The sequence below is a fragment of the Rhinolophus sinicus genome, linkage group LG03 (assembly GCF_036562045.2).
Source record: "Rhinolophus sinicus isolate RSC01 linkage group LG03, ASM3656204v1, whole genome shotgun sequence".
Taxonomy (NCBI): Eukaryota; Metazoa; Chordata; class Mammalia; order Chiroptera; family Rhinolophidae; genus Rhinolophus; species Rhinolophus sinicus.
In genome coordinates, this window is record NC_133753.1 from 37,884,618 (window position 1) to 38,028,796 (window position 144,179).

The 144,179-nt window shown below is 37.4% G+C and overlaps 1 protein-coding gene and 1 long non-coding RNA gene across 10 annotated transcripts; one reads left to right on the forward strand and one right to left on the reverse strand.

Annotated features, from left to right (window-relative positions):
- Nucleotides 1-6,704: 6,704 nt before the first annotated feature.
- Nucleotides 6,705-31,752, forward strand: LOC141570554 (uncharacterized). Its single transcript, XR_012494672.1, has 3 exons — nt 6,705-6,830; nt 30,697-30,806; nt 31,631-31,752. It is a non-coding gene; the product is annotated as an uncharacterized LOC141570554 (long non-coding RNA).
- A 59-nt stretch (nt 31,753-31,811) lies between these two features.
- On the reverse strand, nt 31,812-121,205 carry KTN1 (kinectin 1). Of its 9 annotated transcripts, none has more exons than XM_019725770.2 (44): nt 121,047-121,205; nt 101,362-101,914; nt 96,987-97,124; nt 95,432-95,602; nt 94,295-94,425; nt 88,881-88,997; nt 86,779-86,919; nt 83,608-83,714; nt 82,703-82,835; nt 81,259-81,346; nt 78,442-78,608; nt 78,003-78,071; nt 76,573-76,610; nt 75,798-75,888; nt 75,361-75,429; nt 74,804-74,841; nt 74,568-74,649; nt 73,767-73,835; nt 68,631-68,665; nt 68,131-68,221; nt 67,386-67,454; nt 66,724-66,761; nt 65,950-66,040; nt 65,731-65,799; nt 64,586-64,623; nt 63,887-63,977; nt 63,743-63,811; nt 63,222-63,259; nt 61,035-61,125; nt 58,799-58,867; nt 57,745-57,782; nt 56,269-56,359; nt 54,157-54,243; nt 50,681-50,770; nt 46,439-46,519; nt 45,420-45,509; nt 45,199-45,291; nt 43,781-43,852; nt 43,451-43,534; nt 43,208-43,291; nt 40,583-40,666; nt 38,587-38,679; nt 37,612-37,729; nt 32,152-32,289 (listed from the first exon to the last, which is right to left on the reverse strand). In XM_019725770.2, exons 2-44 carry the CDS (start codon nt 101,885-101,887, stop codon nt 32,285-32,287), a joined length of 4,074 nt encoding a protein of 1,357 aa, XP_019581329.2. In that variant the 5' UTR covers nt 101,888-101,914; nt 121,047-121,205; the 3' UTR covers nt 32,152-32,284. The 9 variants fall into 9 exon arrangements, with proteins under 9 accessions (XP_019581333.2, XP_019581337.2, XP_019581329.2 ...); XM_019725772.2 differs by lacking the exon at nt 121,047-121,205 and adding an exon at nt 120,482-120,589; XM_019725774.2 differs by lacking the exon at nt 43,208-43,291 and having other exon boundaries at nt 31,812-32,289.
- Between the last annotated feature and the right edge of the window lie 22,974 nt (nt 121,206-144,179).

Below are 144,179 nucleotides of genomic sequence, written 5' to 3' on the forward strand. Positions count from 1 at the left end.
CTAACCCTAGAAGGTAAGTAGGTAGTATTACCCCATTTTCCAGGTGAGAGAACTGAGGTACCATGAGGTGAAGTATCTTGCCCAGAGTGTCCTAAGCAGTACATGGCAGAGTCAGAAGTCAAGCCTAGACAATTCTGAAGCCCATGTTCTTTACTTCTTCACTATGGCTCTAATTAGCATTTAGTCATTATTTTGAAATCTTGCTTATCAGAAAAAGGGGATTGTGGCTGATCTAATTGCTCCATAGGTTTAAGGGTTGTGCTAAGAACTGTAGGTTCATTCAGACAGTTTTACTCTTGTCCACGAGCATACTCAGCATCTCATTAGCACCAGACAATTCACCAACAGACAAGCTCCTGAACATGTAAAGAAAAAGCAAAAGGAGCAGATCAGAACATGGAGAAGCTGATCCACTGATGTTTACTGAGTGAGTGAATGGCAAATTTATCACCACTGATTGAAGAAAACTCAAGTCGAAACTCTTCCTGTGGTAGGAGACCCACAGCATCCCTGTAGGAAATGACACTTGTCAGCCCCACCGCGTAAGACACACATGCCAGAACCTGACTATTGAAAGTCATTGCACCACTGCCTTTTTATAAACCAAGGAAGATAGTTTTATGGAACAACGTGTTTTAGGGATGTGTCACAGGGTGAAGGCAGGAGAGGGAACTCATGCCTATCTCCAGAGAGAGGGGGGAGACCCCCTGGATGGAGCAGGTGAACTCCATCAGGCCTGACAGGTACTATTTCCGTGTTATGGGACTAATAAATTGGACAGAGAATTTAGTACCTATTATTTTACACTCACCTAAAGAAATTTTTTAAATTCCATATCTATGAATTTTCAGGGAGGACCAAGTGGTGTGTGCCAACCCCAAGATGTCACAGCTAAAGCTCTGTGAAACAAAACAAGTATCTCTCCAGATGAAGGCAACAACATGAAATGTAATTCTTTGTCTGATTTAAAACGCATAACCAATTAGCAATCACTCAGTCATGAACTAAAAAACCACCTTCCTGATTTCTCAGAAATATTTGGAAATTAACAGGATGTGATTTATCAGAATAAGCTCGTAAGTTATTTCCAAGTCCTTGTTCCTTTTTTCTTTCACATGACAAAGTGGGCTGCAACTAACAATTTCTCTGATCACGCTCAGTGGAAGCTGCAGCGTTAACAGCCGTTGGCTGGGGTAGGTTAGGATCATATACAAAGCTTCATCAGTGTACGACCTCAGACTGTCCACATTTCCACCCGCTCTCCATGTCTCCTTAGCTGTGCTTGTTGAGAAAGACGGCGCCAGCAAGTTGGCGAATGGTCCATGGGATGCTCTAGCAATGGGAATCACAGACATGTAGCTACTGAAAACTTGTCGGGAAGGTGGAGGTCAATTATAACTCATGAGCCCTAAAACAATTATGTAACAGTCACCAAAGTTATTCATCTGTTATTGATGACCTTCAAGTAAAATGGAACAGACCAGCTTCACTGCACCAACAGAGGTTCAAGGTAAACCAAAAGGAAGCCCTTTGGCTTTTTGGCGGTCAAGGAGCTTTGATTCAGAAATGATGGAGGAATCTCTTCTGCTGGAGTCCTAAGCAAATTTGTAGTTCTCAAGACAAGTGGCCTCCCTTACACCTTTGTGTTGTTCTGGGCAAGGTCATGGTGGCCACACTGGAAATGGGCACTCACCATACACATATCTATGTGCCTGTTATAGGATTCAAGTTGTTACTTTCCTCTGGGCAGGAAGTAACTCTAGCTACCAAATGGCCTTGTATAGTAGCCATTAATAGCCTAAAATGCTTTTGTCAAATGGATGATACATATAGTCTTTAATGGTATATGGTCTTGCCAGTAAGCACCAAAATATATCAGGTAACACTTCCTGCAAGCATAGTAGTTTTGCACTGTTCCACAGAGCACCAGGGTCTTGTGGAGGGGTCTTGTAGACTGCTGCCAGGAGAGGAAGGGGGAAAGAAAAGGTCAAGAGAGGGGAGCATCTATGCCACCTCCACAGCCAAGGCTTCTGATTTATCTACTTAACATTATCGGGACTATGGTTTTTCACTTGAGGAAAGGTCTGCCCCTTTTAGAAGTTTGAAAATCAAGGAGATGCCCAGATTATCAGAAAAATAAAATGAGTAGTTAGTGTGCCTCATCAAAGAGAAGCAGCTGTGTGTGTAGCAGTGTCCTGGGGTTCCAGAGTAAAGCATTTTCCTTTCTCGACAGTGAACATTAGTTACCCCTCAGCACTCCAAGAAAAACCAACAACCATGAGTGTCTCAACAGCCTACTGGGGTCACCATTTGATTAACATTGAAAAACAAACAAACAAACAAAAGTTGTGTCGGGAAGGAGAAGAGACGTGAACAAACCAAGTAGAAAAACAGAAGAACTATGCTGCCATGGAAATGTTATCTAGTTACCTTGCTTCCTGGGAATTTACCCAGCCTGCTTTATAGGAGCCGTCAGACCGGCTGTGAAGTTTCATGCAGGCTGAAGGAAGTTGAAAGACAAAAGAAGCTGAGTAGAGGCTGCTTTCAGAAGGCCTGTGGTGACCTATCAACTGACAGTCCTGCTGAGTCTATGGAGAGAGAGAAACTAGACCCCAGGCTGAATCATCTGTCGTCAATTCTGGATGCATCTCCAGACAAAACAGCAGTCAGACACCCTGGCACCAAAGTTACGACTAAGAGAACACTGGGAAAAGATCTCTGTTTACAGGTCTGTTAGCCCAAAAGAACCACAGCAAAAAAGTCTTTGACTCCAAATGCATCAGACTGTTTTCATGCTGGTTGTCCCTGCAATATGCACGGCTTGAAGTGTACAGCCTGAGATGGGTCTGTGCTGTTCTAATACTCATCCATTAAGCAGCAAAAAGTATTCAAGGTAGAAGAGCGGGAAGCTCTTCCCAGAAGAACCCGTGTTGATCCCAGAAGCCCCTGTGTGGGGACCCTCCTGTCCATGATGCCCTCTCACTTATTTGGTTTCTGGGGAACCAGACAAGCGTAGGGAGTCTCACTAGCCAGGGAGGACAATGGGACACAGTTCATGATGGATGGAGAAAGAGACCCAAGGCTTAAGCACGGGGTCTCAGCACTCTCAGCTTGCTTCTGGCTCTTGGACCAGAGCAGCTCTTTCATGCAGAAGCTCTGATGCTTTCTCTTTGGACATCCCGGGACTTCTCCCTGCCTTACCTTTACCGAAGTCCCCGCCTCTCACCACCCCTAACACTTGCCCACTGAGGAACTCCTTTCAGAGCAGGCCCAGATAACACCTGCTTCTGAGGCCATAGCCCCAAGACACCATATGCCCAAATGGAGCTTCTCTGAAGAACCCAGGAAGAGTCAGTTTAAATGAGTTTTCCTCCAAGCAGCGACCCCAGGAGAAGTTCCAGTCTCAGTCTGAGGGGCATAGTTTCCACAATGTCCCTCTCTGCTTCAGAGCTGTCTACCTGAAGATTTGAGGTGGAAAAGGACAGAGCCCTGTAGATTGTACACAGGTAGGTTGCTTTCTGTGAATCCCAAAGAACTTCCTCCATCTTATCTCCAATCTGGCCCAGCCCAAGGGACTCTGAAATTATGAACTAATCCTTTCTCTCCCCAAATAAGGCGCTTCTTTCACACCAGTCCCACCAAGGCAGCCCCTCATCAGTAGCTCAGAAGGAGGTTCAGCAGCTTTGCTATGAAGAGGCTTTGTTCCAGTATTTTTATTATGATATCAACAGAAGAATTTGGGGATACTTTATAAACCCTAAAGACTTAAGTTGGATTTTTAGAGATTCATTAGCTTATGAAATCTTAGGTGATGTCATTGTTGTGTGAGAGCCAATAGAAAGGGATCTGAAATATGTGTCTCTGGTGACCACATGGCGTTTCATTGTGAGACTTCGCTACAGCCAGGGCCCCACAGATGACCACGCGGGGAAACAGTTCCAGTTTTTATTTCTCTGTTTGCCAACAAGATGCTCAGCTGTCTAGAATTCATCTGTGAAGAGTCCCACAGGAATTTGGCAGTCACATCAGAGCAAGGAAATTTGTTCAGAGTGACTGGAATGGAAAGTCATAGCAGTAACTTTCTAATATCGCTAATTCACAACAGAGATTTGCAGTCTTTGGGGGCTGAGCCATCACTGAGCTGACTAGGAAGGGAAGACAGGGCTCAGAGGAATTTGGATTATCTCAGTATGGTGAGATTTGAAGGCTGAAGGCATCTCTACCAGTACAAATACAAAAGAGAGAAGATGGGACCAACAGGCAGGACCAGGTAAACAGCAAGGCAATGAAAGATGGTGGCAACTGTCATTGTCCTCTGGCTCTGAATTCCCCACCCCAATCAAACTTGCCATGAAGACATTGGATGGAGATCAGGCTCTCTGAGCAGAGCCCACACCTCCCACACAGCCAGTGTTTCTTGGGCAGTCTGGTCCACTGACAGAGTCATCTTCCCTTACGACTGAATGACACAGGACAGTGAGCAAGAGGTGAAGTTCAGAAAGAACTTTACTTTGCCTCCAAAGCTCACGTTAGCTTACTTTTAACCTACATCCCTTAGGCAAGGTCTAAAGGCTAACGCTTTAGTTTGAAAGTGCGCTGAAAGTGATGGGAAAGGAGGGTGAGTCAGGGAAGAATGGAAAGCAAATGCGGTTGTAATCTTACCGTGCTGTCCACTGCTTCCCAACAAGTGTTCACAAGACGCAGCCCTTGCCCAATAGGTGTACCTGTTTGACCACACAAGACATCTCTGCTCAGGCTCTAAAGAGAAAAAAAATGTGCCTCAGCACTTTCCACCACAGGAAAAAATGGAGAGGAAATGTAGCTACCCATCTCCACCCTCACTGGCCAAAATGAGGCCCATGGGGGTTCAGGAACTTCCATGCATCTCTGAGTTGCATTGAATGGCCCCCGGCCCCTGAAGAAGCCAGAGCCCTCACCCTGTGGCATGATGCTCGTTCACATCCAGAAATGCTGGGGGGAAGCAGTGACTCTGGGCATCAGCACCCCGCCAGAGCCTTGCCAGTCAATCCCCACTGCCAACAGCTGAGATGGAGTAAGCAGCTACATCTAGGAGACAAGTGAGACCACGAAAATAAGGGGCACCGAGGATGTGTCAGATAAAATGACGTGATATTTAGTTAAAGGAAACCATTACCCCTTGCTCCTGATTTTCAACCTAGCTGTCAACAATTCTGAATCCACCACTGGAATCGGCGGCATCTGAAGGTTAAGAAGCCTAATGTGAAGCAAGGGCTCTCTGCCTCTCCCAGTGACCTTCAGGAATGGAAGACACCGAATGCTTTGTTGCACCTGCTCCCTGAGGCAGGCTTTGCGCTCACCATTCACAGACATATTACTGACCAGATGGAATCAGTTTTGGCCCATTGGCCAATTGTCGGACTTCTCACTAGTTCTTGGTTTAATGACGCATGTCAAGAAGTCAAACAGAACCAAACATCCCCTTTTCCATATACTCAGGCAGCATAGCATCAGGCTGAGGGTTTTAAGTTGGGCTGTGGAGTTAGACAGCCTAATGTAACTGGGGCCACCACTTCCCAATGATATAACCCCTCTCTCTCTGTTCTCTCATACGTAAAAATGGGCATAAAGTCAGGATGTAAGGATGAAATGAGCCATTGCCTGGCAAGTGCCTGAACAGTGCCTGCTACCTAGAAGCCATAAAATATTAGCTATTATTAGTAGGAAATCGAAATTCTCTTGCCCATTATTATACTAAACCTTTTTGTCCTAGCTGCCGAAAAGGTGGGAGGTAAATTGTGACTGCATCTGCCCTCATTGTTTACAAACTTGTTTATTCCTCCTGAGTTCCTGCTTTATTGTAGTTGCACTGCCATGTGAATATCCTTTATAATAAGCTGCATCTTTTACCTCCTTCCCTCCTTTAACCAGCCCCATCCCTTTCCCATTTTTCCGGATACAGAAACTGGCAGCTGGCTTGTGTCTTGCACTTAACACCTTTTCGGGGTAGGTGCCTGACTGAGCGCTGACCCTTCAATGTTTTGGGTCTGGAAAGGGCATCTCCCTCCATTAAAAGGTGAGTGCAGCCAGGCAGGATCCAGCTGTCACCATCTGGAGTGCTAGGGACAGCAAAGTGCTGAGGAGACGGAGCTGGAGCAAGAGTCCTTTAAAACAGACAAAATCGCTCATCAGACTGTGCAACTTCCAAAGGCCCATGACCATCGCTGAGCCATTTAGTACCAGTCAACATTCCTCTGGGGATAGAGAAGCCACCCCACCCCACCTTCTCCTCCCCGAGCAGTACATTCTGTTTCCTAGAACAGTACGTCTCCTGGGTAATGGACAGTTTATTACTTGAGATTTAAAACTTAAAATCTCAGAATACAGTTTCCTCGAGGCTCCTAAAGCTACAGATTTCTGTGTAAGTTCTTTGGGTCCCCAAAAGTCACACTCACCTGCGTGATCCCTTCACAACTACCAAAATGCCCCCCCAGCTCAGTGGCTTCCCTGCGCTGGTGGTCTCCCAGCAGGACCTTTCATCCTAGGTTCTGGGGAGAGAAGGCGGGGAGCTCACAGCCGCAGGGAAGCCTCCTACCCCTGCGTGCTCTGTGCCCCTTGCAACTAGCTCCTCCTCCCAGCTGCCTTCAAATCTGACCACCCCCACCAACCAGGAACTTATGTGGGCGGCTGAAAGAAAACAGTAGCAAGTGCTCCTGCCCTGTGGAGTGGAAGGGAACCTCCTGCTTCAGAGGAGCTGCAGGATGGGATTCTCCTGTGGGTTCCTGGGTCCCCAGGGCCTTTACAGTCATCTCCGCCATCTCGGGCCATCGGACGCAGACTGAACATGGGAAGTAAGGCCTGGAAAAGCGGAGGAAACTTTGCTGAAAACCACTGGAGTCCTCTGTTCCCAGAATCCCAGATGGACCAGGAGAGCTGGGCTACAATAAAGGGCCTGGCCTCACAGTCCTGTTCAACCAGATCAAAACAAGCAAAGAAATTCAGGTACAGTCTACTCTTGGGAACCCCAGAACAGTGTGTGCTCGTTTGTTCAGGCCCCAGCTAAACCCAACAAAATAGGTGTAGCCATTCAAATTTCACAGACTCTGACTCAGACTGTCAAGATATAATGTTCGTTTTATATAAATCGATTTAATGTTTATATCTGAACCCCTGTTCTGTGATGGTAGTGAACTTAATCTTGTCAAAATTAAATAAATGTCCACGCAAATCAAGTATTTTCCATCCCCACTCAGGGCCTCTCTCAGCCCCTCCCTGCCCTTCCAGGGGGCACAGGACCTTTGCGTGTTCTCTTTGTATTAAAATGGGTGCCAGGTCTCCACCAGGCTGCCTCAGGGCCCCCTGGCTGTTCCCCAGTCCCCTGTGACTTCTCTGTCTCTGTGGACACCATGTACAGGGAACACAGGTCACCCACAGTTACCTGAGGTTTCTATCAACAGCCGCCCAAACCAGGGCTTGGCTCTGACAGTATGATTCTTTCTCTGACATACTCCTGACAACAAATTCAACTTATCTCCTTTTCTAACTCAAAAAAAAAAAACAAAACCAAAAAACCCGTCTCCAAAGCCAAGAAAAAGTTTGCATTTGGCAGGAAAGGCTGTTCCTACTTAATTATTCATTCTTTCCAATTCTATTATTTATGAAGTCAACCTTATGCTCCTTTAAGTTTTTGGGCTTTGGGAACTCCAATAACAATAACAGCAATAGTAACGATAATAATTTTTAAATAGCAACAACTTTTCTCCTCCTGGCAAGGAGCTGCAGGCTTCCCTGCCGCTGGTGTCGCCCAAGGAGCTGCACACCCCACGTGGCCCATTGATGGAGCCTCCCTTGCTCCAGGCGGCTGCCCTGGGTGTTGTGCTAGAAAGAGCAAAGAAAGGAAGTGCTGTGTTTTTTCAAATAAACAACCTTTTAGAACCCAAAGGAAGTAAAAATGTCTTACCCCAAACCAGTGCTCTACAAGCACTTGTCCAACAAAAACAAATGGCCCCTGCCGTGAAAGGCTGTGGCTGTCCCACAATTGTCCTGAAGGAAAACACCGGCCATAATGGTGCCCTTCAACTGCCATTTCTTGATTATTTTCCCTCTTCTTTGTGAGATTCCTCTAACCGAAAACTAAAGGAAAGAAAATCGAGAGAGAAGAGCAGAAAAGGAGCGAGTAAGGATCCCAGGACTATTCACCAGCCCATAAAATTTGGAGACTTAGAAAAACGTAAGAGATTATTTTTCTGAGACACACATGCATACATAATAAATGATACTTGATTTCTAATTGCATTTAAGTTTTTCCTTTATTATACAAACTGTGGTTTCTAACACTGATGTAAAACTATTACTGTCTATATTCGAAGTTCTTCAGCTGTCCTAATGCTGTCCTTTAGAGTCTGATTTTCCCCCAACATCCAGGATCCAGCCAAGGACGGCACATTGCACTTAGTTGAAATGTCTCATTAATTTCCTTTAATCTGGGATAGTTCACAGACATTTTATGTTTTATGACATTGAATTTTTGAAGAATCCAGGGCAATGTAGATTTGTAGAATGTCCCCAGATTTGGATATGTTTGATTGTTGATTCTTGATTAGATTCAAGCTCAACATTCCTGGCAAGCATCTCTTGCAGGTGGTGGTGTGTTCTCATGTGTCAGTCACACCAGATGCCAGGATGTTGCTGTGTCCTTCTTGGTGATGTTGTTTGGTCACTTAGTTAAGGTGACGTCTGCCAGCGATCTTCATCATAAAAGTACCTTTCCCCTTTTTAATTAGTAAGTAATCTAGGGGATGATACTTTGAGACTGTGTGAATGTCGTCTTCCCCAACAACCCTTCACCCAGTGGTTTCAGCATCCATTACACACGCTTACCTGAATTAATTATTCCTATGGTGGTTGAAAAATGATGGTTTTGTATCATTCCTCCATGTTTATTAATTGGCATTCTTCTACAAACAAACAAACAAACAGAAAAGGCTTTCCCTTTTCCCTTCCCTCTTTTATTTAGTATAAATGTAGACTGGTAGACTCTGTTGTCAATGCAATGTGTTATTATATATTAGTGTTATTATTAATTTTGATGCTCAAGTTGTCCTAAATGTGGTTAGTATAGCCCCCTTTAAGCAAATCCTGTGTCCTTTTGACATGTCCCCTTCAGTTTTGAACACATTGTGATGGTATTTAAAATGAAAGAAAGAGAATAAAGGAAATATGGAATTAGGAAGAGCTATGAGGGCCTGGACAAGAGGATAGTTCTGGTGAAAACTGCGGTTTTTTCCGACTACAACAGAAATCTCATCTTCAGCCAGAGCTTCCCATTTGTCACCAGAGAGTCAGACGTTTTCAGAAGCCATAGGGATAAGCCTGACAACGATCTATGTGCTTGAAAAGACTTTGGTGGAAGAACTCAAGATTTGTCCCTATGGGTTCAAAAATGTCATGATGCCTGACAAATAACCTGTTTCCAGAAGGGCGCAGAAAGGCAGGCCTTGTCCTAGGGGATGGGGAGGCCAGCACAACTGACTCAGCCGTGGTTGTTAAAGGAGAACAGAGGTTCTCAAGGGGAGCGTGTGGGGCTATTATGCTGTGAATCCACCTCCAGCCAGTCCTGAATGTGAGAGAGAAGCCACCGTGATGACTGTAAAACTCTGTCACACAACAACGGTGCTTTGGGATCCGTGAAGCAGGTGGCAACCCACAAGCAAGAGAGCCACCCTTCCTTTGGCAACAGAGCCCCCTGTAGCTTTGGTCCACTGAGGCTGGGGGACCGTGTGCACCTGGCGTAAGAGAGCAGACACCACAGGTAGAGGCTGCTTCATGAGTACCGAGGACTGACCCCTCGAAATACTTCAAGTGGGAGAGAAGACAGGCTATTTGGGTCATTCCTCATGCAGAGCAGAGGCGAAAGTCAGGCTAACGGTGGGTTACAAAATAAACAGTGCCATACGTGGAAGGTAAACATGGAGATTATAATTACCCCTGAAAACAAAGACTCAGTGGGGCTTGGCTGTGTCTCAAGGTCAACCAGCTAGTTAGTGGTATTCACAGGGCTTGGCCTTCTCAGCCAACAGTCTTTGCAGGTAGCAGAAGGGAAATGAAGAATTCTAGAAGAATGGACAGAGAAGAGAACAACTTGCCATAGCGAGAAAAGTGGGGATGAAAGTGACCTAGAAATAGCCATAGAATGGTCTGTATCCAATAGCCAAACAGGCCAGCTCGCTCACCATTAAAGAGATGGGAAGGGTCAGGAACATGCCTCACTAGCTCTGCTTCAGATCACCAAGGAACACGGTCTGAAGCGAAATGAAGTGGAAAGAATGAAAGGGAAACCGAACCTCAATGAACACAGAAATGATCCCAAAGGAGACAGAGGCAAGAAGCCAAAGAACAAGGAGAAAGAGTCAGCGCTTAGCCTTGAATACCTTCCGTTCGTCGGGCAGTAACCACTCTGCAAACTATACATAATAGACTAAGATGCCTTCGTGGAAACACTTCACCAAAAGCACAAAATCAAACCTTGATGAGAATGGCAGCCAGTCCCTAATGCAAACCTTTGCTTTTCTATTTTAAATCCCTTAGCATCATTTACAAGAAAAATACACTTTCCTGCCAAGACTACGTTTGCTTATATGCATTGTCTATTGCCTCCCCCTAGTGATTGCATGTGTGATATGCACTAAGAATCCAGGGGCAGAGTTGGAAAATGAAATGACCCAATGCAAACAGCAATAATGCCTCCTGGTATTAATGCTTTTACAGTATTATTGGACATTTCACAAAGTGCTTTCACACATGTAACCTCTGTGACCTGACAACTGCCCTGTGAAACAGGCAGGGTGTATTCTACCACCAAACCCCTCATGCTGACATTGCTTTAAATCCTATTAATCCAAACCAGAGAAAGAGAACAATTTAGGGTCAGACCTACATGTTTGCAGCCAGGTGCTGCCATGAGTCCTTCTGTGATTTCCAGCCTATGGCTGGAACTCTGAGCCTCCATCTCCATCTGGGTAAAACGGGGCTGAGCTTGCATGTATCACAGAGAAGCAAGAAGGACTCAGGGAGTCCTGGCTTGAGCACAGTGCCTGGTCTGAGGTGAGGCCTGTAAAAACGTGAGCGTTTTTGCTGCTACTGCTACTCTATTGTTCACAGCACCTTTGAGGAGGGGTTCCCACTTCCTTAGAAACCCACTTACGGTTTCTGAACTGCTAAGAGGCTTTTCTTCCTTGGATCTAACTGAAAAATGTGTTGCTGTAACTACTTACATTGACTTTCTTTTGTTTGGCTTTCCTTATCTTCCAGTTATTTCTCCCTTTCTGGCCTGGCTTATGACCTGTCGTACAGCTCACTTCTAAAGGACAAAAACCATGGCCTGACAAGGGTCTCGTCCTTCCGTCCCTCAGCTTTTGCCTCAAGCCCAGAGCCATGTACAAACCCACAGGATGCCCTTCCCTGCTGCTCTCTCAGTTCCTACAAGCGTCTCCTTCCAGCCCAGCACCCAGGCAGCTGAGCACAACCAGGAGAGCACGTCCAGACCAGGCTTTGTTCAGAATGGATTCTCTGCCTCAGAGACTTTATCCCCAGTGAATAAAGAGGAATCAGTGGTCATGAGGAAGGGCAGAAAACTCCATAGGGAGCTCTTATGATGCTAACTCAGACTTACTATCACGGAGCAAGCTTATAAAGCAAGTGCACATACGTGCGTGGGCACACACACACACACACACACACACACACAAACCCACAGAGGTTCAGAGCAATTATAGGCTCATGAGATCTGCTTAGGGATGGTGGGAAGTAACTCCTATAGTCAGCCACCAAAAATAGCTCCAGCACCTGGACCAAGCAGATGTCAGGATGACGAGCAAGCAGCTTGCTCCTGAGCAGACACCTGTGACACAACAGGAGTCACCCAGCCCACCCTCAGAACGGGCGCTGGTCTCTATCCCACCTCATGGAGAAGTCGATAATCAGACTCCACCAGGTCCTTTTGGGGTCTTAGGAGAAAACTAATGGGGAGAAAGTAAAACGGGAAATCAGGGATCACAGAGACTTCTTTATCCCAATGCCTCATTCCTCCTGCTGAAGAAACTACCACTATTGCCGTCTCCAAGGTGCAGAGGACTGGAATTCTTTTACGGAACACTAGGAAGATAGTTTCCCGAATTCCTACTCTGGGGTGAGAGACATCAGCCACACAACCAGGACTGTACGTGCTTCTCTCCAGTGAGTCCGAGAACTCGTACTGCAGTCCCAGGAAGGCCAAGCAGGAGACTCCATGGCAGTCTCAGTTCTGTCAAAGCCTCCAGGGCCGACCAAGTCTACACCAAGGGCGGCCGACAGGACATAACAAACCAAGGACCCACTCTGCCGACCCACTCTTAGGAGCCAGGGACACGGGGGAATCAGAGACTATCATATTTGCACCCAACAAGTGTCTGTCAGGTTGGACTGAAGTGTTCTATTCATGTGTATTGGAAAAAGCCTAAGAGGCCTGTAGGTGGTAAGTGATGATGGATTAGGACGCAGGGCTAAGAAGGTGTAGCTCTTGCCGTGGGAGACGGGCACTCAGTGAGCACCTTCTCAGTGCCAGGCACTGTCAGACGCTTGGCCCATGTTCATCTTTCATCCGCACAATGACCCGATGAAGAAGGAGCTAGAATTCCTACTTGAAAGACACAAAGATTGGGGCTCTAAAAGTTTAGATCACTCACCCGTGGCCACACAGCGTGAGGGACAGAGCAGGGAGATAGAACCAAAGCCTGGGTGCTTGGAAGTGACCTAAGTACAGTGCTGACATCCTAAGAGGCAGTAAATGTTGCTATTGGTGAGAATTGTCACCTAAACAGATGGCACATCCCGTCAGGGACCAGCTTGGCTAAGGCAATATTTAATAGACAAGCTGTGTACCTGCTCAGCCCAGTCTGGGCACAAAGGTCGAGTGCAGTTGTCAGGTGAGGGACCACTCCCTTCAGGAACTTGGAGGGGATCTTGAACCTTCTGAGGCCAACACAACCAGAGAAACCACAGTCCCCCTCGGGGAGGGAGTGAACAACATGGGCTCGACCTCACTCTGCCTGGCCAGTGCCTTGATTGGGACACTCAGTGGCTCTGTGCCCTTAGGCAAGTCAGTGACTCTCTCTGAGTCTTTCTTTTCTCATCGGTACAATCAGGCAATGATAAAATCTACTTCATTTAGTGTGAAAGTGAAATGATATCCTTAAAGTATTTAGCACCGCAGCTGGAACATAGCAATCATTCAATTAACTTTTACTGCTATTATTACTGTCATTCCAGGTGATCAGAATTATACACAACGAAAGATGACGAATGTGCAGTAGGGTGGGCTCTGACAGTAACTTCCAACCTCTCCTTGCTAGGACTTGACGGACAGCTTTATTCAGGTCCAGCTAAAGGGAGTGTCTTCCTTTCCTCTGCTTTTGTATTTTGTGCTGATTCTGTTCTGTGTGACACATGCCCGCCTCGTTTCCTCTTCACCCCTGTGCCTGGGGGAAGGCAGAGCTTCCAGATTGGTCAGTGGACACCAGTGTGATCATTAGAGCCATGGAGCCTGGTGGTGGCTCCCCAGGGTCCGTGCAGGAGAGCTGCCCACTGCCCTGCTCAGTAATGCCTCGCCACAGTGACTTGTCCCTTTCGTGGAGTCAGTCCTTAGTAACTAATATGTGCTCCAAATCCACATATAACTGTACGTGTAGTCTCTACTGCATTTTGAAGGGAAAGATTCTTTCTTGCTTTACCAGCATTTGTTAGCACGTATGTGCAGGGTACTGCAAAGTATTCATCAGAGGCCTCCAGAGAAATGGAACAAATAATGTGTGTGTATATGAGCAGAGAGAGAGAGGAGAGAGGGGGCATTTATTGTAAGGAACGGGTTCACATGGTTATGGAGTCTGACAAGTCCCAAGAGTCCGCAGGCTGGAGACCCAGGAAGAGCTGATGTTTCAATTCAAGTGAGAAGACAGGAAAAACCCACGTCCCAGCCCAGAGACAGCCAGGCAGAAGGAAATCCCAGTCTCTCTCGGGAGGGTCAGACTTTTTGTTCTATCCAGGCCTTCAACTGATTGGAGGAGGCCCAGCCACATTAAGGAGAGCAAACATGCTTCACTTAGTTGGCTAATTCAAATGATAATCTCATCCAAAAACACCCTCACAGAAACATTCAGAATAACTTTTGGTCAAATATCTGTGCACCCATAGACCAGTCAAGTTGACAAAAAATTAACCATCACATGCAGGGTGAGCTTGCTCCTCTCTGAGCTGTAGCTGTGTCTCTCCCTGGCTCCTCCATCTCTGCCCATGATTTAGCCATGATAAGTGTTTATACTCTACTCTTCCTGGTGGCGAGTAAACTGTCATATTGAGTATGAGCTGAAAAGCATCTCCTGTAATACAGAAGCAAAAACTCCTCGAATCAAATTTCCTGAGCAGCAGGGTTATGAGTTGCCACACAGTGAAAAGAAAATAGCCAAATCCTGGCAGCCAGACCTAGTTTGCACCCTGGTTCTACCTCTTCCCTGTTGGTGTATCGTGGAAATGTTCATCTCTTCAATCCTCAGTTTTCTTATCCTTAAAATGGGCATCATAATCCCCTGCTCTTGGTGGGAAATCAAGAGGATTAAAGAGGATAAAATACTGGACGTTCTGAGGGTAAGTGGACTACGGGGAGCTTTTGTCATTGTTCCCATTGTTCCCTCATAAAAGGCCCCGGGATGCAGCAGCTAGAGCAGGTTTCTGCCCCGCCGTCTCACCATGCCGGATCATGTAGGATCCTTCACTGCCTCTGATGCTATTCTGGCTGTTGGGCTTCATTCATTGTTTCAGAAATCTCTGAGGCAGAACCCTCCTGAGACTCCTGCTGTGCCTCAGAATAGCTTTCAATTTTTCACGTTAAAAATGAGCACCCCCAAGTCTTCATGTCTTACCCAAGTCCCCTGGGGTATGTTTGAAACAATAATCAAAGCAGCATAACCAGCTGAATCAGCCTTGAATAAAACAGGCCGTCTCTAGTCCCATTCCTCTTGAGCTCCCTGAATGACTTGCAGTCCCCCTATAAATAAAGTCTTCCCTTCCCGGGTGGTTAGCACCCTGAAGTCTCCCTGCCCCCTGGCTCTTCCTCCTTGTTCCTCCTGAACGCCTCTCCCGTTCATTCTCATCTTCCTTTCTCTCAACACGCCCCTGAGCTTCTTGCTGTCCTGTCCCGGTAGTGGTATCATGGTGAGAACTGATAACACGTATGGGACGCTCACTATGTGCCACGCACTGTTATAAGTGACGTACGTACACGTGCTGTCATTTACTCCCCACCACAAGCCTCAGAAGTGTGTACGACTGTTATCTTTACTTTTCACCTGAGATGGCTAAGGCACCACCATGTCTGGGTAACTGACCCAAGATCACAGAACTCGTGGACGCCCACACCTGCCGCACACGAAGGAGCTCTCAGCTATCCCTGAGGCCTTCTTCTCCCTCCCTCTCTTCCCCAAGCCCATACCAGGTCCTATCCCTTCTGCCTCCTCAATCACCCCCGAATCCATCCCTTTCTCTTGTCTGCACGGTCCTGCTTTAGCTCAGGCTTTCACTGCCTCTTGCCTGGATCTGAGCCGCTACAACCTCTTTGCTGGTCTCACTGCCACTAATGTCTCCTCCCAGCACCGTCCACACAACCACATCAACCATTCAGTCCTTCTCTCACTCAATGAAGGATTGCTAAGCAGCTGTCATGTGCCGGGCACTGTAGTAGCTTCTGGGATCACACAATGGCAAGCTAGACCCTGACCTCAGGAGCTCCCAGTATTGGGAACGTCAGACGGATAAACCAAAACAAATAAATACTCAGTGATAACAGAATGGAAGACAGTGCAAGACATAAGATGGAAACTCAGGGGAAGGATTCCTAGGTTCTGTCTCGCATGGTGTAACACGATTGATCTTGGCTGCAAATCACTATAGAGGTTTAAACAAAATCATGGAGTTTTGCTTGTTGGTTTGTTTTACATACTCAGCAGTTTGGTGGTGAGAAGTTGCAGGGGCAGGCCAGAGTCCCAATGCTTTCAGGGCCTATTATCTGGCAATTATACTGGCTTGTCCTTCATGGTCACAAGATGACTGCTGCATCTCCAGCCATCACCTCTGTGTTCAGGCAAGAAAAAGAAGAAAGGCAAAAGGACTAATCCAGCTCATGTGCTTCTTTCCTTTCTTTCTTTTTTTTTAATCAAGAGAGCTTTTGCTTTCCCAGAAGCCTCTCCTGTAGACTTCCACTTTGGGTTCACAGCCCAGATCTGGGTTATATGGCCACCCTTAGTTGCAAAAAAAGCAGGGAAAGTACGCATTTGGCTTTTCGGCCCCTATAGTGGAAGGCAGCAAAGGAGGAGGTTGGTATGGCTTTTGGTAGCCAGGCCACATGTGGTCAGGAAGATTTCAAAGCAGATACAATGCTTGCTATCGCCGGAATGTGTCTTTCCAAAATTCCTGTGTTGAAACCCAACCCCCAACATGATGGTATTAGGAGCTGAGAACTTCGAGAGGTGATTAGGTCCTGAGAGATAACACCCCTACGAAAAAGGCCTGAGAAAGCCCCCCTTCCTGCTTCCCCCACGGGAGGAACAACAAGAAGTCGGCTACTGGGAAGCAGGCCCTCCCTCCACCGTGCTGGCACCCTGATTTCAGACTTCCAGCCTCCAGAACTGTGAGAAATACACCTCTGTGGTTTATAAGCCACCCAGACTGGGATTGTGTTACAGCAGCCTGAATAGACTGAGACGTGCTTAAGCTGAGTCTCGATTCCTCGCTCACAATCCACAAACGAGTGTCACGACGGTTGATGGTGTGGTTCTTGTTCAGAAACACTTTAGCGTTTAAAGGTCCGTGTACGGAATTGTCATGCCCACGTTATCACATACCTGCTCAACAATAACAGGGGCGAGCCGTTTAGACAAAGGTAGAAACACACCTAACATGATCCATCACCCCCTCCTGTCCCTCCTGCCCCACCCCTCCTCCCACTGCCCCGCCCACCTCCACATTCCCATCGTTGCCTGTACCTCCCATTTCAGGCCTTAGCTTAGATGTGTGTCCCCCTGGGAGCTGTCCCTGACTCAATGCCCCTTCCACTGGATTTCTATGATTTGTCACCCTCTGCAAGCCCCCCGTCTCCTGTCCATCATGTTTCCTGTCCTCTGCTGCATCCCTGCCCCAGAATGTGTGCCTGGCTGCGAGAAGACATATAATACAAACTTATCGAATGAAAGTCATACGTCCTCCATAAGATATTGTAGCATACCCTTATTTTCAGGCAAGGGCCTTTATTCCTAGCCAAAAAGCAAGCCAGTAAAGACACACACAAAAAAAACAAAGAAAAAAAAAAAAAAAAAAAAAAAAGAAAGGAAAAAAGTTTTTAAAAGCCCATAGAAGTGAAGTCAAGAAGGAATGAGCTTAACCTTGACATGGCCCAATACCAAGATGCTACTTCATGCTGAGATCTGTGTGTAGTCCTAACACTGGAACCCAAATTAAAAAGAATAAGACAAACCAATAAATTAGGTCGAGAGATGGTGCCCCAAGAACCTAGTCTGGCAACAGGGGCCAGTTCCCCTTCCACAGACACACCTTGGCACACATGCCGGCCCCTCCTGAGCGTTCGCCTTATGAGCACTGCTCTAGTTTCCCATGGGAGGGTCACGTGACACAGGGCCTAACCTTTGCCGGCCACTTCACACACCTGCTCGCATTTTTCTCACCACAGCCCTGTGCTATATGTGGGAACATGCTCAAGACTGTAACATGCTAGGGTAACGGGTACTGAGCCCCAGTGGCTACCGGTGGTGTCTCGTACACAGTGTGCTATGGGCTGGGCACGCTCCCACACAGCTTTCCTCTGAGCGGTGACTGGGAGCTGAGCTCCGGGGTGCGGCTCCACCCTGAGTCCTTCATTCCCAGCCACAGAGACCTCTCAGCTGCATTCGCCTTGAGGGCAAGAACACCTCTCTTCCAACCTTCTGCTTACTTCTTCCTCAACTCATAGGTATCTCATGGTGCCTTTGCCTTTTGCCTGTTGTGGTCTTTCCACCCTCCAGATGGTCCTTCTGGACAGAATCCAAGACAATCTCACTGGCTTTCTCCCTCCCGTGGCTCACGTCTGGCCAATGGCAGACATCCACAGATGCTTAGTTCTGAAAAACTGGGGCCATGGGAGCCATCCAGCACAGCCACCTCTCCCCTAATCTGCCATCAAAGTGGCCGTCTCTCTCGGCCTTTGGATTCTCCAGGAGGGAGTGGGTCAGTCATGGTCCACTCTGTCTTCCACACACAGAAGATGTATTACAAGCCCTGGAGACAGTCCCCTTGAAGGCCCTTCCTCTCGTCTTGAGATGGAGGATGTCCCCATTTCTCCCCGTTGGTGGGGGAAGGAGTCATGGCACAATAACAGCAATCTCTGAAAAATTCCCTTCTCCTCAACTAATTACTAACTCCCTTTTCAGCTCCTCAGTGTGGACGCAGGAATGAAGGGCAGCAGCACCATTGCCCCGTCTTCCCTTTTCCAAGTCCTGCGTATTCCAGAGCCCCACCTCACTTCCCCATTTGGTCTCATACAGATTCGGATGTGGAGCTCTTTGGCGGGCATGTGTGAGGGACAAAGGGTGACAGAATTTAATATACTCACAAAAAAGATGTAGATATAATGGACCATAGAGAAAGGGATAACACCAGTAGATATTATAAATTTTAAAAAACCAAAAGGCTGTCAAAGGCCTAAAGCCTCCATGAGCGCGAATGAGAGGAGCAGTGGGAAGTAGAGACCAAGAGACCTGTCACGATGGGACATTGTGTCAGAGGATAGAATACGGGAGAAAAATGACAAGGATGGAGGTGTGGCCATAGGTGTGAGAGAGACGAAGGTCTGTGGGGTCGTGGTAATCTGAACAATGGCCCCCCAAGGACAGACACATCCTGATTCCTGGAACCTGTGACTATGTTACGTTATATGGCAAGAGGGACCTGCAGATGTGACTGAAGATCCTAAGATGGGAAGACTATCCTGGGTTATCCATGTAGGCCTTAAATATAATCACAAGTGTCCCTATAAGAGGAAGGCAAGAAAGCCAAAGCAGGAATGAGGAGATGTGACAACATAAGCAAGAGGTTGGAGTGACACAAGGATGGCTCACCAGCCAAGGAATGCAGACGACCTCTAGAAGGTAAAAAAGACAAGGGAATGGATTCTCCTCAAAAGCCTCCAGAAAGAACCAGTCCTGCTGACACCTTGACTTTAGTCCAGTGAAATTGATTTTCTACCTCTGGCCTCCAGAACTGTAAGAAAATTAATTCGTGCTGTTTTCACAAAGTTTGTGGTAATTTGTTACGGCAGCCAAAAAAAATACCCTATAGGAGTCAAGGTCTAAATATCGTGAGCTTAGAATGCTGGTGGGAGATGCATACGGAAGTTCAAATCACCTCTGATGGTTGTGAAACTGCATGGAGAGAGAGCTATAAGGTGGATGCCAGCTTTTTAAAAAGGGGAGGAGTGATGCCTAGCAGCTATATGGTTGGCAGCAAGGAGAGGCAGTATTTCCAGATAGCATGAGATTCAAAGGAGGAGCCTTTGTTTTGTTTTTTAAAGAATGGAAGAACGGTATTAATTATCCAAGGGAAACAGTCTTCAGGGGCAGGAGTAGAAAGGTTCAGGCAAGAAGAAAGCAAGGAGAGAGATTGAGTCAGTGGTGAGAAAGCACAGGGCACTATGGGCATGAGAATCTGGGATCTGAACAGGGAACATCTAATAATAAGAGTTATTAATTATAATAGGGATGGCCTGTAACAAGGTGAAAATCACTGTAAATGATACCGTAGGGCTGAGGGAGAGGACCTAGAAAAGGAGAGACTTGGCAGAAAGTCCAACCTCCCTGAAGCAGGTGTGCTTGCAGCCCAGTGATGGTAGAAAACAAACAGTTCACTGGGTTGCTCTGGGCCAGAACTGGTCTAGTCATGAGACAGGCAGAATGCCCATCCAGGGTGCAGATGGCAGGAAATCGCAGCCAAGCGTGGTTGTATTAGTTTCCTAGGGCTGCGATCACAAGTTACCAGAAACCTAGTGCCTTAAAAACAACATAAATTTATTCTCTTATAGTCGTGGAGGTCAGAAGTCTGACATGGGTCCCACTGGTGTAAAATCGAGGTGTTGAGGGGATCGGGTTCCTTCTGGAGGCTCTACGGGAGAATCCATTTCCTTGTCTTTTTCAGCTTCTAGAAAGTCTAGTCTCTGAGTTACCAACAACTCAACTTAGGTACTGGAAAGCTCTATAAAGATTCCAAAGACTATACTCCCACAGCAACACATCTTTCTAGATAACTTCAAAAGTAAATCAGTAGCAAAAATGAAATATGCACTTAAAACACTTAGTATGGCACCAAGAACATAGCACTCAATAAACTTTACAATTATTTTGAGTCCCACTATTTTGTATTATTATCATTAATGCAATGACCCCAAATAAATGGTTAATTGGTTGCTTTATATGGGCATCAGCTATAGAAAGTTGGGTGAGATATTCTAGTTAAAAGTTCAGTGAGATATTCTAAGTAAGCATATATTTTAGGATGTTGGGTGATATATTCTAAGGTGGTGAAATAGTTCGGGTGCTTCATTCTTAAGCCATTCTGAAAGATTAGAGGATGGGGCCAGTTGTCTGTTACAGCTAATTGTAACATGAAAACCAGGTGTTCAGCACATAGGGAAGAAAGTTTTCTGTTTCCTATGCAAGTGTGGGTAGGAAATGCAGTTAGCTTATTCAAAATAGTTATCAAATTAAGGGCAAAAAGATTGGTAGAAAAATCCCTGTTCCATCTGACTGGACACGTTTACCTAATAGAGGAATAAGTGTAGAGACTGTCCACGAAGGGAACAGCAACGCAAAGATGCTGTTAAGAATTTCTACCCCTGGGTTTCCATACTGTCCTCACACTGTTGGATGCATAAATTATCCTGTCTTTGGTATCAAATGTGAGAAAAACTTCTGTTTTTCTCATCTGATTTTATTCCAACAGATTCTTCCTTTAAGGGGATAAAAATGATAACATGGGTCAATAGGAGAGCATTCATGCTTATTCAGGTTTGGGGTGGCATAAAGAAATCTGTCAAAGAGGAAAAAAGCTTAAGATAAACTTGTTTTTAAAAAATATGCCTGTGTAGCATCACCAGAAAATAATCAAGGAACACCAAGAAAACCCCCAGGTAGCACTTTTGTCCCTTTAAGTTTATTTTGGGAAAATTCAGTTTTTAAGGTAGTAGCTGAGCATATGCTACAATCTCTCTCCCTCCCTCGCTCCCCAAATCTGTAGTAATTATAGAAATGATATAAAAATAATTAGTCAATATTGAGCAATGTTTGAAGACAAGAAGAACTCTTATTGACAAGAAACTGTGACGAAATTGCAGAAGAAAAGCAAATTGAAAACCATAATGCATGATTTTCAAAGTGCGGTCCCCAAAGCAGCATCACTGAAAACTTGTTCTAAATGCAAATTCTTGAGCCTCATCCCAGACCTAACGAACTAGAAACACAGTCTGGAAGCTGTGGGAGAATATTAATTAACAAGTTTGAATTTAACAAATAGAAAATATCCATTCTTTTCCATTGCTTTGAATATTTACAAATATTGACCATGTACTTGGCAACAAAGGAATTGAAGAAAACTCATTGTTGCACTTGGGTTGGCCACATTATTTTACTTGAACAGCTAGCAAGGAGAGAACTGTATGCAGGCATCAGAAGAGCCTGCACAATTTAGGTGGTGATGGAACTTATGAACACAATTCATCAACATAAGTAAGCAAATTTCCATTTCCTACAACTATAGTCTGGATTAAATCAACAATACCATGTTTTAGAAATTTTGAAATGAATACTACATTCAGCAATTAAACAGAAACTTTATACTTGGCATTGAATAAAATCGCAAAACTTTGTATTGAATAGCTCAGGAAGAACCTGCTCTGAACTCAAAACCTCACAGCTTCTTGATTCTTCATAGCAAAAGGAAGAAACATGCATAAAGGTAAATAAATGTACATGAGCCCTTTCCCTACCTGTTTTGACTCTGTTGCCTGTGTGTCTGAGGTCATCAAAAATAAATATACCCCAACTCTTTCTCATTTTCTAACTGAAGAGGGTAATAACCAGCCTGGTAAAGAAACTTGAAATTTTAAACTACTTCACATCATAAAATCATTTCCTGCCAAAGCTGAGCATTCTTGCTGATAAACTCATTTATTCTAAACTGAGACTAAATTTTTTGTGGTTTATACTTTTTTCTTTCTTCTCAAGTCTTCACAAATTCAAGAAATTGGTGTTATACATGTCATGTTCATTGATCCAAATGTAACAATATTAGAAAACATTTAAAAATCCATAATGTGAAAAATACAAATACACACTCCAAAAAAATATTTTATAGGAAATCAAAATGAAAGTTACATAAAATTTTTATAAATTGCTGACAACTTAAATGTCCCTTAGCAGTGGAATGTACAAATTGTGGTATATATCCACAGTTAAAAAAGAATAAAAGCTGTATGTAGAAACTTGAAAGCTAATATTGAACAAGTAAAGCAAATGGAGAGTGAGTTATATAATGTTTGAAAACATGCAAAACACTATTACTGGTTTCTGGATACATGCATGTGTATTTATTGCATAACAATATGAAATTAAATGCTAAACGTCACCTTAAACAGTGGCTGCTTCTGAACAAGGAGAGAATGGGGACCGGGGAGGGTTATGCAAGATGCTTCAACTATAGCGAGTGTTTAGTTTCTTTTATTTCAACAACAACAACAAAAAAAAAACCTCAAGCAAATATGACAAGATGTTAATATTTGATAGATTTTGGTAGACAAGTTTTTTCTATTTTTCCATGATTTTCTGCATGTTTGAAAATTCCTGGGTTTTTTTTAATTAACTGAAAGACAACAAAAACCCTACATATCAAAATCTGTGGGATATAAAGACATCCAAAGGAAAACTTACAGCTTAAAATGAATTTATTAAAAAATAAGAATTGAAAATATATGAATTTAAAGACAAGAAGTTGGTGAAGTGTAACAAAATAAAAAGTAAAAAAAAATGAAAATGATAAAAACATTAAACATAAAACTACATATTAGGTTGGTGCAAAAGTTATTGTGATCATTTTTAACCTTTTAAACCGCAGTTACTTTTGCACCAACCTAACACAACACAAAAGGGCTGATAGAGTTGCCCAGTATAATTAAAAGCCATTGGAAAAAAACACTCCAATAGACCAGTAGCTCTCAAATTTTTGGTGTCAGAACTCCTTTCACTTTTTTTTTGACATATAGTATTATATTAGTTTCAAATGTACAACATAGGGATTCGACATTCATATACCTTACGAAATGATCATCATGGTAAGTCTAGCACTTATCTGTCACCATACAATTATTACAATATTACTGACTACGTTCCCTATGCTATACATGGTATCCCAAGACTTACTTTATAACTGTTAGTTTGTACTATTAATCACCTTCACCTATTCACCCATCCCCCGAGCCCCCTCCCCTCTGGCAACCACGAGTTTATTCTGTGTCTATGAGTCTGTTTCTGTTTTGTTTTGTTTGTTCATTTATTTTGTTTTTTAGATTCCACATATAAATGAAATCATATGGTATCTGCCTTTCTCTGATAATTTCTTTCCATTAGTATACCATCAAGGTTCATCCATGTTGTCACAAATGGTAAGATTTCATTCTTTTTTGAAGGCTGAATAATATTCCACTGTATAGCCTTTACACTTATAAAATCTTTTGTCTTTGTTATTTCTATCAATATTCAATGTACTAGAAATTAAAACCAAGAAAAATTTTAAATGTTCAATTCTTAATTTATTTTAAAATACCAACACAATGAACATGTTTTTGTGAAATATAATGTCATTTTCTAAAACAAATTAACCAAAAAGATGTAGTGAGACGGCTGGCATTTCTTTCTTCTTTTCAATTTCCAGTAACATTTATTTTTCCTAGAATCTGGATACAATTAACTGTAGCAAGACAGTGTTCAATACTATTGAAGCCTCATTTTAGGTTCTTTGAGCTACCTCAGTATTTGTAATTGTGAGAATCCACATTTTAATAACTGGAAAACTAAAATTTGACATACCAACAAATTCACTCAGTATTGATGTAACTATACAAAATTTTATATGCAACATGTGGACTTTAATATTACACAATTTGGCCTTTGTAAACTAGCTTACACATCAACAAGGTTACTCTTTATCCATCCTAACCTGTGAAGTTGCACCAACAGACCTCTTCCCATAGTTTGTACTATGCAAACAGATGATTCCTCCCCTTAAGACAAGGTGAAAAAAACCAAAGTTCCCACCAAGAAAATAATTAAACCAAAATTATCAAATTCTAAAGTTTCAGCAGATGTAACACCAGAAATAGGTTATGGGCAACTCTTAGACTCTTATCTGAGTAGTATTATAGGAAGTTACAGTGTTGACCAAAAGATCACACAGGTTTCTCATTAAATTTTGTTTTAAATGGGTCTCAAAATTCTGTGACAAATTTTTGGTCAAGTTGTTTCCTTTAAAAAGTACTGATTTTAAAAACGAGTAACTTAAAAACTGCCACCCCAAAAAAAAACAAATGGTCCACAAAATATTCTCCTTTCCTTCTAAAGGTTTGACGATGCATTGAAATCATTAACTAGTCTTTTTCTATTAAACTTAAATGGCCAATTAAGACAAACTGTTCTGAGACCATTCTCTCACCACTGATTAACACTGGGGTTGATTGCCTTGGGGAAAATCCAAGATGGTGGAGTAGATAAATACTGTGTATGCTTCCTTCCATGAACACATTAAAATTACAACTAAATTATACAACAATCAACCTGGAGAACCACCTGAAGTCCGGCTGAACAGAAGTTTTATAACTAAGGATATGAAGAAGCCACATCGAGACTAGTGGGGGGAGGGGGGGACGGAGACACAAAACGAGATGGCGCCAAACCTCCATGTGGTGGGTGAGAATCAGGAGGGATATCTCAGCCACAGAGGTTCCCCCCAGAGAAATGAGGGACCCCAGACCCACACCAGGCTCCCCAGCTCGAAGTATTGGTGCTGGGAAGAGGAGCCCCCACAATATCTGGCTGTGAAAAACAGGCAATTCCAACCATCCAGGTGGGATGCAAGGCTGAGGAAAACCCAAACATCCTATTAAATAGCCCACGCACAGATTCTCTCACTCCCAGGCACTCACCCTGGGGTCTGGCGGAGGGATGTGACTCAGGGGCATCAGAGGCGTATGGTGGGGCAGACTGAGGTGTGCGGCTTTGAGGCAAGGCTGGAAGACTGCCATTTTCCCTGTAGAGGCCCTTCTTCCCTGCAGCTGCCAGGCAGGCGCCGTCTTGCCTGTGTTGAGCCCACCCCCACATGGCCAAATTTGAATCTGATTGGTCTGGTGAGCTTCGCTGGGACCCCTCCCCACCCAACTCTCCCAATGCTGGAGGCACTTTCTCGAGGGCAGCCAGCCCCACCCATTGCATGCTTTCTTGGAAAACCATCCAGAGTCCACGGGCCCCAGGAAGCTGACGACTGGCCTCAGTGTGCCCTGAGACTTTTGCTAGTAGCTTCAGGCTCAGCACTGGCACCAAACCAGAGTCTACATTAATCTGGTGACCACAACTCTTCCCACTCTAGTGACTCCACTCTAGTGGCTCCCTGAGATCCTGCCTCACCCAACTCATGTACCACAGGAGGCTTTATCAGTGGCTGAACTTTAAGGGAGTCAGCAGGTGGCAGCAGCCTGGGGGAGGTTGGCTTTTTGTGGAGCTACCCCAGGCCCAATACTGGTAGCAGCCATCCTCAGTTCACAGCATGGGCTCACACACGTACCTCCACACACGTACCTAGCACAGGCAATGAACCACCTCAGATTGCTTTTTATTTCCTACAGGTAGTCCCAAGCAGGTCACAGGCAGTTGGTGACCCAAGCCTGCTCTGATGAGAGGGGGATTGAGGGTGTGTGTGGGGGAAACGGGGATTAAGAAGCACAAATTGTTTGTTACAAAGTACTCATGGGGATGTAGGGTATAGCATAAGGTATATAGTCAATAATGTTGTGATAACTATGTATGGTGTCAGGTGGGTACTAGATTTACCAAGGTGATAGATGGGGGGTGGGGTGAAAAGGGGAAGGGATTAAGAAAAATTGGTAGATACAAAATAGTCATGGGGATGGTAGATACAAAGCATAGGGAATATGGTCAATGATATGGTGATAATTATGTATAGTGCCAGATGGGTGCAAGATTAATCAGGGGGGATCACTTCTTAAAATATATAAATGTCTAACCACTACATTGTACACCTGAATTTAATATAAAATAATATTGAATGTCAACTGTAATTGAAAAATTAAAAGGGGGGAGGAAAGGTAAAGGGGAATAAGAGGTCCAAATTTCCAGGTATAAAACAAGTCATAGGGATGTATGTACAGCATAGAGAATATAGACAATAATATTGCGATAGCATGGTACGGTGTCAGATGGTTGCTGGACTTATCATGGTGATCACTTCTTTAGGTATATAAATGTTGAATAACTATGATGTACCCCCCAAATTAATATACTATTGTATGTTAGCTTATTTTTAATAAAAATCTTTTAAAAAATAAAAAGGAAATAAAAGAAGAAGACTCGAGTGGCAGATATTGGGGATAATATTCATTTAGCCTTCTGAGCTTTCCGGGCAGACGTGGTGACCTTGCCAGCTCCAGCTGCCTTCTTGTCCACTGCTTTGATGACGCCCACAGCACTGTCTGTCTCATGTCATGAACAGCAAAATGGCCCAGAGGAGGGTAATCAAAGAAGCTCTCAACACACGAGGGCATATCAACAATGGCAGCATCATAAGATTTCAAAAACTTCAGGGCATCTTCCAGCTTTTTCTCAGAACGATGATCAACCTCCTTCAGCTCAGCAAATTTGCAAGCAATGTGAGCTGTGTGACAGTCTAGCACAGTGCATATCCAGCACTGATTTGGCCTGGATGGTTCAGGATACTCACCTGAGTCGTGAAGCCAGCTGCCTCCACTGGTGGGTCATTTTTGCTGTCACCAGCCACACTGCCACGATGAACATCTTTGACAGACGCATTCTTGACACTGAAGCCCACAGTGTCCCCAGGAAGAGCTTCACTCAAAACTTCATGGTGCATTTCAACAGACGTTACTTCAGTTGTAACATTGACTGCAGTAAAGGTAACCACCATGCCAGGGTTGAGAACAGCAGTCTCCACTCCGGCCCACAGGGACAGTACCAATACCACCAGTTTTGTAGACATCCTGGAGGGGCAGACGCAAAGGCCTGTCAGTCGGATGAGCTGGTAGCAGGATGGAATCCAGAGCTTCAAGCAGCGTGGTTTCACTGGCACTGCCATCTTTACGGGTGACTTTCCATCCCTTGAACCAAGGCATGTTAGCACTTGGCTCCAGCATGTTGTCACCATTCCAACCAGAAATTGGCACAAATGTTACTGTCAGGGTTGTAGCCAATTTTCTTAAAAGTACGTGCTAACTTCCTGAATGATTTCCTCCTATCTCTTCTGGCTGTAAGGTGGCTCAGTGGAATCTATTTTGTTAACACCAACAAGTTGTTTCACACACACTGTGTAAGCCAGAAGGGCATGCTCACGGGTCTGCCCATTCCTGGAGACCTGCTTCAAATACACTAGCACCAGCAGCAACAATCAGGACAGCACAGCCAGCCTGAGAGGTGCCTGTAATCATGTTTTTTGGTAAAATCTGTGTCCTGGGGCATCAGTGATGGTCTCAAATTTCCATAGGGAGATATTGATGGTGATCCCACGCTCACGTTCAGCTTTCTGTTTATCCAAGGCCCAGGCATACTTGAAGGAGCCCTTTCCCATCTCAGCAGCCTCCTCCTCAAAGTTTTTGATGGTTATTTTGTCCATCAAACCACATTTGTAGATCAGATGACCAGTAGTGGTAGACTTGCCAAAATCTACATGTCCAATGACGACGATGTTTATGTGTTTTCCTTTCCCATTTTGGCTTAGACTTAACGGAGGTTTTCACTACACTGGTGTTCTGGCGGCAAACCCGTTGCAAAAAAAAAAAAAAAAAAAAAAAGAGCTGGCATTGCTTTACATGTTTGCAAATTTCTTTAATATCTCACTTAATAGAAGACTACCACTTCTGCACTCCATCTGTTGTCGTATGTTGTTTTGGTTGAAGTATATGAAGAAAATCACACAGATGTGTCTTAGAAAACATGAGTAGCCCTTCCAGGTAATTGTGGATATTCTTTTGATACTATAGCAAAACTCAACAAGTGATTTCTTAAAGATTAATTGCAATGTGAAGTCTGAAACCCAATCAGTGAACTTTTTGTACTCTGATACATTAAAATCCATTATTTTATCTTGCTTTTAAATGGAACTTTTACCCATGCATGCTTTTGTAACATTGTGTATTGAAATACTGGTTCACTGAGTTATCCAGACTTTCCAAATGTTAATGTGTTTCATTATATATACCAAAAAAAAATCATAATATCACTACTGATCTCATCAGAAAAAATCTGATATTGTTTGTATTCCAAGTACAATGGTGAAAATACAATACTAACAGTTTGGAGCCACTGTTTTGATTCTTGTTGAAGCACCAGAGTTTTACACACACTGCTTTAGCACCATCAATGAAAAACGCAAGTAACATCTTTAGTATAGTTTTGACCTTGCTGACTCCAGCATCGGGTCTGAGGAATGCCCAGGGCTCTGCGCAGACCTCAACTTGAGAACCACTGAGGTTGACAATCCCTTGGAAAGTACAACCAGGAGAAACTGAGAAGGCACATTAACATCAGGAACAAATGAGGGTAGGATAAAAAGGACACATAGTTTTAAAAATGACTATATATAATTATATACACATATATGTGAATACACATACACACACACGTCTGAATAAGTGAATCGAACCAGAAAGCTTAAGTTGGAGACTGGAGTCCTGGCTCCTTAGTAGCTGTGAGAACTTGAACAATTTCATTTTATCCTCCCTATGCCACGGTTTCCTTATCTATAAAATAGAAATGATGACAAAAGCACTCCCAATAAATTTTGGTGAGGATTAAATGAGTTAATGTAAGTATGCTTAAAAAGTCTGGCATGTTGTAAGTTGTGCAAGAGCTGTTAGCTTCTTACAGAATCCTGCCAACGAATATGAAACGGCCCCTTTTTCAAGGAAAACATAAATGACCCAAATTGACTCAAGTGGAACATGCTGGACTTGGTCGTGTTCTCCCCACGGTAATCTCCACCACACTCTGCAGCGCCTCCGGTGAGCACATCCTGAGCAGATCCCATAGCCGTCCTGCAATCTTGGTTAACGCGAGTCCAGCCCAGCCCAGTTTAATAACCGTCTCCCACCTCCCCCAGTTCAGGCTTGACTACTGGCCTGAGTGGCAGTGACTAGGAGTCTGTTCTTTAACTCCTCTTGGCCTTCCCTTCTCTAGGGACCCAGATGAATAGGATCAAGGGAGAAACATCTCTTTAATCAACTGAGGGTGCAACTGCAGCCGTTTCCTGGTGGTCACTGCTTCTCCTATACATGTCATCTGGAAAGATCCCATGAGTGGCAGGTGCCCATATGCAGCCCGTTCTGGGATGCAAGACACGTGGAAACCATGGCCTTGGTTCAAACTTTCTGTGGGCAACACAGCTACTGCCCACAAGTGCACACCCCATAACCTCTTGCTGCTGGGGTGAATGCCTGCAAGGCACTCAAGCCTGGGTGCTTTACACCATGTCACAAACCTCCAGGAAACGTACTTACTAGTGTTACCACACCAAACTGAGGGGTAGAGCCTGCTTCACAGGCATCCCCACTTCTCCTTTCCACATCTCTCCCTTGTTTTGGGGGAACAAGTCTGCTCCCAACTACAATGGTTATTTTTCTCTTCCTGTAGGTTCTCCCCAATCTGAGTAGTTTTCTTAGGGCTTCTTGCCTCAACTGGCTGCAATAGTGGCAAGGGGAGCCACTAGAGATGAGGACACATGGCTCCCTCTTACTTTTGACGCTCCCTTCCTCTCCCAGCATCTCCTTAAACTACTGGGGAAAGGTGGACCTGTGGCCTTTTATCATTCAGGGCAACTGAGAAACTGGCAATGTTCACCCTAGAGGGGAATGGACTTCAGGGAGCATGGAGCTATCATGGCACCTTAGGATAACTGAATGGGAGTGTGGTGAGCTTTTCCTATGTGATTCTGGAGTAAGGAAGGACAAACTGATGCAACTAACGGGAACACAACTTTTAATAACTTAGTAACCACTATCAATGACAACTGTCCCGAACTGGAACAATGTTGTGAACTTCCTGCCACTTCAGAGACAGAAAGGTGAAGGTGTATTTGGTTGAGATGTTGAGGAAAGGAACACAAAGTAATGAGACTGGACTGAGTCCTCAGTCTCTTCCAATTATTTTACTTTTTTAAAATTCAGTTCCAACACAGAGGGAGGTTGAAAAATAATACAATTATATATCCTTCTTCTGAGGAACTAGCTCTGAAGGGAGAGAAAAGCAAGAAACGGTTGTAAAATAGAAGGTAGGATGTTTCTTTTTTTTTTTTTTTTTTCAGATGGCAGAGCCCTAAGTATCTTTATAGGCAACAGCAAAGGGAAAAGTGAGAGGATGCTGATCCAGGGGCTGGCCTCAGATCATCCCCAGAGTTTTGCTGAAAGCAGCCAGGTAAGGCCTGGGAAACCCCGGTGCCCAGGCAGCATCCCTGGCCCTGAGCAGCCTTTTCTCTCTCTCTCTCTGTACCTCGGAAATATGATGTGGTATATCTGCGGTGAGGTGAAAAGGTTGGGAGGCAACACTTTAGATAATCCTCAAGCTGTTAGAATGAATTTCATCCATTCATTCATTTAAATATGTAAGCACAATTATGTGTCGGGCACTTTCTCGGGGCGGGGATAAAACAAAGAGCAAAAGAGATGATTCCTGCCCTCAGTGTTTATTCTCCAGTGGGGGCCTAGGAGTGAATACATTAGAATCTATTGAAGACTATAAATGTTATAGACAAAAATAGGTAGGGGGATAGAGAGGCGGGGGGATAATGGATGATCAGTAAAAACCTGATGAAACAGGCAACATTGAACCAGATTTCAAGATGGTGAGGGAACAAGCCAAGACTGATATATTCAAGAGAAGAGTTTTAAGCAGAAAGAACAAAGTGGAAAGGCTCCATGGAAGAAGCATGACTGAAACAGCCAGGGGGCCACTATATAGCCTAATAGGTACTTTAATACTCAGTGATACAAGATATTTGTCAGTGGTTATTTCGTATCAGAAGGGCTCAGCATTTTCATCCAATTATTTTAAAAAGAAAAAAACTTTATTCAACAACAAAAAAGATGCATGTAAACTGTGTAACATAGTATCTGACAAGAAGGAAACTAAAAAGTTAATTATTACTTAATGGTAATAATAAAGTGGAGCTCCTCAACCTGAACTGGGGGTAGTAAGTCTGCCACCTTAAACACTTGCCTCGTCCTTTCTGTAACCCACAGCACTTCTGGATAAGGTTTACACTGCACAGAACCACAGAAGACCAAGAGCTCCAGTTAACTACACAAGCAACAATACCTATCTCATCTTGTCCGAAAGTTGTAATTACTAATTGTGTTCTAAGTTATGTTGACCTGCAGTGCTAATGAAATCTGTTAAAGCTCAATGAAATTAAAACAAGTCTGAATAATAAGCATCCCTTTATTTGCCGGCGCCATTACAAAACCGATTACATTAGCAACAAAAGTGTTTTCTTGAGTTGAAGTCAGAGGCAGTTACTCCCCAAAATGTTAAGTAAAACAGTGTACAACATCAGTATTAAAATGTTAAATTTTACATTGTCTTTACCACTTTTGATCTTCTGAACAATTTTATTGAGCAAAATAAGATAAAAGATTACATGTTTATTTTATCTTCAGGAATGTAAAGGTCTAATTATTCAAACAGTTTTTATTATAAAACTAAACTCTGAAGGTGTCTACAGAGTTGGCTTTTTTTCTCTCTCTTTAAATCAGTAGTCTAACAAGGATTAGAAAAGACAAAACTCTGTTCAGTGTTTCTGACGAAGTAGAAAGGGTGAAAACATAAATAAGGCTTTAATTTGGCAAAATATAATACAATGCCTCCTGTTATCCTTGAATGGTTTCCCAATTACTTCACTCTGTAAAAGATCAGAAAGAAAGAAATTCATTTTAAAACAAAGCAGCACAAGGCAATCAGAAGACATCGGTCAAACACCAAAAGTATATATTCCATTTGATCTAGCATGGCCCTTTCAACTAGGATCAAAGCACTTAATATTAATGATAATCTAAAACGAGAGAAAAACCTCAGAATTCAGAAGAAGCTTTTATGTGGATTTTAAAATATGTGAGCCAAAACCTCACCAAATTGAGAATAATATAGGGATTTTTAAATCCTATTAAAAACATTTACAAGAACAACATTGGGAATCTATTTTTATTAGTTTTACTCAAAAGAATTGTAAACTATTACGGTGAGTAAGTAGCTCTGAAAGGAGAGACTGAAATTCATAATTCTCCACCCATGAATAAATAATTTAAGTTTCAGACATAGATTTTTCTGAGGTCATATGAAGCTTTCCAAGTCAGATAAAATGACTAAAAAACGCAGCATGTGAATTTTGATTGGATCCTAGTTTGGGAAAAATAAAAAGATATTTTGGGTGTAACTGGGAAACTTAATATGGGTTTATACTGGATGATATTATAGAACTACTGTTTCATTTTTTGGATGTGACAATGGTCCTATGGATTTGTAAGAGAACGCCTTTTTTTAGGAGATGCACAGGGAAGCTAAAGTGCTCAGGGATAAAATGTCATGATATCCAAAAATCACTTTCAAATGGTTTCTCATCAACAAAGTATGTATACAGATAAAGAGAGATGAAGCAGGTTAGGGGTGTGTAAATACACTATTCTTTCAACTTTTCTTTGTGTGTGCAATTTTTCAAAATAAAAAGCTGTGGAGAAAAGAAGCAATTAGAAAGTTAAAAAGCAAAGTTATCACTGGCTATCATGATCTCTAATTATAAAACCAGATTAACCGCTAACCAGAAAGTCTACATAGCCCACTAGTACACTAAACTATGAAGTGCTCTGTAAACACATTACAGAACATAAAAACCTGATCCATATGATAGTCAAGTGTAGAAATAAAAGCTAGATTTTATCTGGAACGTTAACTCTTATACTTCAATAGCACTTACAAAAGAACTTTTTTCTTTCAGAAAAGAGAGACAGCTGCATCATAAGAAAAAAAACTGTCAAAGGGAGTAGCGAGAGCACATACATACAAAACACACAGACAAAACTTCACCTGTTTTTTCTGTATAACATCAAGAGCCTCTCCAATTCACTGTTGACAAACTGAATACCAACTTTTGGGAAAAGTCAGAATTGACTGAAGAAAGTGTACGAGGCTGGCAACAAAGGCTTAGGCAGTATGGGGAAAACAGAAAGCAGTGCCACAGGGTTCAGAGCACAGTGTCTGAATTAGAGAAAAGTACCGATTAAGAAGAGCACAGGCCCTGGGCCCAGACCACCTTGTTAAATCCCAGCTCACCCAGTTACTAGCTGTGTGACCTTGGGCAGGTTACAGAACCTCTTTCAGTCCACTGTAAAATGGGAATAAAAACTGAATAATAACACCACCTACCTACTGCCCTGGGTTCTTGTGAAGACTGAAGGTAATGACTACATGTTAGAACTTGCTCATGCTTAGAGGCATTAATCATCAAGTGTCAGCTATCTAAATCATCGTCTTCCCTCCACAGGATTCTACAAACTGGGGCCAAGGTGAGGGAACCTGACTGTTAGGGTCTGAATGTCTGTGTCCCCCAAAATTCGTATGTTGAGATTCTAACCCCCAATGTAATGGTATCTGGAAGTGGGGCGTCTAAAGACTCCAGTCATGAATAGGATTAGAGGCCTCGTAGAAGGGACCCCAGAGACATTCCCTGCCCCTTCTGCCATGTGAAGACACAGCGGGAAAATGGCTATCTTTAAACCAGGAAGCAGGTTTCCTCAGACACAGACAGAACCTGCTGGCGCCTTCATCTTGGACTCCTCAGCCTCCACAACAGTGAGAAGTAAGTTGTTTAAGTCTACGGCACTTTGTTACAGCAGCCCAAACAGACTACAAAGCTGGGATAATGAAGTTTTCTGATACAGTCACATATACACTTAGAACACTAAGAAGCCAGACAAATATGAAACGTTAAGGAAAAGTAGATACCTGGGGGGAAAGTAGACTATAAAATACTGGTGTTGCCAGTCCAAAGCTACAACAAATTATTAATAAAAAAAAAAAAAAGTGGGGCAATGACCACTTTCTTTTGGGGGAAGGGGGGAAGAGGGATAGGAGATGAGTAGGAAGACTTCCAAAAGAAAAGGAAGGCTGGGGGCGGCCACATGGCTCAGTTGGTTAGAGCGCGAGCTCTCAACAAGGTTGCTGGTTCAATTCCCACATGGGATGGTGGGCTGTGCCCCTGCAGCTAAGACTGAAAACGGCGACTGGACTTGGAGCTGAGCTGCGCCCTCCACAACTAGATTGAAGGACAATGACTTGGAGCTGATGAGCCCTGGAGAAATACACTGTTCCCCAATATCCCCCAATAAAAAAATTTAAAGAATGTTTAAAATAAGAAAAGGAAGGTTAAGGTTTTACAAATTAAGGATAGAAGATAAATACACTTACCCTTACAGTTCACAGAAATGCTAAGTACTGTGAGTATCTGTATATTAGGATTTAGAAAACTAAATTACTGCATATCCCTTCTTTCATTTTTGTCTTTAAAAATAGCTTTTCCCTTTGTGAATATGTACAACATCACCTTAAACAATTCATATGTACTTAGTGTATACTAAAAAGAAGTTTCTTGATATCAGATTTTAACCTATTCCCTACATTCTGATTAAAAAATTTATATTTACAACTTAATCATCCAGTAGGAGTTTTAAGAGTTCACAAGAGGAAGAATATATTGAGCAAAAATAATGGCTGAAGTTAAAACCTGAGAGGAACACAAACATTTAATGAAGAGCTGTGGGAACCAAGGGATCCGTAAGGAAGGGTTAGCATCGTCAATGCTGGGTAAAACCTATGGAAGGACAGCGTTCTCAAGTGCCTGGTGAGCCTCTACCTTCACACAATCCATCCCATACTTCTGACGCTCAACTACCCCTTCACTTGTCAAATTTGGGCTCATGGTCATCAGCTGACAAAAGAATGCCGAGTTATCACTTAGGGAGCTGCCTGCCAAACAATATTCGGTTTCAGCTGTGTTGCCAGAGTATATATATATTTATTTTAACAAATGACCATAATTTTGTACATCAAGTAGGAAAAAAAAACACCTGAAAAATAAAAGTATTATTACCAATGATCAATGTAAATGTCAACTTTAATAAGATTAAGACAAATCTGGAAACAGGCAAGCCAAGGATGGTTCACAAGATTTATTATGAGCATCCCATGTGCTTGGCAAGAAAAATACTAAAGAACTCCTTTGAGATGCTGGAGAGATACTACCGACGAAGTCTAATGACAAGAGGTAATAGGAGATCTCATAATTTTTTAAGCTCTCAGAAATGACCCCCTTCCCTTTTAACATAAAGGCCTATAGACAGACTTCAACATATTTAGCATATTTCATAACTATTTTCAGTATCTTATTTGCAAAAGGAGGGCATTTATTAGCTCTTGCAATTAGGAAATCACTAATGACCTCAGCAAAAAACGGTTTCATTGGAACGGCAGGAAGAGAAGCCATTTTAGAATAATGATGGAGTTAATAGCAAGTAAAGAAGTAGACATTGTAAGAAAGTTTATTTAAAGAATCTTTGCTAAACAGTCAAGTAAAAAATATAGGGTGGTAACCTAAAGGAAGTGCGTGGTTAAAATAAGACATTTGAGCATGTTTTCAAGACTCAACAGAAGGAGCATGTGTAGAGAAGAGAGTAGAGCTGAAGACATGAGAAAAGGTGTTTCAGTGTGAAGCAGGAGGCAGTTATTTCCTAATTGGGGGAAGGGGAATAAAGTGGCAGAAGTGTAACTTCTAGGCAACTGAAAGGTCAGCTTACTAAAGCTAGAAGACTAAGGTATAATTATTTTTGCTGACAGGTTAAAAAAAATGAGCTGGGTTTATGTGAAAATTCTTAGAAGTAACTAATGTGAAACAGCATTTTAAAGGACAACGTATGCTAAAGCAGGCCAGAAGACAATTAGTCTATAAAAGTGAGACAGAATGCCCCTGTAATCAAAACGGTGGTCCATCCCAACTTTTCCAGGACATATAACCTATCCTGAGGCCTCTCTACAGCCTTATGAGTCTTAAGTTTGGGTTCTGAAAGGAACAATTCAGTGATGAGTTCCCCTTTGTGTTGCACAGGCCATTCTACTGATCTCCAGGATACCATGATTATTTTAAAACAAAGAACTTCAAAAGAAGACTATTGGAAGCAGTCAGTGCATACTGGAAGATCCTAACTACCCAAGGCAGTATGATTTAAGTCATCCTTAAAACAGGTAAAACCCAGGACTCTATCAACCAATCAATCTATATTCACCAGCTGAAATACATGTCATTTTTGGAATATTTTTAACATTCTTTACAATTTTTAAGTATAACTGACATACAATATTATATTAGTTTCAAATGTAAAACACAATGATTCAAAATTTATGTACCTTACAAAGTTGATCACTACAATAAATCTAGCAACTGTCCCCGAACAATTATAGAGGTATTACTGACTCTATTCTCTCTGCCTGTACATTACATCCCCACAAGTCATTTTTAAATGCCAACAAATCTGAACTTTCCCAAGTAATATGGGCAACAAAATTTCATAACATGGGTTGGTTAATGATGGGTTTATCTTCAATTAAGACTTACTTCAGAAGTAAAATAAATGGATTTGATTAACTATAAGCAAACACAACCCAGCTTCCAATTAAAAGAAATTGTGATGATTTGATTTTCAGTTAAGCATCTTAACTTGGTAAAAACTTTACAATCACTTTATTATACAAAGTCCAAAAAAAAAACAAAAACAAAAAAAAAAACCCACAAAAACAACCGTCACAGTGATACTTTACCAGAACTAAGATCAGGATAAACTAAAGAAGCAGCTGCAGACATGGCAATGAACAAAACCTAGGTAAACAAGTTTCTTAGAAGAGCATCTGTTTTATATAAAGGGCAAAAGAGGCAAAGCTATAGGGATTTTTGTTTATTTTTTTCCTCCTCCAAGCTACAAGTCCAAAATATATACAAGATGGAAATAAAACTCCAAGAAAGCGAAAGCTGTCATCTGAAGTTCTGAGAGTGATAAGACTGAATATTTCCACTAGTGCAATGACAGGTCCTATACTAATGGTAAACACACTGCACACACCTCTCGTGCATACACTACATCAATTACCCACAGACAGACAGCAATATTTCAGTTATTCTTACCTAATACCTGGTAGTGTTCTTTCTTTGTGAGCTCTTCGTTTACTGCCTGAAGCAACTGCTGTAACTGTGTTACAGTCTGATTTAGACTTACAGACATTGTCTCCTTCTCAGTAGACCCCTAAAAAGAAGATGGAAGTAATGAAAAATTCCAAACACAAGGAAAGGGCATTTGCAACCAAAAACTGAAAGTAATTTATTGTTGTTTTAAATACTAACGTGAAAAATCTGGAAAATGACATGAAAATCAGGAATAAAAACCACATAAATAGTGTTTGCTACCTAGTGGTGCAAATTAGTTTGCACCAAAGAAAGCAATGTCATAAATTTTGTCACTGGGCCACAAAGGGGAAAATCTAGAATCTATGAATATCAGATACAAATCCATTCCTCCTTTCAGAAAAAGAATTGCAAGGCATCAAAGGAGAGCACATTCATAACAGTAAAAATAAGAGTAAACATAGACTGAGCTCTTACCAAGTGCTAAGTACTGTTGTGTTACCAATTATTCTAAGCGGTTTATATAGTAACTCATTCCTTTCAACAATTCTACAAGATAGGTACTGTTATCATTGCCATTTACAAAAGGGGCAACTAAAGCACAAAGAACCTAAGGAATTTGCCTCAAGTCATACAGCTACTAAGTAGCAGGGCAAGGAATTTTAACAGAAGCCATCTAACAAGAGTCTATACTCTTGAGCAGTATACTCCAATACTTCCCAACACAAACCTTAAAATTAACATATCTCACTAAGCTAAAGTGAAAACAAACATTAATAACAACACTTCTTTAAGTGTTATTATTTAAGAGAGAGAGTATCTCAAGGAAAAGATGACCTTCAATTAAGAATGCAACACAACTGATAGAAACAACACAAAGGCATTTTTAAGTCAGAGATGGATCTTGTACATATTTTATTCTTCACATAATTTATAAGGTAATGAGCTCAGAAATTTGAGGTTAAAGAAAATGCATACCGTTTCTGAGGAAACATCACTATTCTCAATAACAGTAGTATCTCCAGCAGCTTTTACTATTTTTGACTGGATAAGATCCAATGACTGTTGAGCCTGTAAGGAAAGCAATAAGGTAGCCTCCAAATACAACTGATAATCAAATATACACAAGAAAAAAATAGTGATTTTCTTACATATTTTGTACAAAATTAAAGGTCTTCTAACAATACAATGTAAAGCCAACCTATTCCGTTTTTTTCTCCAAAATGAAAACTGCTTCTCCCCCACCAGATTACAAAACACATGGCTCACTATTTAAGAAAGTTCAAACAATACACAGTTGATATTTAGGTTAATGTTAGTCTAGATCAGAGATCAGCAAAATCTAGCCACAGCCTGTTTTTGTACAGCTCATAAGAATGGTTTTTACATATTTAAAGACTCATGTTAGACACAAAGAAGAGTATGTGAGAGAAAGCACATATGGGCCACAAATCCTAAAATAGTTTGGATCTATTAGATCCCTGTTCTGTACATATATGGGTGAATAATAAATTGGCAGAAATTTTTATATAAATGGTCTTTTAACATACATGCTGTTTTATACTTGCTTGTTAACTTTTTTATGTCAATAAATATTATGTGTGTTTCCAATCAAATGTTGCACAGTATTTCTATTACAGATATGGGCCGGTTCACTGTAACCTACTATTGGTGATTTTAGCCATCATAAATAACGAGCCGTCTGGCCAAAATAATTCTCCAGATAATCCACCAAAAGAAAACAGTTTATTCGGGAAAAGAAAAAGAAATGGAACCACTAAGGGGTGCAACCACACTCCTGCCCGGAGGGCAGTCCTCTGTGGCAAGCAGGGAAAAAAAAGGGGGGTGGGGTGGGCGGGTGCAGACCCAACATGGCTTCTTCCCTTTATTTCCACCCACCCCCTCCTCGGAGGTTACCATAGAGTTCAATAGGAAGTCAAGACTAGAGAGCCAGCAAGGGGTCCAGCTCCACCCACAGACCCATAGTCCTCCCTTCTCTATAGTTAAGTGTCTTAAGATGTCAGTTTACTTTCAACACACGGCATATCCATTACCTTTGAGCACCTGTTTAGTATCCTTAAAGTACCTTCTGAGAAACTAAACTGCTAGGCTAAAACTGCATGTTTTATATTTTGATCAAAAGGTCAAAAATTAAAATCACTTATCAAAGAAAATCAGGTTGTTCAATCTTGACAGTGTATCATGTACCTAAGTTTGAGCTCTAAAACAAACTTAAGTTTCCATTTTATTTACTGGTAACACTAACACCAAAATAATGCAAAGCAATTCTGGATTCCTAGACTTATGCATAACAATCGTAAGCTATAATCATACAGAATCAACAAAAATATTTCTTCGAACTTTTGAAAAAGTAACGTATTTGTTTTGCTAATGACTGTATCTCCCATAAACACAATCATAGCTCTAAAGCAGCTTTAATATAAGCATACACAAATTACACTATCAAATATACTTCAGATTAACAAATATTTTTCAACCTAATGTAAAGAATAAAAAATGCAATCCTAAAAATTGCCTATTATATGAGATTAAGAAAAATGTATTTCTACAAATAAATGAAAAGAACACACTTCTGAAACATCAGAGGTCTGTCTATCTATACATATCTTTTAGGTTCATAAGCACAAACGATTGATTAACTAAGCAAATCCCAATAAAAAAATAGGAATGTTAACCAAATTTTAAAAAAGAATAACTTCAATTAAATTTAAAGTTTAATCTATACTTTATAAAGAAATTAATTATACAAATGTTATGAAACAATGAAGTAAATTAAGAATGGAAAAAGAACCCAAAAGAATTAGTTCTAAAAATTGTGTAACAGCTTAAATTTATAAACAAATTAATATAATGATGCAAAGGAATAAATCCAGAATTAGCACCCTGTTTGCTTAAGATTCAAGGCACAACACAGCACGATGATATGGCACCTTCTAGACAAGCAGTGTCTTACCTTATGCAAGTCACCAGCTACCTTCTGTCTTTCACTTTGTTCAGTTCTAAGCTTTTTGACTGTTTCGTTTAACTGTGTTTTTAGCTGTAAAAATAAAGGAACATTACAATTAACTTAATTTGCATCCTTCTTTGATTATGCAGAGATCCCTAGGAGTAAAGAATGAATGAGAAAGAATGGGATCTCTAACAGTTATTATGCACAGTGGATTAGCCAATTTGCTGCACCAGAAGTATAGAAAAGCGAAGCAGTGGAGGTTCCCATCTGTAAAGCTAAACATCAGAAAAGCTATAAAACAGAACTAGAGTTTAGAGTAGAAAGCTAGGAATGTAAAAACAAAAGCATCAAATTCCAGTAAAGTGTCTTTTACTATTCATAAAGTAGTACATTCATATTTAAAAGGCAAGTAGCCAGAAATTTTACTAATTAGTTTTTACGTTTTCTTGACCTATACAGTTCAGTTAAGAGTCAACTGTTTAATACTTCAAGACATTGAACAGAAGGTTACAAATCTAGTAAAATGAAAACTTTAAAAATTTAAAGGTTGATTATCATTTAAGATATCGCTGAAGAAATCAGTGCAAGCTTACACTGGCCTAATTATACCTACAAGTAATGTCTTAAGATATACTTCTCAATAATCTGTCAAAACAGTAATAAAGCTCTATAAAACTCTAGTGCCAATATATGTCTCTTCTCCTGATAATTGTTCCAATTAAACATGAAAAAGGGAAATGAACTACACTGAGAAAAAAACAACTTTCTTATTAAACTCATCAAGTTAATTGATTCAGCCTCCCACCCATAGGCATGACATTCCAAACAGTTCTAGAGACCCAAAAAGGGGAATTAAAAGATGCTGACATTTTGAACTGGAGAGAGAATTAGTGGAGGACATTCCATTTGGAAATTTTATTTTTAGAACTCTATTTAAATACCCAAATGCTTCCGTTTTTGCTCCTTTACTTAACTCTAATTTGATACAACAGAGAAGTTATTCTCTGGCCTATGAACATACAATGTATGTGTAGGCAAACAAAACTATTTTATCTTAAAATGTGGCAACAGTTTTCCCAAGCAAACAGAGTAACAGAAAACCTAAAATAAAGATTACAAACTCAAGGCAAAAAAACACAAAGAAACAAACAAGAAGTCCACTCAAAATGACCTCCTGACAGAAGTCAAGGAACAACAAATGCAAAGAGAACATCAGGCTGAATGAAGACTCAACCAGAATCCTGTGGGTTTGATGCTACTGAGTTAGCCACCAAGCACCAAAGTTAAAAGTAGTATCTCCCAATAACTAGTTAGAAATTATTTTTTTAAAACAAATTATAAAGTTTATACTGGTGGCATAGCACAGTCCTGATCTGCATAATGTGCAGCAAACATATGTATAAAACTAGTCTTACACTGTAGTGGGAATGATTCAATTAAGGCAAAACGAAAGTGAATAAAACAAAAATTTTATTTAAAAAATAAACAGGAGTGTGGGAGGCTCTAGGTCTACATTTCATAGAGCCCTAATCTGAAAAGTGATTCCCATAAATCATTGCATAACACAGAAGACCAACCACAAATGAATGCGTTAATAAGTTTTCTTTGGTACATACCGTGTTTCCCTGAAAATAAGACCTAGCCAGACAGTCAGCTCTAATGCGTCTTTTAAAGCAAAAATTACTGTAAGATCCAGTCTTATTTTACTATACAAGACCCGGGTCTTATAGTAATTTTTGCTCCAAAAGACATGTTAGAAGCTGATTGTCTGGCTAGGTCTTATTTTTGGGGAAACAGGGTAACAGCAGTACTAATAAGAAAATTCCAAACTGAGCAAAGATAATTTGAGGTAAGAAGAAAACTTACTGTAATCTTCCTAGAGTTTATTCACATACTTTAAAAAAATTTAATCATATGCTATAACAATTTTTAAGTCACAGAAAGACATGATTGTTTTCTAAATATACTACAAGATAGTCATATTTAACAATTAAGTCTGTCACAGTCAGTATAAATTTCCAGAAAACAAGAATGGAATACAGGATACTCTATTTCTTTATAAGACATTTAGCTAACTTTAGTCTACAGTTGTATGATTACTACACTCTAAATAATATGTTGACGATAAAAAATTTCACAAGCTTTTTGTTATCTATTATCTATAGAAAGACCAGTTAAAATAATCCAATAAAATTGGATTATTGCCCTTGAATGGAGTACACATCTTCAACCTTTAATAATCTTCCAGGTTAAAAAAATGAAAGATCCAGTTAACTATGGTAACTCTGAGAATTTCCATAACTCAGCCAATCTTTACCTGTTTGTTTCATTTATTCACTGAAAATAATGTTGTTCAAGAAATTAGGTTTTATAAAACACAGACAGTTTTTTTGAAAAAGAGTTGCAAGCCAAACATGCCACTGTTAGGAGCTAAGAAAGGAAGAATCATCTTAGGAGTCAAGAAAAGAAAGATCATCTTAAGAGTCACCAGAATATGAAGATCATCTTATACTTATAAAATGCCAAGCTAAAGATGTTAGCAAGGAGGTAAAGTCTGCATGGTTTCTCCACATCAACACAAGTGTTTCCAGAGCCTACTTGATACCTAGTGGAGAATAAGCTTCTTACCAAATTAAGCTCTTCATTCTGTCTTACTGCTTCAGAATATGAATCATCAAGTTTTTTCTGCAATTCAGTCAACAGATCTTTCAGCTGCAATGAAGTTTAGAGTTTAAGATTGATCTTGTGATAGCCCATGTTACGTATGCTACGTGGAAGCTCGGCCACAAACAACTTATATTGAAATATTGTATCACTCTGTTATAAACTTCATTTAAATTGAAAAGGATGAAAAAATTCTATTGTAAGTACCTCTCTGACTTCTGTGACATAGGTAGATCGTTCAATTTCTGCCTTCTCTAGTTCCATTTCCAAATGTTCTCGTTCGCGTCTCAACTAGCAACGCAACAAAGAAGGAAAAGTTAACAAACACATTTAAGATTTCTTTGCGTGCTTCCTCACAATGGAGTTCTGACACTTATGAATATAAAACTGTATCATTTCAAACACTACCCAAGATATTCTTAAATGCATAACAACTGCACCAGCAGATTAAAGAAATCTTAAAACAAAGAACTTAAGACAAAATGAGGCCTTAAAAATGAGGCCATAGTTTTTAAGTCAAACAATGAAATAACATACATTTTCAATATCTTTATTTTCTCTTCTTAATCGCTCTAGCTCTTGTTCCGAAGATGTGAATGACAACTGCATCTGAAATGTGAAACAATTATGTAACCAAGTAAACCACCAAAGATATAGAGGCTTCTATTTTCTAGAATGTTAACCAATTAGACATTTCAGAGGTTTCTGAAATGCATCTCATTTAAAGCCATACTAAATTTTAAAAGAGCTTAAAAATGAGAGCATCATATTTAACTTGATTTTTGAGGTCAAAAACTATGCCATTTGCATGGCATTATACTAGGCCCAGCTAAAAGGGCTCAATTTTTTAAAAAAACTGATAACTGGTTATATTTAATCTCCAAATGCGTCAACATATAACACCGTCAGCAACCCTAAATTCTGCACAGGTGGCACAGGAAAATATGAGATGTGATTAAAAAACACAGTGAATGTTTAAATTTAAAAAAATTTATTACAGTAAAAGACACACTGCAGTTAATCACCCTCAAAATATTACCCCTTGCTTCGAACACACTTATCCCATCGTTCTGGCCACTTTCTGAAACAGTTCTGGAAGTCCTCTTTCTTGAGTGTCTTTAGTTGTGCTGTCGTGTCTGCCTCAATGTCCTGAATCAATTCAAAACGTTTTCCTTTCATGGTCATTTTGACTTTGGGGAAGAGCCAGAATCTCACGGTGCCAGAGCCAGCGAATAAGGTGCATGAGGACACACCGTAATGTTTTTATTTGACAGAAATTGCTGTATAACAGAAGCAACGTGTGACACAGAGCACTGTCATGATGGAGGACAAAGTAAAGACACTCATACTTCCAGAACTGCTTCAGAAAGTGACAAGAATGATGGGGTGTGTTCAAAGCGAGGGGGAGTATTTTGAGGGGGATTCATGGCAACATGTTTTTCACCGTAATTTTTTTAAATTTAAACATTCACTGTACCTTTCGATCATACCTCATAAAGGAGCAACAGATGACACTTTTTACCCCACCCAAATAAATGGGAGAAAAATAAGACTGCACCATAACATCCTGGTTTCAGGAAGAGTAGTAGGACTTATGTACCTTTTCTTGACTATTGTATCATGGACCACAATACAATTTTTTAAAATTCATTTTGAACCCCCAAATTCTTTACCTCATGTTATCTCACAGTTCTGCAGCTTTCAAAGCACTTCACACTTTTTATCATTACCCCTTTAGTCATACTCTAAGTCCGTGATTTTCAATTTGAGTGGGAATCAGAATCACTTGGGGGGTTCTTTAAACACAGATTGCTGGCCGCCCAGAGTTTCAGATTCAGTAAGTCTTGGGTGAGGCCCAAGAACATGCATTTCTAACAAATGCCCAGGTGATGCTGATGCTGCAGGTCAAGGCCCACACTCAGAATCACTGCTCTAAGCAATTCTTTTTTAAATACCTGTTTAATAATCTTTTGTGATTCATCGACCTTAACTTTCCATTTATTTTCTTCTTGCTCCACACTTCTCTGTAGCTTCTGTAAAATTCCTTCCTATGGACAAAAGTACAGTTGTAATGAAAAATTCATGTTCTATTGCCATAACAAACTATTTAAGCCACTAAGGAATAAGTTAATTATTTAAAAATGAAACCAAACATAGATTAAAAATCATTTCCTACTGTTTCTGCAAGGACGGATTTATATTTTTCACATTCTAGCTGTAACAATGTGTGCATTTCATCAGCTTCCTTCAACTTGTGCTCTAGAACCTGCAAAAAATGAAATAAAGAAAAATTCTCTGGTTTTATCAGAGAGTTCTGTGCCTCAAATTTGTTTCAGTACTTACTGGTATATTATAACAAATGGTTTCTAACTATTTTATAATGAAACACTACATTTCAACCTTCTTAAAGAGTAATGAAGCTCAATGACATTGTTGGTCATTTGCTATTTGCTAATAAAATTCTCCAAGGCTGCTTACTACAAAACATATTAGACAATTTTATAATGAATAGTCTTGTTACTCTTTAGCAGGATGGTAAAATCAAAGTAGACTCACATATGAAGTAAGGGTGTAATTAATGCCTATGCTACACCACGGGAAAGGGGATTTTATTAAATAATTCTTTCTTTTCTTCTTCTTTTTTTTGTTTTTAAGGAGAGCGCAGCTCACTGTGGCCCATGCGGGTACCGAACCAGTAATCTTGCTCTAACCAACTGCGCTAATTGGCCACCCTCAGCTAAGCGGCCACCCCGGGAGAGGGGATTTTAATCTCCCAAACTTCAGTAGTCAAGAATTGCAACACGTCTAGGTTCTCAACACTCTTAATGATGTATTTGGGGATACTTTAGCAAACCAGTCAGTTTCTCCCCACCTACCTCAACTGATCTTTACTTTTTAAATCCAGGCAAAAAAGAGTAAGAGATAGTTAAATATTCAGTTTTAGAAATGATTAATATACAGAGTTAAAGGAATGGCAAACACTAACTTTGCATACAAATCAAATGCAAGGAAGACTAACAACATTTCCACCACAATTTACACAAAATGAAATCACCTTCTTATACTCTCAAAAAATCATAGTCTACTCAAAATATATCTTTCATCTTTTTTTTCCAAGCTCATAAAGACAAATTCTGATTTACTTCTTTTTTCCAAGTTTGGTTAAAATACAGATACTTCATTTCTTAAACGAACCTTAACCTCCTCTGAACCAGAAGTTTCAGTTACACATTCCTTTGCCTTTTTTTCAAATCCACGCAACCATTCACTGTAACTCTGTAGAGAAGAAAAATAAAAATAACCAATTTCAGAAAATACCTAAATGAAATAGGTGAATAATTTTAAATAACCAAACTAGATGGTTATTAAAGAAACCTAAATAAACAGCACCCCTCTGGAAACTTCAAGAAAAAAATGTAAGTTGCAAGTTGTACATAACCCAGCTTTGAAAATAAACACTAAAAATACATATGTACTACCATCAAAATTAAATCTTATTTACCCAGATCAAGGATTTTGCAACTGAATTCCGGACTTATAGGTAGATGATCTGGGCTCAAATCCAGCCTCTCCCACTTACAAGCACCAGAACTAATAGATTTGATCTTTAAAACACCTAGAATGAATAATTTTTCAAAACTTTTTTTCACCATTTCTTGAAACCAAGTATTTTGACTTCATAAACTAACAGTTTAACTGAAGATACTCTATTCAGAAGATTTCAAATTCTATGAAGGTGCTGCAGGGATTCTGAAAATACTTCAAAAGAAATATGTGTTATACAGTGCTTTTAAACTCATAATGGGAAATGATAAGACTACAAAAACATTTACTTGTTTCAACCAACAAAAACTCTGTTTGTCTTGATACGTTAGGTGATGCAAACATAAGTTGTTATTCTAAATTTTGGAATAAATTAGTCTATATTTTTGATACTTCTCTGAATTTTAAACTCAGAGTATTTGTTAGATACTTTAAATCAAATTTCCTTTTATTCCTCTTTTAAGTCCTTGGTTTAGTTTAATCCAAGAAAAAAGAACACAGTGAAATTTCTATTAACTGTTCTAATTTAAAGCTTTAGTTATGTAGCTGAATCATGATTTTCTATACTCTATCAAATAAAAATAGAAAACAAAAAAATTAGATCCTGAAATCACCCCATAGTACAATAGTATAATACCCTATAGCACAAATTAGTCAAAAAGGCCTCTCCTATTTAAAAAAAAATTACATCCTCATATATAAATTTGAACCAAGACTAAATGGACACTATTAAAATCCCACTTAGCTTCAAATACTGGGATTCAATATAAATTAGTCAGCTGAAAAACAGATTTAGTTCTTTAAAGTTTATAAACCTTCTAGGTCATATAATTTAGATGTCCCCTTTGCTGATTTGCTTAGCAAAAAAGCAATAGGAAATATTATAATAAAAAAATTACTTCACGTATAAAAGCCCTTTTATATCTAATTATATCATCTTGTCATATTAAATTTAATTATCACTTTATCTCAAGGTAAATAGCTCATTACCTTTCATATCTTTGAAACCTAAACTGCTAGACCCTACGTAGCACATAGGAAGTATAATGTATTTCTTAAATACAGAGTACATGCAGCAATATTCAACTTTTAACAAGTAGGTAAACAAAAGCCATTATCATCACCTATGTCTTACAGTGATTTATAAATAGTTACAGTGTCGAAAAGATTTGGATGTTGAGGGTAGGTAACATTGCTGTTAACAATGAATTTGTTACATCAGAAAGAAATTTTAATGCTGGTGACCTTACCCAATCTTTAAAGAATACAAATTATAAATCATTAACTCTCTTGGTTCATAAAATACTGCCAAATAAATAAATACCCAAATTTCATTTCCATGAAGTAATAAAATATAAAGCAGGAATAAATAAAAACAGGTATAGCCACAAAGGAAAAAATATGAACTATATGAATAACAACCCCTTCTTCTAAGGTTAACATAAGAACAACACTAGACCTGGCAATGTATTCATATATTTGCCCAATGCAAGTTATTTCATCAGTTCAACCCACAACGGTAGGTATCTACTAATTGATCAAACCTGAATATATCCTTAGTGGTTCCGACAGAAACAAAAAATCCTTTGCTTCTTGTGCAAGTTAAATGCAGACTATACAGAGATATAATCTAAGAGAATAGGCAGCTAAACTCAGACTTACACATAGAACAGGCCATTAAGTTTACTGACACCACACCCATCGCCCACAGAAAGAGCCAAGAGCTCCTTGGAGAATAGCTGATTCTAAGTTTGGGGCAGGAAATGTATATACTAGACGATAAACTGGGAACATCTCATCATACCACAAAACAAAGACGCTACCAAAGCTTAGCAGGGCTGTGTCAAAGGATTTGGCAGCCAGCTTAAAGAAGCTCCAATGGCCATGGAAAGACAAGCAGACCTTATAGATCTCCTGATGGAAGTGCACAACGCTGCCCATGAAGTTGTCTTGCCCCTACCTCATCCTGCCCACAAATCAGGCCTCTACTGGCTACCAACTTATGGAATACACAAAGGACAGAAGTACATACTGGCATGACTGGGATCCAGTCAGCCAAATCCAGACAGAGAAAATGCATAGGAAACCACCAGGTTTTTTAAAAAGGGGGTGGGGGATTGCTGACAAATAGAAGGTAATAGAAAAGATCTAAGAGACATCTTAAACGGATTAAATGTTAACCTTATTTGGGTCCTGACTAAAACAACCTACAATAAGTAGTTATTATTTCATTAAAACAGATAATTTATGACAATGGAGAACTGTGAGTATTGACTAAATGTATAAAATTAAGGATTTTTTAAAAATGTACCATATTTTGCCATGTACAATGCTCACTCTTTTGCCCAAATTTGCAAAGGAAAAATAAGGATATGCATTATATATGGGTAGTACTAATTCCGTATCTATATAAATGTTTTTAATTTTTTATTTATGCTTATGAGTTAAACATGTAACTCTAGAAATCAGTAGCAATATCCATATGCAAAATAATACCCTGGAATATGATAATCAGTTTTGTTTACAACGAATTTGCAATGATAAAGAGTTCTTGGCCTCCAATGACGTGTAAATATCGTAAATTTGTTACTGGTACCTAAAATTTCTGGGACCTTGTATCTGTTCTTGTGTTTTATAATTATTTGTTATACAAAATTTTTTGTACCACAATTATTAAAACACAAATGCTAAAATTCCTTTATAATACAAAAAATAACTACCTAATTGCAAACAAATAAAAATTTGAATTAGGGGTGGCTGGTTGGCTCAGTTGGTTAGAGCGCAATGCTCATAACACCAAGGTCGCTGGTTCAATTCCCACATGGGCCAGTGAGCTGCACCCTCTACAACTAGATTGAAAATAACGACTTGATTTGGAGTTGATGGGTCCTGGAAAAACACACTGTTCCCTAATATTCCCCAATTTAAAAAATTTTTTTTAAATAAGTTTGAATTAAAAAATTAAAACGAAAGGTTTTTTTCTGTGGCAGTGTAGGCCAAAAATGTGGGTGTGCATTATACACAGGAGCACATTATACACGGCAAAATACGGTAATAGTTTTTTTAAAGGAATCCTTATCTTTTAGACATATGTATACAGAAATATTTACAGATAAAAATGTTCTGATGTTTGTCTTCCTTCCAAATGATCTAGAAGTGCAGGGTTGGAGGTAAAACAAGATTGTTTGTGTTACTGATCCATGCTATGCATTAGTAATTGTTAAAGTGGGATATTGGGCATATCAGGCTCATTATGCTATTCTCTGAGTATGTATACAATTTTCCATTAAAAACAAGAAAGACCTACATCATCATTTTAGGAAACTACAAGCATACTCACTGACTTTCTCTGGCCTCAAATATTCACTGTGTTAATTCTCTGAATCGAAGCAACTGTTCTCTCCTACTTAAAACACACATAACCTCAAGTAAAGCAAATTGTTCTATATTATCAAGACTTTTACTTGAAGACCAAAATCTTGAGTTTTGAAATGAAAAGAGCCTCATTCATAGCATTAAATACATTTAATTTAAAAAATAAAGTGTTCCTAAAACTATGAAGCAATCACTCAAAATGAAGTTATATTTTGAAAAAAGCCATTAAAAACATTATTGGTTTATTAACCATTAAGAATAATTCTTTCATTTACTATCCTCTAAATAATATATCTCATGTAAATTTTGTAGAATACAAAAGTATCAGCTGAATAAACAGAAATGAGTTCTGAATCAACTTATTGATCTTAACTACTCAAAAACACCCTACATTAAAAATGGAAAGGAATAAGGAATTGGTGCACTATTGAAACCAAGCACAGAGTACAGATGCTGCTCATTCACAACTTCTTGAACAATGAGAAAGATGTCATGTTTAAAAAAATAAATAAATCTTACCAAATTAGAAGAGACAGACACCTTTGGAAATAATTTTTTGAGAACTTCCTTAGCTTCCAATTCAACAGCTTCCACATGTTGTTGTCTTTCCTAAAGCAGAAGATGAACCAAATCAAACTTACAAGATCACAGAATTTAAAAAAATTTAAAAAAGGCTATGTATGCTCTTTTAAGCTCTAAGGGAGGAAAAAGTCATAGTTTTTAAAAACTTCATCTTACTAGTGATGAACATTAAAATTTCTCATTATAAATGTCAAAACACTTCCATAAGAAAAAATCTGCAAAATCTCTAAAGCATCCTAAATAACAAATAATATTTTACCTTAATCAAGCCAAGGCAACATCTGACAATTCTGACATTTTCCTTGCCATTAGAAATCAAGTGATTTGCCCTTCCAGGGACAAATTAAAAAAAAACAAAACAAAAACCCAGAATACACTTCCTGCAGCTGAAACTTTAAACTACATGTACAAAAAAACAAACAGAAAAAAAACTTTCTATAGCTGAAACAAACTACAAACTAAAGTATACATCTGGACAACATAACAGGCTTGTTGGCTGGCAAATCTCTCTACAAAAAAAAAAAAAAAAAAAAACACATCACTGATGGACTATAATGCCAAAGGATTAAAATAGCAACTTTCATAGTTCCAGCTTCAAGGTCAAGTGAAGCTACTTATGCTAAACAAAGCGGGGGGAGAGAGACAAAATTTGATGGGTGGTACATATGGGAAAAAAGAGAAGGGAAAACTAATGGCATATTACTTCGCCAATGCCAAGCCATCAAGATGACAATTTCTGACACTGTGTATGGACTCTGTCAGCTGTAAATTTAAAGTTAAGTATTACAAACACATGTCTAAATTTAGTGATTTTAAATTCAAGTCTAATGGGTATCAATTATTAACTCAAAACCATGGTTTGTCAAAATTAGGATAATGACTTGTTCACACTCCGAAATAAAAATCTAATATTCAAACTATCTCTACAAGACAAAAACCTGACACCTATAAAAATGCACATCTAAACCAAGCCAAGAAAATCATCTCAAAACAACATTTGTGAGTTCAACAGGTGATGAGAAGGCAAGCAAGCTAGAAAGATCTCAATCCTATTTTTCCCCCACGATTTAAATATGATCTTGGAAATCTATTACAGATTTAAGATGCACACACTTCAATTTAAGAAAATCTAATAACATGAAAATCTGAAGTTACTCAATAAAAGCTAGAGATTAATCATATTCTGTATATACAAAAAGCTGTGACTTTATTCAGCATTAGTGGCAGGATTTTTAAAATGGATGTTTTAATGGAGTACTGTCAATAATTCAATAAAGTCTACTGTTTTTAGGGAATACACCCACCTAACTGCATAAAATAAGATATACTCATTCAAGGAAAATGTTTAAATGCCAATTCAGAGATAATAAAGAGGTAATTTTTATCATCTGACCATAGAAATGGTAGAGCAATCGCTAAAGAAAATGTGAAAAAGAGACATTGGAACAGAAGTGTTTTGAAAACTTCACAAGGGAAAAAGAATCTAACTAAAGGAAATTGAGTGTCTAACTTTTAAACAAAATGCACCAAGATGAGAAAGTTGCTTTTAGTCTGTGATAACAATTTCAGCTAAAAAGTTTTCATTTGACATAGTAGTTTGGTTGTGGTTAGCAATTTCCATTCCACTTTTAACACCTGGAGAAGATCCAATATTGAAAATTGTATAATAATTTCCTTACTATTTTTATCTAAGTGTAATATAATAATATATAAATTATCTTTCATGTGCACCTGTCATTTATAATAGCTTCTCAAGAATATTTACTCCTTACAGCACAACTTGTGGTCCTGTGTCAATCAATATCACCTATGCTATCTGAGAACTATCTACTAGGTTGGTGGAAAAGTAATTACGATTTTTGCAATTATTTTTAACCTTTTAAACTGCAATTACTTTTGCACCAACCTAATAGATCCCATTAGAAATAAAGACTACATTTATTATATATTCTGTTCTCTGTATGTTACTAGTTATGCAAGAAGCTATCATGAACTTGGTGAACAGTTTTGAAATATGAATAAATTCTTAAACTCATGACCAAGCACATGATGAAACACAGATAAATTCTAGCTTTCTTTTGGAATCATAATATGCAAGAATGCCTATCACAGGTGGCACATAACCTCTTGCAGGAATGGCATGATATTCAGAAATCAGTACTTCCTAGGTACCCAGTCTCTTTAACAAAATAAAAGCTAAAAGGTAGCTCTTACCAGTGAAAAACAAAGCTATAAAAACAAGCAGAAACTATGCCCACTGCTGCCAGAACTGACTGCAACCACTCACAGTGAAACAACAATGCCCTACCTGGCCTAAATTTCTCTGGTCCCAATATCTGCCAGTTGTCTCAAGTTTAGGTTTTAGTGAAAATTAGGGCCAGATGAATAGTTATGTAAGTAAATTTCCATTACACTAGAGGAAATGTAACTATAAACATATAATTGATTAAAAATATTATGAAAGCTCTAAATATCCTTCAAATGTCACTAAGACTTGCATTTAAAAATCAACAGATTACCTTGGCACAAAAAATACTTACAGAATACTGAACTGAAACACGTAATTAACGAACTTTATTAACCCATCTGTAAAATTCAATACTCCTGTTCCACATTTATTCTTGGTAGGAATTTTCAAAATGCATGACTGAACTGGCACATTCATTCCTCTCAATCTTAGAAAACTACTTCTTTATAATTCATTAGAAATCTTCAAACGGGTGGAACTTGAACTCAGGGAGAATATCCTTTATCACACTGAAGACAGGGAGATAAGTGTTTCCGGAGTATTTTACATACTCTGGCCAAGAGAATTATCCCTTATATTAATATTCCACACTAAACATAACACATGCATCATTACTATCCAGCCACTCCAAAACTTCAAGTTTAATTCTGTTTCTCCTAAGGAACCATCCCCAATAACATACCCAGAAGTGACCCTTTCCTTGTACTTAAGACTTTTACCATTTTCCACCTTGTCTGAGTCATCTGGGTGTGTCCCCAAAAACCTGGAAGAATTCACTATACACTGTAGGTACACCCTACATGTTCAAACGTACTTAATTCAGTTAGATTTTTTTGGCTCAGGTTTTTTTGCAGTTTTCTTAACCAACCCAAGTGGCATATACTATCTGGACAAGAGCTTACATGGAGATAGGTCTCCCAAGACTCTTCAGCTGAAAGCAGTCATCACCAAAGCTCAAACAATCAGGTAATCACAACAAGCTAGCATGCCCAAAATTAAAGCTTCAAGTAGATGAAAAAAGCAGAGATGACAGAGATGATAAATGAGGATGATAAGGAGATTTTATATTTAAATTGCAGTATAATTAAATGCTTTAGTCTGATTTTAAAACAAGCTGCAGATTTTCTCAGTTCAATGGATTGTTTCTAGGAGTCAGCATTACAACCTTGGAAGTCTTGTTCACTTTCTCCTGCAGCATTTTTTCAGTTGATGCCAATGCTTCCATTGCTTCCCAGTTTTTCTCCCGAAGGTCCTAATCATTTTTAGAAAGAATGATTTCAGTTTATCCATTATTGAAAATTTTTTGTTTTTTACTTCATCAATATTTTGCACTGCATTTAAATGCTGGTTACTGCAAAATCATTTCAATGGGAAAGTATGTGCATTAGCAAAAAAAATAAAAAGCAATGTTTAGAAGTTTGAATGAGAAAATAGAGATGCCCACTTCCCATGTTTTAGTTTACACACCACCAAATATGCCAGCTTTAAAGTAATTATTGTGCCCATGTGACAGAGGAGAAAGCATTCAAAAGTAAACACACAAACCAAGATTAAAAATAAACACACAAGTATTGCAAAAAGCTTTACATGTGATTTTTAAGCAAGGCCTAGTATCACTTGTGGGACTTTCCACTGCAGCGTAACATTTCTCTAAACATGTTTTACTGAATAAACACATTCCAAGTCTACCTAGGAATGACATAGTAAATCACTGTGCTTCTTTATCTTTCTTGGCACGGTCAAACGTATATACCATAAAGCAACCTGACATGAACTGTATGAGCTACTTGATCAAGGCAAAGGGGGAGGCTGGAAAGCTATAAAACAGTCTCTTGGAAGATAAACAGAGGTCATTGGAAACTGAGGTCTGAAAGATCTATTATAACAGCATTTCATTAACAAATACAAAAAGGATAATCTGCTTTATTTCAGTCTTTCTTCAGATTTAAAAATCTAAACATATTAAAAACAAAAAATAAAAAGCCAATAATCACCATCTATTGAATGCTGACTTATGTACCCAATAATGCTCTTGGCGCTTCACACAAATTCTCGTTAACACTCAGAACAACCCTAAGAGATACTTATTCCCATTTTATAGATGGAGAAACCACAGTTCAGGTAGGTTAAGAAACTTGGTCAAGTGTATACAGCAAATGAAATGGCAGAACTAGAATGGACTGACGCTGAAATCTGCTGGTTTCCAGTGTCCTGGCCCTTTTCACACACACATCAATGCCTCCAGCGCTGCTGCTGCTGCTATATTAGACTGGAATTTACTATGCCTTCCTTTATCTCAGAATCCCGGTAAGAAAACAGTTAAGATGTTAGCAGTATCTTCGCAAATTCACCTCAGGTTTTGTGGCCAAGCGATGCTGTTAGTACAGTAACATTACGCAAACATACAAGGGAAATTAACATACCTAATTTTGACAAACTCAGGGGTTCATGAACATTTCGATTTGTTAAATTAACAAATTAGTGCAAACTTTGAAAAATTTTACTTTCATTAGAAAACACTATCGATTTACTATCAATATCCCCTTAGATTTCAATAACATTTTTAACTTTGCTCAGTCTTAGCAATCATATTTTTATGTGCAAAAATTCCTTCTCTAGCAAATATGTTTCTAATCACAGGTATCACCTTCCGGTCATAGAGAACTTAAGAAATTCACCTTAATTCACTATTTATCTGTTCAGTAAGAGTATCAGGATTTGTATTTGTTAGGGTACTCTCCTTTCTCATTAAGCATAAATGTATTCAGGTTCTCAGACCTCTAACATTCTCAATTACCAAAATTTGAACCATTTGTCAGTTTAAAAAGGGAAATTCCAGAAGGTTTTGAAAGACATTATTGAAAATAGCAGGTTTGAATACTGACATTACTTTTAGTTTACAAAAAGGCTAGCCCAATTAAAATAAAAGGAAAACTTTGATTTTAAAATGTTGAGGTGAAAGAATAATTTTTCAAAATAGGTCAACAGAAAGTCAACAGTATTTTCGTAATTTTTTTAAACCTGAAGCTATAATTATAGCTTCAATATTTAAAATAATATTCAGAAGTGTACCAATTGGTCTTTTCATTTTAAAAAAATCTGCTCTCCAATAAAATTACCCCAATAATCCCAAAAATCCACACACAAAAGAGCACTTTCTTAGAAGATTCAGAAAATACCTAACGTGAAAGTAGATTTAAAAAATTGTGAAACATGGTATTTCAGTGAAATAACAAAAGAAAAACAACAAGTTTTACTCTGATAAAGATTTGCTTACATTGTTTTTCTTCCTCTGGTGTTCAACCGCATCCTTCAAAGAATCTAACTCATTCTGGAGATCAGTTATTTCTTTCTCTCTTTCTGAAATTCTAAACCAGAACATGAATACATATAGCCATATTTTAGGTAAACAGTGCATATAATACTTGTTACTACAAAATAAAAACAGCAAGTAGATAATGCTTTGAAAAATGCAAACTCTTTAAGCTTAGCTGTTACCGTAGAAAGCTTATCCATGAATTCTAATTTATAGAAATAATTTTTTAAATAATCTTTTACAATATGACATGCTGACATTTGTGTTAAAAAAGAAAAAAAAATCACCCCCTAAGAAACAGTTCATGAACACATGAACTGCTATACTGTAGTTATTTCTATCTGGTGCAGTGAAGTAGCTATTTTCAAAAGAATGAAAATTGACGTAGAAGCATTCAATCCCTTAAATATATTTTTCCTCCCAGAGGTAATAAAATCAGTTGTGACTTTAAGTGGCTAGCCCACAACAAAAGTATGCTATTAATGTGAGGTGGGTCTTCTCTTGTCATTTTCATAACAGTCTCAGGATTCATGTTTTTCTCCTCCTGTCTAATGAGTTAGTTATTTCCCAGAAATGTAGAAAGCAATGGGAAACATTCACAATTCAATTCTGTTATCGTTGAAATAGCTTAGGTAGCAAGTTGAACAACAAATAGCTGTTCCCTAAGGATAAGGCTCTACAATAAGAGGGTGGCAAACTAGGACTCTGAGTCTGACCCACAGTCTGTTTTTGTATGGCCCAAAAGCCTAGAGATGATTTTACATTTTTAAAGAATTGTTTTAAAAAAAGAGAAAAGAAGCAGAGACCTAAGTTTGCCTACCCTTGATCTATATAAACTCGATTCAATTTAACATTAAATAATTCTAAACTAGTAAACCACCAACTCTGAAAAACAATCATGATGGAATAACATTTAGTTACTTTTATCACCTAATATTCTTAAAGTGGTTGACATTTATCTGAAATGACTTTAAATGTAACCTCTTAGAGAAAAATAAAGGCCAACAATAAAAGAAAAATATTTTAGTAAAAGTCTAAAGGAGAGCAGCCATAAAGATTATTGATAAGTTTGTTTTTTCTTAACGCAGAAGCTAAACCAAAATTTGGATCATTCAATTCTACAATTATGTCAGAAGTAATAACAGAGATAATTTAAACCAAATAAGTAGTGTTCAAAGTATAGTTTAATTTGATTAGTGTTTTCGGAATGCCTGAAAAATCAGCATTTCCCTCAACAAAATGTTCAAAGAAATCCAAATGCCACAAAAAGGTACATTAGCTCAGCCAAAGGCACAGCTAAGCCTACAGTTTAAGAAATCCAAATAGAACTCTAAAAATTATGTGACCATTTGCATAATATTAAATTGCTTATTTGAGAACTAATTAGCACATAAAAAGTTACCACTTCCCAAATTACGAATCAAAATTATTACTTACATTTTTAATAGTGCTTCATGAGAGGAAAAAGAAGATGCCTATTAAAAAAGTTAAATGTTATTTCAAAACAAAGCTTTCTAGAAGATTTCAAAAAATTAATTCTTCTCAGATATAAATTAAGGCAACACCAAAGGTAAAAAAAATACCATATGCCTGTCACCAAGTAATTTTAATAAAAATATGTACAAATTTATGAAAGGTACTGAGTGCTAAATAAAATCTTCATTGTCACTACATACTTAAACCTTTTTATCAATTTCCTACTATGTGCAAAGCACTGAGTTAATACCTTAAAATTTTCATACTGCACATTTCACATTTGACTACATTAAGTTTCTAAAAGTCAAAAAATACCATAAACGAATTCAAAAGAAAAAGTAGAAAAAGTTAACTTGTATGTACCAAAAAGTTAATTTTACATAATATGTAAAGGTTACATAGCCCTTCACATCCCAAATTAAACTACTATAAGCTTAGCAACAAGAACTAGTTTTTTTGCCCCTCAAAATGCCTTCTAGTTTATCCATATACATTCATAAAATAAATTAATTTAAAGGATATTCTGGTAACATCTTTAAGAAAAACATTTTTTTTTTTTTCCAAAACACAACTGTCCTCAAAAAAGTATTTTAAATAGTGGTAAACTATTGCTTATAACAGCACACATTTCTTAGTTTCTCTCCAATTACTGATGTTTTGTTTGGGGTCAGGGGTAGTAGGGTATACACATATGTTAAAACTGACCTCTACAGGATTTTAACTGACTTGCTAAGAAAGCAATTCTAGAGGATGTGAAAAATACACACACAAATACATACAGAGCTGGAATACAGATAGTAATATTATTTGTGTATACTTTGTAAATTTTAAATTTTGGATATGGCGGAGCAAACTGCTTTGTTTTTCAGGAAGTTCAATAAACACTTACAAATAAAAACACATACTTTATTCTCAATGAAAAGGCAAAATGGTATTTATGGTACAGTATTTATAGACAGTCATGGGTTATATAATTTTTCACCACATAAAAGGCAAACCATCTAATAGTACCTACCTGTTGGTAGTTTTGTTGCTTAAGCTGCTCAATTTGGGATTTAAACAATTTGTTTTCATCTTGTACCTCCTATTTAAACAAAAATTAAACATCAATAACTGAACAGAGATTTTTATTTTCCACATAAACTTTGACACGTATCATACCAATCAGGAAAATTCTAAAATAGTAATAATTTTAAAAGGATGTAATAAGCCCTATATTAAAGCACATTATAAAATTAGAATAATTAAGTTATTTAGTACCAGCCTGGGCGTGGGTATGTCTCAATGGAAGAAAAAGGATACAGAAACAGACCAACTACCTATAAGAATTTAGAACAGGGTGACATTTCAAACCAGTAGGACAAATTCTAGTGATATTTTGGGCTAGATGTTACTTTGTTGTGGGGGGCTCTCCACATACTGTCTAATGTTTAGTAGTATCCATAGTCTCCAACCACTAGATGTAGCAGCACCCCTCTCCCACCAGCTGTGACAACCAAAAATGTCTCCAGATATTTCTAAATGTCCCCTGGGGGGAAGAACTACTGCAGTTATCATGGATTTTTTAATAATGTGGCTAGCCATTTTTTAAAGTTGAAATGTTATCTACATAACTTAAATTACATATGAATAAAATATCTAAATAAAAAAAATTATGCACATGTTAGAAAACATGTGAAAATATTTTTATGATCACAGAGAGATACATTTCATTCCAAGACTTAAAAGTCAAAAAATTACTTATATATGAGTACATCAAAATTTCAAACTTCCAAAAGAGGCGGAAACATACAAATGACGACAAAAGAAAAACTTAACAAACCACCTAACATCTGACAAAGACTAATTTCCTTTATTATGTTAAAAATGATCTTATAGGGGCTGCCCAGTGGCTCAGGCGGTTGGAGCTCCCTGCTCCTAACTCCAAAGGCTGCTGGTTCGATTCCCACATGGGCCAGTGGGCTCTCAACCACAAGGTTGCTGGTTGAACTCCTTGAGTCCCACAAGGGATGGTGGACTGTGCCCCCTGCAACTAGCAACTAGCAATGGCAACTGGACCTGGAGCTGAGCTGCGCCCTCCACAACTAAGACTGAAAGGACAACAACTTGAAGCTGAATGGCACCCTCCACAACTAAGACTGACAGTCAACAAGTCCTGGAAGTACACACTGTTCCCCAATCAAGTCCTGTTCCCCTTCCCCAATAAAATCTTTAAAAAAAAAAAAAAATCTTATAAATTAGTAAGAAAAGGTCAACCCAGAAGAAATGTGGGAAAATTTAAGGCCAATTCATATACAAATGAAAACTGCTTAACTTTTCTCACAATCAAAAGCAAATTAAATAATCTAACCATCTGTAAAGAATACCAAATGTTTTCAATCTTGTCAGTGATGGAGAGGATGAAATAAAATGGCCCTCAGTTGGTGAGAATATAAATTAGTAAAAACACTTTTGGAGGGTGAGTTAGCATTATCTAACAAAGTTTAAAATAAATCTATTTGGGAGGGAGAGGAAATGTGATGGAACCAACCATTGGAGCATGAAATGTGAGCAAGACTAGTACAAGGCAATGCAGGCATCTAAAATTTGCTATGACGTCAAATTAATGTTCTGCAAGTACTTTCAATATTAATTACATGAAGGTGAGGAGTTGCCGGTTTTCGATTTTAACTCTCTCTTCAAAAAAAACAAAGAATAAAAACTGTATAAACCTTTGACCCAAAATTTCACTTCCAGAAATTTAAAGGGCAGATATACTAGGAAATGTATTGAAGTATTGGAAATGTGTGGCCAAGGATATTCACTGTAGAAGTGTTGTAACAAGAAACCCAACTCTAAATAATCTAGGTATCTGTAAACCAGAATCCATATACTAGAATTGGTTGTAAAATGATGATACAACCATACGAAAGAATATGATGAAGCTATTAAAAGTTAAAGATGGAAATGTGTTTACTGACAAGATCTCAAAAACATTATTAATTGCGAGTAGGGGAAGCAAAATACTAAAGTATGTACGGTTAAATATCGTATGTTTAAAAAGCAAGTATACACAAACACATTTTATGCATGGGCACTTTCTCAAAAGATATACAAATGATAGTATGACGGTCAATTATCTCAGGAATAAGAACCAATATCTGGGTAGAAAGGACAGTCATTCTGTATTCTATTTTCTTTTGTAGTAGCTAAAATAGTGTTAAAAACATGCAAAGATAATGATTTACACAATTTTAAGTAAACATATTCACCTGTAACTGCTTTGTTTTGCTAGACAGATCATTCTCCCTCTCTTTCAGTATAGTTTCTACTCTTTTCATTTCATTTTCCTTTTCTTTCAACCTAGAATTTTTACAAAGACATTATATTTAGTTATACACATAAAAGGGACAACCAGACTCCAATATCATATGTAAGAAAAAAAAAAAAAAAAAGATGGCAGAAACAATGCCTATCAACTTTCTCCCCATATTATATCAACTTATAAATTTGTTTTAAAAGACACTTATTTCCAATATTATTCAACTTAAAGTCAAGTACATCATAAAATTGCTACAGTTTACTTCCTACGTAATATTTCTTAGGCAAGTATGGCTGTATAGAGGAGGAAAATCTGAAATAACAATCATAATTAGTTCACCCTGGAACTTTACTCTTAACCCTTTGTACTGAAGAGATGCTACATAAAATTTAATCTGGTTCTCCCTGACCCAGCACAGACATGTCTTACTGTATCCAGCCCAAGTGAATCCCACTGACCCTTGTCATCCTAAATACAGACCTCTCTAGCATAACACTTAAAACTACTAAAATGATCTGTTTAATTATCTATATCCTCAGGACAGGAACCCATTTTAGCCATTTCAGTATTCCCAGTATAATAGTCTCTCAAATATTTGCTGAGTTGAATGCTATTTTTATCCCACCTTAATATAGAAAGAATTTCAAGATGTTTATAGGTCAACTTAAAAAATAACAAAAAAACCATACATGAAAATTGGTATTAAAAACTGAAAAGAAACAGCAAAATTTAAATACATGTGGCTAAGTGAAGGAAGCCAATCTTAACAGGGTACATGCTACTGTATGATTCAAATTAAATGGTGTTCTGGTGAAACTATAGAGGCAGTAAAAAATCAGCAGCTGCCAGGACTTGGAGGTTGGGAAGGGAGGAAAGGAGAGAGGGAAAGATGAATAGGTGGAGCACAGGAGATTTTTAGGACAGTGAAACTATTTTTTGTAATACTGTAATGATAGCTATATGTCATTATACATCTGTCAAAACCGATAGAATGTACAAGACAAAGAGTGAACCCTAATGGAAACTATGACTTTAGTTAATAATGTATCAATATTGGTTCATCAATGGTAATAAATTGTACCATATTAATGCAAGACGTAAATAACAAGGGATATGGGGGACACAGAAAGTCTATTTTTAATATTTTTCTGTCAACCTAAAACTGCTCCCCCCAAAAAATATTCTATTAGTTTTTTAAAAAAGAAAAAAAAATGTGAGGTAGAAATAAATCTAAAAGCATATACTGTAGTAATCTGCATGCCTACTACAAATAGGCCACAAACGTCTCTAAGCTTTCTACTAGCAAATGTGACAACAGCACCTTGGCAGTTACACAATGCTCACGAGATAATCAGTTGTAAGTACAAATGAGCAATCTTGGTGCCAAGAACAGAGACATCGCCTTTGTCTTTGTAAAGACAATGACCTAACTAGATATCCTTAATATCTTACTTTTTAGTATATGTGCTGCCGAAGCGAGCACAGCAATATCTTACTTTAAAGACACAGATTCAAAGGTTCACTTCTTAAACCAATAAAGACTTAATGGCATCACATCAAAGCAAAAATCTCTTAAATTGTATAGGGGACCAAAAAGATGAAGTCCAGATACCCTTCTCACAACTGTAAACTGATTTAGTTTAAGGGAGCAGACTTTATAGGATAAAAAATTTTCTAGGATAAATGTCTACAAAGACTGGTATTTCTTATGCTGATCAGATTCATATTTTTACTATTCAAGCATAGTATAACTGACATAACAGGTACCCTTTTCCCCAATAACCAGGTTACTTTTATAGAAAGATTCATATTATCAAGATTTTGGCTAAATATTATCTTCTGGTTAATTCAAAGATATTCTTTCAAATACTAAAATAATTTAAATTTGAAATAAATCTAACCTCTCTTTGCAATAATTGCATTCCTTGTTTTTAAAAAACTGGATAAAGGCTCCTGGTATCTGAAAGCACTTAAAGGGCCTCTGTTTTATTATACCAAACAGACTTAGCTTATTTGCCTCTGGACTATAATTCTACTTAACAAGAAAGTTAATGACTTAGAAGAAACTCATAACATTCAAGCACATTCTGGAAAATTAGAACTTCCTCTTTAAAATGCTGGCTAAAAGTATACTTACATAGTCTCAAGTTCTTCAAATTGTGATGCAGAACATGCCTAAGAAACAGATGCACATTTTTAGTTTTAACATCAAAAAGATAAGGTACTACAACACACACACACACACACACACACACACACACACACACAATCAAATAAAAACATAAGTATGTATGGTAAATTTAAGATTGGGCTATGTATAAAACAAAGACATGAACTTTAACTTAATTTTTAATATCCACTTCTTAAAGCATTACAGATTAATATACCAATTAAACAGACACCTAAGAATGAACTTAAGAGTCCATATGAAAATGTAAGGATAGAAAATGCTTTTAGGCTTAGGTTAACAAATCAGGCAGTAACAGACTTGAAAGAGATAAAAGTTAACTTGTTTTATCAATAACAACAAAATTATAGTACAACAAAATTTTTATGGCATAGAAACTCACAGAACATTAATTATTTTGCTTTCTAATTCAGTAAAACAAAGATTTCTCATTACTTATGTAATATGCTGTTAATCTGTTTATACTATACCTCTTTCAAGTTATGTTGTGCTACCTCCTGAACATGAGCTTTTAAAGATTCATTTTCTTCTTGAAGATCCTGAAAAAGAATAGGTATGAATTGAATTGATATTCAAGTATAAAAAAGGTATTCATTTTGTTTTTAATTTCTCACCTGTAACCATTTCCCTCTGTTGACTAGATCTTTCTCCTTCTCTTCTAAAACAGTCTTCATGGTATTCATCTGTTCCTCCTTTCCTTTTAACCTGACAATAAGTTAACAAGAGCTATCAATTAAAATGTTACAGGAATATACAAAGCAAAAATAATGAAGAATGGAAAAGTTTATTTTAGTTGCATTCACAGCTGAAACTGATTAAAATAAACTAAAAAATAAATATTTTAAGTATAAAGGCATACAAGATTTTGGAGATGTTAAATTAAGAAGCATTGGATGATTAAAGAAAAGAGTTTCATCTATCACTGAAAATCCAAACATTGAGTAAATTAGGGTAGCTCTACTCTCACCCCAAATCACCTGTTTAACTCAACACCAGCAAGTATAGACAGCTTATTATAACGGTTTGGGTATGAATACATAGCCAAGTTTTACAGTGAGCAAAGAGCAACATGTCAATTTAAGGTCATATTCAGATTATGAGTCATGAAACATAAAACTTCCCACTCTATCCCCATCAAAAAGCCCTATCGGTTAAGTCTTAATGAAAAACTCAAGTTCTTGAGGTCTTTTTGAGGTATAATTTGATATTCCCTAAAATATTACTTGAAATCAAATAAAAAGCTATGATTTTCGTAATTGTATTTAACTTACGGAAAAGTGATATTTAAGGGAAATTAGAGAAATGTTACTTACAAGTTCTGAAGCTCCTGAACTTGAGAAGTGATAGATAACTGAAATACAAAGAAAAAGGCAGGAAAAAAAGCAATTCATAATCCTTTCAATTTATCTTATTAAGCTTTACGATGAATTTTAAAATGTGTACACTTCCAATTACAAAGATCCTAGCTGAATTATTCATGCCAAAATTAGATGTGTTTTGCTTTTGCCTTCTCTTGACTCTAACGAGAGTAAGAGTAACAAACTAAAAATGTAAGGTAGGAGGGGAGGTGGTAACAAGGAATACAGTTATGAAGAATAAGTCTAAATAATGTGATACCTCTAAAATTGTGAAAATCAGAATATTAAACTGTCCACTTATCTCCCTACCACATCAGACCTCTTCTCCTTCCTAGTCTTCAAGGCCAGCTACTCAACAGTACTCCCCATTGTCCTCATTCAATCTCACACAGTTCAATAGTACCTTTTATCCCCCACTATCTTCTCATAGTCCCTTCAGATCTTGACTTAGATGTCAATTCCCCAAGAGAAGACTTTCATGACCTCTCAATCTATGTATTAAAAGAGTATGATCTTTTCATCATACCCTGTTCGTTCAACACATTATCTCCAATCACTACCATAGTGCTTTGACAAGTAGGAGGAACTCAATAAATATTGTTGAGTGAATCTACTGGATGAATGAATTAATCATCTCTTCCATGCAATCTCACCATTTTATTAATGAAGCCTTATCAGATTAAATTCACCAAAACCCAACTATTTTCAGTAACCATTTCTACCTCGAAATCCCCCAATGAAATCTGTACTTTGTTTTACAGGCAAAGGTTGAGCAATACATATTCTGTCACAAAACATTATGGTCCATGCAGTTAAAAAAAAAAAAAGATTTACCAAAGTGTTTTGTTTTTTTATGTTGGCAAACAAAAATGAATCATTAATACAGAAAACTTTTTAGGAAAGAATCTTTAACAGTTAAAAGATAAAATGATTAAAATATCAAGAACACTTTCTCAAATCAGGCAAAAAAATAAGCACATAACCCAATATACTTACAGCACACTACTAAAAGTTTTTTTCTGAGTAACGAAAAAAACCAAGTAGCTCATAAATTCACATACACTAACAAATCTATCATGCTATGGCTCTGAGATTTTTACCTGTTGAGCCTTTTCAAGCTGGGTATTTCCTATTTCTTCTTTTAGAGCCTCTATTTCCTGTTTCAAATCCTTGACAATGACAAAACAAGACAAGATTGGACAATGGAAACACAGAAATTGACATAAAATGCAATGTACAGATGAACACATGAAATTTAATGGTATTCACTAAAGTTGATAAACAAAAAAACAAACACATAGTTTTCTATCTCCCAATACCTGAATAGTTTTCTCCTTATTAGCAACTTTGAGAAGTTCAGCTTCCAGAAGCTCTTCCACAGACTTGATCTTTCCATCTTTTTCATGGATCCTTAGATAAACACAGTATTAAACTTAAGTAGAAATCACCAGTGCCACCAATTACAATATAAAATAGCACCAAATCATAAATAAGCTCACCAAATGAACTCTCCCCATTTAAGTAAAATAGCAATATATCTTGCAGACACACGGGGAAAAAATACTTAAAGCTCTTCCTAAATGAGAATCAGTCACTACCAAATGGCTGAAGCCTGTGCACACAAGAAGCTGGTGACGTGCTTCAAAAGTACACAGGAAATTTAAGATCTGTACCCTGAAGAACACTAAGGAGAATCAAGCTCCTCTCAATAATACTGGCTTCTAGGGCTCTGAAAGCTGTAGCAGAACTTACACACAATTACGGCATCTAACTTTACAGATGCCTCAGAAAGAGGTGCAAGCAAGGAACTGACTTCTCTATTCAATAAAACCTGTTCTTTAACAGCTCCTACCACAGAAACAGAAAATTAATAATTCAATGCCGCAAGTTAAGAAAATAAATGGAATTCTGAAAATAAATTTTTTAACTATCATGTTGCACTGGAAAAGCACAACTTAACCCGTCAATGAAAAATCTGGCTGAAGGTTAATCTAACATACATCAGCTATCTCAACTACACAACACCAGATTTATCAACACTAAGAAAAATGGACCAAAAGAGAAAGATCAAGTTTAATAATGTCATTACTTACACTTTCTTAAGTTCTTCAACTAGAGATGCAAAAGAAACCTGGAAATATGAAGGTATACTGCTTAGTAATTTGCTCAAAATATAAATGAGTCAGAAACAGGGATGTATGTTTTCTTTAAATTTTCCACTACACCAAAATCCAAATGGGAAAAGTAAACCCAGGTATTAATTCTCTCTAGATTTTTTTAATGTCATAATTATGAAAAAGAAAAGCACTTTGAAAGTAAGCAGCTTCAAAGCTATCATGGTAAGTGTGGGCCAAAAGAAAAATCAACAGATAGATGTTGAAATTATTGAATTAATATTTCTAACCAAAGAGAAAATACAACTAAAAGATCACCTAATTTCAGACAGTGCTTTCTACTATTATTTAGTGTCTTATCTGATATGTGTATACTCAACACCTTTCATCATTGCTGTAAGAAGCAATGGCATCCTAGCCAGAGTACTCCACCTAGTGCTTGGGATACATCAGCATCCAATACTGATAATCAGTCTCTATTACAGATAATCAAGTCACTAATCATGCACAGATTAAATCCGTAATTGAAAATTAACATGTTGGAGAAGGGAGGAATAAACAACAGACTTGCTAAGTCTGAATATAAGAGGTTTGTCCATTGTTTAAAAGAAAATGGTTGCAGGATCTACTAAAAACATTACCTGATCATTTTGTTTAGCCTTTAAGTCCTGAACTTCTTTGGTCAGAGATGAATTTTCTGTTCTTATTGCCTTTTTCAAAGACATATAAACACAACATACTTTTATTTTCCGAAAAAATAGCTAGCTTCAAAACAAACTAGCTTGTCATTTTTCTTTAGCTGCTTCTTTCTCTCTGGAAGGCCCAGAAATCTCACTTCTTTCATATGTCTATAGCTGTGTAACTTCTAGAGCTAGCCCAACGGATTTTTAATTCAATTATCCCCACAAGTATTTCTGTTTCCACAACCTCCCAATACATAGCATACCACTTGTCACTTTAAACTCAAATACATCGTTTATTTTTTTCCAGTAACCCTATCTATCCTAATCAAGTTAGTTAATGATAATTATAAAATAGAACTGCAGTCTCTCCTTCTCTGGCCTCCAATACTATTTCATGAACTTATGAAGTCTGCTAGTTATCATTTGGTTATAATTTGCGCATGAGTGGAGGTGGGAAAATATATACTACAAACCTTAACAACAGTAACTGCTTAATTAAGGGAATGAAAGCTACAATCAACTATGCATTTTTGTATTTCTAATAAAGTTTTAAATTTAATGAAAAAAATCATATAAAGTCACAAAATGTGAATAACTAACATGAAGTTTAAAAGCTATGGGAAAAATCTTACACAAATTACAGTGAAACCCCTTCATGTTCATTAAATAACCACAAGAAAAACAAATCTACAAAATGCTTTACATTCAGTTCCTCTTCTTTAGTGGCCACCTGAATAAGTCCAGTTTCAAGTAATTCTTCCACAGTCTTCAACTTCTCATCTTTTTCTTGAATGCTGAAATTATAAATTTTAAAAACTGTATGAACTATTTTTCAAGGTAAATAAATGAATGGTATCATTCATGAATGTTCTCCGTGGATCAACTCCTGTGTCTATCATTCCATAACAAACTTGTAATTCTAGAAACGTTTCTCAGGATCTAAGGGTTATTTACTCTTTACCGGTAAGTAAATGCACACATGCATTCAAGTAATGCATGCTTACATGCTGGCCTAAACAAATAAATCATTGTCACACATGACACCCACAAACCTAATGTAATCCCTAATCAACGGTACCACTCTGCCATTATGAAATGCAAAAAGAATTTTAAAAATCTAGATTAACCTAGTTAGTAATTCTGTTACCTCAAATTTGGTAGAAGTGTCATTAAAACATAAAAAAGAAAATTTTAAACTCTTACCATTTTTCCATTTGTTCCACAACATCTTTATTAGGCTAAAATAAAAATCACCAAAAAAAGTTTAATTTTACCAAATTTGCATGACATAAAACTAGTTTAGAAATAGAATGCTACTATGAAAATTGTTTAGTTTTCATCAGAGCCAAAATTTAGGAAGATGATCCATAGTTGAAGACTGCTAATAATTAAAGAATTAATTTATATAACACAAGACAGAAGAGAAGCAGCTATACAAAAGACAGAAAAAGTATAAAATAAGCTGGCAAAATGAATTAGTATGCTATGAATAATTTTTTAATTACTATAAAAGAAAATCTTAAGGATAAGAAGAGAATCTGCCTTACTTCCTTTACATTAATTCAATTCTTCAAATATAAAAATTCCGAGGTTCTAAGGCCTCACAGATCAGGAAGGAGGCTTTGTTCTTTCTTTTTATAAAATGATTTTTTTAATTGTCAAAACTTTCAAAAGGTGTAACATATATAATAGACAGGTGCATAAATCCTGTGTACAATTCAATGAATTATTATATAACCACCACCAAGACTAATACATAGAATACTTTCAAATTGCAGAAACAACACATGAACACATTCTCCTTGCAAAGCATTAAAACATGCCATGTAAGATAACCCTGCCTTTGACCCCTTCCTGCCATCCCCACAGATACAAAAGTACCCACTGTCATAATTCATTGTGTGTCCAGAAGCAGGGCTTTCCCCTAAGCGTTCCCAGGCCTTCAGGCAACTAAGCACCCTGGCAAAACAGACCTGGGGTCCTTTTCCTTGAACATTCTCTTCCATCCATTCCCACCTGCTCTCTCCTAATTTCACTAGTTTCTTAATTTATTTCCAATGTTATCTGAACTATTTTTCACAAACACTATTAATTTTTCCATTGCCAAATCCAAATCCCAAGATTCCACTTACATATTTCTAAAATCAACCCCCTTTTCTTCAATGCCCGAAGTTAGGCTCTCAGCTTTACTCATTTCAAATATCACAATACTCTTATAATTCTTCCCACTGCCTCTAGTCCACAGGATTATTTTGTGAGTACAGTTAGAACTTCCAAATGGGAAAAAATTTTCCTACCATCAGAAAGGAGATAGGAGCTGTCAAACGTACATTAAATCAGGTTTATAAACTGAATAATAAACCATGCAACAGGTTTATAAATTTTCCATTAAGATGGTTTTTGTCCATCTTTATAAATACCATCTCACATAAATACAACACAAAATTTGTAACTAGGTAAGGTGATGGATGTTAACTATACTTATTGTGGTGATCATTTTGCAATATACACAAATTGAGTCATTATGTTGTAAACCTAAAACTAATATGTTATATGTCAATTATAGCAAAAAAAAAAAAAAAAAAGACAACACTATTAAGTCCAAGTTTATCTGCACCTTAATCATTTAGTTGTATTTTACCTTTAGTCCTACATACTTCTCCACTATATAAATACAAACAGCTCACTGTCACCAGAGTGATCTGTCTAAAATGCTAGACAAAACATACTTACTCCTTCTTACAACACCCTTCAGTGGCTCACCCACATGCTAAATCAAGTTCACGGTCCTTACACAGCATACAAAGTCCTTCATGATTAGCCCTAGTGAACCTATATTCCTTGTACTTCATACTTTGCACTTTAGCAATGCTCTGAATATGCCAATTTTGCCACACACTGCCATAACTTTTAACACTATCCCCCACTTCAGCCTGATTGCCCCTTAGCTGTTTGGGAAATTCATGGCCATTTTTCAAAACCAGGTTTAATTGTCCCCTCTCTCTGGTGCCTCTTTACCCTCACTCTCTTTCCAAAAGAATTATCTCTTCTTCCTAACCTGTACAAACAGTTCAAGAATTTTACTCATCACATTTTCCTGTATTACACATCTATCTCCACTCTAAGCCATATTCTTGACGACAGGAACCAAGTCTCATTATTTCTGTAGCTTCAGCATGTAGCATAGTTCCTAGCATGCTCATTAGTAAATATTTAATTAAGTGGATTTCTTTTAACAAGGTCAAATTTTAACAAATACACTTTGGTCAGTTGCTCATTGAATATCCAACTGCACAAAACTGACCAGCTTATCATCTATCCAACATTTTTACTTTATACATTATTGGTCTAATCTAATCCAATTTTTTCCTCCCTAGGTGATTTTTAAAACTACGTCTTATATAATCATTTATTCTTCTGCAATAAAATACAACCAGGCAGCAGGGCAGAGAAAAAACTTCCTACTCCTGTAATTTTTACTTAATAATCTTGATCTTAAAATTCTACTAGAGTGACAATAAAAAAAGGCATGCTGCTCCTTTGCTAAAAAGTCAAGATGTTCCAAAAAAAAAGACATCTAAGAACCCTCCCCCCAAAAAATGTTTTATTCTAAATAAATGAGATTTTAATAACTGATTTATGTGTATATCACCCATCCACAGGCCTATATGCATTTACATTTAAAATGTTTTATTCTAAATAAATGAGATTTTAATAACTGATTTATGTGTATCACCCATCCACAGGCCTATATGCATTTACATTTAAGTCTTCATTTAAGACTTCCCTTCTTTAGTGTATAAACATGTTACCTGGTATTTGTTTTCTTTCTGCTTCCTACATCTCAAGAAACAACAACTTGGCACCATTATTGGTTTCTGCTTCAATAAACTCAATCTTTTCCTCCAGGATAAAAATCCATGGGGAAAAAGGACTGAATGGTTTTAGATAACTAAACTGTTCATCTCTCAACTGTCACTTGGAATTCTGAATGCTGGGTGGGGAGGGGTTAAATAAAGGTGGAAATGAAAAAATTAAAAGTACATTAATCTTTATCTCTTCTTTCATTAGTAATAGCAATAAAAATGACCAGAAAAAAGGCAAAAAGATGGTTCTTTGGTCTGCCCAGGTGAGACAGATAAGTCAGAACTATAATCAAAACATCAGTCATATGTTTTCTATACTATTTAAAAAAAACAACAAAAAACAGCTTTCAGAAAAAGAGAAAAATTCTAAGAATTACCAAAGAGCAAATATTAAATTAGTGCCACAAAATGAGGTTCTACTCTTACCAAATAATTCATTTAAATAAATCAAAAAATGTGGCTATAATTATAAAATTATTTCTTGATATATCTGATGAAAAGGAATAAAAACAACAAATAACCCAGAAAAAAAAATGTGGCTATAATATTTTGTTCTGTGGACTATTTATAAAACTTTATACAACTATTCTTCATTTAAAAAATCCATCTCATGCTAAAAGTTGTTATTTTAACAGTATCTAAAAGTACACAGAAACCTCACAGTGGATAAAAGGCTGACTCAATAAAGTCAAGAAATTAGAAGATTTTTAAAAAATTCTTTTTAATATTTGTATTATTAACTTCCACATGTGATAGTTTTGCATAAGCTATTAGAATGGCAATTCTTACGGCATCATATTATCTTTAAAGAACAGAAAATTTTAAACCTAAGTACGCGTTACCAGCACCTCTAATATTGGAATTTAAAGACAGATTCAGAAGCATTTGTTTTATTACCCATGAAGTTAGTTTTACAAAGTTTAAAACTGTATACATATATTGGAATAGATGTTCCAGAATGCTGATCACAAACTCACAAAAACTACATTCTGCTTTTCTGGGTAAGAATTAACACAACCAAAAAACATCTACCATACTTAATCTAATCCAACTCATCAATGTTATCTCACAACTGGTATTTTATGTAACACTAGAAAGTAAAAATTCTGCCAACTAACTGTAACTAGAGACTATAAGATATATCAAGACTTCAGAGATGGTAAATTAAGGGGTAGGAAAAAAGCTTACAATTCATAAAATATCATCTCTCTTATAAGCTATACCGTAACAAAGGGAAATAAGAATAAGATTTAAAAATTAAATACCATTTTAGGATTACAGTGACATGAAGTCATGTTATTGCTCTAAATATCATTTGTTCAGCATTTTCTCCTCTATTATCTTTAGTTTGCAAGGGTAAAGCACATACAAAGTAAAAAAGATTATGCAAAGCACTTAATATCGTATTGAAGTGGGGAGAAGAATGGATTATTTTTTGACAAGTAAACAGATGTTAACAAAATACTTCCACAGTATTTGGCACAGCAACTTACACCAATTCAATACCTGCATATATGAGAATTTTAAAATTAAACAGAAAGCATGCACCTGCTAAAGGAAGTGCTATCATTTGCAATAACTTACATTTCAGCTTCTAATAAAAGTATGTTCCAAAAATTTAATGGTATTAGAGAAACATGCAAAGCTTCTGTTTTAATGTGTCATCTAATATCAAGAGTCTCTAGAATGCTTATAAACAATGCAATTAGAAAAGTTCTGCAGAAGGGTATGAAGGCAACTCTTAGGAACAGACACAGAATGGACATTGCCTGGAGTTCTAGTTTATGGAGGGAGCCATGCTTATTCAGGCTGCTACAGTTCTGATGGTTTGCTATAAATACAGAAAAAAAGTATGATGGCAGTAGGGGGTGGAAATGAGACAGAAAACATAAATGTTCTAAGGGAAAAGAATTAAGGTTTAAGATGCCTGCTAAATGCAAAGCACTAGGCTAAGCACTATACATAAAATTCCCCATTTAAATCTACCAAGCTTATGATGTAAATAAAATGTGAGAGACTTGGAACGAGAGGTCTCAGAAAGGTTAAGCAATTTGATCAACATCACTCTGCTTTAAGTGCTGGTAGTAAGTTTCAAACCCATTCTTCTCTTTTAAAGAAATCATGCTGCCTTAGAGAAAGGGAGGCTGCAAAAGTCTAAGGACTCTTATCCTGACAGCCAGGTGTATCAAAATGACTTTAAAAATTCTGTTTATGTATCCTATTACACTTTCTTTTTTAAATTTTTTTGTGGAACGTGCTTATAAATAGTTTAGCATTAACTTCCTCTCAGGAAGAAAAATTGTATTTTCCGTAATTTAGGTATTTGCTAAGCACAAGATGAATAGAAATGCAATTAAAAGACATATCTATACTTAAGCCAAACTTCTCAAAATGAATGAGTTGGTTACTATTTGAGAACCAGATCTTGTTATATATTGGATAATTCTACCTTGTAACTCATGAAAAGCCTTACCTGTTCAGAAACAAGAGTCTGTAGCTTCTGAACTTCTAATTGTAATGCTTTGTTTTGGTCATTTAGAATCTGGAAGAAAGAATCGCAATTTAACGTTTTATTAGAAAAGGTAACAAAGCAATCATTTGAATGGGTTTTTGAAAAAAATCAAACCCATATTATTGCTTTAAGGACCAATAAAGTGACAGGCAAATTACATACTGACGTAAGAATATAAATCTCACATGGCTCCATGTTTCACAGTTTCAATGAATATATTCCAGAGTATAGGAATGCAGTACTAGTATAAAGTATACGTACAATGACCTCTAAAACCATCGTTTCTACCAGCCCCCTAATTCAGTCATGTGGTTTCTCCCAAAACAGTGTTAACCCTGTGCTTGGAACGGTTTCATGTGTATTTCAAAGAGCTGAACAGTTTGTGTCAGTGGAATTCTAGGAAATTCCTGCTTTTATAAGTGAGTACTTATAGGATTCCTATTAAATAAAAGGTTAAAAAAAAAAAGCAAATCATATTACATGCAGAGATGCAACTTGGCCCTGCGCCCACAATAGAGGCAGATAAAACCATCCCAAACTACCAACTAAAAGCTATAGAGAAACATTTGGGGCAAAACAAATTTCAAAAGTCTTATTATAAGAAGAGATAAACTAAGACAATCTAGGCCAAAAGTTTATGATAAAATTCATTCTTTGTATAAGCCCCAAATAAACTATAGAAACACTATTTCAGAGTGATTAAAACTGAAAACTATACTAGGTTGCTCAAAAAAAGCTGAGTTGAAAAGCTTAATCACACACCTTAAATTCTTCCATTTTGTTTGAAATTGCACATTGTAGCTGCTCTTCAAGCAATCTTATTTTATCATCCTTAACATGAACGCTATGAGGAAAAAAATCAATTAGAATACTTCATTTATTCAGAAAGCTTACACAAATTACGTGTACAACTACCAGTTAAAAGCAGCAGTATTTTCTGCAATTATACTTGAACATAAATGTATGAATGGCTCCTTGTACAGCAATACTTTAATCACCTTTTTTGCATCTTGTCCAGTTCATGTGCAGCAGCAGCCTGTGTTTGGAAGGAGATGAGAATTATATCATTTCTCAGGAAGCACTCAAAACTATTCTTTCACTTATTTTTACATATTAAAAAGTTACATTTTCATATAGTGGGAGTAAAGTTAAAGCAATATCATACATTGCTATAATATTTTTTTCTGTCCAGTATTTTGTACTTCTTAATGATCAATTTGTATCCTAAAAAAAGATACATCTTTTCTATTTAAATGAGAGAAGGCTAAAACAAATCAGTACATTAAGAACGTTTTAATTGTTCCTGTGATATCTCACAAGTGATCAGTGCATTGGCTCAAACATTAACTTCAACATGAAAATAGTTAACTTCTAGGTGGGTTGTGAGAGTCATAGTCAAATAGAAGAGGCTTTCAATGACACACCATGTAGCCAGAAACAAGTAACCATTATATTTACTATCTACATGAATAAATTAGGGCTTGTAACACCAATGAAAATAAGTACAAATGAACTGAAATTCTGAGGTAAATGATCAAAAGCAATAAAAATCTACCTGTTCATTTGCCAGGGCCTGTAATTTTTGCACTTCAGCTTTTAATAAGAAATTCATATTCTGTATATCCTAGAACAAGAAAGAAAACAGATTTAGAAATATTTAATATAGCTGACATTGAAGTTTGTAAAATATCTCCTCTATTTAAGCAAAGGTCTCAGAGCAAAGGTCTCAAATTACAATTTCTTAAATCAGAAAGAGAAACAATCAATTCCCGTTATTTAGCATATTTTTCAAATTATTGTGAATTATATTGTGTGAGAAAAACCCTTGTTTTTTCTTAAAAGGTAAAAAAAGATTTTGTAGTTTAGAAAAGAGACACTTTTCAAATAAGTTCTAGAGTATTTTCCATTCTTCACAGAAACTTAAACTGATTATAAGATAAGGGTAATTCAATGCCTATAAAATACTGCAGCCACTTATAATAATTACTGTACCTTAAGTTCCTCCTCTTTACTTGTTAAATGATCATGTTCATTTGCTAAAGAATCTTCAGTCTGTTTTATCTGCTTATCCTTTTCTGCAATCCTTTAACAGGAAATAATTTGTACATTCAATCAACATTTAGAAGTCAAGTCAAAGGATTAAAAGCCTTAAAAACGGTCATCCTTACTTAGTAGTTTCTCATGTAACTGTATTTTACATTTTTACAGTCCTTTTCCGTAGTAATTACTGTCATATGCATTACTACAACTCCTGAAACTATCTACCCCTATTTTAAAATTTAAGGTCAGATAAGTAATTTTTTTAAGCTCATAAGCCTGGCAATGTCAAAAACAGATTTCAGGGCTTCTGAACTCAAGTGATCCATGTCTATGCAATTATACGATACACACACACAAAACACAGAACTTTGTTTTGGGCATACCACCGTATAGTTAGATACAGAATAGCTACAACTACTTATTAGACACAAAAAGTAATTTACTTACACTGATCTCAAATCACAAGTATCTCTTCCACATAACTGCTAAAGCCAAACGAAAACAAATTTCCCCAATTTTTTTTGCGATAAAGACAGAAAAACACAGAATGTGTAACAGGGACCCAACTCACTGGGGAGGAGGAGAGGAGCAAAAGCTGCTCCAAATCTAGTTGAGAGGATTTTCTGAACAAGTTAGAATATAAAGTTAATCATAAGTGTTGAATCTAACAGGTATCAGTTAATAGTAACTAAGCAATTAGAAGAGAGGTGTAGAAAGGCAGGCTTACACTTTATGTAATTCTTCTGCTAGAACTGAAGCAGAGGTCTAAGAAAGAAAAACAGTGTCAACAAAAAAGCACTTAAGAGAAAGTTTAAAAGTTGCACAATAATTATCACAACAAAGCTTTAAAAATTAAAAGAAATTAATATATATAAAGTTGTTATAGCAGTATCTGGCCCATGATGAGTGCTCAATAAATAGTAGCTATTATTCTGAAAGCAAATTTGATCACCAACAACCAGTATTAGGGAACTACATATTATAAGACATTTTAAATAAAAGAAGTTGACAGGTCTGGAAACTATGTAACTGACAAGCAACAAAACATAGAAAAAACAGCCACAAAGTCCATTTTTCATCCCTGTGCTTCTTTTCCTTAGTAAGAACTTCCAATAATGAAATGGTACAGTTCATGATTAAGACAAAATTGTTTGGTAATACCTATGCTCATCTTTACTTTTTAAAAGGTATTTATAGCACTAAGTATTTAATTCCTGATAAATTTTCTAGAGCTACCTCTTAGCTAATAACTCGAGCTCAATCCAATTATCCAATTTGAATTGATGATTTACATATACAGCCATACACACAAACATCTTTTCCTCTATTAAATAATTTTCCCCAATTAATTTTACCCTATAGTTTCTACACAGAAAGCAATTAGAAAAAAAAAATGTTTACAATCTCAAAGATTTGGGACTTTGAACTTGAATGAACCTTAAAAGTAAGTTTTTAATATTAAAACTATTTTTTATACAGAAAGGGGACTTCTATTCTAGGCTAATACTCTTTCTACAATTCTTAAAGTTCAGCAATTGAAATTGAAATTCATACTATCTATATTACAGAAACAAGTTAAGTACTTGGAAGTTTTTTCTCAACATTGTATTATGTTCTAAAGACTCAATATATCTATTATCTGTATCTATCTATCATGTTATATAACAACATCGCCCAAGAAAAACAGGTCTTATAATACCACTTGCAAAACTCTGGAAGGTTTCCGCACTCACTAAACTGAAATATAAATCTTGAAATGATCCTTTTGCATGTATACTCTGAGAGTTATGGTTAACATACTGCTACTACCTGAGGGTATATATAGTTTTCCTTTATGGCTAGCAATATTTAGTGAACACTTAATACATAAACCCCTATTCTTGACACCATTTCACTAATTCCTCCAGTTTTGTGATAGGATTGTGGACATTTTTTCCTCTGATAAAAACTGTCTAACCCACCTCCCCATTAGCTGGATTTGGACTTCTTAGTGTTTTCCCACAGCACTGTATATAATCAAATGTTTAGCACTCAGGATCATCAATGTTGATTCACTGACTAGTCTCCCAACTACTAATCCCATGCTTGGCACTCACATGGTTATTTACACACCTAGGAAGCTATTAGTAATAATAAGCCATAAGAAAGCACCATTACCTGGGCTGCTATCTGGGAATGAAATTGTTGAATTTGAGCTTTCAAAGCCTCATTCTGCTCCAAAACATCCTTTCATAAATAGCAATCAAAAAAGGAAAGGGGGAAAAAGTGTGCTGTTAACAAATATACCAATGCATGTGAACAAAATGAGTTACAGGTATATGTTTTTCTTTAAAAAGGCATTCTTAGGTTCCGAAAGGCATCATTTTAAAACAAAGACTGGGTATTCTTTTCTGAGACTTAATTTACAAGGTAGAAATTAAGAATAGGTTGCACTGGTCCTAATCTAAAACAAAAACCAGAAGACTATGGGTGAGGTAATCTTTGAATACATATTCAAACACACTATATTGTGACAACTGCTCAACTATTAAGTTTTAATTACTCATCACCAACCCAACCACTGTTCACTCTTACTTTTTAAAAGAAAATTAGATACCTGAACTTGTATTTGTAGAGACTCTTCTTTCTCCACCCTTTTTTGTTCTGATTCCATTAACTGTATTAGTCTTTGCTCCAACTGCTGTTTTGATACCAAGGTATCTGTAAGCTTACTATGCAGACTCTGTACTTCATTTTCTTTGGCCACAAATTTACTCTGTAAATCTGTAACAAAATACTGCATTATACAAAGTTCTCTTCCTTCGCCTGGTTACTGCCACTCCTCTGTAGTGGAGGCATTATCTCCTCTAGAAACCCCCCTTGAATCTCTCCTCTGCTTCCCCTCCTGCATATGGCTCTCCTGAAGAGCCTATACTTACTTTTAATCATAGTACCTGCCACACTGTACTAATCCATCTCTTCTCCCAGCTTTCTGAAAACAGAGATTACCTTTTCTCTATATCCAGAGCTGTGCCCAAGGCTTGGCACACAGAACACATTCAATAAATGTGTTAACTGAATAGTACATGGATGTTTAAAACTGTTATACCATTTCTTGAAAGCATTTTTTATTTCCCCACAGATACTTTAGTAAGTATTTTAATAAGTTATTCAGTGAATTTCTTATCAATTCCCTGTACGCTTCTACCTGGAAAACAAAGAAAGATGCTGAAGGCTGACAAATCTCCTGGTATAAAATAAAGTAAAACTTTTCTCTGTCTGTTTCTCTTAGCAATAACCCCAAAACAACAAAGAAAATGAGAAACAAACACAAACTATCTGATGAAATCAGAAAACAAATATAACTCCAACTCACAAGAAATTAAAACAAAGTGAATGGAAAGATGATCACTAACTTGGCAGAGACAAGGAAAGGGAAAGTATTCCAGAAACCCAGAATGATGCAGGAAACGGAGGTACCAGGTATTATGAGAGCTGCCTCGTGGCCCCATAACACAGTCATGTTGGGGGCAGGGTGAGGGAGGGAGACGACACAACACACATGATGAGGACGAGACACGGATCACTACCCTCAAGGATAGAGAGGCAAGTACAGCGAGAAAGAGGAAACGTGTACACTATGTGGGTGTATATGACAGAAGTTTTAAGAAAAGTAAAATGTTACTTCCATAACAAGACACTAAAATCAGAATGGAATACAATTCATAAAAAGAGTTCCTAAAAATGAAACATATAATGGTAATGTCCTGGATTAGAACTCAAAAGAGCATAATATTTCTTACCAGGAACAGTAAAAGTTAAAACACTGAATTAATGCCTTCAAAATTCTGTGGGAAAAATTATTTCCAACCCAGAACTCTAAATCCAGTCAAAATGCCAATCAAGCATGAAAACTAGAAAGAATAAAAACATTTTCAGATACAAAAGGCCTCAACAAATGTACTTCAAGGCATACTCTTGTGAAGCTACTAAATGATATGCCATTAAATGAGGGAGGAAAGCAAGAAATATGGTAGTGACACAGGATCCAGAGAACAGGATAGAGAGACTAAAGAAAGTCTCAGAAAGATAGCTATGGAGCCAACCTAGAGAGCAACAAGTACTGGAACAGGAAGACTGACAACTCCAGAGGGACAGCCCCAGGAAACACAGTTAGGTTCTCCAGTATCTACTGTGTTGAGAGGCTAGGAAAGGTGAAAGGGTTAGAGTTAACCACAAGTAAAATTTTAAACAATAAAACAAAGATCAAGCAACTTAAAAACATAAAGCAATAATTAGCGCCAGGAAAACTTAAAAAAAATATTGCTCAAGAAAAGAATTGCCATTTTATTGTTTATCTTGGCTCAGCACTGAGTACAGAGTCATAATGATATAAACAATGACTACTGATATAATCAAAGTACGCAGAACCGTATCAGGAGAATGAGAGGGTGGGAGGAATGGTGCAAGAATGTCACGCCCTCATTTTCTATAACAGAAAGTCAACAGATGCCTATCAAGAGATAGCAGTATAAATAATATGCCTAGTTAGAAATATGATAGAAAACACTAAAAGCAAAAGTAACTGCTTCTGGTCAAAGTGAGGTTTTACTGTTTATAGTTATAGTTTATAGTTATATATATAGTTTATAGTTCCAATTCTTTTGGCAAAATTCGTGTGTACTTTGTTGATAAAATACTAATTTTAAAAATAAGCTAATGTATCTTAACAAAAATATAAACTTCATATATAATACAAAGAAAAATGTCTTCAAATATCTTGGGTATATTTAAATATTGAACCGAAAGGAAATAACTAGGGGTGAAAAACAAAAAAATCAGAGGAAATTAAAGGTCTAAAGAGCCAAATCTGCACCATCTCTCCTATTGTTTAAAACCTTATTTTATTAGTTTACTGCCTCTTTTATGGGAGAAAGGGAATAGTGAAGACATAAATAATACACATGATACAAGCTCCGTTATCTCCCAGATGGATTCATCAAATTAAGGTAAGTAGTGGAAGTAAGTGTGTAAGTAGTAGGCAGTTTTAAATGAACTAACTGATGGTAATGCTCTCGCTGTTTTTCTCTTCATAATATAAGAAGTGAGTTCTTCCTTAGAAACAAAATATAAAATGAAAAGTTGATCAAGGAATCAAAGGGAATAAATAACTACAGAAAGGAAACACATATAGGCTCCCATTACCCTATTATGGACTATAATTTTATCGGCAACTTAATGCTTCAGACAAAGCTGGTACTTATTTTTAAAACCCTAAGAAATATTAAATAACTACAGATACTGCAAAATGTAAAAGCTATTTTTACTGAGCTATAACCAAAATGCCAGATTACACTTTCTCCATATACAGAGAGGGGAGAAAATGTTACCCAGAATTATACACTTAATTTACATGAGCACCTCTTCCCTTTACCTTGCTGTGCTGCTTCATGCTCTGCTGTTCTCTTCCTGATATAGCTCTGAACTTCTTCCCATCTTCTCTCAGCTTCTTGTAGTTGAACCTGGAGAAAGCATTATTCAGCACAAACACAGGATCGTAATCTTTAAAAAAAAAGTATCCTCTACCTTTACTGTTGTGTCATAAACCCACTTAGTCCAACGACTAGTCTACATTTGAATAAGGCAAATATGCCTAGCTTGATAACATGCACTGATATTATCAGCCACAGACATTCTACCCTCCAAAAATACAGGACTTACAGATTGGAGATTATTTCAGAAACAATATTTGTGCTGGTGGATCAATATAGCTACTACTATGTATATATCTCATCCACTCAGCTATAATCTGTTTTCCATTCATCTTCCTTCAGCTGATAGGTTTTCAAAAGACAGGATGGTATCTTTATTGCTAAATCTCAGTAGGTACTACCTAAAATTTGTATTTTGAGGTAAGGTACAATACTTTAATCTTTAACGTCATTTAGTTACTTATCCATATCCACAGAGAACTTTCATATTTATAAATGCCAGCAGAAAGCACACCAAAACCAGCAAGTCAAATATTAAATAAAAGAAAGGACAATTATATCAATCTCCCCCAAGGAGCCATGAGAACTTCACAAAAACAAAAATTACACTATTTTCCACATTCAATTATTCCCAAAGCCCCTTTAATCTCTACTATTCTGGAACTAGTATCAAGGTATGATTATATTAAATACCTATGTAGGAATTGATCTAATACATTTAACTTACACAAATTGAAGTATACATCCAACAAATCCTCTCCTCAGTAAAAGGAGGAACAGACAATTTTACTCATCATTCCACTCAATGTGCATAGGCTATGAAGTTCAAGAAAAACGAATCTACTCCTCTCTCAGTCAGCCTGAGCAACCCCATGAATCTCTTCTCAGTATGAGAATCTCATGGTACCAAGTGTCTAAAAAAACAATGTATACTATGGCTCAAGTAAAAACTACTGGAGCATTACTTGGTCTTATACTCAAGCAAAAGAAAATCATCTATTCCGATGTTGGAAGAAAAATAGACTTTACTAAACTTACTAAGATATCCAACTTACGGATGGTAAGTTATGTTGAAGGTAATTTTAACTACATGATTTTTGCCCTATGCAGGCAGAGCTTAACCTCCACAGACAAGATGAAATTCTACTGCTTATACCTGTCAATCAGCTAATTTTATATTTCATATCTTCTAACAGTCTTCACCTTCAAACTCCAGCCTATATTCAATTCTTACATTAGTCCACACACTTCTGCATAGGCAGAACACTTAGACTACAGGTCCCATTAAGCCTCCAACTCCATTTCTCAAACCTATATATACACATTTAGGTCACTGAATTGAATATCTACATTATTTATGAAATGATAAAGGTAGAAATATATAACCTTTAACTGAGTAACTGCTTGCTCAGCATTCTTCTTTTGGACTTCCTCTTGCTGTAGCTTTCCTGTTTTCTCAGTCAGTTCATTCACCAATCTAGCATAGTCCTGGCGCAGTTTATTTAGTTCAGCAGACTGCCTGAAAATAGTAACTAGATTAGGAACCTTCCATTATTACAAACTCATAGAAAGAAAAGATAAACAAAACATATTTTACATGTTTTCCTGAGTTAGTAATTCCACTAATACCCAAATGAAAAGGCTATAAGTAACTACTAAAATGAAGTATGGTTGAGAGTAACTTCTGAATCATTCTGATGGCAATAACACAAATTCTAAAGTCACTATAATATAATCAAGAAATGGATGACCACACACTAATAACAGAATCAATAGTGCCACCCTCAAACTGATGTTCTGAAAATCTATTAAAGTCAACCAGTCAGTGTTTATTCTATGTTACTAGCCCCTCTCTAGGGTTCTGTTTCTCAAAGTATAGCCCAGAGCAAACCACATAATTATCACAAGAATGTGTCTTAATATGTAGACTTGTAGGCTCCACCTCAGAGCCACTAAATCATAATCTTTTAGGGGTAGGACACAAGAATGTGGTTTTTTTTTAACGAATATGGCAGACACTCTTCAGAACAATGAAATTTGAGAACTACTGTTAAACAGGGTAGATGGTAAATTCAGTCTCATATATTTGTAGACTGTTCTACTGGTGGCACAGTATTTACCATACAGTTTAGCTGAAAAGGTTCTTCACACAGCAAGAGAACTGTTTGTGAAAATCAACTCATTTTAGAAACAAATGTAAAAAACTTTAGCCAATTACTATCAAACATCATTTTGATGATTCAAGAAACTACTCTGCCATTCAATTAAACATAAAGCATTTGGAAACATACTTGCTTTCTAATTGGTTTGTAGTGTTGCTGACAGCATCTCTCAGTATGCCATTTTCCTGCTTCAAGTGAGCTATCTCTGCCTCCATCTGCTCACGAACTTGCTGAAACTAAAATTATTTTACAAACATAAGATTTAGAAAACAATGACTACCAAAGCTAAGTTTTAAAAGAAACTTTATTATGATGAGAATGTAAAAAGCATCAAGACAATGAAGTTTACATCATCCTTCTCAAATAAATATAAACAAATTTAAACGATGAGTTACATTTTGATAGTGATGAATGCGAAGTATTAGGTTGGTGCAAAAGTAACTGCGGTTTTTGCAATTATTTTTAACTTTTTAAACCGCAATTACTTTTGCACAAACCTAATACAAACTGCCACAGCATTCAAGAAAGCAAGTAGATGCCAGCTGCTATCATATTTGAAATGAAAAATAAATACACATAGATACTATTTCAGAACTGAAAGATGATTTAGGATACTTCCCTACCCATTAGACTCATACAGAATTAAGCCTGTCTTGATCCTATGTTAATTTTATGTTAGTATTTTCTAATGAAAGATTTTAGTGATCAAGTTTAAAAATATATTCAATACATTTATATTAACTTACAAATTGAGCCATACTCAAATAGATGGCAAATTCATTGAACAGTAATCTACTTGCTAAAATATTCTGGCCTCTAATTTTTTATTTCAGAATTATACCATCAAAAAGATAAACAACACTGAATCTTATATCCCCATAAGGATATGTCTTACCTAAATATGTGAAATAATCTTAATTTTTAGTAAACCTATTCAAATAAAAGAAATTCTATTTTTCCAAGAACTTATATAAAATCTGTATCTTGACCTCTACAAACAAGTAACAAATAAAATAAAAAATGATGAATCACTTCACACTCAATAAAAGAAGTTGCTACATGTACTTAGTTAATTTTCAAATGAACCCTAACAAAATATTACTTGAGGCTAGAAAAATCAGTTCTTCAATAACCTGATCTCCAGGGAAGAATACTTCAAATGGTTAGGGGTTGGGAAGATAGAGGATTTGGCCAAATGAAAGCACAGGAGCAGCCATGGATGGGGTAAGAATCTGACAACGGAGTCATTCAATTATTTTTTGCTGTTAGTGTATTTCCATGAAAAACATTTGGACTTTGATAGCAATGAAGAATAATTTAAAATTTTTCAGCAGACTAGCAATGTGATCAAAGTAATATTTTACAAATAAAAATCTGGTACTAATTACATGTTAGAATGGAAATGAGAGACCTATTAAGAAGGCGCTATAATTATGTTAATATGAAATAATAAACTAAGGTGATGTCTAAGAACTGAATGCAAGAATAATTAGAAATAAAGTATCTTTAAGATTTCAGAATAAATTATATATTGGGTAAGGGAGAGAAAAGTCAAAGGACAATAATGCCTAAAACTACTGGAAAATAAACACAGCCTGATCAAAAATAAGAGTATGACTTTAGAAATATGTAAAATTTGAGGTGATGAAAAGAGCTTCCAAATTGAAGCTTTAGCCAGCAATGGAAATAATTTGCAAAAAAAAAGAATCCTTAGTCCAGAAAGTTCAATTAGCGGGAGTGAGCTCACTTGACAAGCAAACCCGAACTATATTCTTCAAATGCCTGTTTATCAGTAATAAAGGTAATACTTCAATCTCAAAAAAAAGAACACAAACAAATATCACTGGGCCAGACCTAACCGGAATCATGAAAATGGTAATACATAGAAAGACAGACAGTAAGACCTGAACCTTCTGAAATGTTGAAAGAAGACTGGTGAAAGTAAGAACAAGAAACAAAAGATCACTTAGGCCAAAACCTTATGAGTTTTCCTTCATTATCACTTCTCTCTCCTTCTTTCCTTCACTGTCACCAAGCTCTACCTACTAATTCTTTTTGTATCACTCAAACTCATCCTTTCATTGTCAACATCTGATTTCAGGCCCTTCTTCTCCTGGATTCCTGCAAAAGCCTTCCAACTATCCTGTGTTCCATTCTCACAATGCTGCCAGAGTAATAATTAAGAATACTAATATAATCACATTGCTGGGTTGATTATACTTCACTGGCTCCTCAGTCTTCAGTTATACAAAGCCCTTTAAGACAGGACTTCGGGGCCGGCCCAGTGGCTCAAGCGGTTAGAGCTCCATGCTCCTAACTCAGAGGGCTGCCAGTTTGATTCCCACATGGGCCAGTGGGCTCTCAACCACAAGGTTGCCAGTTCAATTCCTTGAGTCCCGCAAGGGATGGTGGGCAGCGCCCCCTGCAACTAAGACTGAACACGGCACCTTGAGCTGAGCTGCCGCTGAGCTCCCTGATTGGCTCAGTTGGTTGGAGCACGTCCTCTCAACCACAAGGTTGCTGGTTCGACTCCTGCAAGGGATGGTGGGCTGTGCCCCCTGCAACTAGCAACGGCAACTGGACCTGGAGCTGAGCTGCGCCCCCAACAACTAAGACTGAAAGGACAACAACTTGACTTGGAAAAAAGTCCTGGAAGTACAAACTGTTCCCCAATAAAGTCCTGTTCCCCTAACCCAATAAAATCTTTAAAAAAAAAAAAAAGACAAGACCTCTATTTTTTTTTCCCTCTGGATCTTCTACATTCCAGCCCTGACTCCCAAATACCACACGTACGACCGTATTTCTCACAAACTGTTATCACTAGACAACCTGTATTGGAAACACCTTGTGTGTACTCACTAGAAAGCTCAATCCTGGGCCCCAAAATAAACCCACTGAACCATCTCTAGGGATGGGACTAAGGAATCACACCAAGTAATAACCTTTCATACCCAGTGCCCACTCCATCACTCTTTTACCTGCCAAAGCCCAACTGTTTCAAAAGATTCAACTACAGTCTGCATATCATTTCTAACAAGTCTTCCCTATCAATCTTTCTCTTCCCCACCTCCCATCTCCACTGTTCCAAAGCACCCAATGCTTACCTCTACTGTAATGGAGTATTTACTTGTCAGCTTCCAGCCGCCCCACCAACAAAAGTTGCTAACTTAGGAGGGAGCCAGTTTAACTAGCCATTGTACCATGGCCCAACACAGGGCTTTCTACATATTAGGTAGTTAAAACCTCGCTACTTAAATGGACGCAAACATTTCATTTTGTTTTCAAAGAATGAAAATATACCTTCATCTGCATCTGTTGAGTCTCCTGATAACTGACATGCATTTTGTTTTGAAATATATTATGTTCCTTTTCTAATGCTCCAATCCGATCTTTCATCCTTGCTATAACCACACTGCTTCTTTCTTTTTCTGTCATCATTTCCTAGAAGAGTAAACCAGAAAAAAATTATGAAAAACTTGTTATTAAAAAAATGAGTACCATAAGACTATAATAAAACACTTTTAACATCAGAAAATATGGTATCAGTAAAACAACCAAGAATTCTAAAATAAGTACTTACTTAAAAAGCAAGGTCAAAGGTTAAAAAAACACCCATTGTCTTTTGCATCTTACCTTGTCTTTATACCAGTACCCTTCATAAACACTGCTGTTTTGTTTACTCTTATTTCAAATGTACTTTCTAGTCTGAGTTAAAGAGTTGAACCTGGGATAAATCCTACATTCTAACTTGATTATAAGATTTTTACACTTGATCTTAGCCAAAAGGCCAAGAAGCGATACATAAGAAGATTTTTAAACCAAAACAGTTAATTCACTATAATTTGCAGGTACTAGGTCTCTTTTAGGGTACAGAAAAAGGCAAAAAAAAAAGCCTAGAAGAGAAAAAAATAAGTCTCTTTCCTAGGGGAAGAGATAAGGATATGTTTCTAGCAGAATGGAAGTTTAGAATAAGAGTAAAAGAAAATAAAATTTTATTATCTTCCCAAGTCAAATTTCATTAAAAGGGTGATTCCATTTTATGTTGCAAGTACTTTGAACTTCTAGAACAAATATTAATTATCAAAGTACAAAAAAGCCAAGCAACTTTAAAGTTATGTGCAGGGATGATCAGTCCATGCCCCTGCTCTAAGAAACCATCTGAAAAAATTTAGTATTTTTATGTAATTTATGGTGACTCATAAAAGTTAATTCTTTACATTTGAAAATTGTTATATGATGTATATAATGCACTTAGAAAAAAGTATACACATCTTAAGTGTACAGCTCAATAAATTATAAAGTAGTTACCTTTTTAAATATTTAAAATATAGTCCAGAAAACTATAGCAACATAAAACTATATACTAAAGTTTCTAATTTTAAGGAAACATGTTTAGTAACAACTTTGATTAATCTTAATATGACCAAGTTTTTCCAATGACTTATTTTTATTTACTTCAAATTCATATAAAGGATTTTTTTATATTCAAAAGAGGCCATTCACAAGTCATCAAGTAGCTATGTGAATGATGTAGAAATAAACCTTATTTGCTCTACTGTATTTAATTCCTAAAAGGAATAACAGCACTTCAGGAGGAATGAGACCACATTTTCCATAGTTTGAATTATGTTCTCAATCTACATGATTTTTTTTTTGAGATTTAATTGACACAGCACATTACATTAGTTTCAAGTATACAACACAATGATTCGATATTTATATATATTGAGAAGTAATCACAGTAAGTATAGTTAACATCATCACCACGGTTGCAAACTTTTTTCTTGTGATGAGAACTGTTAAGATCCACTCTCTTAGCAGCTCTCAAACATACAATACAGTATTATTAACTATAGTCACCATGTTGCTCGTACATCTCCAAGACTTATTTACTTTATAACTGCGAGTTTGTATCATTTGACATGATTTCTAAAGGTCTTTCTTTACCTCTCAGAGTAACATTTCTGGGGTTTGAAGAACTTCAATGATTAAAAATTATAAATATCACAAAAACCTTCACAAATAAATTACCTACATAAGAATTTCAATTTATCCTATAAATTGGATTTAAACAAGATCATGCCGAGTTTTATGCTTTTATAGAGAATAATTCTAGGTCAGATCCAACTGAACAATGTTCCCAATGTTCCAAATGCTCCTGTTATTCCGAAATTAGGATATCGATAAGTACTGTTATTTTAAATTCATAATTCATCTGTAAGCTATAATAACATGAAAGAGTGAGTCACTACCACCACCACCAAAACTCTAGAAGAAAATGACTTTTACTGGGTATCAATTTTTTACACAAACAATTAACTCAGTAATTATGGACAACTTCTAAAATCCTTCATTGCTTCTGATTCAGAAAATCTCTCCTTTAAATAGAAGAATGACTTCACCTGGGTTAACTGCTTACACCGATCCTTCACAGCAGCAGCATCTTCCTTCACAGCAGCAAGTAATTTGTCTTTTTCTTGAAGCTGATGTACAAGTGCAGTCAACTCTCCTTTATTTGACTACAATTGAGAAATCAATACAGAATTAGCAATACTTAACATGGACTAATGAAAATTATGAAAATGAAGTATCTAGTATCAAGTGTTCTTAGGCCAATACAGAGTCCACTGTTATATATAAAGTACAATGACTGTCAACTACTGGTCAGTAAAATATCATTCAGGAAAGTCACTGTATCATTATATATTCTGATGCATAAGATACATATTAATCAAAAAACAAATTTGTACTAAGAATTATAGATCTTCCATTTTTACACCCAGAGCAAGATAGCAATCTCCCCTTCTCCTCCTAAAAGATCAAAGGAATAGTGTGAAACCAGAATGCAAAATGAACCAAAATGAAATAGTCGTCTGTCATGTCAAAGCATATCAGGAAAGACTGACAAAAGTAGTGGAAATCAAACACAGGTGGCTCGACAACACTATCGGAATATACCCAAAACTACAGAGGTACCACGGGTGCATACTTCTCTGAAGTTAACAGGCATACCTTGGGAGGTAAAACCAACAACCCCCCATTTGACATCAGGAAAAAGCGCAAAGATAGACGGTAAGCATTTTCTTGGAAGGAGGTCTCAAGAAGCAGAATAAGTAGAAATGAAGAGAAAACCATACAAACTTTTACTTAAAAAGAGCAGCTAGTCAGTGAGGCAGTTGTCAAGGGAGATTCGCTATAGGGAAACACTCTATAGCAAACCTTTTATCTGGGAAGAAGGAAAGGCTAAAGGAACTCATTTACACACACAGCCCAAGGAGAACACCAGTTAGCCTTGGTCCTTTATTATCAATCTCCAGGCACAGAGATGATCCAAGAGGAACACCCCTCAATGGAAAAGGAGTACTGATCAAAAAGAAATAAAACAAAGTCTATGCAAGATACAAGAAAAAGGAAGAAAACAGTAAGAGAAAAACCAATGGCAAGTGAAGAAAAATCACCAGAAAAATGACTGTCAAAGAGCAGACAAAAATTGTGATTAAAAACATGTCACCGTGATTTATAAAAATCTAATACAGCAGGCATTTCTGGAAAAACAAGAGCAAAGAACAGAGCTCACAAGAAAAACCTGAGAGGAAAGACAAGACTGCAGAAGATAAAATATGAGATAAAATATGAGCTGGCGAAACCCGAGGTAAAAGTAACACCATCTAAGAAAGACAAGCTGCTGAAAATACAGTAAGAGACATAAAGTACAGGGTGAAGAGAAGTAAATTTAAAAAAACAAAAAATAAACCAAAAAAGCTTTTATTTTTTTTTAAGACTAAAATATGAAAGACAACAAAAACAGGCAAAGAAGATCCAACAAATGTTTAATTGACACCCATTATTTCAATTATTTTAAGGAACACTGAATCTCATGATGGAAAACCACGCTTTATGCCAAGTAATACTGATAGAGGAGTCAATGCCCAGCCATATTATAGTAAAATCCTGCTGGACTTCAAAGAAGCTGAATCTCTTGATGTTTGTACAGTAGGGTGGACAGTGGAAAGGTTCAATAAATAATAAACACTAGGTTGATTGCCCAAAGGATGTTCTTATTGTGAGTGTAGTTTGATATAAATACATGAAAAGAATGCGAAATTCAAACTGGTCTCAGACCTCTATCCAACAGTATGAATGAAGAGAATGGTAAAGCAAGAATGAAAAAATTCTCAAAAATATCCAGAAACATTATACCTCACCAAATCATTATTCAAGTATAAAGACAACAAAGAAGCATTTTAACTTGCCAGAATTTGGGAAATACAGTTTCCATGAGCCCTTCTTGAAGAAATTCCAGGAAAAACAACTTCATCCAACCAAGAGATGAATACAGAAGCTATGGCAAAAGAATTGGTATCAAGCTTTGAACCCACCATTAAACTGTAGAATTAAGACTAAAACAAACATGAAAGTTACAGTCACAAAACAAACATTAAACATTGTAAATATCTGATAAACAAATGCTATAATTAATGAAAGTTGAAAAGGAAGAGAGAAGGTAGGAAAAAATGTAAGTAAGCAGGCTTCCTCCTGTTACATAGCATCGGGTCACAACAGTTAATAATTTAAAGTTGAACAATCACATAATTGAAACAAGTATATTTAAAGGTCAATACTAAGAAATAAATAATCAACTAAAATAATCAAGTAAATCTTCAATATTTTCTTACTAGTAATAACATTAACAGTTAACATTTTTGAGGAATTATTGTATTCTAGGAACTCTAAGCACCTACACTGTCTTACCTCATTTTAATTCTCAAAACCTGATTTTCATTCTCAATTAGTGACGGGAAAACTGAAGTATTGAGGTTAAGTAACTTATCTAAGGCCACAAAGCACAAAGTGGCAGAGCCCAGATTTGAATGCAGGAAATCTGACTCTAGAGCCCAGGGTCTTAACTTACACTCTAAATATACAACGCAAGTGTCTTGTAGCTTAAACACAAGGCATGTGCATGCACACACACCTCTCTCTCTCTCTCTCCTCCTCCTCCTCTCTTAACTGTGTGACACCTCCAGCTTTTACTCTATTCCCCCTCCCAGCTAAGGTTCTTACTGTCACATTTCCTGCCCATTCTCACTTATTTACCATCTAGTTCTCCAATGAAACTGTTTTCAATAAGGATATCAAATCTAGTTTTTCAATCCATATCCCCTTGATCTCTCTAAAAGCACTTCACTGTTGACTTTTCCCTCCAACCTCTGAACTCTCCACCCTCCTTAAGCGGCTGTGATTCCACTGTCTCCTGGTGTTTCTCCTCCTGCTTTGTGGTGGCTTTCCCTACTAAATGGTAATGCTTCTCAGAGTTCATTCTTGAACTTTCTTATCACTCCACAGAACCTCTCTGGTCTAACATACATCCACCACATGTATTGGTGATAGTGGCTAACTTTCCTAAATCACTCCCATCTTTTGTCAACGCCAGAGAAAAATACATATTCAACTGTGAAATGATTACATTCACCTAAATGATCCAAACTTCTTAAAATTTTTCACAATCCTCTACTCTGTCTTCCTCTGCAAAGTGTTCACAAATACCACTGTCATGACAATGTATCCAGTTACTCGAGCAAACACAGGCATTCATTCTGGACTCTTCTTTAGCCACTCTATGTAATATGGTCAGCAAGGCCTCTAACTTCTCTCTCTCCTACGCCTATGCTGGTGCTCCTGCATTTATCTTTCCCATTTCTCTCAAGTGGTCTTTATTACGTGGGGGGATTCATTTCCATCTGGAACCTTGAAATCTATTAAAAGATCTAAACAAGACTCAGTTTCTATGCCAGAAAAAGGGAGAAATTAAACTTACCTGGTCTTTCCCAGACACAGGGGACCTACAAGAGCACTAAGTCCCTGCAGATAATAGAAGCACTCCATGAAAGACCCAGAACAAGAAGATTTTAGTCAAAAGCTCAACGTTCCAAGAAAGGGGAGAAAATGTGAAGTTGCAAAATACTTACTCTATTTCAAAAACACTATCTTTAACAGTCCCCAACTTCCTCTTTGGCCTGCCTAAAATACCTATCAAGGGGAGCTTGATTCTCTAGTCTCTAGAGTTCAAAGCCATCTCAGACAAATAAAATGACTACTCTTGCCCCCATCAGCCACACCAAAATCCTTAGTCAGAAGAGAAACACAGCAATTATTTTTAATTTTAAAAAGCTACAATTTCAAACAGGTACTAACATAATAATTTTAATTGGAGGCTTTTTCCTGCTAGGAGCTTTTTCCAATCACCACAATAACTAAGAACTCCTTTTAGATTTATACTTACCCAATTAAAATAAAGTAAATCAAGTGACAAATTCATCAATCAAGAATTTCACGTAAGTTCCTTGCCACAGAATAATCTGACTTTGTATCTGAAGTTGTACAGAGGCATCTATACACACTTGCTCTGATTACCCTCGAACATGTTGTTTACTCTGGGCCATTGCTAGCGCCAAATGAAGACCATCCAACAAGCATACTACATTGTAAGATGCCACATATTTGTAAAACACACTGTCAACAGATACTGGGAAGTATGGACAGACTTATAATGCTATGAAAAAAAGTCCAAATAGTCATAGGAAACAACAGGGAGAACAATTTAAACTGGGAACTCAGATTACCTTTATATGAGGAAAGGATATTTAAGTGGAGACTTGAAAGAGGAATTAACCAAGGGAAGACATTGGGGGATTGAGGGGAAAGTGTTGGGACAGTCCAAACAGAAGAAAAGTCTTGGTATGCTCCAGAGGAACCAGAAAAGACCTAGTATGAGTGAAATGTGGTGAGGGGATGGGGAAAGTGCCGTGAGATAAGGTTGTATAGAGAAATAGGCAGAAACCTGCCAAGGAATTTGGATTATGTTCTAGGTGCAAAGACAAAGGCACAAAAGGTTTTTAAAGCAATGAGTAATATGACCTGATTGATCTCTAAAAGGTCACCTTGAATTTGTATGGAAAAAATAAAAGGGCTAAGCAAGGAAGTAGAAACATCAACTAGGAGACTACTGAAGGTAGTAAGAAGTGATGGTTTAGACTAGAATAGTCTTTAAGAAAAAACGGAAGCCACTCAAGATTTTAAAGCAGGTAAGTGGTAGTGGGGGGGGTGGGTGGGTGGTGTGTGTTTAGAACAGTTAAGTCCACCACCTAATAGTGAATACCAGACATCACGTCATCTTATTTTACACAAAGAACACTTCAAAACGTGTCACCTTTCCCAGTATGACATCCTATACGTGTACATGATAATAGAGTGAGCATGAGCCATGAGAAATTAAATATTTACTCCATGGATTTTATGGGGGGTTTTTGTTTTGTTTTGTTTTTCCACAAATTTTAGTCAGTTATAGCAGTGATTCTACCATGCAAATCACTTAGTTTAGAATGGTAATATTACACATACATATATGCAACGATTCCTAGGTTCTTTGAATGGAGCTATCTTCAGTCACAAAAACATTTCATATATGCTGCCCAGACTCCCCTGACCTTGCATTTAATACTTCCAATCACAGCACAGCAAGGTGCAACACAGCCAAGAGCCAAATGACTTTGAAGTCATGTCAATCATCTTACTTATAAGCAATGCACTTTTGTCAAAACATCAGAAGACTTAGATACCTAATTAAGTGTATTGATTAGTATGGGTATATGAAATAACTTCTGAGGACATTCTAGAACTTTTATATGTAACTATATGCTTTGGGGAATGAAGGATGGAAGTAGATAATAATTTATTGCTCTACCAGAAGTCTTGCTTGGTGAACTTCAAATCACTGCTCCTACATATGCCCAAAACCAAAAATATGCTTGCTTACCTTCTTTAAAGCATCCTGTATCACACCCGACTTCTCCTTTAGCAGGTCTATAACACAGAGGGCCTCATCTTCAGAAAACATCATAGTCTTCAAGGACAGAAGAAAATCTTTAAATTTCACTTCAGCATTTTCTTAAAAAAAAAAAAAAAAAAGGAAGGGGAGTAAGAAATTGGCATTTAAAATACACAACTAATAACTTCAGCAAAGATAAGCATCAAGAGTTCTTCACCCAGAATATCAATAGCCAAGAGAAAACAGACTTACATTTCAGGTCAAACAACAATAAATAGTCAAGAGAGAAAAACGTGTTTATCTTTAATGTAATAAGGAATAATTACATTAACTAAAATGCAGAATACTAAACTGCCAATACACCTTCATTTTAAAAACAAAAAATCATTCAAATGTCTAGTATATGCTAGTATCTAAACTAGGTATGTTCTGATTCTCATTTAACCTTAATACTCATGACATATAAACCAAATTTTACAAATGAGAAAACAAACTTGAAGATATTAAAAGGAAATCTGATTTTTTCAAGATCAAATACATACGAGCAATCCTGACATTTGAAAACTCCATGCATCAAACATCTGCTGACTCACCCACCTCAATTCCTCCAATGCTCTCATATTAGGCACCAACTTCCTCTTCTTAAAAGCTACTGCCACCCATTAGACCCAAAACAGCCCAAGGCTTTTAGTACTCCAACTACATTTTAAGTTTAAAAAAGGCACCGTGTGCATGTTGTGGGGACAAGAGGTGTATGTGAACTCTCTGTACTTTCCACTTAACTTTGCTGTGAACCTAAAACTGCTCTAAAACAAAAATAAAGTCTATGAAAAAATAATAAAAGGCAAATGTGAATTAGCATACGAAACCTTGCAGAAGACAATCATAGAAGGGAAAAGAACACCAGACAGCAAAATAGCTGTGAGAGCTTGGGCAAGTCAAAACCAGTATCCAGCTCTACAAAACTGATGGGATTGGACTAGAAAATTATCAATAAGCCCTTTACTACAAGTATTCTATTAGGCTTTTGCAATTCACCGTTTCTATTAGAGAACATACCTGACTCTACGAGAACTCAAAAACGTGTTTTTTCCATACAATAGATTGTCGCATTCTGTATATTACCTTTGTCAGTTTCAGTCTTCAGTTTTTTAGCCCCCGTTTTCTGGATTCCTTCTACTTGGTCAGGTTTAATCAGATCAATAACCTCTCTCTTGTCCACCACAGGATTCGAGTCAGCATTATCCATCAAAGGAATGTAAGTAGTTGCATGAATAAGGGGTTCATCTACCAAGACTGCAATTTAAGTTCAAGAGAATTGTAATTATTCAGTGTTTTTAATAGAGTAATAACACGCAAGCACACTTCAGTTTAATGATACATGCCGTTATTTTCAAATCTCTAATACCAGCTCAATTTGGCTGTAAATTCCTATTTTATCATTTAACAAGTCAAAACATAGTACCAGTTTAATATTATTTCATAGTACAGTAAACCATTCCCATCATCTAAAAGTTTGCAGCATGTCTTTTCTAATAATATCTGAAAATTTCTTCTTATACATCCTTTACATTTTTCTCCTGTTTTAACTAAGAATCCATTCACATTTAATTAGTGCTCAAGAAAAACTTAATTTTTATTTATGTTGGTATTTTACTGAATTCTTATTGCAATTGATAATGTTTTAATTGAGATGCTAGCTATAAAAATCAGTCATTGTTCCTTGCAGGTATCTTCCCATTTCTAAGAGTTATGCCTCTAATTGCCATGGCACATTTTACTACACTGGTTAAAACTTCCAGAACATTTAAAGTGGAGGAAGAAACCCTCATTTTGTTCCTAATTTTAATGGGAAAAACTCTTAAGAGTTTGAATATTAAAGCCTGATATCTGTTCGTTAGAAATACGAACTTCCATATCTGTATGAAAACCTCTCTATATTCCTACTTTAAAAAAAAAAAAACTGGACGTGCATAGTTCTTCTATTTAAAACATAATAAATATGTAATCTTATCAAATATTTGGGATAATACTTTTCTATACTTGATTGCTTAGTATATCATAATTTTAATGCAAATAATAGAATTTTATTTTTTCTTTCCAATTTTATTTACTATTTTGTAGCACTAGTTGATACCACTGCTCAATATTATTTGAAAATCACTGTTTAAACTGCATAAATTTCAGTTAACTTCTCCCTGGACAATTCTGAACGTACAAAAATCACACCATCACTTTTAATTGGATGCTTCCCATATATACATGCAAATTATGTTCAGGAAATAATTGGGACTGTAGAATAATGAAAGATCAAGCTCATGTCCTCAGCATAATCTTTAAGTGATATTAAAAAGTATAAATATTTCAGGAATACTTTTGTTCTAGAGTTTGTATGTTATTTACATCATTTTCAAAACTCAGTTAAGAATATGTATAAATGTTTTGTCCTTTTTAAATTTCAAATGAGCTTCTTAATCACAAACTTATATACACTCTGGCCCATCTGTCAAAGCACTACAAAGTCACAAGACTAAAGAGAACCCTGGAATTGTATTAATATTAAAGTTACTATAGTACACACTAAGCTGAGAATTAAAGAGCATGTGAGGTCTCTAGGGTTCTTATTGTAGTGTACTTCTCTAGAATTAGTATTTATAAAATACACATCTACACATTTCACCGTTTTCTGTCTTTTGCTTCTTTGACGACACTTTCTTCTTTCCTGATCCACCTTCTTGTTTAGTCTCTTGGTGGAGGGGTAATGATTCTTGCTTTTTTGAAGGTGCCATAAGAGTTTCCACGTTTTTATCCTGGTCATCTTTATCAAAAATAAATGAAAAACCATCAAAATAAAAAACGAAAACAATGACCATACAAGAAAAGATTCAATTATTAATGAATAATTCCCAGAATGCCTTACCACCAAGTTTGAATTCTAATATATAATTCTCTTACTAACTTGTCATTCTAATTTTCCTACTCAGCTATACTTGCTCCTTAACTTCATCAAGATTTCTAGTACTTGCTCCTTCTTTTATATCCCATTTCTCAGCCACTCCTAGCCCTACTCAGCCTATAGGCCTGGTCAAATCTCTAGGCATGGTCAAAGCTCTATCACCCTAAAAAATAAAATCCTTCCCACCACTGTAATTCCTAGCCTTCCAAACCGAATTTTTTCTTACATTGACAAAAATACTCGTATAGTCTGTACTTCCTTTTCTACCAGTCATTTCTCAACTAATTGCAGCCTGATTTTTATCTCCTCCATTATATCCACAAAAGGAGTTACTAAGGTCCCTAGTGTCCCAAATGCCATACTCTGCCAATAATATCCTTTAACCCTTATTAGACTTCTATTCAGCATTTCCTACTATTGGTCTCTACCTCCTTAAAATTCTCTCCTCTCCATTACACTAAGTGGAATAAGCCAGTCACAAAAGGACAAATATTGTATAATTTCACTTATATGAAGTACCTAGAATAATTAAATTCAAGGAGACATAAAAGAGCATGGGAGTTGCCAGGGTCTAAGGGTAGCGAGGAATATGGGAAATTAGTATTTAATGGGTAGGGTTTCAGTTGGGGAAGATGAAAAAGTTCTTGAGATGGATGATGGTGATGACTCCACGACAATGTGAATATACTTTATGCCACAGAACTACACACTTAAAAATGGTTAAAATGGCTGGGCCAGCAAGGTGGCTGGAGCGCCGTGCTCCTAAGGCTGAGGTCGCCGGTTCAATTCCCACATGGGCCAGTGAGCTGTGCCCTCTACAGCTAAGATTGTGAACAACAGCTCTCCCTGGAGCTGGGCTGCGGTGAGCAGCTGGAGGTCGGCGTGAGCTGCCCTGGGCTACTGTGTGCTGCCAGGAGCGGCCAGCACCCAGAGTGAGTGGCCAGCAACCGGCGAGAGCTGCCGTGAGCTGCCTTGGACCCACCAACGACCGGCGGCCGACTGCCTCAGCCAGGGGCAGCACAAGGCTCATAACACAAGCCTGGGCCAGGGAGCTGTGTCCTACACAACTAGACTGAGAAACAACGGCTTGAACCGGAGTGGGGGGCGGAAGAAAGGGGGATGGTTAAAGTGGTAAATTTTGTTACGTTTATTTTACCACAATAAAATAAAAACTTCTCTCCTATCAGTTCCCACTGCAATCCTTTTCTTATATTGGAATATCCTTTGTGAGCTGCTCCTACTAAATACCTCATATGCAGGTATTCCTCAGGGTTGTGTCTTATTTAAATACTTCCCCCTGGGATGATCTCATCTATACCCAGGACTTCAACTACAACCTTCATGCTTCAGGCTTCTGAATCTATTTCTAACCTCACTCCTCTGCACTTACATATTCCACTGCATCCTGAATTGCTCCCTATATGAATGGCCCTCAGAAGCACCCAAAACACCAACTAAAAGCATTCTCCTCTCCATACACATCCACTCTCTCTCCAGTATTCCGTCTTAGTGCTACTAACCATCTATCAATTAGAGGTGGGCAAATTTTTTCTGTATAGGGTCAAATAGCAAATAATTTAGGCTTCGCAGGCCATACAGTCACAACGCTTCATCTACTGTTGCAGCCAGCCATAGACATGTGTTAGCAAATGAATATGGCTGCATTTAAAAAACTTTCTTTATGAATGTGGAGGTTTGACTTTCATCTAATTTCTATATTTAACAAAATATTATTTTATTTTTTTGAACCATTAAAATGTAAGAACTATTCTTGGTTCATGGGCCATAAAAACAGGAAGCAGGCCATAATTGGCTCACAGGTTGAAGTTTGCTAACCCTGACCAAACTGAGAACTTGGGAAATCGACTTTGATACCTTCTCCTTTATCTGCTATGTGTGCATTATGTACCACTGAGTTGGCTCTGACTCCTGGAGATTCTATGAATGAGTGACATCCACAATGTCTTGTCCCCAATGGCCCTGCTCAGCTCCTGCACACTCATGCCTATGGCTTCATTTATGGAATCAACCTGTCTCAAATTTGTTCTGCCTCCTTGCCTGCTGCCTTCTGTTTTTCCCAGCATTAATGTCCTTTCCAAAGAATCCTGCCTTCTCTTGATGTACCCAAAGACAGCTTCAGTTTTGTCATTTTTGCCTCCAGTGATGTTTAAGGTTTAATTTGCTCCAGAATCCACTTGCTCAACTTTCTGACAGTCTCGGGTATCTACAGAGCTCTCTCTTCCAACACTGTATTTCAAATGAATCCATTTTTTTCCTACCAGTCTTCTTCACTGTCCAACTTTCACATCCATACATAGCAATTGGGAATGAGGGTGTGGATGATCTTAGCCTTGGTCTCTAATGACACGTCTTTGCTCTTGCTGATCTTTCCTAATTCTTCCATTGCTGCCCTTGAGTCTCAGGCATCTCTTGATTTCTTGGCTGTGGTCTCCATGTTAATTGATGACTGAACCAAGATAAGCAAAATCTTTTAACAATTTCAATGTCTTCACTGTACATTTCAAGTTGTTATGTCATACCATAGCCAATAAAGTTAGTCATGTCATTTTTACTTGGTAGACCTCTCTAATCTACTTTCTGTATCTTCTGTCACTACCATAGTTCAGTCATTCAACTTAACTTTGGAAAACAATAACCTCTTAACAAGTCTGTCTACATCAAATTCTGTCCCATGAAATTTGTACTCCCAAGTTCTGCCAAAGATATCTTTCTAAAATATTAATCTGACCATGTAAACTAACCTGCTTGAAAATCTTCAACAATGGCTAAACTACAACATCCCAGCTCCTTAGCACTGTATACAAAAACCATCATGATCTAACCACTGTGTATCTTTTCAGCTTTGTTTCCTATCACCTCCTACCTCACATTTTTATGGTTCAACAATACACTGTAATCGTATACCTTGGTGCCTTTACACGTTATCCTCCCAATGTGGAATGAGACCCCACTACCTGCCTGGTGAAGGGCTTCACTCTGGAAGACCCAGCTCAGGCACTCCCTCCTCCATAGAGCTTTTTGCCCCTGGTCCCCATAAGCAGTAGTTGTTTGGGCTTTGGTACTTCTATACCAGTACTTGATACATCTCTTGTATAAGTCCCATTTTATGACTGGCTTACGTCCTTCTCCCCCACAAAAACATACGGTGTGTTCTTATTCCTCTAGTAAATACCATACTTCGATCACAGCTGGCAAGCAAATATTTAAAAAACAACATAACTAACTTAACACATCACAAGTTAAGATACGTGACCAAGTACAAAGTACACTCAAGTCCCTTCATTCAGAGCAAACTGTGTGCAGTTCCATACGTCATACTAGCCATTTCTCCTGTCCTTTCCATTGCACCTGTTAACCCCTCTCCTTGGAATACCCTGTCTCCACCCTTTCCCAGCCACACAAAAAAACTAGCTAGTACCCACTCAACCTTTCAGATTAATTTCAGGCATTATATGATCTAAGTGGCCCACCTTAGAACTCCGACACTGGTTTAGACATAGCTAGATCATGATACAAAACTTTTTATACGTATTATAATAATTATGTTTGTGGCCACAGCTAGCATGTGAATACTTTGAAAATGCACAATTCACCTCTGTGGTCCCCATACCTAGTATAAAGCCTAGCATAAAACAGATCTATGCTAAATGTTTACAAAATGAATTATCAAGGGTAAAAAAATATCTGATTTACCTCTTCATCTTTAATTCCAATCACATGATTAGAAAGTACTGATTGAAATAAATGTAAAAGTTTCTAACTGCTGGTACTTACATGTCCTTAGTGGTGTTAGCGAAACAGATTTTATATATTTCCATTAAACATCTTTTGTAATATGACGTTCAGTCATATTTGTCATATGAAGTTTAGTTTTAAATGCTGTTTTATGATCAATACTAATTATTTCTATAAGCAATTAATGTTAATAATAGTAAACACAGTGAAAAGGATAATGATCTTGGTTTCAGACTCAGTATTTAACACTTTACATGCACACCTAACAAAATACCTGAATTTCAAGCCCTAAAGTTATTAAAACAAATACAATCATCCAATGAAGTTAAATAGATTACAATACCGCTTCCATTTTTAGACTTCTTCTGCCCTGGTTTCTTCTTTGAGACACCTGCTTCCGAGGGTGGGGTGGGCTGCTGAGTAACTGGGACAGGTTCTACTTTTTTGCCTGGAATCTTTGATACATCACTTTCTTTGGTGACCTGCTCTTCTAATACAGGCTTGTGTTTCTTTTCCTTCTTCTTTCTTTCTCTAACACTACTTGAAGTTTCAACCACATTCAATGGAACAGTTACAACTTGCTCATCTTCTACAGCCAAGGCATCAGATAATTTAAAGTCCCGGGGTACACTCTCAGAATCAGATTCATGGAGGTTCCCATTCTGGATTTCTTTCTTTTTATTCTTTTTCTTTTCTGCCTTCTTTTTATCTGTTTTGGTAGGAATAAGCTTTTGTTCTCTTTTCTGTTTTGCAAGAACTTCATCATATAATGTTTCTTTCATGAAAAGCCAGAAGAAGAGGAAAATTACTGTAATAACTACTGAAGGAATAAGGACAATAAAATATGTTGACTCATAAAACTCCATCATGCTTTTGTTAATGTTATCCTATAAAACCTAAATGGGAAAGAAAGAAAAAAAACTGAGTCAGTCTTATAAAAATTAAACACAGAAACCCTCTCTCTTTCAAATGGTATTTCAGATCTAACCTGACCTACAAATCTAAGCAGGTTAGCTTTTTTTTTTTTTTTTTTAATCATATACTTGATTACTTTGCAAACTACAGTTCAAATATACTCTGAAAAAAAATTGTGGTAACTAGGAAAAGTATAACACATCCTTTTATTTTTAAATCATGTGAAAAGATCCCAACAGGAGAAAAAAAACTTAAGATATCCACGATTTTCCCCAAATATCCACTTTTGACACTTTAATAGCATTTTGCTTTTCTTTTATTGTCCAATGTTCATAAATACTACTATTATGTGGAAATAAAGAGGCATTAGCTATTACCAACACACTGGATATTCACTAAAAGTACCACACTCTTAATGACCAAAAAAATAAAAAGCAGTTCTCTGTGTTTCTTTCCTAAATCTTCATTATCTACTTTACTCCCCATTTGTTTGTTTCTTTTGTTCAGCACAAGAAAATAAAATACTTTCATTTTTTTTAAAAAAAGAGGTAGTTCATGCCTTCATTTAGAGATTTAAGCCCATTCACAAACTGCTAGCACCTTTATTCCAGTGACTAACGGCCTAATAATTGGTGGGATACATCAAGGATATGGAAATAAAGTCAAAATCAAAATTTTAGGATGTGTCATTTGGCATTAAAATAAATTACAAATTAGATGTTTTTCTCCATTTTTTTCAAGGTGTCCCTTTCTGCAAACTTTACACTGTAACAAAGATGGCCATCACCATCATCCTTCCCAAATGTTAAAAAAGAATTTGCCTCATCAACAGAATATCAGCCCTACTTTTAGATTAACCCAATAACTAGAGAAAATAAAAGGTGTGATCTGACTACCAGATTTGCCTTGAATATAGACATGATATCCCTCATCTGAAGGGTAGTAAAAGAACCAAATTCCACCTAAACAGAAGAATCATTATTCTAAGAATTATTTTGGATCTTAGAAAACATCTGCTTTAAAGTTGGATAAATCTGAGTTTATCCAATATAAGGTTTCACCAGAATCATTTTAATAGGACTATTTTCCAAGACAAAATAAAGCCAGTCAGAGCTATGTGTTAATTGCCAAGACAGACAGACCTAGGAATCTTATATTGATAACATAATAAAGTCAAGCTTATTAAATTTAACTTTGTCTTTCAACTAATTTTGTATGTCATTTAAAAATGTAGATATACTTTATTCAAGTTATACCAATAATGGCCCAAGTATGAGAACAGCCATAAATGGAACCTGAGAAAAAAGATGTTTATTAGGCACACTATTGACATTTGTGATTAAAACGGCATTTGTTAACATTTTGCATTTCTATAACCAATTTTAAAAATGGTATTAGCACAGCCCTGGTATTAAGTTGAAGGGGAAAAGGAATCGTGTGCTAACAAAATACTAAAAGAAACTTTATACAGAATTTTTATTTCCCTGATAATTCATGAACTATCCAGGTTTTTAATTGATTAGATATATTTTACTGTGCCTTAATGCTACTGGTCAACCAGGAATGCTTTTAGGGAGCAGAAACCTGTTGTACTTTTGGGGTTTTTTTGTTTGTTTTAACATCACCATCGATAGATTACATAGCCTGTTCAACTAGGATATATCCTGAGTAAAAAGGAATTTTAAGATTGATGAGTAGCAATACAATGAAGCACTAAAATGAAATTAACTTTGGTGCAGATTCTGCCTTGGCTCCAAAAATCTCTTCTGACATAACTTTAAGGTGCAAACTACTTGCATGATCTTGGAAATGCTAAGCCAAAAAACTGAAGTGCTCCCATGTTGGTGGTGCCTATCGTGCACGTGGGCAAAAGCAACTGTACATCCTCTGATGGAATGCTCCCTCAAGCCTTGCTCCTCAAGATTGCCAAAGACTATCACCCAGGTAAGAGCCTACAACCCAAAATGGCACAATATGATAAGTCACCATGAGCCAGAGGCAACGGAAACAAACTAAGAAATTAGATCCCTAAAGATTTAAGATACTGAAAGTAATAGATACAGATTACGACATACACACAAAGAAATAAGAGGGACTTGGGAAAATGAGCAAAGAACAGAAACTATCAAAAGTGACTGGTAGATATCAATCAATTAGGCCTTCTACAAATAAAAAAAAATATAACCAAAATTTAAAAGCCAATGGATACGTTAACATAAATGCAAGCTGACCAATTAAAGTGACTATTTCGATAGGCCACATCTGATGAGAGTGAATTAATTCAATGCAGAAAGAGGCCTGGGTGGAACCACCAACAGGACAAGGCAACTATTTTGGAGCATAGTGAGAGTGAGAGAGGAATCTGAGACAACGCCGACATTTCTAACTTGGAAGAGTCCTTAAATGATGAAACCACTTGTCAAGATCAAGAATATAGGGACAGGTTCTTGTCTCAGTTTCAGATATGATTCTGAAGAATATAAAATACAAGCAACTAGAGATCAGCAGTCAGCTGAGTCGACGAAATCAGCAGTAAAAGGCAACTACAGGTTCTAAATTAAGGACCAAAAGGAGCCACTTTCTAAAAAGTCCAATTCTGCCTCCTCCCTACTATCAAATCTTAAAAACTTTGCTTTGTCCTTTGTGTCTGTTCTTCACTCATCCTTCAAAACTAGTTCAAATCATACCTATGAAAATATATTTTTTCAACTGTCTTCCCCAATAGTCTATTATTCATTTACTAACAGTTATTTAGCACTGTTTTCTAGGGTGTTCTGAAGAAACAGCAGTAAAAAAGGCCAAAACCCCTGCCCTAACAGGGCTAACATTCTACTAAAAGGAAGTCAGGCCAGCAATTAATATACAGTATATAAGACAGGAACGTACACGGCATATTTGAGCAAGAACAATAAGTACAATACGCTTCAAGTATAATGAACAAGAAAATAAGCAGAAGATGAGGTTGAAGAGATCATCTGAAGGGGGCAAAGGGGCAGTGAATAAATCAGTTCCTTACAGGCAAACAGAAGGACTGTGGCTTGTACTCTGAGTAATATGGGAAACTAGTAAGCATTCTGAGTAGAAAAGGTTGTAGGGAGAAGGTAAAAGCAGGAAAAACTGTTAAGACAATTGAAATAATCTAGGTAAGAGATGATTAGAGCAAGCTGGTAGGAAGGGAAATAGTAAGAAGTGGTCAAATTCTGAATCTGTTATGAAGGTGAAGACAAGATGATTTGCTGAAGACTATAATATGGGGTATCAGAGAACAAGCAAAGACAAAGGCAACTCCAAAGATTTTAGACTAAGCCAAAAACAATAAAATTGCCCTTTATTGAGATGGGGGAAATGTGAACAAGACATGGTTGGGGTTGACCACCAGGAGTTAGGTTTCAGACAAGTGGAGCTGTCATAGACAGCTAAACAAGAGTGTTTGGACATGTAAGTCATGCAGGCTGGAGATATAAATTCAGGTGTATTCAGCGTATGAATCATATTTAAAGCCATTGCTTGGATACAACCACTAACAGAATGGGTATAAATAGAGGTCTCAAGACTGAGCCGCTGGACAATTCAACAACAGAAAGATAAAGAACTGAGACGAGGGAAGAGCAGACTAAGAAAGAGAGGGAGAATGAAAATTAGGAACATGTTGCTAAATGAAAAGTGTATCAAGGAGAGATTGATCAATTTGTCAAATGACGGTGGTAAATAAAGCACAATGAAAAGTAGGCACTGACTGTTGGATTTAGCAACACAGACATTACGGGTGACTGTGACCACAGCAGTACAGCGGTGGCGATCAGACACTGATTGAAATGAATTCAAAAGTGAGAACTCCAGCAGGTATGGACAACTCTTTGGAGATCTCCTGTGAAGGGATGAGAGAAATTAAATGGAAGCTGGAGGGAAACAGAAGGTTGAATTTGGTTTTTAAAGATGCGGGAAATTACATCATGTTGATATGCTGACAAATATGATCCAGTAGAAAGGGAAATACTGGTGATGCAGGAGAGTGAGGGGCAATGTTTTCAAATGGCAAGAGGAACTAGAATTTGGTGTACAAGTAGAGACTGGTCTTAGACAGAAGCAGACATCTATAGAAACATAAAAAAGGAAAAAGGCAGAGGCCCGCAAGGAGTTAGATATGGTGTAGAAGTTTGTGAAAATGCTCTTCCTAATGCTATTATTTTCTTAACAAAATGGGAGACAAAGTATTAGTTCTGAGTTAAGGGTGGAAAAGGTGGTGTTTGGAGGTCACATAAAACACATTATAATTACTATATTGTCAATTTTTTTATTCTTTATAAATTTTGTTCATTTTGAGACTCCACGTAAATTTTAAAATTTGGATGGAAAATGCAGGATGCTTAGCAGTGTTGCACAAATACAAGGTGTGATCGAAAAATACAGTGAATGTTTAAATAAAAATTTATTACAGTAAAAGACACATTGCCATTATAATCCCCCTCAAAATACTCCCCCTCACTTCAAACACACTTATCCCATCGTTCTTGCCACTTTCTGAAGTAGTTCTGGAAGTCCTCTTTCATGAGTGTCTCTACTTTGTCCTCCATCATGACACGCTCCATGTCACACATTGCTTCTGGTATATGGCAATTTCTGTCAAATAAAAACATTACGGTGTGTCCTCATGCATCTTATTCACAGGATCTGGCACAGTGAAACTTCTGGCTCTTTCCCGAAGTCAAAATGACCGTGAAAGGAAAACATTTTGAATCAATTTAGGATATCGAGGCAGCCACAACAGCATAACTAAAGACACTCATGAAAGAGGACTTTCTGAAAGTTCTTGCCTTCAGAAAGTGGCAAGAACGATGGGGTAAGTGTGTTGGAAGTGAGGGGGGGTATTTTGAGGGGGATTAATGGCAATATGTCTTTTACTGTAATAAATGCTTTTTTAAACATTCACTGTATTTTTCAATCACACCTCATAGATTAACTTACTTTAAATGAACTTTTAATCTAGCTGAGGTGCCAAGTACATAGTATCTATAAACTAGAGAGGCGGGAAAAAATACCTAACCTGAGCCTCAGTGTGGTCCTATTCTTCCAGCTCAAGTACCCTGCCTACAGCTAGTTCTCCTTCTCCTAAAAGCCTAAAGCATAAGTATTTTCTCTATACACAGTCACAACATTTTATGAGATAGGAGACAGTCTAACAATTATTGGGAAGCAGCAATATACTGCAGTGTGATAAAAAGGACAATGGAACTCAAAATCTAAAATAGATCCAAATAAGATTTTTAAATTTTAGTTAACTGTAAGTTACTTCAAATCAGTACACAAAAGGCTGAATCATTCATATCAAAGAAAGACATGCAGACAGATTAAAGTTTTAAACATAAGAAAACAAAGTACTTGAAGAAAACACAAAATAAGTAGACTCGCATTATTTTACACACTTATGTTTAAAAGTTTACAAGTGTATTACATCTGCAATAAGAATTTTTAAAACCTGATTCTATAAATCAGTAAGAAAAAAATACCAATATAAAAAACAGATAAAACATTAATCATTTCCTGAAACAGCCAACAAAATATAAAACTTCATCTAAATTTACATTCTCTAGTCAGTCACTACACTTAAAGTATAATGGTCCCAGGGTCCACAATACAATTATAAAATTATCTTTTAAAATAAGAGGGAAAAGATTCAAAGTAACCAAAGGACAAGATAACTTAGTAAATCAAACACTGAGTTGCCTGACACGGGAACTGCACTTACAACAGCTTTTCTAACACTAACTTTAGAGACTATACCAAAATCTCAAAGTTGTGGTGCAATTCCAGTTTTAAATTAGAATAGTTATTTCTATGACTTACATCTTATTACCACACCCCTGAGATATTTTACAAATGCCATTCTAAAGTACTGCTACCCCTATCTGAAACAAACCCATCTAATGCCAGAGATGACTAATGAAATTTAATTTCTCCATTAGATATCAAGTCACAGCACATGAAACTTTATTTTTTTAACCAAGTTTATTTGTTATCCTTTAAATACAATAGATAAATCAATTTGAACAGGTTCTCCAAGAAATTGAAAAGGCAGCTGCTAAAAGTTACACCAGTTATCTTTCAGACTTTTGCTTACCCATCAAGCCCAAACTAATTCATTTTCTCAGGAAAAGACATTACTCATTTAAAAATACCTCCACAGGAGATAACATGGTTAAAAATTTATTCTGTAAAAACATCAAACTTATAATTTGACAGACTGAAAGTTTTAATACCAGAAACTTAACACATTTTGCTATTCAGTATTTCAAATCAATACATAAAATCAGTTTCCAAAGAACAAAAAATCATTTACATTACTCAGAAATTAACAATAGAACATGAAATTCACACCAATAACGTAGTAATTGTAAAACAGCTATTGTTTCCCCGAAAATAAGACCTAGTCGGGTCTTATATTAACTTTTGCTCCAAAAGACACATTAGAGCTGATTGTCCAACTAGGTCTTATTTTCAGGGAAACATGGTATACTGTATAGAGACTTTATCTTTCTCACCCTAAAATTTACAATCTTGACCTGTTTTTTCTTTTTCACATGATTTCTGTATTGAAAAGGGCCTCTAATCCAACTAGCCACCCAAAGATTGGACATAGTTAAACAGTTAGGGAGCCTGTGCCTGAAACCAGCGATGTTCACCTCTCACCTCCCATTAGGACCTTTTGTATCTTTAGAAATATGTGAGAAGAGTCTTCCTAGTTTATCTTCCTGTAACTCCTCCCTGTGGCCCTGTATCTGCCCTAACCTCACCAAGTACGTCCAATTCCATTACAACAAGGTAGTCCTAACAACTGATGTCTGGTGTCAGCTAAATTTACCAGCAAACAGAAAACCTACTTCAAAACCTGTCATCCCTTAGGAAAGTTTGGCTAGGGTACTAAAAGTTGAATACAACAGTTTGATAAAATAGCTTAGGTACATCCCCTTAGGTCACTAACAATGAAAGTACTAAAATGATAAAATGTTGTATTTATTCTTGCCTATTCCCAGAAAAGCCATAATACTTAAAAACATCATTTCACAAACTAAACATAAACTGGAAATGACGAGACAAGAATGTCAAATACTATCCCAAAAGACCCTAAGGGAACTAATGAAAAAGCTTCACTTATGAAACAAGAATTTTAGAAACTTGCCCAAGGACAGCCAAATAAACACAACAGAAATAATCCCAAATACATACGAAAAATTTAGTCAACAGGCCATTTCGAATCAATCAGTTAAAAAAAAAAGAACAGACTATTTAAGAAGTAGTACTGGCACAAATGACAGCCATGTGGGTGGGTGGGAATTAAGCTCCTACCTCAATTACATATGGATCAAAGTTTTAAAGGATAAAAAGTTAAACCATGAAAGAACTACAAGACACAAGTGTATTTCTTTGCATTTTAAAATAATCTTACCTTATAAAAGGCTTTTCTATGTCTCATGTAAAACCCAGAGCCATATAGGAAAAGATTGGGAACTATGACTAGGAAATATTTTATGACAAACAATAAATGATTTTAAGAAATGAAAAAGGTGGTTGCCTTAACATGAATATCACTTAAAATGTGAGAAAAAGATGAACCGAAGAGGAAAATGGTTAAAGGACATGCTTTGAATTTGCCTTAAAAATCTTTAAAAATCCCAAAAAATCAAAAGTGAAATGAAACAAAAGAACCTTCCGTGTATTCACTTGGTGACCACCAGAGTGAAACTACGCCAAGTGACTTTAACACATGGTAACTTGACTGTACATCCCCACTGGAAAAGAGTGGAGGAAGAATGGCAAAAAAAAGGGAAGTCAATCTTCCACTATTATAATCATAATTTTGGTGACAATGTGTATATTGCTATTCCAGTACTACGTAACGTGTGTATTGTGAGCTAACTGAAATGAGTGATTATGTTAAAATTGGAAGCTCAGATTTTTGGCTTTTTAAAGCAGATGTAGTTTAAAGGTCAATGAAATTAAGTAAAAACTCCACAGTACTAAATTGGAGTAGAAACATCTGTATGTACTCATGCAGTAATTTAGCTTATTAAAAATATATGCATTCTGCCCCTGTAGCCTAAAAAGACCTAGAAACAATAACCAACCCAGTCGCAAAAAGTACTCTTAGTACCATGGTACCATATTGTGGTCTTTAAATACCTTTTCACAATAAAACTATATATATATATATATATATATATATATATACACACACACACACACACACACATGTACACACACACATACACACACACTTGTTTATATGTAAAAATATACATATTCGTTTATATGTAAATATATATATTCTCAGCTCCCTCTTTTTCACTAGTACATGACTGCATATTTCTATAAACCCTTCTCTTAACCTTGATTTTTTTAACTTCCAGAACAGACCTAGTTTGTGATTCGAGGCACAGCGGGCCCGGTAGGAACAGCTGAAAAAGAAATAATTTGGGAGGCAGGGAAGAGATGATCACAAGAAAGAGACAAAAAAAGAAACCTCCCCTCAAAATGAGACTAACAAGCCAATAATACAAAACAGAAAGAAATGTGATGAGGGGAAAAAAATCAACGAAAACATGAATTCACACCAGACGGTATTAGTTTTATTAAACAGTCCGACAAAGTTCTTAAAATTTGAATACGTTCAATACGTCAGAGAGATAAGGGGGTCAGGGTCTTTTTATAAGTAGCAAAAAGGTTATAAAACAAAAACAGAGAGAAATGAAACAGGTATATATGAAAAAGCAATTCCAAATCTAAGAAATTAAAATTGCAGATACTGGCACATAGACTTACTAGAATTAAACTCTAGACTGAACACAGAAGTTGGTAAATTGCTACACCGTACTGAAGTTACCTAGAAAAACAGAGGGAAAAACAGAAAACAGTAATTAAGATATTTACATAGAGGATAAACTAAGACTCCAACACAGTTCTATCAAGAGAACAAATGTGAAAATAACAGAAGCAATATTTAAAGAGCTGAAAATTTTCCAAAATTGAAAATCTATTCCTCAGATTAAATGTATACTCTGAGTACTAGCTGGATATACAGTAATAGGTCATCCCCACAAGTGCACTTTAATGAAAAAAATACCAGCGGTAACTATCTTAAGGAAATAATTAACCAGACTGTTTCACAACAAATGTCCATAACTTAAGAAAACCACATTCAAACACTGGCATCACTCTGAAACTTTACAAACCTTTCATAATAGCCTATGGGATTTGGAAGAGGGTTTAGACTTCAAAGTTTATTGAATAACTCTATCTATACTTTAGCATTCTTACCTAATTATTTTCTTATGACTCTAAAGACAACGTGCAGACAATGCATAAAATAATTCAAAGAGTATTAAAAAACTCTCTCCTAGAAACATGTATGTATGCAAGAGCATACATTATCTCAAATCAGCTACCAAATTCACACATTTTAGCATAAATGGGAAGAAACAAAACTCAATTCTAGGGAAAGAATTGTGAAAGGCCATATAAAATTTTATAAGACAACATGCAAGAATATCTTTGTAACTTTGAGGAAAGGAAAGATTTCTAAAACAAGACACAAAGTTCAAGTGATAAAAGGAAAATAATAAATTCAACTAAAGTTTTTAATTTTTATTAACAAAGACACCGTAAGAAAGTAAAAAGACAAGCCACAAAGTGGAAGAAGACATTTGTGATACATAATCAGCAAAGAATTATTCAGAACATATAAAGAACTGCTATCAATTGAAAACAATCAACCAGAAAATTGAACGGCTGTTCCAGATAAAAGGAAACAAAAATGGCCAGCAAACATCTGAAAAGGCGTTTCCTCTCAGTAAGCAGAAGTGCAAAACCTACAAGACATCAACTCATATCCAATAGGGTGTCTGAATTTAGTATCTGCCAATATCAAGTACAGGCAAGACTGTGGAACCACTGCATATATACACTAGTGAGAGAAATAAACTGGTGCAATACATTGGAAAATAATTTGGCAATAACTACTAAAATTGAAAGTGTACCTCTCTTACAATTCAGTAATTCCACTCCTAGCTAGAGATAAGGTCCAAAACTATTTGTTATAACTGCAAATCTCATTAGTGGGTTAGTAAAAACCAACTTAGTGTGTTTTGATTAGGATTCTTATTTTTAATGAAATAGACTAGCATCACACAGGGTTTTTTATACCCCAAAAACTCATTATATATGTATCTGTTAATGTAATGAGTCTCATAATGTAAAATTTATTTCTTACTGTAAGTGGTAACAAAATTTTTTAAAAATTCGATCCTAAAACCATGTATGTATGCAATTGCATCAACAGACCTATGCAAAGTGTTCACAGCACCATCGTTTATAACAGCAAAAGAAAACCAGAAACAATCCAAATACCTATTGTCAACCTTTTAAAAGAAAAAGATAAGTGATTCAGCCAGCAAAACAGAGCTTATTCAGGAATAGCAGAAAAGAGTAATTACAACTCAGGTCAAGCAAACTATGACAAACCACAGGCAAGTCCAGAGAACAAAGGAAAGGAATACTCTTTTATAGAGGAAAGGAGGAAATTGGTAGGAGCTGTTTTGAACAATAATTCACAGGAGGAGAACAAAGGTTCAAAGTTTTGGTGGCTTCTCATTGACTGGGATGTTGCAGCTTCTCATTGGCTGGGTTGTTGCTGGGCAAAGAGAAAAATCTTCCTTCGTGCTGGAGAGTACGTAAAGTAAGCTGCAAGGAGTGGTACATGTGTGAGAGCTCTCTCTTCATTGCTTCCTACCTCCATTTTGGATTAGGTTTCCATGATTTAATTTCATACCATCAACAGGTAATAAGTAAATTGGAAAATATTCATACAATAAATTCCATGCAGCAGTACATGAATCAATCAGAGCTATATATGACATGATGGAGGGCTATCAGGTCTATAAAGTTGAGGGGGGAAAGGAAGTTGCAAATAAACTCAGAGAGAAGGATCCCATTTATAGAATTAAAAAACAAAAACAAAAAAATTAGTTTAGGAATACAAATAGATGTGGCAAAACTTTAAAAAAAGCAACTATAATAGATGGTGGTTGCTTCTGGGGGAAGGAGCAGATAAATGAAAACTTATGATAATGTTCTTGAATTGGGTACTAAGTACAGGGCTGTTCATTGTATCTTTACTCTTTAACTTACACATATTTTGTAAATATTATTTAACATGTACTTAACTATAAAAAGAAAAAAATTTAAATAAAGCTGACTGAAAGATATCTGGAACACAGGTATTCATTTTATATTTAATCTTCAAACTGTACAGACACATTCTACATTCTCTTGTACACTTGAATCATTCAATACTTAACATTCAACAAAAAATAAAATGATAAGTAGGAAGAAGTAAATATGAATTAAAAACAGGTAAGCAAACAGGCATACATTTCCCTGCTTCTTAAATTTACACAAATACAATTATGACAGTGCTGAATACATCTAGAAAGTTGTGCTTTGGAACAAATTTCCCAAAAAGAAAATAAAAGCAAATAGTTTAAAATAAGAAACTACTGAAATTTTACAGAAAATATCCAGGATTTTCTTGACTTAGCACAAAGTTACTTTAAGAAATCAGATAGACTAGTATCCAAGAGTAATAACTAAAACCTCTTTATACCAAAAGCAGTATGTTATTTTAAATGCTGATGGAAATTTTTGCTTAAATGAAGGTTATTGCTGGGACTTTTTGCTTAAACGAAGGCTACATAAAACTAAAACTAAAACTAAATGGAATATAATTACTCACCTATTTATGCCAGGTAAATAATGCTAGAAGAGTAGACAAGAATTCAGCCGTTCTCATTTTACAACTAATTTATGTTTATAAAGCATTTCTCTTTCTCCTTCTCCCATCAGACAAGGTAATTGCATGGGTTATACTTTACATATAATTCCAAAGCTAATCTTAAATGTACTTTACTTGAAAAGTGCTCCAAAAATTACAGGCTCAGAAAGACTTCCTTCATGTTAAAACTAACTGCAGTATTTTTTCGTTTTTTTTTTAAGAATCCCTCCACCTCCCACCCGCACCCCCAAAAAAACACAAGGAGCAAAAGAACTAAGCCACTTTTACAAAGGATCCAATTTAAACTTAAAATTACAGTTAACACCTAGGTCAAAGTGGAAGGCATTTGAGAAATTATGCCCACCCATCAGCAACAGTGTACTAAATACAAAGATTAATGCACCACAGTATCTGAAACTGTATCCAGAGAGTACCAAATGATATGACAAGCTTGAGAAATGCACTTCACAGAAATCATGACGTTCAGCCAATTTCAGACATCTTAATTATGAAAAATATGTAAAATAATTACAGAGCACATTTCAAATGAACACAAGTTCCCAATAAAAAGCAAGTACAGGTCAAAGGCACCTAAAAGAATTCAGCCTGTGTGTGGATATTAAAGATTGAAGGAAATATCTTAAATGTTCAGCAACATAGCATTCAGAACACTGGGAACTTTAAATGTACAGCTTGGCTTTGTTCAAATTTATTTCAAAGATAACTAAATTGAAACACAATCAATCGTTAAATTATTTATGTACATATTTCACTCAGAACATTTACATTGCTGATCAATAAGACTAACTGGGACGAATTTTGCTGAAATTCGTGTATTAAATTTTGTTTTCCATTCCATTTTCAAAAGTAAACCTCAAACCCCTATTCTTGAAATCTCACTTTATGCCATTCCATACAAACCAACCAGACATGCTTGGAGGATGGCACAAATGACAAGCAAAAGGCTCAACGAGTCCTATTTTCAAACATCAAGCAAGTCACTCATTCATCAAATTCAGCACTAACGTGCCAAAAACATAGTTCACAATGTTAAACAAGACAAAATTCCTGCCTCATTGTGCTTATATTCTTATAGGTGACTCAGATGTCAAGCATATAAACAGGCACATATAATGTTACGTAGTGAAGACCAGGACAAACAGAGAGGATATGCATTTAAGGTAGGGTGACTGGGGTTAGCCTTTCTGAGACAATCTCTGAGCAATGCCTACAAGATCACAGGGCAGTAACTCATAATGCACATACTCAAGAACAGAAACTGAAAAAATTTCTTGGAAACCAAAAGGATTATATAGTCTATCCACTGCTTTCTATATAAAGCATCTTATAGCGCTTGGTGTTAAATAGCTTTTACTATTTTCTCCACTTGGAAAACTTCAAGTCCTCAAATTGAAGTCACTACCTTTCAGAGTTAATCCTCTAACTCAGGGTAAAAAATCTTTATAACCTTAATGTAGCTAATACCTAACATCAGATAACTGTACATGAACAGTGCTTTATTTTCTTCAGAAAGCATTCTTACAAAAGAGCTCAATGGGTGAGAATGAGCTCTAGAGTCAGAACACTTCAGTTCAAATTCAGGTTCCTCTTATTTGCTCTGTGTCTTTGAACTAATTATTTAACCTGCCTTCCTAGCACCTATCTCGTAAGGTTGTTGCGAGAATTAAATGCTACTATACATAAAGTATGTACAGAGCCTTACAGCAAATAAGCACTCTAATGTTAGCTATCACTTATGTAGGAACTACTAATACAGAGGGTGCCAAAAAAAATGTATACACATTTTAAGAAAGAAAAAAAACTGTACTAAAATTGTAATATTCAATATATACCGATAACAAAAGATGAATACAAGTCACGTGTGACTTCTGCAATAACAAGAGGTGCTCAAAGTGGTTACCATCACATAATTTTAATACAGTTTTTTGGCACCCTCTGAATAAGCAATGGACCTCAGGCCTATTAAGTAAGATAAATAAGTTCACATATACAGTAAGTGGTACTAACTAGCAAAGCCAAATCCAAAGCCAAGATCTTCAGACTCCTTAGCACCCACGCTGTTTTCACTATGTCACACATTCTATAAAGAACTGAGCAATAGAAACTTGCATAAAACTTTAGAGTTAATAAGATCGAAGACCTGTAGGTCTCCCAACTAATGACTTCCAGCTTATCACATCAGACCAGACTGTTTCCTTGACAACTTAAATGACTCATGTGTAAGAATAAACAATGATTGTCCCACATTTTCCAATGAGCATGTAGCATAACATCAGGTATCTTGATAGACAATTATATGAAAATCATGTAAGTTCTGATAACATATTGTAGATTATACTCGGAGTAATATAAAGAAATGTGCATAAATGACATTCACCTCTAATAACAATAGGCAGCTAGGATCGTATGGCCCCTATAAAACCTATTCAATATGGAAGCTATTTTAAAGGACATTTCAAAGAATTAAATGACATTTCTCCCCTTGGTAAAAACACATGGACTGGTGTCTACAGAAAGCTAATGCTTCTGGCTAGCAACCTACTCTCCTGTGTACTCAGTTCTGTAAATCCATTAAATATGAGACTATAAAGACAAAAACTGTTATTTCTATGAAAAGTAAGTTAAATCCTTTGGAAGGCCTTGATGAAGTATTGGAAGAATCTAGAATGACTTTGAACTAGGAAAGTTTCCCAATGCCTACATGTTCATTCCACTTTAAAGAAGCCAACACTAGAAATCATCAACAATGCTTTTAGGGTATGATTTATAGAGAAAAAAATCATGAGACCCCCCTACTCAAGACGAGATTGATCCAAATAACAAGATAGGAAAATAAAAGTGAATGTTTTAGTTAAAATAAAACACTTAAGAGGTACAGATACTTTCAGTTCTTGCTTTAACCAACTGTTTGAATCACCTAACAAAGGTTCTAACCACATGGGCTGGTAAGGTCTCCACCACATTCTAATATCACTCCCTCCACCAAGGGTTCCCCAAAGCTCCCCACCACTTTTCTTCTACTCTCTGACTGTTCCTAGGAAAGGAGAAAACTGAAAACTACATGTGTCCAAGAATGAGGTATCCATTACAGTAAGGAACTGCAGAATAAGGATTAATTCATCGTAAGTCTTTACTGAGCACATGCTATATGCCAAGCACTGCCTAAACCCTTTGATCTATCAATAAACAAAACAAACAAAAGCCCTGCCCTCATAGAGGTTACATTATAGTGTGTGTTTGGGACTAGAGAGAAGGAACAATCAACACAATGAACAAGGCCATTACACAGTTTGTCAGAAAGTGGTAAGTATTATGGAGAAAACAGGGCAGGGTACAGAGCATAAGTAGAGGAGTGCAGCTTCAAATACAATAGTAAAGTAGTAAGGAAGGCCTTTTGAAAAACATTTGAAGAGCAGAGTTGAAGGAGAGCCAGGAGTCGACCATGAAAATATCTTAAGGAAAAGATGATCAAAGGAGGACCAACAGCCAATGTGCCTCCCAAAGACAGCCAGTGGGGCTGAAGGGAAAAAGCAGGGGGCAGAGGAGACCTAAATCAAGAGAGGCAAGGGGGGATGGGGAGACTAAGAATCCTCAGCCTCTGGAAGGCCTTGGAGGCAGTAAGCACTTAGCTTTTACTCTGCATATTGGAAGTCACAGCAGGGTTTTAAAGACAGAAGTGATAGGATCTGGTTGTTATGTTGAAAAAGACTGGAAGGAGCCAGGAGAGAAACAGGGAGATTAGGAGACAAACTGCAAAAACCTTGGCAAGAGATATAACAATGGCTTGGACCAGCGTCGTGCACAGTGGAGGTGGTAAGAAGTGATTTGATTCTGGTTATCTTTTCAAGATGAGACAGAGCCAAGAATGCCAAGTGTGAAAATGATAAATCATGGATGACTCCAACATGTTTTCTGCCTGAATGTTGGATGGAGTTGCCATCAAATGAGATGACATCAAATGAGACAGTAACTTAGGCAGGTTTAAAGAGAAATGTCGAAGTTCAGTTTGAGTTGACTACCTCACATGCAAGTAGAAATGTGGAACAGGTTGTCTGGAGTGCAAGAGGAAGTCTGGAATGGAGATATAAATATGAGAGCCATCAGAATATAGGTATTTAAAGCCACCACACTGGATGAGATCACCAGGGAAGTATAAAAAGAAAAGAGAACCAAGGACCAAGCACTTCAACTTCAAGAGTAGAGAACAAATCATCAAGATAGAATGAGCAAAGCAATTAGTAAGGAGAGAAACCCAAAAAGCAAAGTCCTAGAAGGAGGGGAGTGTAAACAATTTAAGTTCCACTTAGTGTACAAAGCATTTTGTTGAACCCAGATTTAAGTTAAGGTTAAAAGTTCTAAAATCACCCTGTAGTAGTCAAAGTGATATGTAAAATACTAAATTATAACTTTTTGTAATAGAGCTGAACTTTTTCTTAAATACTTCCTAGGAATACTATATTTCCTATTGGAGTCTCTACTAAAAGTATTCTTAATACTAAAAGCATATTTTGCCTATTTTATCTTTTTAACATAAAACAAATTAAAAGGCTATATACCATTTAATACAAAAGCCTAAATTGTGTACAGTATCATCTGACTCAAAGATTTTAAACACCAATTCAACAGCGTGGCATGCAAAATTATAAATTGTCATTGCTTTTCTTTTTCTAGAGCTCCGATACAGAAGGTCAAGTTAATTAAACTCCTTAGTTTACGGTACGTAGGGTTTTCCCCTCTAGTTAATTTTGTTTATAGAATAAGCTTATATTACTATCTACACCAACATTTTCACTGTAATTTGCACATAAACTACATTTTTAAGATCAGAATACTCAAAGTCATGTTCACAAAACTGAAAAAGGATGAAGTGAAACTCAACTCTATGCACAATGATCATCAATGATCATTTCTAAAGAACCAGTTATTGCTTCTAGTCTCTAAGTAAACTCTGGATTTACCTTCAGAATAACTAAAAACAAACAGTACACAGAAGCAGTTTATAAAAATGTCATCAAATATTTCAATATTCTTATAAAGTATAGTCTCTCTACATTTTCTTATTATATATTAGGTAAGATTCCTAGGAAACCCAAAAGTTTCCTGGAGCCATTCAGTTTAATTTTTATTAAAATTTAATTTTTTTTAAATCTTTACAAAGTATTGGGCTCTTTTAGATTAAAACTTCCTTTGCTATAAAAAAAAAAGCATGAAATTGAAAATACATCTGTATATTTCAAGTAAAATTCAAGTTTAGAATTTACCGACAGTTACAATTCTAATACAGGTCCTTTAGATGTTAAGCCTCAAAAAAAGCTTTCACTTCTTAAGTCCTTTAGAAAAGCCCCAGACTGTTATTTACCATCTAATTATTAACATGTTCTCCCTACTATAAGCAGATTAAAGTCTATAAACTAGAAGGAGGCTTGGGTTGAGAGCCCCAAGAAAACACGACAAGCAGAAGAGACTATTGATATTAAGGGAGGATGTATTAACAGAGAAAATTAAATTGTAAATAGAATCATGTATTAATGGCTCTTCATGTTGATCCTGAGTCAACAAGGGTTAAATAATACTCAATATCCTTCATAATTTTAAATTTCCTAATACATTTAAGAAAAAATTTCATTAGGTTTTGTTACATTTTAAGTTTCAGTATGAGTCTCAAAAAGGTAAAGTAGGTAGAACACCTCATTCTCTAAGCACACCTTAGAGAATGTTGACTGCTGATGCTGCAAAATTATGAGACGTTTCTAATTCAACGTTACAGCAGGAAGGAGAAATATTTTTCTTAAAACCTACAAACTACATATTTATTCCTAGATCCTTTAACTTAAAGGGGGTTGGGAGAGCCTTGTTTGTCAGAGAACACATTAAATATGAAAATCTATAGTACGGCACGTACACCCAAAATACAGATCAACTTAATAGTATAGTGCTCCAGTGTTATTCTTGGGAGGATCATTCCAAGTGTCATCAGCAACTGCTTTAGCCAAACTGGGGACAGTGTTGCCATGTGCCTGCTAGGTGAGGTAGGGAGAACAAGTGCAACCTAATTTAGCAGGAACTCAAACTTTAGGTCAATTCTTATACAATTCACAGTGTTCAGTTCACCCCAAGGTGTTATCTGTAGCAGGCTATGGGTGTCTACATTTTTCAAAGCATCTTTGGAAAAACACACACACACACAACTTTGAACAGTCAACTTCAACTGTAGCTTCTTCAGCAGTGCTTACTCAGATACTACTTGCTAAGGAATCCTCTTCTGGTATAGGCCCAAACGAATTTAGACTCCTCCTTCCTTCCAGAAGGAATGGTTAAGGTTAAACAGCCCTCTCCAACCTAACCAAGGTGCAGCTGGACGAGGTCAGCGCCGCTCCGCGCGTCTGGGGCCGCGGGTCCCCGGTGCACACATGCTCCTTCACGACCAACGAGCGGGGCTGCACAGCCCACACCAAGTATCTGATTACCAAAAGACTTCTCTAGACTGCCAGTTTGGTTTTCTGCCGAGGTCCCCAACGCCAAAAATCTCATTGTTGGAAACTGAAGGGGGGTGAGGGGAGGATCGGTAAAGAAGACACACCCCTCAGGGAGAGGAAAGGATAACTTCCCCCGTCTCGAGGGCGGTCCACAGATTTTTCCAAAAGTCTCCCCTCACGCTGCTTTCTCATCCCCAACCGCCCCCCATCACGACCCCGGGACATACACACGGCTGGGGAGAGGATTCCGGGACGCGGGCCAACGCGGGTTCCCTAAATATCCAGAGAGAACGGCGAGGACTGAAATTCCAGCATGGCGTAAGCGTGGCCGAGCTCCGGCCCAGGGACGCCGGGGGAGACGCGCTCCCTCAGTCCACCGTCCGAGGAGGCGGTAATCCGCCTTCCCTCAGGCCCGGCTAAAAATAGGCGCCTCGGTCACCCCAGGGCCCTCTCCCGCCGACCTCGCCCTCGGGAGACGTCCCCCGGGGAGTCCTCGGCCGCGCTCGGAGGCGCCGCGGCAGAGCTGGGGTCGGGCCCTGGGCGGCCCGGCGAGGCCGAGCGACCCTTGCAGCCCGCCCGCTGCGGAGTCCCGGGCCGGAGCCCGGCGGCGGTGAGCCGTAGCCCGAGGCCTACCCGGCAGGCGGCCACGGCGGGCGGTGTACGGGCCCCGCGGCCGCGCCCCCCGCCCGGTGCGGCCCTCCCTCCCGCCCTGAGACCCAGAGGCCGGCGCCGCCCTCCCCCCGCGGTCCCTGAGGCCGGCGCCGGCGCCCGACACAGCCGGCTCGCCCTTACCGTGCGCGGCCGAGAAAGGAGAACGGGAAGACACGGCGGCGTCGGCACTATAGCCCGGGCCCCCCGATCCAAGGCGCCGCCGCCGCAGTTGCTCAGGTGCCGTCGCGCCGCCCGGCAGGAAACGGGCGGCTTCGGGGCGGGGCGGCCCCCGCACGTCCCGGCGTCTGGGCCGGCGGTGCTCGGAGACCGCCCCTTAAAGGGACAGGCACCCGCCACCTCGGGCCCCGCGCGCTCTGGTGAGCCTGCTAGTCCCGCTAGCTCGGGATTCCGGGGCTTTCCTCCCGAGATCAAGTTCCGCAGCTAGGTGGCTGCTCAGGAGTTGGAGGCTCAGCGGAATTCGTTCGTTAGCCCTGCTCTTTCTCACTTTGTCTCCCCTTCCCCCAAAGCTGGTTTCGTCTTGCTTGGCCCTGCCGCCAAAGCACCACCCTGGATAATTTTTTTTTTTTTTTTTTTTTTTTTGAATCTTAAGTAAATGGTACTCGATTTCACCCTGCCCGTCCCAGATTCCTCCCCTGAAATCGCTGGAAATCTTCCGTTTCTCCGTCTCCAGAGTTTCTCTCTGAGTTCTCTCCTTCAGGCAACCCTAGCTGCAAAAGGGAGAGAAAATAAAAAACCTACCCACACAAATCGTGTGCAAATATTATGAAGCTGTGTGTCTGCCAGCTGGTGGGCATTCATTAAGCTAGGGTAAATAACTAGGCGTTGCACCGGAAAGGAGAGGCTGGCCAGAATTCCCAGCTTATTAGTTTGCTCTTTGCTGAAAAGGATGGCAGCGGTCTTCCTGGTCCACTGGCAAATGAGATATGTTGATTATCATCACTTATTGCTTATCAATTTCTCGCAGAATTCCAGGCACTGCTCAGAACATACACAAAATACTCCAAGGTCTCCTCAAAAGTTATGAGAGCTCAAAATGATGCCAATGCTTTGGGACTGTGGATACGAGAAACACGAAACTCGGGCTCATCACTAGCACTTCCCCCTACATCCGGACAAAGGGGGAACAGGAGCAATCTTTAAGGAATGAACGGCAGAACAGTTTCTACTCCAATAGAGAATTTACTTTATATGGGCTAGCTAAAAGCGTACCATACATTTGTATTCTAATTATTATTGTCTGAGCTTTCTACAGCACCTCTGAAGTATAAATGAAAACTGAACAGTTTGTAGTAGCCTGATGATGAGAATTCTGCCAGTCTTCAGCCACTGAGTTCTCCAGAGACACCCTGCCTCATTTTAGCTCCAGAAGCGTCCTCTTTTTCCTCTCTCACTAGGGTTACTCAGCCTCTCTTGGTTCCAGTGCCCTCAAAGCAATTTATCTCTTAAACCACTGGCTATCTCTTGAGCATGTGCCAGAGGATCCAGCTTTAGTGAAGAGGGAAGCCATTATTCTTTTAGTACAAAGGGGGAAATGTATCATTTCTGTAATGGAATTTAAGGACTCTTGATTAATTGACAAACATCTAATTTCCTCCGGTTAGTACTAACGCAAGTTTTCGGTTAGAATAAAAATTTCTGTCATTTTCCTGACCAGTAAAACCACAGTGTCATTTTAGAGACAGGAATATTTAGGTATGTACATAAGACAGTAAGTGGAGTTTAAAGACATGTTTACCCTAAATATACTACTTACAGTCAGAGGTCACTTATTTTTGTGTTCCATTGTTTGAAACAAAGAAGCATAAATGTATCAGCTATTTCAACTTTTCTGGGTGATTGACTTTTTGAAAGGGAAATTATCTATTTATTCACATCAAAACAAAAAGATTTACTAGAACTATTATACATGGTAAGCCCTATTAGGAATAGAGACTTAACCTCTAAATTTTGAAATATAGTATAACAATATCATTAACTATAATTAACACATATAATTAATCTAAGATATAATTAACTTTGGTTGCTGCTTACTACCCTCCAATGCTACTAAAACCAGCAACTAACTTGCAAAACAGGATTAGCACTTCCAGTATCTGAGGCAACTTTCTAGTTGTAACAACTAAGAAATTAAATTTTATTGAAACTATAAAGTGTAACACTACCAAAAGAGTATTCATCTCTCTCTCATTCTCTCCTTTCTCTGCTCTTTTATTCAAGTCCTTTTCTTTCTGTATTTTCCCACCCACTCCCACTGGTCCTCACCTTTGGCAACCATCAGCTTGTTCTCTATATCTAAGGGTCTGTTTCTATTTTGTTTTGTTTATTCATTTGTTTTGTTTTTTTAGATTCTACATGTAAGTGAAATCATATGGTATTTGTCTTTCTCTGACTTATTTCACTTAGCATAATATTCTCTAGGTCCATCCATGTTGTGGCAAAGGACAAGATTTCATTCTTTTTTATTACTGAATAATATTCCATTGTATATATGTACATCTAGATATAATAGCTTCGATATCTTGGCTAGTACTAGTAATGCTGAACTGAACATAGGAGTGCATATATCTTTTCAATTAGTGTTCTTTTTTTTCTTTGGATAAATACCCAGAAGTGTATGGCAGCTGAATTATATGGCAGCTTTATTTTTCATTTTTTGAGGAATATCCATACTGTTTTCCATAGTGGCTATACCAATTTACAATACCACCAACAGTATACAAGGGTTCCCTTTTCTCCACATCCTCAGCAGCGCTTATTATTTGTTGATTTATTGATAATGGCCATTCTAGAAGGTATAAGGTGATATCTCAGTGTCATTTTAATTTGCATTTCCCTGTTGATTAGTGATGGTCAGCATCTTTTCATATGTCTGGTGGCCATCTGTATGTCCTCTTTGGAGAAATGTCTATTCAGGTCCTCTGCCCGTTTTAAGTTGGATTATTTTGTTGGTGTTGTTAAGTTGTATGAATTCCTTACATATTTTGGATATTAACCCCCTACCAGTTGTATTATTGGCAAATATCTTCTCCCATTCAGTAGGTCTTTTTTTCGTTTTGTTGATGGTTTCCTTCTCTGTGCAAAAGCTTTTTAGTTTGATGTAGTCCCATTTGTTTTTCGGTTTTTTGTTTTTGCTTTTGTTGGCCTTGATCAAGGAGACATATCCAAAAAGATATTGCTAAGAGCAAAGTCAAAGACTTTTACTGCTTATGTTTTCTTCTAGGAGTTTTATGGTTTCAGGTCTTACATTTAAGTCTTTAATCCATTTTGAGTTTATTTGTATATGTGGTATAAGAAAGTAATCCAATTTCATTATTTTGCATGTATCTGTCCAGTTTCCCCAACACTCCTACTGTCTTTACCCTATTGTGTATCCTTGCCTCCGTTGGTATGGATTAATTGACCATATAAGAAAGGATTTATTTATGGCTCTCTATTCTTTGCCATTGATCTATGTATCTGTTTTTAATGCCAATACCATACTGTTTTGATTATTGTAGCTTTGTAGCATACTTTGATATCAAGGAGTGTAATACCTCCCACTTTGTTCTTTCTCAAGATTCTCTTGGTTATTTGCGGTCTTCTGTGGTTCCATATCAATTTTAGGATTAGTTATTCTAATTTTGAAAAGAATTCCATTGATATTTTAATAGGGATTTCATTGAATCTGTGTATTTCTTTGGGTAGTAAGGACATTTTAACAATATTAATCCTTCTAATCCATAAGCAAGGTACATCCTTCCATTTATTTGTATCTTTGATTTCTTTCGTCAGTGTCTTATCGTTTTCAGAGTACAAGTCTTTCCCCTCTTTGGTTAAATGTATTCCTGTAAAGTTTCTGCTGCCAGCATCATGTGCTCTCCTAACAGAAAGAAGTTAGTATTAAAATATGTGCATTTTGTCCAAGTACACCTAGCAATTGGAAGAAACAACCTTGAAATCTTCTTTGTTTCTTCATTTCATGATTTTATACACCTCTTACAAGGATTTTGTTAAATATTGAATTTGTAGTCACAGAATCTGGTTTTGCTCCCCAGCTCTGCTTCTTTCTGGCTATGTGACTTTGGACAAGTCAATTCATTTCTCAGAGCTTTTGTTTCCTCTCTGATGAAATGAGGATAAAAATACTTAGCTCTAAGGGTTAGTGTGAGAATTAAATGAGATCATGTATTTTTAAATATTTATAAACTATAAAATGGTATATAACTATATTATTAAAGACTAACTACCTTATTATTGGTTCTTAATATAAATATTAAATAAGACATTATTAAACCTACATTATATCTGAATACTAACTACCATGTTAGCTAATTTCACATACTGTATATAATTGCTAATTGTAACAACTATCAAATGAGATATAATTATGCCTATTTACAGTTGAGAAAGCAGGATCAGAAAATCAGCAACTTGCGCAGGCCAAATGGCTAGTAAATAGCAGGGCTGAGTCTGAAACTGCAAAACCCAAGCTTCTTCCACTCTACCAGATTGCCCCACACACTGGGCTAGTTTATAACCTGCTTGTACAGCATAAAAAAGGGAGAATTGACATCTTTCCTCTCACCTCAGGCCAAACCACTCTTACCCTCCACCAAATAGATAGAAATCGTTCTTATCTCCAAAAACCTTACATATAATTCAACATCTTCCTCATACAGCTACTTCAGTGTTTAAATAGTTACTGTCCCTCACTGCTGTGTAATTATTCTATGTTCTAACCTCAATCTTGGACACATTTTTTTTTTTTTTTAGAGAATTTTTATAAGAGTTTATTTGAGTCAAACTGACCACATAGGCCAGGGAGCAAGATCTCAAATGCTTCAGAGAATGACAGCTTTGCAGCTTCGTTTTTTCCTTGAACACATTTTTAATTGCAGGCTCATCATTAAAAACACTTGGAAAATAAAAATAAATAAATGGAAGGAATATATATATATATATATATATATATATATATATATCACGTATAGATTCATATAGAGTCATTTAGAGATAAGCACAGGTTACATTTGTTAAATTTCTTCCATTTAAAAAAATCTGTGCATGTTTTTATTGTAATTATGATTGCAAATACCAAATGAAGTAACGTGCTAAAATTTTAGATAGCATCCTGTTTTTTTAACATCTATTTTTTTGGACTGTAAGATCAACTCGTGATGTTGGCAGGAATATTATGTATTTAAAGAGACAGAACAAAGAAATGTGATAAGTTATCCTCAATTGGATCCTCATGTAAAAAAATGTTATAAAAGATATTTTGGGTACAAACTGGGATTATTTGAATATGGACTGGATATTGGATAATATTAGTGGACTATTGTTAATTTTCTTTGGTATAATAATATATGTGGTTGCAATATATAGAATACCTTTATTTTTAGAAACACTATGAAAGTATTTAGGAGTAAAAATCATAATATGTGTAACACAGTTTCAAATGATTTAGCAAAAACATACATAGATAAAGGTAATATAGGAAAATTCCAACAATTGTTGAGTCTAAGAGGTAGGTTACAGGTATTACACTATTTTTCAACTTTTCTGTAAGTTTGAAATTTTTCACAATAAAACGCTAAGGAAAAAACCCAAAAGAAACATATGGTTATTGTAGAAATTTTGCAGAAAACAGAAAAATATAAGGGCAGAATCAATATGGTTTTAAACATTTTCTTATATCTTTTGTGATGGTCACATTTCTTGGTAAATACTTGAAGAGTTTATTAAAATCAACCTGGCAGTCTTCTCCTTTCTCTAACCCAGTTACTCCCAGGTCTTGTTTTCTGGTTCTCTCCTCATCTTTGGGGTTTTCTCTTAATATTTTTCATGGCACTCTTTAATAGTCAATGCTACATTTTTACTAATAAGAGACTTAAATGATGCACAGGGTAAAGTATTAATTCATCATTTTTTAGTTCTGACATGACAAGTTTTATTTGTATAGTAGGTAGGTTAGATCAGTTGATTAGTATTAGCTATTCAATGAGGCCTAAGTTAAAAATATGTCAACATGCAGGCTGCCTAAGTGTCACATAAGCAGAGAAAATACTCTTTCACCACTACTGCCTACACAGCTTCCCCCTAGCCAGCCATGTTGCAGGAATGAACCATGGCCTGAGGAATCAGGCAAGAGAACATGGATATTTCAGCATAAACCATCACCACTGCTGCCCAAATAATTCTTAAGAGTATGACCTGGCAAGGGCAGATCAGTAGCAACAAATCAAACCAAGTCAGCAATAGTTGCAACATGCATGGCATCATGTTAGGTGTTTGAACATAAAATGTGCATTTAAAATTTTTTGTCCTCCAGAATGGTGCTCGCTTTTTAGACCACACTTCTATTTGCTGGCTCATATTCATAAACTAATGATAACTCTTAGATCCCAGCCAGTCCTTGCTAGTCTTTTTCCTCCCCTGTACCGTAGTATGACAACCCTATAATTAACCTTTCCCAGGCTTTGTTCCATTTATTTCTGACCATGTCTCCAACTTACCAATTTCCTTTGATCTGGGTCAACAGTTTTTAAAACCCACCTTTTGGTACTTCCATGTATTGTTTTGGAAACTTAATATTTATGAGAAAAGGTAAACAGACTGCCAGTACATTACAAATCATTATTGTGTGAAGGCTATAGAATATTTCCTCTAGATGCCAGCTCTCATGACACAGAGCTCCGGATGTCAGCCCTCTCATCCTCCTTGGGGACCTCACTGCATCAGCAAAGCCCTTTCTGTCTGTATCTTCAACCGTTCCCTGTCTATCAGTGCATTCAGGGCGAGAGCCACTTAAATGAGAAGGAAAAGCGTTCTTCAAACTGCAGACCACCCCATCTACCCGATCTCCCACCAAGGCAGTTTGTTGATTGGTTAGGTAAGAGGCACTCACTTGACTGCTTATTATTCACACTACCCATTCACTCACTCCTCATACTACTGTAACCTGCTTCTGCACCCACACCTGGATTCTGAAATGCTTCTCATCAAAGTTACAGGGATCTCCCTGCTGCTAACTGCAATGGAGCTGCTTAGTCTTTATCTAGCAATACCTCTGTTATATGACACCGCTAACTGCTCTTGCCTTGACTTCAGTGAACACACCCACAGGGCTCTTTTCCTTCTCCCTATCAAAAAGTTATTTCTCCGTCTCTTTGTGGGTTTATTTTCTCTATCATTTTTCTGTTGATGATCCTCAGGATACAGACTTGAACCTTCTATTTTCTTACTGCCGTCCCTCCTTGGTCTTATATTATAATGTGTTCCCCTAGTGAAGGCTAAATTGCTGCATTTTGCAACTCCTACAAAATAAGAAAGTAAGAAAAAGGCATCTCTAGTAGTCAGCATTCTCCAGAGAAATAGAACCAATAGGATGTACGTATATTTAGAGAGAGAGGTTTATTTTAAGGAATTGGTGATTTCTTAATTCACATAATTGCAGAGTCTGGCAAGACCAAATCCTGCAGATGGGTAAGCAGGCTGGAGACCCAGGGAATACTCAATGTTGCAGTTCAAGTCCCAAGGCAATCTGCTGGCAGAATTCCCTCTTCTGGGAGAGGTCAGACTTTCTCTACTAAGGCCTTCAACTAATTGGATGAGGCTCACCCATATTATGGAGGATAATCTGCTTTACTCAAATGTTAATCTCATCTAAAACATGCTTTCATAGAAACATCTAGAATAAGATTAGACCAAATATCTGGGTAGGGTGTCCTGTTCAAGTTGTCATAAAATTAACCATCATGGCACGTTTGGATTCTAGAAGCAACATATACCACATTTGGGTCTGCTACTCTAATTCATTGACTGAGTAAACTGTTAGGCTGTTAATTTTGAGTGAGGCCCAGAACAACAAAGGTCTCTGAAGCAAGTCCAGGGCTGGCGTGCCCTATTGTCAATCAAGCCTTGTGATCCAGCAGATCCAGTGATGCTGGAGGTATCTGTAGAAAATGAGAATGCTGTGTGAAGCCTCTGGCAAATCTCAATAGGAGAATCATAGTGTAGACTTCTAGGTTTTGGGATATACTGAATGCCATTGTGCCCTAATCAAGATCAACTGCCTGACAATGGCACACCAAGTGACCAGGTGACCTGAGCTGCCCAATATGATATGAGTGTAACTTGACACACCAAGTGACCAGGTAACCTGAGCTGCCCATTATGACATGAGTGTAACCTGACACAGCAACCCATAAATATGGGTGTAGGAAAGGCTGTTCATCATCAAAAAGATAAGCTTTATGCAAGATCTAGCTTGAACAGGTTCTGAAGGCACAAATGAGTTATGTAAGCAGGTGGCTCAGAGTTCCCTGCCATCTTCTTCAGTGCCACCTCTGCTTCACTCACACCAATAGCCTCATAAGGAATTTCACTTCATCGAAGAAGAAAAAAATTTGAGCCTGGCTAAGAGATACAACTAATGAGAGTAAACCGATGCAGAATCACAACCCCATTCATAGGTGGCCCTGAAGAACTCTGGGCAAGATAAATCTTCCCAGGGTGCAGAAAGTCAAGCCATGTATCTAATTGTTCACTTTGCCAGGAAGGAGAGATGTCCATATACTTAGGTCTGCAAATTCATGGGCTAACAGTTAGGCTGGATGGTCAGGGACCTAGAAGGTATAAGATTGGAGAACTAATAAGAAGCTTTGGGAAAGGCACATGGATATGCCCACTTAATGATAGACATAGAATGTGAGGAAATTTCTTTCCCATGTGAATGCTCATCTAGGGCATAAGATTGCAGTTCTCTATAATCAGATGGGCAAGATGAGTTGCCATGGATATACCACACTCTTTCCTTGGTTAACCTGCAATTCGTTCAATGAGCTCATGAACAAAGTGGCCATAGTAACAAAATGGAGGTTATGCAGGAATTCAAGGGCATGGACTCTTCTTACCAAGTTTAATCCAGTTACCACCACTGCTAAGTACCCAGCCCACCAACAGTAGAAACCTACACTGAACCCTGGTACACACCATTCCCTAGAAAGAACAGCAGCTGTCAGATGACAGATTGATTTTATTAAATATCTTCAGTCATGGAAGGAACAGTGATTAGTCCTTACTGGAATAGACACACTCATTCTAGATACAGATTTGCCTTCTCTGTATGCAAAGCTTCTGCCATCACCACCATCTGTGAACTTACTGAATGTCTGTTCACTGTCACTAAATCCCACACAACATTGTTCTGACAAAGGAACTGATTTTACAGCAAAAAGAGTGAGGCAATGGGCTAAGGCCCAAAGGATTCACTAGAAGTAGCTAACATTATAGAATGGTTGGAATGACTATCAAAGATCCCATTTTGGTGACAAATGAGAGGCAATGCCTTGTAACACTAGGGTGCTCGACTATGAGATGCAATACATACTCTGAATCACCTACCAGTATATATAGCTTTTTTTTTTTTTAAACACCCAACAGAATATACAGAAGCAGAAACCAAGGGGAAGAAATGAGTGACTCTTCTCATGATTATACCTAATCATATGCTTATAAAAATTTTGCTTCTGATTTCTGGAGGCTTAGAGGTTTTAGTTCCCAAGGGAGAAAGGCTTCTACCAGGAGACACACATGGTTCTACTTGAACTGAAAGGTGAGGCTTCCATAGGGCCATTTTGTGTTTTGTCAAGCCACTGAATGGAGGAGGGACAGGACTCTATTGATTGGGGTGGTGGAGCTGTACTACCAAGGGGGTCTGAGCCCTGCTTAGTTTTCTCGTAACTCAGATGATCAACTTGCCTGACAATTTTCCAGTTTTATCACTCAGTCTCACATCCCAGGAAACCCTTCAGTCCCAGGGAAGTTGGTCACCCAACTAACTTCCCTGAGACATTGAAGGCATTCAGTAGATTTGCGTCAGTGTATACTGTTTATGTCAGACTGAATCCATCCCTACCTTCCCAAAATATATCCCTGAAGACATCCAAACTTTTTTTGCATTCCAGGGAGAAATATCTGACTACACCATGTGCTTGGCCCTTCATTCACTCACTTCTCACAAACCATCATCTTCATTGGCTTACATGCCCTTTGAGGACAGAGTTATGTTTCCTTGGCCAGTTGACGGGAAAGCTGTGGGTGTCACACAGCTTTCAGCTCATTTATGCTCTCTGCTCTATTATCCCATATTTTCCCAGGCATGGATGTAGTACTTTGATCTTTATATCTTTTTGTGAATTTTCATTAATCTGATTTTCCCAGCACTAGGGAAGATTTATGTTCTAGCTGGAAGAGATCGTAGAAGTCGTCTAATCCAAACCCAAATATTTCATGTTTATTTGCAAGGCTCTGTTATTTAAACTTCATTATTTTTATTTTAGTTTATGATTTGTCATGTTCACCAAGCATGCATCTCCTTAGCCGACCAAAAATTATGCTTGCACATTTCATCCAGTGAGTAATTTATTTTATTTTATTTTTTGCTTGCATAATGATTGGAAGTTCTGACTTCCAAAACCTAAAAAAAGCTCAGTGTTCTTTAGCATCTCATCAAAAATCACTCCTCAATGAGGGCTTGTTGATGAGGGATGCTGGTCTTCTCAGTATGGAACATTAGTCTCATTTTCTATTGTGTCTGGGTAATGACATCAGCGATTGTCAAAAGATCTGATTGCAGATGGACTTGGCTTACGACACCAATCACAGAGTAGAACTTAAGATTAAGATTTATTTCATTTCGGGTCAGAAACAACTGAGGTAAAACAATACCCTCCCACAAAACCTCCATTGGTACTACTCTAAACCAAATACTAGAGTAAGAAGATCACTAGTCTTGTGTTACGTTCTTATGAATCAGTTCTTCTAATTTCTCAAGGACAACAATAAAGAAGAGCAAAATTTGCAGAAACCATGAACTCTTTTTTAATACCAACCAAGAAATAGTCATCATGCTTAGAAGTTCATGTCAGGGTTTGTGAGCATCCAACTCCTGCAAAATTGCCAGGAGAAAAGGATATTTCTTTCTACTGTCAGGTAAAGGCCAAAGAACGAGATTTTTTAAATCACCTTTTTCCTTCTTTGACTTTAAAATTTATTCTTTTATAATTTTATTTTCTTCTACTGGGTGCATTGGTACTATTATGGGAGATCTGAATTTTCATTGATTCAGGAGATTGAAAAGCAACCAAGATTACAGGAGCACAAAGATCAACAACAAACTCCCTAACCTGACAATAGATATAATGTCAAGATTAGTAAAAAGCCCAGCTCCAAGCATCCATGGTTCACTGAGAAGTTTTATAAATACTTCTGTCAAAAGTGATTCTATATTGAAAAAAGAGACATAACAGATATCTCTGAAAGAGAAAAAAAGTATTTTGATTAAAGGGAGTTCAAATTAACAGCTGAAGCATTTACACGTAACTTTAGGATTGAATGATCCCAAACATTTTTTTCTAGTTTTATTTTTTTTCATAAACCTTGTGGTTAATCTTGTCCCATCAGTTGTAGAAATTTACTGTAGTGGCAAACAATTCTCAAATGGCTTCAGAGCTGAAATCAAATCTAGGATAGAGCTATAAGATCCTTTATTAAGAAGTCAGGGATACCTTGGTTGTTTCCATGCAGCAATGAACACCAAAGTGTCCGTCAATAGATGATTGGATAAAGATGTGGTATATATACACAACAGAATACTACTGGGCCATAAGAAAAGATGAAATGCTGCCATTTGTGACAACATGTATGGATCTTGAGATTATCATGCTAAGCAAAATAAGTCAGACAGAAAAAAGTCAAGAACCATATAATTTCGCTCATAAAACTGAAACAAACAAATGAACAAGACAAACAAAGAAATAAAAACTCATAGACACAGACAGCAGTTTAGTGTTTACCAGAGGGCAAGGGGGAAGAAGGGTGTGGTGGAAGAGGGAAAAGAGGGTCAAATGTGTGGTCATTGGAGGAGAACTGACTCTGGTGAACACACAATGCAATTTATAGATGATATATGAGAGAAATGTACACTTGAAACCTATATAATTTTACTAACCAATGTCACCCCAATAAATTTAATAAATATTTGAAAATAAAGTCAGGGAGATTTAAGGTGGTATCGCATAGATCCTCGCATACAAAAGGACTTCTAAGGATTTTAAGGGTGTATCTTACAGACTTTCTCTGTTTAAACAGCGAGACTTCTTAGACTCTAAGGCCATTGTCCCACAGCAGCTTCCCAGGGGGTCCAAGGTAAATAAAAGCTTATTTCAAAGAGATTTGTGAGCCTGGCTTTTACATAATTGAATGGATTGTAAATTGACACTCAGGAATTCATCACGTTTTTAAAGTAATTATATCAGCATGATCTGGAAAAGACAAAGACATACAGCCTCTGCCATATTTTTACAAGCATTTCTCAAAGTGTAGTTCACAATATACTTGTGATCCATATCAGTCCTCCTGGTCTGAATATTTGAGGCAGGAGGAGTTTTTGAGGGAAGAGGAAGTCATATCCAGGAATCAACATTTTTTTATAGGTAATATTGAAGTTAATGTTAAAGTTTGATCTCCACCTCAAACAGGCCTACTTACTCATTCCTAAATATATTATTCCTTGTGGCACTGCCTTCCTTTTCCTCATATTGGAATTCCACCACCTGCCCGTTCTCACATAATGTCCATAGTTTAAATGTTATGCATTCTGTCCAGAGACAAACCCAAACATATATGGTCAATTGATCTTTGACAAGCGTGCCACAGACATACAATGGGGAAAAGATAACCTCTTCAACAAATGGTGCCAGGAAAACTAAATATCCATATGCAGAAAAAATGATAGTGGATCCCTACCTTACACAAAAATCAACTCAAAATGCATTAAAGACTTAAATATAAGACCAGAAACTATAAACTCCCAGAAAAAAATCAGGAGAAGAACTCCTTGGCATTGGTCTTGGCGATGATTCTTGAATATGACACTGGAAACACAGGCAACTAAAGCAAAACATAGACAAGCGAGATTACCTCAAACTAAAAAGCTTCTGTCCAGGAAAAGAAACAATCAGCAGACTGAAGAGGCAACTTACAGAATGGGAAAAAAATATTTGCAAACCAAATACCTGATAAGGGGTTAATCCTTAAACATCCATTTTAAGTCTCATTTGAGGCTTGCAATAAAAAGTCACAGATCCATAAAGTGCCTTCCCATTGCAATTTATGCAAGAGCATCCAGGACAACATGGAGCCTACAGAGCATGGACCCAACATCACAGGGCTCAGGATGATGTTCCTGCTGGGGTCACGGGCCCAGAACTCTGACCTGGGCTGAGATACAAGCCATATAACCACAATGGGAAAGGAGAAAAATAACAGAGGGAGCCCTTGACTTCGAGATGTGAAATAAATGGGGAACCAACAATACTTTGCTCCCACACACAGGCACCTCAGTGCATTCCAGAATTGCCATTCCAAAAATTAAACGGAAACCTTTGTTTGGAGTTTGGCTCAGATGTGCCTATTAGATCTCAGCTTGAAGCCTCTTCTGCTTTTTCCTCTCTCAGAAGTCTCATAACGCATGGCCCTGGGCCCACAGCTCTGTATCATGGTTCTTTATCATATTGAAGAATGATGCTGTACAACAATGATACCACCCAAGAGTGTGAGTGTGGCTGGAAAGATTAATGAAAGGTTTGTATTTGGTTTGTGGCTTTGGTCACTGCTTGCCTCTCTGCCTCTCACGCTGCTCATTTCAATTCAAATTAAGCAGTGCTTTCTCAGACTGTGTGTGCCAACATGCTGTACGTGCAGCTGCTGCCTTCCATCCATCACAGCCCAACTTACCCCACTCCAAGTTCCAGGTCAGCATTTCCTGATTGCATTCCGTGTCCCCGTCATGCTCGGAGCTGCCCTACTTCTAGCCATTCATCACCCAGCAATTGTTGCTGTTAGCTGTCTTTCTCACATGACCAGTCCTACAGAGTGTGCCAGACGGGAATGCCAGCAGGCTGGCTGCAAGCCAGGATGTTGCTCAGAATTCGTTAGCGATCTTAAGTATCACAGATAAATGCCACTAGTGAAATCTGTGCTGAAGCTAAATGCGTTACTCAAGGACATCAAAGGCCTGCCTCTTTCTCTACAACGTTAGAAAACATCTTTGATTCCATGCTTGGGCTACAGTGTGGGCTAGTGCCTAAGCATACAGGCTTTTCAGTCAGACTCTAGGGGTCTGCCAGACTTGAAACGTTACTTTAGCTCTACTCAGTTACATACCTCCTAGGGTCATTGAAAGAACTGAATGAGTTAATTCATGTAAAGCTTTTAGAACAATGCCTGCCACATTAAGAGCTCTATAAGTGTTTGCTATTGCCGTTTTCTGCTCACTCTGCTTAATATGCTCGAATTGACCACTTCAGATCATTTATTTATTCCTTCAATCAATATTTCCTGAGTACCTGTGGTGTTCCAGGCACTGTGGACAATGATCCATTTCCTTTATGGTAAGCCTTGGCGTGGTCATCTGGAAACCCCTTTGTACTCAGGGCTGTGCTACAACGGAAGCAAAAAGACCCCAGAGAAGAAAGCACTGACCAGTGCACTAGGGAGGCAGGTCCCTAGGCAGCCTCTCTTGATTCCCATGCTCCAAGAACAGCCTAGGAAGATGGAGGCAGAGACACACACACAGTGTCAACTTGACCAGTTGTTCACCTCTTTCCCCCAACTCCCCATTTGCCCTGGAACTTTGACATATTCTCAGGCAGTGGAGGAGGTTGTTGGGAAGGGGAAGTTGTAATGATATAAGGTCTGTGTCTAGATTCATTTTTTTTTTTTTTTTTGCACATAGATGTCTAGTTGTTCCAGCATCACTTGTTGAAAAGACTATCTTTACTCCATTATATTGCCTTTGCTCCTTTGTTAAAGATCAATTAATTATATTTATGTGGGTCTATTTCAGGGCTCTCTATTCTATTCCACTGATCAATTTGTCTGTCTTTTACCAACACATACTATCTTGATTACTATAGCTTTATCATAAATCTTTTTTTTATTAAAGTTTATTGGGGTGACAATTGTTAGTAAAGTTACATAGATTTCAGGTATACAATTCTGTAATACATCGTCTATATCTCACATTGTGTGTTCACCATCCAGAGTCAGTTCTCCTTCCATCACCATATATGTGATCCCCTTTACCTTCATATACCATTCCCCTCCCCCCTTACCCTCTGATAACCACTAAACTATTGTCTGTGTCTATGAGTTTTTGTTTCTCATTTGTTTATCTTGTTCTTTTGTTGTTTTTGGTTTATATACCACATATCAGTGAAATCATATGGTTCTCTGCTTTTTCCGTCTGACTTATTTTGCTTAGTGTTATAATCTCAAGATCCATCCATGTTGTCCAATGTGGTCCAATAGGACCACAAATTGTCCTATTTCATCTTTTCTTACCGCCGAATAGTATTCCATTGTGTATATATACCACAACTTCTTTATCCATTCATCTATTGAAGGACATTTTCGTTGTTTCCATGTCTTGGCCACTGTAAATAAAGCTGCAATGAACATTGGAGCATACGTGTCTTTATCTCTAAATGTTTTCAGATTTTTTGGGTAGATACCCAGGAGAGGGATTGCTGGGTCATATGGCAATTCTATTCTTAATTTTTTTAGGAACCTCCACACTGCCTTCCATAGCGGCTGCACCAGTCTGCATTCCCACCAACAGTGTATGAGGGTTCCTTTTTCTCCACAGCCTCTCCAACACCTGTTACTATTTGTCTTGTTGATGATAGCCATTCTGACTGGGGTGAGGTGATATCTCACTGTGGTTTTTATTTGCATTTCTCTGATGATTAGTGATGTTGAGCATTTTTTCATATGTCTATTTGCCATTTGTACGTCCTCTTTGGAGAAATGTCTCTTCAGGTCCTCCGCCCATTTTTCAATTGGGTTGTTTGTTTTTTTGTTGTTGAGTTGCATGAGTTCCTTGTATATTTTGGATATTAGCCCCTTATCGGAGGCACTATTTGCAAAAATCTTCTCCCATTCAGTTGGTTGCCTCTTTATTTTGTCGATGGTTTCTTTTGCTGTGCAGAAGCTTTGAAGTTTGATATAGTCCCATTCATTTAGTTTAGCTTTTACTTCCCTTGCCTTTGGAGTCAAATTCATAAAAAGCTCTTTTATCATAAATCTTGAAGTTGAGTATTGTCACTCTTCCAACTTTGTTCTTCTCTTTCAATATTGTGCTGGCTATTGTGTTTTTTTTTGCCTCTTCATATAAACTTGAGAATCAGCTTATCTGTATCCACAAATAACTTTCTGGAATTTTGATTGGAATTGCATTGGATCTATAGATCAATTTGGGAAAAACTAACCTCTTGACAATATTGAATCTTTGTGCCCATGAACATGCGATACCTCCATTTATTTAGTTCTTGTTTGTTATTTTTAATCAGTTTTAAAGCTTTCCTCATAAAGATCTTGAACATATTTTGTTAGATTTATGCCTAAGGATTTCATTTTGGGGTTGCTTTTGTAAATGATATTGTGTTTTAAATTTCAAATCACATTTTTTCTTTGCTCAAGTAGAGGAAAGCGATGGACTTTTTATATTAACCTTGTATCCTACCACTTTGCTGTAATTGTTTATTAGTTCCAGGAGTTTTTTGTTGATCAACATTTCCAGAAGAATAGGACAAGATTATTTTACTTCTATCCTCCAGCAAACCCACCTCCCAACCTTATTAACCATATTTTGGATCATCTGGATAACACTACTCAGTCTTCAAGTCTCATCAAACAGCTCCTCTTCATAGACTCCTTCTCCAGCCCCTAGAGCAGCGTAAGAACCCCTTGCTTTATGTTTTTATAGATCCTTGTTCTTAACATAATACCAATGTTTTACTTTGATTACTGAAATTCTGTCTGTCTGCCTGACTGTAAAGTTCGTTGAGGTCAAGGACCTTGTCTTCCCTGTTCATCACTGATACACAGTAGAGACTCTCAATGAACGTTTGTTGAATGAATGAATGATTGTAACCCCTTTCCAATTACCACCAAAAAACCCGAATTATCCTATATTTATCATACAGAGTCAAATCAGGAAACTGAAACCACTCAAAGCATTTAAAGCAGAGGGAATTTACTACGGTAAGTTGATAACACGGGAGGTGGAAGAGGTTGAGAAGACTACCAGGGAATGGAAGTTATCCCAGATATTAGAAAACAGCAGAAATCTCTTAGGACCCTCAATCTGAAGAGACAATTGGAAGAACTGATATTATAGAACCCAGGGGCCTCGGTACTGCAGGTCAGAAATCCAAGTACAGTGTGGCTCAGCTGGGTCTCACAAGGCCAAAATCAGAGAGTTGGCAGGGCTGCATTTGTTTATGGAGGTTCTTGAGATTCAGGTTGTTAGCAGATTTCAGCTCCAGGCAGGTATATGCGTAAGACTGAGACTCCTGTTTTCTCAGTGGGTGTCAAAGAGGGGGTGATTCTCAACCTCTATAGTCTGTGTATATTGCTTGTCTTATGGCTCTCTTCCTCCATCTTCAAAGCCTGCAATGGCTAATCAAGTCATTATCATGCTTTAAATCTCTCTGACCTTCCCGTCTGACTCACCTCCCTCGCTCTCAGTAAGAGAAAATTCTCTGTTTTGAAGGGCTCATGTGATTAGAATGAGTTCACTTGGATCATTCAGGACAGTCTCCCCATCTCAGGTCTGTAACTTTAACCACATCTACAAATTCCCTTTTGTTATGTAACATTTCACATTTTCACAGGTTCTGGGATGAGGGCATAGAGCATCTTTGGAGGACCATTAGCCTGCCTCTCACTGGCCAAACTCAGCTAGAATCTAATTGATACAGGGGCCTAGTCCTACAGAGCCGAAGAATGAGGCATAGATCTGAGAGCAGGTGTAGGATCACCACATTTTAAGATAACAATATATTTTTTGAAAGTAGGACTGGCTAAACATAATCGGCCAGCTTCCTAAGTGCTGTCAAAAAAAAAAAAAAAAATGAATTAAGCCCATTTACAGAAAAAAAAAAAGAAAAAAAACAGTGATAATACACCCTTCAATGAGATTAATTGAAATATAATGCAGTTGTCAATTGACTTCCATTATCCTTCCAACCCTGTTTCTCCAGTGGGGGCCAGTTAACAATTCTTATCTTCAGCAGAGAAAATGAAAGCGAGGGCTAGGTCAGGCAGGGAAATAGCAGAAAATTCCAGTCTTAAGAAGTGCAGACATTGAAAGGGAGTTTCTGAGCATACGGTATATTCTTGGCTCAATATCTCTGAATTAGGCCAACAATCTGGATCAAGGTAAGTGCCCACTAACCCAGAGATTCCTGGAATCTTTGCTGCTGTTCCAGAAGACTGAGCCAGTCACAGGACCCAGAATTGTCTCTAGCAATATCAATAAACTGTCACCAGGTGCTATCAAACTTCAGCAGGCATCAGGATAGATTGAAATGGCACAGTTGCACTTTTAGAACACTCAGCTCCCTTGGTCTGCACTGCTTGCCCTCAATCACTTCATTAACTATACGATAACAAGACTGCATTTTATACAGCTTAAGTTTCTGGACTTCACAAGTCAGAGAGGGGTATTTACAATGTCTCAAAACTCAAATGATCACTTTTGGTTAACATCTTCCAATATTTTCTTGCTTCTCATTAACAACCCTCGATGGCAACAATTCCTAAAAGGGAGCTTCAACTTTGAATTTTGTGAAAGCAACAAAAGAACTGTGGGCTATGATGGGACTAGCACAGGGGATGAGAACGCTGTTCTCAAGCATAACTGCATACTACACATCCATGCTGCAAGGAAGAGTTCTGCTATAAGCATCCAACATCCTTCAGAGTGAAAACCCCCGAGGGAGGTTGATAAAACGGAAAAAAGTCTCCAGCCTGATCTGCGTTTTCCAAATTCTACTGTGTTGTCCAAATTCTACTGTGTCCTTCTGTCTTGTCTCACTCACATCTGCAATAGGATGTCACTTTTTTGTATCCTTGGCCTTTTGCAGAAACTCAGGCTTTGTTTTATGTGGTTGTTAAAAATTCCCCTTAAGGACTCTTCTTGAAGTTTGTTCTCTCCTACACTAAGTGCCGGTATCACTAAATGCCCTAGGAATGATGCTTTTTTTTTTTTTTTTTTCTTTTCTTCTGGCCCAGGAGCTTTCTCTTTTCTCCAGTATGAGTTCTTTGTGTTCTCTCTTCAGTCACCTGAAGAATATACTCTCAGTTCTGCTCTTCTGTGTTCTTACATTGCCAGCCACCCAGGGGTTAACTTCTCCTTTGATGGGAAGAGAAATTTTCTGATTGAGGTCTGACCTGAAAACCAGAGCCTCTTAGGGCAGGGATTTGTGTTATATATGATCTTTAAAATTTAACACTTTCACATTTTTGTCCTAGCTGTTAAAAATTAGATTCTTTTTTAAATTTTATTTTAAAATGTAAACACAATAACATGTACCCCATTTGGCATACAGTTCTATGAGTTTTAATGAATAAAGTGAGTGTATACCCACCGTCACAATCAAGATTGAGAACAGTTTCATCATCCCAAACAACTCCGTTAGGCTGCCTCTTTGTTACCAACCCCTCCCAAACCCTGGCAAACACTGATCTCTTCGCTGTCCATGTAATGCTGTATTTTCAAAAATGTTATATGAATGAAATCATACAGTGTACAGGCTCTTCAGGCTGATTTCTTTCACTAAGCTTAATGTGTTTAAGATTTATTCATGTTGCGTATTTCAGTAGTTTGTTGCTCTTAATCGCCTACTAGTATTCATTGTATGTGGTATTCGTTTTCTACGGCTGCTATAACAAATTACCACAGACTTGGTTGCTTAAAGCAACAGAAATGTACTTTTTCACAGGTCTAGAGACCAGAAGTCCAAAGTCAGTCTCACTGGGCTAAAATCAAGGTATTGGCAGGGCCTCTGGAGACTTTAGGAGAGAATCCTTTCCTTTGTTCAGGTACCTGCTGGCAATCCTTGGCTTATGCCACAGCACTCCAGCCTCTGCTTTTGTGGTCACAGTACCTCCTTTTAAGTGTCTGGAGTCAAATCTTTCTTTGCCTTCGTCTTATAAGGGTGCACATGAATCCCCCCATCTGTGATCCTTAATCACATCTGCAGCCTTTTTTTGGCCACATAGAGTAACATTCGTAGGTTCCACGTTTTAGGACATGAATATCCTCTGGAGTGTCATTATTCAGTCTTCCACTTATGGTTTTGCCACAGATTACGTATCCATTCACCCACTGAAGGACATTTGGATCATTTTCAGTTTGGGGCAATTACAAATAAAGCTGCTATAAAACAATTGCCTGCAAGCTTTTGTGGGAACATAAGTTTTCATATCTCTTGGTTAAATACCTAAGAGTGACAATTGCTGGGTCAAATAGTAGTATACATTCAACTTTATAAGAAACTGTCACACTGTTTCCAAAGTGGTCGTGCCATTTTGCATTCTGACCAGCAGTGTAGGAGAGCTCAAATTCCTCCACATCCGTGTCAGCAATTAGTATTGTCAGTTTTTCTGATTTTAGCCATTCTCGTAGCTGTTTTGTGGTATTTCCTTGTGGTTTTAATTTGTATTTTCCTAATGACAGTGATGTTGAGCCTTTAGTCATGTGTTGAAATTTTAATGTTACATCATTTCATGCCCTCTCAGTTGGCTACATTTTTACTTAGCTCTGTAAATGTGCTTTAGTAATGATTTAGAAATAATCAACCACTTAATGGGCAAAAGCTTAGAATTATTAACTCCTCATGAGATTAAAACTACTGAGTAACCTTTAATGTAGAGGAATTCTAACTATCAAAATAAGGTTCATGGGTAGTATGAGATGATTAGTAAGATTGGTAAAGAGTTATGTCTTTAATACACATGTTCTTTTTCATCATTATGAACCTATTTAGATTAAGAATCTATACACACTATAATAATTCGGGGAGTGTTCCCTTTGAAAATGTAGGTGTAATATTATGATACATCTACTTCAGGAAGTCCATATAATTAGGTCTCTGGGGCATGCATGAACATGAAGTTTAACAAACGTCATTTGTTTAGAAACAAGTTTTTTAACCATGGAAATCATTCCTGAAACTGCCAGAAACTCTGAAATCATCAGGGTCCGTTGGGGCACCTGGGTAGTAATAAGAGCCATTTGAATATGATTCTATTTTCTGTTGACTGCCAAAACTTTCATAGACTAGTTCATGCCTAAAATGTGCCTTCGTGCTTCCAAAAGCTTCAGGACACATTTCTTGTGCCAATGAAATGAAAAAGACAAGGCAACTACTTCAGGAAGCTTAGAAGAGGGGAGAAGTGAAAATCTTAGTGCAAAGGATTCAAGTGTTGAATTTCACCCTTTAAAAAAAAAAAATCAGAAGATTTTAGTTTGCAAGAATAGTAGTAGAAATGGCACTCCAGCACTTGTAAGACATATGTTAATAAAATAATTATAGTAACTATCTTTTATTGCATGTTTACAGTGGTATGCCAGACACTATTATAAGTACTTGAAATAAATGAACTCATTTACTACTACAAATACCCCAAGAGTACTACTTTTGTCTCCATTTTATGGGTGAGGAAACCGAAAAGACAAAGAGGTTAAGTAACTTGCCCAAGTTCTCAATGGAGGGTCAGTAGTCAAATGCAAGCAGACAGACTCCTCTACAGCAGATGACAGCTGCTGTCCAGAAGCTGTTACTGTGACTCCTAAGCCTGGCTGATGGCCACTCTGACCTATGGCGTTTTTGGAAATTATGCTTCCCAGGGTTCTGGTCCAGTCGGTCGGGAACCTGCATTGTCTGTGGGTTCCACAGGTGAATCTGAGCATTACCTGGGTTACCAACGTCAGGTTGATTTACATTGGTGATTTGGTGATGCCTTTTTTCTGGTTCCAAACCACCCTGTAGAGAGATCATAGATTTTCCAGGGATCATAATTAAGTGCCTCCTCATGGTGATGAGAGGTTAAGACAACACGTAGTCCAGATCTTAGACATGTAATTTGTCAGAGGCAGGTTCCTAATTCTTTTAAAATTTTGAAATACAGTGAGTGAACATGAGGATTTGTATTTTATGTATATACATTTCTCACACCTGAGCTCATCGTCCACTAAAATTTATTTTAATTGTTATCCACGTTATACATCAATATTTATCTCCATAGTAGGACTTATAATCTTCTTGTTCTCAGGGTTTCTCCCAAATGCTGGTGAGACCCAAATTTATGTTCCCACCCCAAACCTGGAACTCCTGGCCTGAACATCAAATGGCACATTGGACGTTTCTTCCTGGAAAGGCCTCTGATGAAACATGTCTGAAACTGATCTCCACACACCACACCCCAACCAAACCTGTTGCTTCTCCTACATTCCCTTTCTTGGCACCTGGCCCCACCACCCACTCAGTCACACAAGCCACCCTCTCCACCACTTCCCACAACCCAGCGGTCACCTCCTTTCTGTCTCTCGTGGCCTCCCCATTCCCGCTGCCACCGAATCAGTTTGAACCCCCAACACCTCTTGCCTGGACATTGCAGTGGTCTCCCAGCTCCCTATATCTGGTCTACACTGCTGCCAGAGCACTGCTTTCTCTTTCCTTTCTTTCTTTTATTTTTTGGAGAAAGTGTATACTTTTGGATCCAAGCTTAACTTTTTAAAAAATGTTATGTCAAATAGATAGCTGAGTAGAGAGAACAATACAACAAACAATTGTACCCGTTTTAGCAAAATCTTAATGGTGTCATAGTTGCCATTTTATCTGAAAAAATGAAGATATATAGATACAGAAACTTAAGCCCACCTTGAGTGGCCTGTCCCCGATCCCCAACACACTCTATGAATTTGCTGTTATCAAGCTCATGGATGTTTTATGCTTTCTCTAGATATTTATGAATCAATAAACAACTTAAAGCATTGCTTTGCAGGTTTTTAAATCTTACTAAAATGACAGCATACTGTATATACCCTCTGCACCTTACTTTCGTCACTCAATTTTATTTTTCTTCCTGTTGACACATGTTGCCCTAATTCATTCATTTTTACTACCTTATGGTATTTCGTTATGTGACTATACCACCAATTACTTATTTGGTCCCTGTTGAAGGAGGCTTAGGATTTTTTGCTAAAGCAAACAGTGTGGATTTGCTCTCTGAGCAGATGTTTGGGAGTTTCTCTAGGCTACATTCTCAGGAGTAGCATTACTTCCCTGGTCTCTCAGCCAGGGAGATAAATAGTTTCCTGCCTCCATTTCTCTAGTCTACACTGCTGTCAGAGTAATT

Coding starts and splice junctions, on each gene's coding strand:
- KTN1 (XM_019725770.2), bottom strand. CDS start 101,887: ATGATGGAGTTTTATGAGTCAACATATTTTATTGTCCTTATTCCTTCA. Junction 63,978..64,585: donor GTTCAGGAGCTTCAGAACTT/GTAAGTAACATT, acceptor ACTTATTGTCAG/GTTAAAAGGAAAGGAGGAAC. Junction 43,535..43,780: donor AAAATAAAGATATTGAAAAT/GTATGTTATTTC, acceptor TTGCGTTGCTAG/TTGAGACGCGAACGAGAACA.